General features: G+C 41.1%; 4 protein-coding genes across 11 annotated transcripts; 3 read left to right on the top strand and 1 right to left on the bottom strand.

Moving 5' to 3' along the window:
• Positions 1-26,836: 26,836 nt before the first annotated feature.
• Positions 26,837-76,506, top strand: bbx (BBX high mobility group box domain containing). 8 transcript variants are annotated; one of them, XM_026181877.1, is made up of 15 exons: positions 26,837-26,940; positions 29,718-29,793; positions 40,667-40,838; positions 40,978-41,229; positions 41,605-41,806; positions 41,891-41,958; positions 44,741-44,821; positions 45,782-45,847; positions 64,798-65,635; positions 65,716-65,848; positions 68,647-68,798; positions 69,474-69,563; positions 71,517-71,711; positions 74,239-74,428; positions 75,122-76,506. In XM_026181877.1, the coding sequence occupies exons 2-15, from the start codon at positions 29,732-29,734 to the stop codon at positions 75,198-75,200; spliced, it is 2,580 nt and encodes an 859-aa protein (XP_026037662.1). In that variant the 5' UTR covers positions 26,837-26,940; positions 29,718-29,731; the 3' UTR covers positions 75,201-76,506. The 8 variants fall into 8 exon arrangements, with proteins under 8 accessions (XP_026037662.1, XP_026037665.1, XP_026037663.1 ...); XM_026181878.1 differs by lacking the exon at positions 26,837-26,940 and adding an exon at positions 27,044-27,060; XM_026181876.1 differs by lacking the exon at positions 26,837-26,940 and adding an exon at positions 28,259-28,422.
• Positions 76,507-86,962: 10,456 nt separating this feature from the next.
• Positions 86,963-111,783, top strand: vps11 (VPS11 core subunit of CORVET and HOPS complexes). Its single transcript, XM_026181827.1, has 16 exons — positions 86,963-87,175; positions 89,773-89,921; positions 90,008-90,143; positions 90,228-90,391; positions 93,500-93,747; positions 93,949-94,150; positions 94,278-94,429; positions 94,686-94,872; positions 95,027-95,170; positions 96,412-96,609; positions 96,713-96,874; positions 102,937-103,070; positions 106,082-106,284; positions 106,420-106,591; positions 110,853-111,075; positions 111,246-111,783. The coding sequence occupies exons 1-16, from the start codon at positions 87,001-87,003 to the stop codon at positions 111,408-111,410; spliced, it is 2,814 nt and encodes a 937-aa protein (XP_026037612.1). The 5' UTR covers positions 86,963-87,000; the 3' UTR covers positions 111,411-111,783.
• A 589-nt stretch (positions 111,784-112,372) lies between these two features.
• Positions 112,373-132,183, top strand: hyou1 (hypoxia up-regulated 1). The gene is made up of 24 exons (XM_026181656.1): positions 112,373-112,807; positions 113,668-113,743; positions 113,937-114,030; positions 114,151-114,229; positions 114,343-114,497; positions 115,080-115,156; positions 115,253-115,434; positions 117,350-117,465; positions 118,587-118,773; positions 118,992-119,126; positions 119,246-119,328; positions 119,414-119,546; positions 119,696-119,883; positions 120,056-120,194; positions 120,539-120,596; positions 121,371-121,447; positions 121,607-121,780; positions 121,958-122,112; positions 122,190-122,277; positions 129,459-129,715; positions 129,790-129,874; positions 130,049-130,304; positions 130,409-130,507; positions 130,912-132,183. Exons 2-24 carry the CDS (start codon positions 113,674-113,676, stop codon positions 130,959-130,961), a joined length of 2,937 nt encoding a protein of 978 aa, XP_026037441.1. The 5' UTR covers positions 112,373-112,807; positions 113,668-113,673; the 3' UTR covers positions 130,962-132,183.
• A 1,802-nt stretch (positions 132,184-133,985) lies between these two features.
• h2ax1 (H2A.X variant histone family member 1) lies at positions 133,986-134,834 on the bottom strand. The gene has a single exon (XM_026181657.1). It carries the CDS (start codon positions 134,744-134,746, stop codon positions 134,360-134,362), a length of 387 nt encoding a protein of 128 aa, XP_026037442.1. The 5' UTR covers positions 134,747-134,834; the 3' UTR covers positions 133,986-134,359.
• Between the last annotated feature and the right edge of the window lie 9,345 nt (positions 134,835-144,179).

The following is a 144,179-nucleotide window of genomic DNA, read 5'->3' as shown; positions in this document are numbered from 1 at the left end:
CAACTGGGCTCGTGCTACTCCTTTGCCTGAGGTCAACTGACATTTTTCACAGGAACGGCAAAACTCAGAAACCTGGACATACATCTCTGGCCAAACAAAACGGCTGCTGATCCTATTCAGTGTTTTGTGAAAAGCCATATGACCTGCCCATGGAATTGAATGACCCAAATCCATAACTTTGTTCCTGAACTGTTGTGGGAGTGCCACAGCTTCGCACTTCCCCTTTCTCTGGTACAAGATGCCTCCTTTAATCAAGTAAACCGTGTCTGCAAGACAGCTTACCTGACCTTGACTAGCCCCCTCTACCTCTGTTACCTTCTCAAACCAGGGTTTTAGCGTAGGGTCGCTTCTTTGGATTGCACCTAAATCTGAGGGAACATCAAACTCAAGTTGGTTGTTTGGCTTAGGAAACAATGCTGTACCTTTATCTCCCTGAGCCTTTGAACTTTTCTCTTCTTTTCTGAGCCCTAGACTTCCTAATCTTCCCTGGCTCTGTTTCAAGAGACTCCTCAAAAAAAAAAAAAAGTAGTTCTTGCATCATTTCCTTTGCACTTTGTGCTCTTGTGACTACATGACAGGGTGTAAATGGTTCAGCTGTCGTATCTAGAGGAAGTGAGCTTCCAGATTCATCACCTAAGCCTTGAATGTCTTTCTCAGCACTCACTTGAGGGTCATAATCTGACTGATGTATTAGATCAAAAAGAGTGGGGATGTCATTACCAAGTATCACTGAATATGGCAAACTGGGAACCACAGCTACCACTAACAAGTAGGTTTGACCTCCCACTGTCAGGTAAACCTCAGCAGTGGGGTACCTGTGTTCGTCTCCATGCACACAACTTATTGTAGCTCCAACCCCACTTAGCTTTTCTCCTGAAATTATGCTAGAATGTACAAGAGTTTGGAAGCACCCAGAGTCAAGCAAAGCTTCCTCTTTACGCCCACCAATTAAAACAGGGACAGTACAAGCTTTCTTTCCTACCGGCTCTGTGGCTGGTCTTGGAACTGCACACAAATGAGATGGTTTTGACTTAAGGGGCAGGGCAAAATTGTTGTGTATGGCCAAAGTTATGACAGTGATAACATTTAATATCCTGAACTGAAGACTTAAAGGATTTCTTCACATTGTGAGGTCTATGAGAAGGGAGCTGCCTAGAACTAGAAAGATTTCTAGCCTGAACTTGACCAGAACCATGTTCACTAGTGATGTCACATTCTGTATAGAGGCTTCGAAGCTTGTGTCGAGTAATTGAGGGAGCGTTTCCACGATGCGCGTATCGAGGCTTGCTTCATTTATGGGAGGAGCTGAAAATGATGACGTCCGAAGCCTCGCTTCCCGGCTGTACCACGTGACTGGTTCATGAAGTGGTTCGAACTTTGCCACGAGCTATGACAGCGATATAAACCCCTCAGACTTCATTCAAAAATGTGGGTGTTTGATTGAGAGTTGCGGTTAGTGAGAGTTTGGAGACAGTTTGGAGGTTTATGAGAGTGAGGAGAGAAAGTCAGGAGAGAATGGAGCCAGCTAAGAAGAAGAGGATGTCCTCCCCTGTGTGGGAACTGTCATGGTCCTGGGTCATTTTGGCCCAGCGTTTTGTGTTTCCTTGAAGTTCATTTTTGTGCTTTGTGTTTATTCTGATTTTGTATTGGTTTAGGGTTGAACCTGTAGTTTGGTGTGTGTATTCAGCCCTACCTGTGTCTGTCCTTGGTGCTCTGTTCATGTCCCCGTGTTGTGTTGTAAATCAGTCTGTGTGTTCCTGCTTTACTTTGAAGGCTCATGTTCTGGATTTCCTATTCTATTTTGAAGGTCTGTGTCTGTTGTCATTGTGTTCAGCTTGTGTCCTCCGGTCCTCATGTGTATTAGGTTCAGCTGTTCTTCCCTCCTGTGTGTGATTACCTGATTACCTTGTGTGTGTATGTGGGTGTCGGTCTGTGTTCATTGTCGGCTCGTCTGCGTTCTATGGTGTTCCTGTCTCTGCGTCTCTCTGCCCCGCACCCCTTTTGTATGGTCTCTGGTTTGTCATTTAGTTCTCCCAGTTTAGGTTTCTTCAGTCGTTTTGTCATGCCTCACTGCCTGTTTCTGCCATTTTCACTTTGTAAATAAACATCACTCGTATCATCAGTCACTGCTGCATTTTGGGTCCTCCCTTTCCTCCACACCACACGGCTCACTCCGCCAGCCGTGACAGTACGAGCCGACCAAACATGGACCCAGCAGCTTTGTCTGGAGAGAGCGACCTCGCACGCATCCGACGCCTGATGGACTGGGTAACCCACACCACCAACGCAAGGGCACAAGTGGTGGGGTTAAAAGCCATCGAAGCAATCCTGGAAGAAAATCCCTACCTCTGCCAGTTTAACACTGGAATTCCCAGCTTCTACCGTTCTACCTTTAAAAGCCGGAGAGCAGTCAAGTCAAGAAGGCTTCTACCTGAGACCCCCGCGGAGTCATCATTTTGCGTTTCTACCTTTAAAAGCCGGAGAGCAGTCAAATGCTGGAAGTGGAAGCTAAATTGGCTAGTCATTCATATGTATATTGGGTCGTTACCTAGGAATTCTGGAGGGAGGGGATTGGGGGAGAAATCAACACACATGAGTCTAGGTCCTTTGTTGCTGACATTTATTGATAAAAACAGTAGTTTCATTTCATGTTATTTCCTTTTTCATTTCAAGCAAGGAAGTGGATGTAGTTAGTAAGTAAGATATTTCAGACATTATTCTGACACAGAGGAGGAGATACTGGAATTATAATTAGTATCTATGCATGCATTTGTGATTTTGTTTGACCTTCCCATTGCTCACAATTTGAATTTGTTCACACTGCAGATGAGTGTCTCAGTCCCCAAACAAGCTCTCTTTTTCGGTGGAGAAGCAGTCTCCTCATCCGCAGTGAGTGTGGAGAAATCAACACACATGAGTCTAGGTCCTTTGTTGCTGACATTTATTGATAAAAACAGTAGTTTCATTTCATGTTATTTCCTTTTTCATTTCAAGCAAGGAAGTGGATGTAGTTAGTAAGTAAGATATTTCAGACATTATTCTGACACAGAGGAGGAGATACTGGAATTATAATTAGTATCTATGCATGCATTTGTGATTTTGTTTGACCTTCCCATTGCTTACAGTACAAAAAACCAACCATTTGTACACATATGTACTAATAATAATAAAAAGTGAGTGCAACACTGCAACCCGTCACCCCGTCGTTCAGTGGTCGTTGATCAGTGGTCCATTGTGGCACCATTCAGAGCACTGGTACAATAGTACCAGCAAGATATGGGAAGACATTGCAAATGTACTTGGATTTTAGGTTGCAAGCCACCCAAAACTTGATCCCAAACTTGTCAGGCTTACTTGCAATATACTGCAGGAAACCCGTCACCCCGTCGTTCTGTGGTCCATTGTGGCACCACTGATCAACGACCACTGAACGACGGGGTGACGGGTTGCATTGTTATGTGGTCACACCCCCGTCGTTGATCAGTGGTCCATTGTGGCACCATTCAGAGCACTGGTACAATAGTACCAGCAAGATATGGGAAGACATTGCAAATGTACTTGGATTTTAGGTTGCAAGCCACCCAAAACTTGATCCCAAACTTGTCAGGCTTACTTGCAATATACTGCAGGAAACCCGTCACCCCGTCGTTCTGTGGTCCATTGTGGCACCACTGATCAACGACCACTGAACGACGGGGGTGTGACCCCGCTGATCAGTGTGACCTGACCCCACTGATCAATTGTGATCAAGGGTATATATATGATACAATCTCACTGCACTTAGCCTAACCCTTCATTGCCCTGAAGAATCCTGTGGTGTACGGACCTCCTCTCCAAGGAAAGAAAATGCAGAGAAGACTCACCACCCAGCAGGCGTTGGAAATGATCCTGGCGGAAGTCGACCCTTGTGACTCGGATGGAGAAGACCTAGAAGTTCAGCCGGATTCGGACTCAGAGCTGTCTGATCAGTCTTCCGGTTAGTTTCATTTCATGTTATTTCCTTTTTCATTTCAAGCAAGGAAGTGGATGTAGTTAGTAAGTAAGATATTTCAGACATTATTCTGACACAGAGGAGGAGATACTGGAATTATAATTAGTATCTATGCATGCATTTGTGATTTTGTTTGACCTTCCCATTGCTCACAATTTGAATTTGTTCACACTGCAGATGAGGAGACTGCTTCTCCACCGAAAAAGAGAGCTTGTTTGGGGACTGAGACAGCGAAAGATGGCACAGTGTGGCGTGAAGAACATGTGGGGACCCGTCTCCCTTTCACCCCTATAGAACCGTACGCTGCAGATGGAGAGCCAACGGCTAAGGCCAGGAGAAGTATCTTGAGTCGCCTTCAGAGCTTCCTGTGTTTCATCACTCTTGACATGCTTCGTAGCATTCAAGAATGGACTATTCAACATGCACAGCAAACGGAGCATGTTTGTTGGTTCATGGACCTCCCTGAACTAATGGCATTTATTGCTATTGTCATCTTGCGGGGGGTTTACAGGGTTCCATCTGTAAATGACTGCTGGTCAGCAAACCTGGGAAACCCACAGATAATTGGAACTATGGCACGAAACCGCTTCCAAGACATCATGCAACACCTACGCTTTGATGACAAGTCCACCCGCTGTGATCGAGCAAAGACTGATAAGTTCGCAGCAATTTCCAGTGTGTGGGGATCATTTGTCACCAACTGCATCACGTGCTACAACCCTGGTCTACATATCACCATCAATGAACAGCTTTTCCCATCAAAAACTCGGTGCAGTTTCCTGCAGTATATTGCCAGTAAACCGGACAAGTTTGGGATCAAGTTTTGGGTGGCTTGCGACCTAAAATCCAAGTACATTTGCAATGTCTTCCCATATCTTGGCAAGGACCCCAATCGTCCCACTGGGGAGAGACTTTCCGAAAATGTAGTTATGAGGCTGATGGAACCATTCCTGGACAAGGGCAGAAATGTTACCACTGACAATTTTTTCACATCGCTTTCACTTGCGCAAAAACTTCTTAGACGGAAAACCACCATCCTCGGCACAGTCAACAAGATTCGCAGGGAAATTCCTCAATCCACTAGACAGACAGATCGCAATGAATTCACCACTCAGGTATGTTGCAGGTCTTTTGTGGTTCTATGTTTATGTGTTTCATTGTGTGTAAAAGGGCTATGGAATTAACAATTTATCTTATTTCTTAGGTGTTTTCAACCTCTGCTGCCACGCTGACGGCGTATGCGGCCAAACGGAAGAAGACAGTATATATTCTTAGCAGCATGCACAGCGTGGTTCAGACCGAAAACACTACCAAAAGGAAGCCAAACACTGTCACCCTTTACAACAAGACAAAGTGTGGCGTGGATGTGATGGACCAGATGGTTCGGGAGTACACTGTCCGCAAAGGAACACGGCGCTGGCCAGTTGCCGTGTTTTATAACATGATTGACATGGCAGCACTGAATGCACATGTGCTGTATCAAGAATGCACCGGGACGAAGGAAAGACGGGTGGACTTCCTGGTAGCCCTTGCAACCGAATTGGCTCACTCTCATGTAGCTGCGAAGAAGGAAAGAAAAGAACAGTTGCTTCGGACACAACCCTCCACACCGAGCCCTGGAAAAAGGGCCACGTGTCAGGTCAAACACAGATGCAAAAAAAATCAGGCCACTGTGCGATGTGTTCACTGCTACAGGTACACATGTGGTAAATGCAGGCGACAGATACCGTGGCAGTGCCAGGATTGTGAGTGATTGCTGAAAATGTTGTAATGTACTCACTCAATTTTTGTTATTATTTGTAAACATGTGTACAAACGGTTGGTTTTTTTTCTATTTTCATCAATAAATGTCAGCAACAAAGGACCTACATGTGTGTTGAGTTCTCCCTAAGATGGCATACTGAAACACTCCAAGTGTTTGCAAGTAAACCTGACAAGTTTGGGATCAAGTTTTGGGTGGCTTGCAACCTAAAATCCAAGTACATTTGCAATGTCTTCCCATATCTTGCTGGTACTATTGTACCAGTGCTCTGAATGGTGCCACAATGGACCACTGATCAACGACCACTGAACGACGGGGTGACGGGTTGCAGTGTTGCACTCACTTTTTATTATTATTAGTACATATGTGTACAAATGGTTGGTTTTTTGTACTGTAAGCAATGGGAAGGTCAAACAAAATCACAAATGCATGCATAGATACTAATTATAATTCCAGTATCTCCTCCTCTGTGTCAGAATAATGTCTGAAATATCTTACTTACTAACTACATCCACTTCCTTGCTTGAAATGAAAAAGGAAATAACATGAAATGAAACTACTGTTTTTATCAATAAATGTCAGCAACAAAGGACCTAGACTCATGTGTGTTGATTTCTCCCCCAATCCCCTCCCTCCAGAATTCCTAGGTAACGACCCAATATACATATGAATGACTAGCCAATTTAGCTTCCACTTCCAGCATTTGACTGCTCTCCGGCTTTTAAAGGTAGAAACGCAAAATGATGACTCCGCGGGGGTCTAAGGTACTACCCCGAAATGACTGCTCTCCGGGGGTGTAAGTGTTAAGGGAGTTTCAGGCTTAATTTGCAACCTGCATAAAGCCCGGGGGGTGGTGCGAGCTCGGGAATCCACAGACTTTGTCCAGCAGCAGCGGATTACGGCCGCCCCGGAACAGCCACGTCAGCTTCTCCCGCCGGAGGTTTTGCCCGGGAGGAAGCGACGATCGCGCCGTCGGCGCGTCACCCCACACTTCAGAACTGCCGGCCGTGGTGAGTGAGAAGGACCCTTTTTCTGTCTTGGACTGTGGAACAGTTTATCCAGGGACTTTGTTTGGTGCAGCAGACGACAAGGAGAACTGTGTGTTGCTTGCTCATTCTCCTGCTGAGCTGTCTTTACCTCGTTTAGCTGCACAGCCGCAAGCAACTCGGACTCCGGTATCTCCGCTAGCCCAGTCATTCATGCCGTCTCCGTCTTCACAGATTCCCTCTGTACAGGAGGCTGCGTCCGTGCCTCCCTAGTTTAGAGACTGTTACTTGCTCCAGGGCCTCCCCAGAGGCTGGGTTCCAGCCCCCAGCCGACTCTGGACCCCTAGAGGTTAAGAAGCCAGCTGAGGACTGCACCGGACTGTCGCTGCCTGAGCTGAGTCACTGCTCAGTGCAGCTGCAGTCTGCTTTGTGTTTGCCAGAGGCCCGTGTGCCTGCTGGTTCTGTTGCGTCCCTGCCAGAGGCCCGTGTGCCTGCTGGTTCCGACCTGTTCCTGCTAGAGGCCCGTGTGCCTACTGGTTCTGATCCGTCCCTGCCAGAGGCCCGTGCGCCTGCTGGTTCCGTTCTGTCTCTGCCAGAGGTCTCCGCGCCTGCTGGTTCTGTTCTGTCTCTGCCAGAGGCCCGTGCGCCTGCTGGTTCCGTTCTGTCTCTGCCAGAGGCCCGTGCGCCTGCTGGTTCCGTTCTGTCCCTGCCAGAGGCCCGCGTGCCTGCTGGTTCTGTTGCGTTCCTGCCAGAGGCCCGTGTGCCTGCTGGTTCTGTTGCGTTCCTGCCAGAGGCCCGTGTGCCTGCTGGTTCTGTTCTGTGTGTGCCAGGGGCTCCAGTGCCCACTGGGTCTGAGACTGTTTTTGCTGGGGGGCCCGAGGAGCCCGTCCAGCCTTCTGCCTCGTCAGCTGGGGGGCCCGAGGAGCCCGTCCAGCCATCAGCTGCAGTCTCATCACCAGCTGCAGTCTCATCACCAGCTGCAGTCTCATCACCCTCGCCTGCTGCGGCCTCAGAGTCTTCGGCCTCGCCTGGTCCGGTTTCAGCATCTGCTTTGGCTTCATCCTCGTCGCCTGGTCCAGCGTCTGCTTTGGCTTCATCCGGTCCAGCCTCTGCATCCTCATCATCTTCGTCTGGTCCAGCCTCTGCTTTGGCTTCATCCGGTCCAGCCTCTGCATCCTCATCATCTTCGTCTGGTCCAGCCTCTGCTTTGGCTTCATCCGGTCCAGCCTCTGCATCCTCATCATCTTCGTCTGGTCCAGCCTCTGCATCCTCGTCTGGTCCAGCCTCTGCATCCTCGTCTGGTCCAGCCTCCGTGTCTTCATCCTCGTCTGGTCCAGCCTCCGTGTCTTCATCCTCGTCGCCTGGTCCGGCTCCAGCATCCTCATCATCCTCGCCTGGTCCAGCTTCTGCTTCAGCGTCCTCATCAGCTTCGTCTGGTCCAGCCTCCGCCTCCGCCTCGTCAGGTCCAGCCTCCACTTCGCCTGGGGCTGCAGGGGCCACGCAGCCTTCAGGTCCCCTACTACCACCTTCACATCGTCGGTCATCTGCCAGGCCGCTTGTTGGGCATCTCCGCCACCGTGGACGCCCTCCTGAACGCCCTCCTGAACGCCGCCACTGCCTTCCACGTGGCGGGCCTCCGGACTTGTTTCCACGCCGCTGTTGCCGTCCGCACGGTCAGCCCCCAGAGCTGTTTCCACGCCGCTGTTGCCGTCCGCACGGTCGGCCTCCAGAACTGTTTGCCCGTCGCCGCCGTTGCCGTGTGCACGGTCGGTCCCCAGAACTGTTTGCCCGTCGCCGCCGTTGCCGTGTGCACGGTCGGTCCCCAGAACTGTTTGCCCGTCGCCGCCGTTGCCGTGTGCACGGTCGGTCCCCAGAACTGTTTGCCCGTCGCCGCCGTTGCCGTGTGCGCGGTCGGCCCCCTGAACTGCCTCCACTCCGCCACCGCTGCCTTCCGCTCGGTCGGCTTTTGGATCTGTGTCAGCCTCCGGGCCGGCCTCCTGAACTGTGTTTTGTCCTTGTGCTCCAGCATGTGTGTTTGTTTTGGACAGGTCACTTGGTTCGCTGGGGCTTGTTTTTGTTCGGTGTTGGTCCCTCCGTCCTGGGCCCCCGCCGCCCGCCCTGGGTTGGTCATCTGTTTTTGTTTTGGGCTGTCCGGAGTCAGCCCTTGGAGGGGGGGTACTGTCATGGTCCTGGGTCATTTTGGCCCAGCGTTTTGTGTTTCCTTGAAGTTCATTTTTGTGCTTTGTGTTTATTCTGATTTTGTATTGGTTTAGGGTTGAACCTGTAGTTTGGTGTGTGTATTCAGCCCTACCTGTGTCTGTCCTTGGTGCTCTGTTCATGTCCCCGTGTTGTGTTGTAAATCAGTCTGTGTGTTCCTGCTTTACTTTGAAGGCTCATGTTCTGGATTTCCTATTCTATTTTGAAGGTCTGTGTCTGTTGTCATTGTGTTCAGCTTGTGTCCTCCGGTCCTCATGTGTATTAGGTTCAGCTGTTCTTCCCTCCTGTGTGTGATTACCTGATTACCTTGTGTGTGTATATTTAGTGGGTGTCGGTCTGTGTTCATTGTCGGCTCGTCTGCGTTCTATGGTGTTCCTGTCTCTGCGTCTCTCTGCCCCGCACCCCTTTTGTATGGTCTCTGGTTTGTCATTTAGTTCTCCCAGTTTAGGTTTCTTCAGTCGTTTTGTCATGCCTCACTGCCTGTTTCTGCCATTTTCACTTTGTAAATAAACATCACTCGTATCATCAGTCACTGCTGCATTTTGGGTCCTCCCTTTCCTCCACACCACACGGCTCACTCCGCCAGCCGTGACAGGAACATTGATCTTATTCCTCCCAACAAGGTATGTAAATTTCTACAGAAGATGCATTTTCATAATACTGATGGTGCAATACAATTTATGCTAAGCTGTCTTTACTTTTGTACAAGGTGAAGTGTTTGCTATGTGCCAGGGAGCTGGGATATAACAACAACACCCCATCCATGCTTAGGCACTACAGAGCTTTGCATGAGAATAAGGGGAACACCGATTGTGGAGCAAGACCAGGTGAGCCATCAAATGCAATGATAATATAGCATGCTGTAATGTTACTAAATGATATAACAATATTATACAACTGTTATAAGTTACGCGTGTGATATTTATATTTGTGCTTTGTCTTTATTGTCTTTCCTCAGGAGAACAATCTCAAATAGATGAAGACCTGGTTAGCATGGTGATTGAGGACTCCCAGCCATTTAGCATTGTGGAGGACAAAGGATTCAAAAGATTTGTTAAATCATTAAATCCTAGCTATGTTCTCCCCACTAAAAAGGTCATAAAAGCAGTGAAGATTTACTTTTTACAGAATAAAATGTGAACAGGCAGTATGTAGCTGTCCATACCTCAACGTTACAAAAGCACAACTACTGTCCACACCCTAACCACACCTCACAGTAAATGATCATTTCCATTTTAAGCATTTCCAAATAATCATTTTCCATACTGCCAGTATAAATATACACAGTATACTGCATCACTACAATATACATGTTTTACACACTCCTTTTGTTGTTGACATTTACAGGCTGTGTGCAAAAGGCCACACTTCAAATTCTTGCCAACTAATATTTTTACGTCCAGTAGGTGTCCTACTAGAGCAAATGAAGCTTCAAGAAGCTTTGCGCTGGGATGAACCAATTGGATGAAAAGCTTCAGTGCTTCATGAAGCTTCATCTGCCCATCACTACTGTTCACCCCCAATGGACTTACTTGGTTGGGCGTAGTGGGTCTCCCGGCTGAAGTAGGTGCTCTTGCTTCCTTTTCTGGCTGAAGTGAAAACCTCTGAGAGGCTAGCTGCTTCTTTTGCCGTCTTCGGGTCATGCTCATGTATCCAGATCTCCAGCTCTGAGTTTACCATTCTCAAAAACTGCTCCAGAATTATCTGCTCAGATATTTCTTCTACAGTTGATTTTTCAGGTTTAATCCATCTTGAAAACAGGTCTTTCAATCTTACATAAAGTTCACGTGGCGTCTCACCTGGTTCAACTTTCAGAGATCTGAAGCGGCGTCTGTAGGTGTCAGCAGTGATCTCATATTTTGCCAGAATTGCCTCTTTCACCTTATCATAATTCTCAGAGTCTGTTAAATCCATAAGAATGTAGGCTGTGCGGGATTTACCTGTCAATTTACCTGGTTCGACGAATAGCCCACTCATCTCTGGACCATCGACACACGTTTGCCATTCTTTCAAACGTAGTCAGAAAATGTTCAATGTCATCTTCTGGTGACAGAGGAAAAAGTTTTGGTTCAATTAAAGACCTGGACCCACTGGCCACTGGAATGTCTTCACCATTGAATCCAAGTTCTTGATCTTCAGATGTTGTAGGGAGCGCTGGCGCCTCTGGTGGATCAGGCTTATATTACAGCGTTAACTTGTTGCTGGATTTGCTGAAATTGATGCTGCATACCTTTCCACCTTTGCTCCTGACGTGACAAATCCTTCTCCCACTTTTGGTCTCTGGAGCTTCAAATTCAAATTCAAATTTTATTTGTCACGTACACAGTCATACACAGTACGATATGTAGTGAAATGCTTGGACAACTGCTCGTGACCTAAAGAAAACAAAAAAGGAAAAGGCTATGAATAAGATAAGAAATAAATATGAAAAATTAAAAAGGGTAAATTTAACTAGGAAGGAATAAAATATAAATTAAGGTTAAAAATGAAATAACTGTACAACACAAATTAGAATGAAGGGTAAATTTAACTAGGAAGGAATAAAATATAAATTAAGGTTAAAAATGAAATAACTGTACAACACAAATTAGAATGAAGGGTAAATTTAACTGGGAGAATAAGATAAAATATATAAATTAAAGTTGAAAATAAAATAACTGTACAACAAAATACACAATATAGAACTATATAAGAATGTATGAAGAAATATAAATAAATATATACACAATAACAGCAGCATATACACAATAACAGCAGCGTGATTTAAGTAATGAAGTGAAACAATGTCCAGAATGTCCAGTGTGTGTAAGAACTGTATGTGTGGGTCAGTACTGTGTGGTGGTGTGATTGAGAGACCGTATCTCCTGCGGGAAGAAGCTCCTCCTCAGTCTCTCTGTGTTGGTCTTCAGGGAGCGGAATCGCTTTCCTGACCTCAACAGAGAGAACAGTCTGTTGTTGGGATGGCTGAGGTCCTTCACGATCTTCCTGGCCTTGGTCCAGCACCACCTGCTGTAGATTGAGTGCAGGTCAGGGAGCTCGGAGCGGATGGTGCGCTCAGCTGACCGCACAACCCTCTGTAGAGCTCGTCTGTCCTGCATGGTGCTGTTCCCGAACCAGGTTAAGATGTTTCCCGTCAGGATGCTCTCTATGGTGCAGGAGTAAAAGTTCCTGAGCACCTTGGAGGGCAGTTGGAAGTCTCTCAAGCTTGAGACCGCATAAGAGATTTCACCAACCCTGTCAACTCCTCCAATTTGTCCTCAGGGCTTGTTGCTGCCATGGCCTCTAGCTCAGATGAAGCTCCAACTCCTTCATCAGGCTGCTCCTCTTGGCCTGGCTTTCTTCCACCTCTTGTCATCATCTTCTCACTGTGGCACGAGTGACACACTCCTGACACCACTTGTAACAGGGCAGCCCTTAGCGGCTGGAAATACAGTGAGATGGACCAAGGCAAGTGTAGTGGAACAAAGCATTTATTTCCTATACAGCTCTCCTTACTACAATTAACTTGTCAAACTTCTTCACAGCACAAAAATCCACCCTCTAATGACAACTGGCAGCCTTAAATATGTTCAGCTGTCACAGACTTAACCATTATTCCACTCTCAGGTAAATTCTTAAATCCCAACCTTCCACCACAGTATACAATATATCAATAAGAATAAATAAATACATTTTCACATTTACATATTAATAAATATTTCACACTTAATGTTACACCAAACCCAATATTATAAAAACCCAGAAACCCAAGCACAAAGAGATTCACCACACACTCTTTACCCATGGACTCTCCCGGAACCTTTAAATGGTGTCTGGACCCCCAGGGAAACCTTTGCCCAAACACCTTGAAGAGGACACAGGCAAGAAAGGTGAGTAATCATTATCTTACAAACACTTATTTGCACCACTTTTATTCCTAGATTTCACACACATATTTGCATTAGTTTTCCTTACTGGTAAACCTTGATCACAATCTCAATCACCATTCTTCTCTCCTGACAGACAACCACCACATTCATTGACGAGGAGCAGCTGTGCAGGATCTGAAATAAGGCTACCAACTGATTTTAAAATTCCCAATAAATAGTCAATAAATATTTAAACTTCTTGTGTGCAAATCCATGCTTAAAGTGTAATGCTAAATAAAGTGCTTGATAAGGTGCTTTTAATAAAGTGAAAGGTGTGCTCTAAAGTGCTATACAGATAATATAATACAGTATAAATAAATGCAGTAAGGGAGTCCTCTTCCTTACACTAGCCTATAGTGTAAATGTATATTGACGTGAAGAAATATAATGAAATTTGGCCCTAGAAGTTACTTTTTTTTTTGTTAGGGAGGATTTGTCTGTTGTTGAGTGCAATTTTAAAATAAGTTCTTTAAAAAGCAAAAACGTATATAATATGAAGGCAGTATGAGCAGAGAGTGGCTGTGTTAGTTCAGTGAGAGAGTCAAAAATGTATCAGTACACTCTTGTCTACATCTTTATTTTGTTCAATATGAACAAAATTATAGCACAAGTGCTATCACATGTATACCAATGTTTATTTGGCAGTTAAATGAAAGGCTTCAGTTAGTTAACAGTGAGGGGGGGAAAAACGCGTTCACGTTTGCAGGGTTTTTTTGTTACACAATATTTGAAATGAAAAATAAAATTTGAAAAAAACTACACTTTTCGAAATATTTGTGGGTGTTTTCTTGTTTGTTTTTTGTACAACTTGAGCCCTAAAGTAGCCCTCACATGAGATGACAGTCCCATCAGTGGGTTTGAGACCCCTGCATTGGAATGACAAGTTTTAAAAAAAATGCTGCTGTAATCTGAAGCATTAAATACTCCAAATGTAGCTGTGGATGCTACAATTTCAACTTCAGTTTAAAGGTTCTCCATTTGCCATCTCAGTTGATCAACTTTTTTTTTTTTCTTTTTTACAATGCAAGCTTTTCCTTTAATGCAGCTGCATGAGCAATAACTGCAACCATTACTGCCTTGGAGCACTGCAGACCTTGTGGAGGGCCTATTGCTTTTGCCTGATCCTTTACACCCCACATTACAAACACACTTGTTCATTTTCAAGACCACTTTTATTTGTTTGAACACCTTTCCTTTTCAGTCAATCACTAAGCATTTTTATCTTGAACCACATTTCTTGTCTTTCAGACTCATCCTTTGGCAAATAAGTCATCAACACTTCATGTTGGGTTTTAGGATCATCAACAAAAATATATTTTTCAAGTGTAACTTTTACCTCTTTAACAAAAGAAATTTCATTCATCAAGCCCTCTGGAATTTAATCTTTCTTTCATTTTGCAAATCAGCAGTTTTTTCCATGAGTCTTTTCTCAGTCATTAAAACAGTAGGCACTAGATCAGAAGATCCAGCCTTGGGTTCAGTATCAGACACAGGCAAAGGTTCTGGATCAGAATCAGTCTTTTTCTATGGTTTTTAAACAATCAGACCTTTGTTAATCTGTTTGCCTTCAAGATTAAGAGTCACTCAGTCGGTAGCCAATGCATTGCTCTTTTGCATGCTAAGGTATGTGTGCACACTTTAAACATGAATGGCCATTCCCTGGTTTTGTAGCAATATACATACCTTTGCACTGGCCGTCATAGATGCCCTGATGTCCAGTTGACCTCCATGACACGTAGCTCCAACAGCCCTGGTGCGCAGCAGGTGGAGGACAACGGTAACAGCATCACAATTCAGCGCAGTCTCTTTTGTTCCAAAACTCTCCAAAGAGGATGTTTTTGGCTTATGTAGGACCAGACTTCACCAATGAAAGATCAACCACCACAGATGATGAAATGACAGTTGTTGTGACACATGCAAAATAAGTATCCATTAACCATTTCTTTGAAATAAAATGATGCATCATTTATTCTTCTAATTTTGACAATGTCCATAAAACAGTTGCCTCCATTTCAATTTTTCATATGCCAAGAGGATCCAACACAACTTTACATGATAATAGACGGTCAAAAAACTGTTTGCCTCAGTTTCATCTCATCACATTTGAGCACAATTGAACCTGGATTAAATGGGTGTGGAGTCAGGTGCAAGTAGCGTTACTACTCCCTCTTGTGCTGACAAGTTACAATAGCACTAAAAACATAAAATGTCTCTGACAACGGCTGTATCCTATGGGCTCAAATTGTGGTCATAAATATTTTGTACTTGTAAATCAGGATTTGTATGTGTAAAAAGAATTTGTGTGTGTAAATTTGTGTGTGTGTAAAAAAGATTTGTATGTGTAAAATGAATTTGTGTGTGCGTAAAAAAGATTTGTGTGTGGACTTAGCCAAAAAACTACGTGAGAAAGTCTGCACTCAAGTTTCAAGTTACAAGTACGAATTTTGACCCTATTTTTCTTCCTTTCATCTGATTGGCCAATGTCATGTCAATCACAAATTTAACTATCCAGTCAGAGAACAGATGGGTTTGGCTGTTTGAGGGGTGCTTTTTTGAACTGCAGGTAGAGAACCAGTTCCCAGTAGTCCAGTTTCTTGGAATAGTCAATCTGCTTGTCTATCAATTCAGGCTACGTCCACACGTACCCGGGTATTTTTGAAAACGCAGATTTTTTTTTTGGATTTTTTTTTTGTGTCCCGTTTGGATCTTTAGCCATCAGAATTCTTGTCTTAAGGCCAAGAAAGATGCCAAGCGGATTTATTTTTACCAAATCATCATGGTCTTGCCATATTGGTCCATTTGATTGACCTTTATTATAAGTATGAATTTATTTTATTTTCAGTTGCTACAAACGGGACAGACATGACTGGGGGATAGGACAGGGAGAAAGAATGAAAGAAAGAGAGGGAGAGAAAGAAAACCAAAGGGGAGAAGAGACGGTGAGAAGGGGGGAAGAGAGAAAAAAACAACAAAAAAAACAAACAAAAAAAAAACACCTGGATCACCTGTATGGAGAAAAAAAACAGAAGAGAAAGCAAACAACAAAGAGCAACATAATAAAAAAAAAAACAGCACCATCACAATAAACTAGCTAGCAGTAGATAACAGTAGATACTAAATAATAAACAATATTGTGCAGCACGCAAGATAGACAGCGCACAATGTGCTTTGAGGCAGCAGCCAAGAAAGGTGTAGTCCACGTCTGTGAACACCCGTGTGTACACCTGTGTGCACACCTGTGTGCATACCTGTGTGGATCAGCATGCTTGCATTCCAAAGGTTTCTCCATGTAACGATCTGCTAGGGAGTGTGGGGGGGCCACAGCCCCGTCCTCCAGGGTATGAAACAGGTATGGAGGAGATCCAGGCCCCAGATATCCAGAGGCCCCAGAGTACAAGGACCCGAGGAGGACCACCAAAGAGCTGAGTAGAGCCCCAAAGGACGCAGATTTTTCTATGCGTTTGCACCTTTCGTCCACACGTAAACGGCGTTTTCGGTCACTGAAAACGGAGATTTTTAAAAACTCCAGCCAGGGTGGATAATTTTGAAAACTGCGTTTTTGCATTTACGTGTGGATGAGAAAAAAGGAGAAAACGCAGCGTCAAAGGTGTGTGCCTTTTTTGACGTCACACTGTGCGCCACGTTATTGTTTCGGTGAAATGAATTTCTACAATACTGTTACTGTTAATTGTACTCTCTGCAGTGTTTAAATGCTTACATATACACACACAGTTACTGTCCCTCCACACATACGACTCGGTTCTGCTTCTTATGCCCCAGCTTTGTTTACTTTTTCCCACCGAGGCTTCTAGACTTCTGATTGGCCAACATTTCTACACGGTTAGGAATATATCGCCACCTGTTGCTTTGGCATGTTCCTAGCAGCGTTTTCCTTCATTTTTGCCTTTATGTGTGGACGGGATTATTTTTTAAAACGGAAAATCTCCATTTTCAAAAATACCCGTGTACGTAGCCTCAGCTTATTGGTTCCACTTGCACTACAGTCCATCCATCCATCCATTCACTTCTGCTTATCCTTTTCAGGGTCGCGGGGGGCACTGGAGCCTATCCCAGCTGTCATAGGGCGAGAGGCGGGGTACACCCTGGACAGGTCGCCAGTCTGTCACAGGGCCAACACACAGGGACAGACAACCATTCACACTCACTTTCATTCACACATTGTGACAATTTGGATTATTCAATTAACCTATCCCCACAAGCTGCATGTTTTTGGACGGTGGGAGGAAGCCAGAGTACCCGAAGAGAACCCATGCAAACACAGGGAGAACATGCAAACTCCACACAGAATGGCCCCGGCCTGATGTTGGAATTGAACTCAGGACCTTCTTGCTGTGCGGCAACAGTGCTAACCACCGTGCCACCGTACTGCCCCACTACAGTCAATTGATTTAATTTTGTGTGTTCAGGAGGAAGATGGTGGTGCAGTCTGCAGCGTGACTATGGACATTGCTTTTAGGATGGGAGCGCAGTTAAGTGGAAACTGCATCCAGGACAGAAACTACAGCATTATGCTACATTTCAACAGTTAACAAACGGATGATCAGTCAGGCCAGAGTCTCTGTTTCTACCAGTTTGTGTTTCTACAGTAGAATCACTGTGGCAATCGCTTTAAAGTATCTTTGTGCTGGTTTTAATCTTTCATTTGTGCTGCTGGTTTTGTGGTCATACCTAAATAATAAGACAAAGATCATATGTGTGTCGTCATTAGTAGTGGTGACTCTCAAAGTGGAGCCAGTGAGAACCCAATGAGAATCTACAAGGAATTGAATTGATAAGTGCTATTGATTCCCATCAATTCCCAGCCCGAGTGCAGTGTCATTAAATTCCATGTAGTTGGTTTGTAGTGTATAGATCCCTTTTTAGAGTGGTGTGTATTTTAAACTGTATAACTGGCATGGACACATTTTTCATTTCCTGGGTACTATAGCCCCCTCTGAGTCTCTGTTAGATGTGGTGCAGACAGCCCTCAAGTCATGCATGGCTCAGCTGGCTGGAGTGTTTACACACATCTTCAACCTTTCCCTCTCTCTGTCTGTCTGCAGTGCCAACCTGCTTCAAAACGGCCACCATGTACCCAAATCCTCCACCATCTCATCACTGAATGACTGGCGACCGGTAGCCCTGACCCCCATCGTGAGCAAATCTTTTGAGAGGCTGGTCAGGGACTTCATCTGCTCTGCACTACCCAACTCACTGGACTCTCTACAATTTGCAACAGGTTCACTGATGATGCACTGACACTACATATACTGCCCTCTCGCACCTGGAGAAAAGACACACGTATGTGAGACTGCTGTTTGTAGATTACAGCTCAGCATTCAATACCATCATTCCCTCGAAGCTGGACAGAAAACTGCAGGATCTAGGACTGAGCAGCTCTCTCTGCAGCTGGATCCCTAACTTCCTGTCTGACAGACGCCAAGTGGTCAGACTGGGCAGCATCACCTCATCCCCCGTCATAATGAGCACTAGTGCTCCACAGGGGTGTGTACTGAGCCCTCTCCTGTGCTCACTATACACCTACAACTGCACCGCCACAAGCAACTCCAACATCATTGTGAAGTTTGCGGACGACACTACAGTGGTGGGTCTTATCACCAACGGTGATGAGACGGCTTACAGGGAGGAGGTCAGCGCCCTGACCCACTGGTGTCAAGACAACCATCTCACCCTCAACGTCGCAAAGACAAAGGAGTTGATAGTGGACTTCCGGAGGTGCAGAGAAGTACACACCCCCATCACCATCAACGGCGCTGCTGTGGAGAGAGTGAGCAGCTTCCGGTTCCTTGGCGTACATCTGGCTGAGGATCTTACGTGGTCAGTACACACAAACAAAACAGTGAAGAAGGCGCAGCAGCGCCTCTTCTTTCTCAGGAGACTGAAAAGATTCGGCATGAGCCCCCGCATCCTCAGGACCTTCTATCACTGTGCCATTGAGAGCATCCTCACTGGATGCATCACCACCTGGTATGGCAACAGCGCCGCCTACAACCGCAAAGCTCTCCAGCGAGTAGTGCGGTGCTCTGAACGGATAATTGGAGGTGAGCTTCCCTCCCTCCAAGACATCTACAGGAAGCGGTGCCTGAGGAACGCGAGGAGGATCATCAAGGACTCCAGTCACCCCAGCCATAAACTGTTCAGACTACTTCCATCAGGAAGGAGGTTCTGCAGCATCCGGTCCCGTACCAGCAGACTGAGAGACAGCTTCTTCCACCAGGCCATCAGACTGCTGAACACGTCATAGACACCTCAGCTTCACTACTGGAACTTTAACATTATGCACTCCATACTGTACAGTAATGCCACTGTTTTGCACATGTCTCAACTCTGTATATTTTTATATTTTTTATTTATTGACTCTATTTAATTTGTAAAATATGTGTACACACACACACACACACGTAGAAAAACATTTAGTATACACATCCAGAAATATATATTCAATACCATCATTCCCCTGAAGCTAGACAGAAAACTGCAGGATCTAGGACTGAGCAGCTCTCTCTGCAGCTGGATCCCTAACTTCCTGTCTGACAGACGCCAAGTGGTCAGACTGGGCAGCATCACCTCATCCCCCGTCATAATGAGCACTAGTGCTCCACAGGGGTGTGTACTGAGCCCTCTCCTGTGCTCACTATACACCTACAACTGCACCGCCACAAGCAACTCCAACATCATTGTGAAGTTTGCGGACGACACAACACCGTCCTATTACCAAAAGTGACAAGACGGCTTACAGGGAGGAGGTCAGCGCCCTAACAGACTGGTGCCAAGAGAACCATCCTACCCTCAACATCACAAAGACAAAGGAGTTGATAGTAGACCTCTGGAGATGTAGAAAAGCACACACCCCCATCACCATCAACGACGCTGCTGTTGAGAGAGGGAGCAGCTTCTGTTTCCTTGGTGTACATCTGGCAGAGGATCTCACATGGTCTGTTCACACAAACAAAACAGTAAAGAAGGCGCAGCAGGCCTCTTCTGTCTCAGGAGATGGAAGAGATTCAGCATGAGCCCCCACATCGGCAGGACCTTCTACCACTGTGCCATTGAGAGCATCCTCACTGGATGCAGCACCACCTGGTATGGCAGCAGCCTATAACCACAAAGCTCTCAAGAGAGTGGTGCGGTGTTCTGAATGGATAATTGAAGGTGAGCTTCCCTCCCTTCATGAAGTCTACAAGAAGTGGTGCTTGAGGAAAGCGGGAAGGATCATTACTCCAGTCACCCCAGCCATAAACTGTTTAAACTACTTCCATCAGGCAGAAGGTACTGCAGTATCCGGTCCCAAACCAGCAGACTCAGGAACATCTTTTTTCCATCAGGTCAACAGACGGCTGAACACTTCATAAACACCTCACTTTCACTTACCAGACATTTATGCACTCCATATTGTACATATATGCCATTCCTTTTGCACAATAAGTTTCTTGGATTTTGCACACCACTGTTGCTTGTGAAGCTTGCACACAAGAATTTCACTCACATGTGCTGCAGTAATGTGATGTGACAATAAAAGTGATTTGATTTGAGAAGTCCTCATTTTAAAGTCTAGGTTGTAAACAGGACTGGACTGGGACAAAAAAAAAAAAAAAAAATCAGCCGGGGCATTTTGACTAGAGAACAGCCCACCAGGTATTATAGGAAAAGCCATAAAGCCTTTGAATGAAAACAAATGCTGTTGTGACTGTGATGTACACTGTCTTGTTGGTATATATGTATCAATCTAATAAACTTAAACCTACACCATCCTCCCTATTCTGGTATTTTAAACAGTACTTACCAGAAATATCAAACAACCTAATCAATAATTACATATACAGTGGGGCAAAAAAGTATTTAGTCAGCCACCGATCTGTGATGACAGAGGTCAGTAATTTGCACCAGAGGTACACTTCAACTGTGAGAGACAGAATGTGAAAAAAAAAAATCCATGAATCCACATGGTAGGATTTGTAAAGAATTTATTCGTAAATCAGGGTGGAAAATAAGTATTTGGCCAATAACAAAAATACAACTCAATACTTTGTAACATAACCTTTGTTGGCAATAACAGAGGTCAAACGTTTACTATAGGTCTTTACCAGGTTTGCACACACAGTAGCTGGTATTCTGGCCCATTCCTCCATGCAGATCTTCTCGAGAGCAGTGATGTTTTGGGGCTGTCGCCGAGCAACACGGACTTTCAACTCCCGCCACAGATTTTCTATGGGGTTGAGGTCTGGAGACTGGCTAGGCCACTCCAGGACTTTCAAATGCTTCTTACGGAGCCACTCCTTTGTTGCCCGGGCGGTGTGTTTTGGATCATTGTCATGTTGGAAGACCCAGCCTCATTTCATCTTCAAAGTTCTCACTGATGGAAGGAGGTTTTGGCTCACAATACATGGCCCCATTCATTCTGTCCTTAACACGGATCAGTCGTCCTGTCCCCTTGGCAGAAAAACAGCCCCATAGCATGATGTTTCCACCCCCATGCTTCACAGTAGGTATGGTGTTCTTGGGATGCAACTCAGTATTCTTCTTCCTCCAAACACGACGAGTTGAGTTTATACCAAAAAGTTCTACTTTGGTTTCATCTGACCACATGACATTCTCCCAATCCTCTGCTGTATCATCCATGTGCTCTCTGGCACACTTCAGACGGGCCTGGACATGCACTGGCTTCAGCAGCGGAACACGTCTGGCACTGCGGGATTTGATTCCCTGCCGTTGTAGTGTGTTACTGATGGTGACCTTTGTTACTTTGGTCCCAGCTCTCTGCAGGTCATTCACATGTTAAGTGCGCATGCGCCAACCAGCGTGCAGCCTGTTACAGTCGCTCCTGCTTTTCTCTTAGTTTAGCTCTTTTTTCTTACGTATTCTTTTTTTTTCTGACTTGTATTTTCCTCCGTTTTCTATCTCTTACTCAATCATGTGGATTGAGAGAGTTTTTGTTCTTCTGGTGGCCGTGGAACTGTTACTTTTATCATGGAACGGGACCGCGGCACATCTCCTACACGCACGGACTGTTTACTCCAGAGATCAGCTGATCGCCCTGATGCCGGCCGGCTCGCTGGCCAGGCCCGCAGAAGTGCCCGCAGAAGTACCAGCTGAAATTTGGAGGAAAACACATCGGGGATGCAGAGGTCAAGGACAGAAGAGAAGAAAAAAGGTGACGGTGAGACAGCGGAGGCTCGAAGCGAGGAGGAGGTTTAAACCGTGTCTGCCGTCTATCGTGATGGGAAATGTGCGATCGTTGGCAAGTAAAATCGACGAGCTCTCAGCACTGGTACAGAGTCAGAGGGAATACCGAGAGTGTAGCCTGATGTGTTTCACCGAATCATGGCTGCACCAGGACATTCCCGATGAGAATGCTTCCGTGGAAGGCTTCCACACTGTTCGGGCGGACAGGGACAGCATCGCTAGCGGTAAGCGTAAAGGAGGTGGGCTTGCTGTTTTAGTTAACAACCGGTGGTGTAACCCTGCCAACATAACAATCAAAGAAAGGATTTGTTGCCCGGACACTGAACTGTGTGCTGTTGGACTCAGGCCGTATTATTTACCCAGGGAATTCTCTCACGTCATCTTGGTGGCTGTTTATGTTCCCCCCTCTGCTAACCCCACAGCTGCATGTGACACTATCCACTCTGCCATAGCTCGGCTACAGACTCAGCACCCGAGTGCCTTTATTGTGATCTCGGGTGACTTCAACCATGTATCACTGGACAATACACTACCAACATTCAAACAATATGTGGACTGTCCCACCAGGGGAGAGAAAACTTTAGACTTACTGTATGCTAACGTCAAGGATACATACAGCTCCTCCTCCCTCCCCCCACTTGGTAGGTCAGATCATAACCTGATTCACCTCACCCCCCGCTATGTGCCAATTGTGAGGAGGGAACCTGTGACCACCAGGACTGTTAGGAGGTGGTCAGAGGAGGCAATAGCGGAACTACAGGGCTGTTTCGAGGTGACCGACTGGGAAACACTCTGTGAGCCTCACGCCGAGGACATCAATGGGCTTCCTGAGTGTATCACAGACTACATAACTTTCTGCACCGACTCCATTGTTCCAGCTCAGACTGTTCATTGTTACCCAAATAACAAGCCGTGGGTGACTAAGGACATCAAAGCCCTCCTCAACAACAAGAAGAGGGCTTTCAGAGGGGGCAACAAAGAGGAGGTGAGGAAGGTCCAGGTGTTACTAAAGGACAAGATCAGAGAGGCTAAGGACAATTACAGGAGGAAGCTGGAGTGGAAACTCCAGCAGAACAGCATGAGAGAGGTGTGGAGGGGCATGAAGACCATCACTGGATTCAGGCCAACCAACAGCAGGGGAGCTGAGGGAGGTGAGAATAGAGCCGACGAGTTGAATCTGTTTTTCAATAGATTCGACACCACAGTGTCTGCTCCCACCCCCACAACCTCACCTGCAGTCAGCCTGGAATCCAGAGCCACACCACTGTGCCAGCCTCTCTCTTCACATGTTGCCTCCTGTGAGATTCCTGACACCCCTCCCCCACCCATCACCTTCACTCAATACCAGGTTGAGATGCAAATGAGGAGACTTCACTCAGGCAAGTCTGCTGGACCAGACGGAGTGAGTCCCCTTGTCCTCAAGGCCTGTGCCCCCCAGCTGTGTGGAGTCTTTCATAAACTGTTTATGCTGAGTCTGAGTCTGCAGAGGGTCCCGGTGATGTGGAAGACATCATGCCTCGTCCCTGTACCAAAGACGCCTCGTCCCAGTGGCCCCCAGGATTACAGGCCCGTGGCACTGACCTCCCACATCATGAAGACCCTGGAAAGGCTCATCCTGGACCAGCTGCGACCCATAGTAAGACCACATCTGGATCCCCTTCAGTTCGCTTATCAGCCTCGTCTCGGAACAGAGGACGCCATCATCTACCTGCTCAATCGTGTCTACACCCATCTGGACCAGCCGGCGAGCACTGTGAGGGTCATGTTTTTTGACTTTTCCAGTGCTTTCAACACCATCAGGCCGACCCTCCTGGGTGATAAGTTAGCAGCGATGCAGGTGGATGCTTCTCTGGTGTCCTGGATTGTTGATTACCTGACAGGAAGACCACAATATGTACGTCTCCCACAGTGTGTGTCTGACAAGGTGATTAGCAACACAGGGGCACCACAGGGGACTGTCCTCTCCCCCTTCCTCTTCACCCTCTACACCACAGACTTCAGCCACTGCACAGAGACCTGCCATCTTCAGAAGTTTTCTGATGACTCTGCGGTGGTTGGATGCATCAGCAGGGATGATGAGACAGAGTACCGGGCTGTGGTCGACTCCTTTGTCACGTGGTGTGAGCAGAATCATCTGCAGCTCAACGTGGCAAAGACCAAGGAACTGATCGTGGACTTCAGGAAGACCAGGAAACACTTGACCCCTGTTTCAATCCAGGGGGTCAGTGTTGACATTGTGGAGGACTATAAATACCTTGGAGTACACATTGACAATAAACTGGACTGGGCTAAAAACACCACAGCACTTTACAGGAAGGGCCAGAGTCGTCTCTATTTTTTGAGGCGACTGAGGTCCTTCAACATCTGCCAGAAAATGCTGAGGATTTTCTATGAGTCTGTGGTGGCCAGTGCGATCCTCTATGCTGTTGCATGCTGGGGGAGCAGGCTGAGGGTCGCAGATGCCAACAGACTTAATAAACTGATCCGTAAGGCCAGCAATGTTGTGGGGATGGAGCTGGACTCCCTCAAGGTGGTGTCGGAGAGGCGGATGCTGTCCAAGATAAAGACAATGTTGGATAACACCTCCCACCCACTCCATGACATGTTGGTCAGTCACAGGAGCTCGTTCAGTGAGAGACTGAGATTACCGAAAAGCACCACTGAACGACACAGGAAATCATTCCTGCCTGTGGCCATCTCCCTGTACAACGCATCCACTTAACACACTGTTTGCTGCTACAACTACACATGTTTCTTTTCCAAATATTTATTTATAAGTGACTTATGTATGTATGTATGTATATATATGTATATATTGTACTATTCTTAGTTAGCGTATTGTCTGTCTTGTCTTAATGTTGGTTTAAAATGGAGCACTGTAACAAAAAATAATTTCCCCCAGGGATCAATAAAGTATTCTGATTTTGATTCTGATTCTGATTCACCAGGTCCCCCCGTGTGGTTCTGGGATCTTTGCTCACCGTTCTCATGATCATTTTGACCCCACGGGATGAGATCTTGCGTGGAGCCCCCAGATCGAAGGAGATTATCAGTGGTCTTGTATGTCTTCCATTTTCTGATGATTGCTCCCACAGTTGTTTTTTTCACACCAAGCTGCTTGCCTATTGTAGATTCACTCTTCCCAGTCTGGTGCAGGTCTACAATACTTTTCCTGGTGTCCTTCGAAAGCTCTTTGGTCTTGGCCTTGGCAGAGTTTGGAGCCTGACTGTTTGAGGCTGTGGACAGGTGTCTTTTATACAGATGATGAGTTCAAACAGGTGCCATTCATACAGGTAACGAGTGGGGGACAGAAAAGCTTCTTACAGAAGACATTACAGGTCTGTGAGAGTCAGAGATTTTCCTTGTTTGAGGTGACCAAATACTTATTTTCCACCCTAATTTACGAATAAATTCTTTACAAATCCTACCATGTGGATTCATGGATTTTTTTTTTCACATTCTGTCTCTCACAGTTGAAGTGTACCTCTGGTGCAAATTACTGACCTCTGTCATCATTTTAAGTGGGGGAACTTGCACAATCGGTGGCTGACTAAATACTTTTTTGCCCCACTGTAACTAACTAGCAGGGTTGCCAACTCCCAGTAAAAAAATAGGGGACCACCCCCCCACCCTCCGCCTCATGATGCTTAATCGACGTAATCGACTTTAATGTATTGCCAGGGTAAAACAAATGCACAGAAACCAGTTATTTTTCTACAGTAATTAAATAGATTCAATATCTTTCTGCAACAGAATTGCAGACTGCACACATGGTACTATAGCTTATTAGGGCATATATTAGACTTAATATTTACTATATACAATAATGAATTTTTATATATTTTACATCAGATGACCACTTTGGTTGTAAGATTCGGTTGTATTTATTAAAACCTAGACATTTTAAATGAGAATAAGAAAGAAAAGTATACGGCTGTGGCTCCAGCAAACATCAGCTGATACTAGAAAGTAATATCAAATAAATTATAACAACAGCTTATCAAGCTTAAACGTGTTGCTGTTGTTTAGCGCGACATCCGCTGGTTTCGTCTTTCTGGCGCAAAGTGGGGGATAAACAAACGAGACGGGACTTAGGACAGCAAAGCCGATCAGCTGATCATTGATGAGTTTCATGATTGAAGTAGCAACAGGAGATGGAGGGGGAGAGAATGAGAGAAGAAGAGGCAGCTATGCAGCGTAAAGACACAGAATAACTCCAGTTTTGTGTCTTTTTTAAATTTTTTGCTGAAGTTCGGGACAAATGACGTTCCTTTACACCTAAATACGGAACTTTAAAATAATAACCCCTGACTCTGCTCTGTGTGTGTGTGTGTGTGTGTGTGTGTGTGTGTGTGTGTGTGTGTGTGTGTGTGTGTGTGTGTGTGTGTGTGTGTGTGTGTGTGTGTGTGTGTTGGAAAGGTTAAAGGTTGAGGGGTTTTCTCTCTCTAATTTGTCCCCTTACTGTAACATCAGTCAGTATTATCTTTGCCACACACACAACGTATCTACATGTTTTCTCTACATTTCCACAAAACGAAGAATAAAACACCACAGAGCAGTTTCCTCTTATGAATACTACAGAAGCTCAGTGTGACGATATTAACGATATTTTGCGTTGTTTATGAGTAATTTTATCCATATTAATCTTGAGGACTTTGCACAGTCTCTAAACGCTACAATATAACAACGATTCTAATTGGCGAAGACACCCCGTCAATCAAAAACGGTGTCCATTCACGTACGGAATTGCATGACGGGGTGGCTCTTTTCGGTCCGTACAGAATTCTGTAAAACTGTTGATAGTTTCTCGGCTAAAGCTGTTAAAGAAGAATCATGCAGTTGACTAGCCGTGTCAAGTGGTGCTTTTGACAGGTACGTATCTTTAACCCCGCTGGTATATATCAATAGAACATTTTTGAATCAGTTATCACGCGCAAACGCCCAGGAAGCTTATAACAAGTAGGCACTCGGACGATATTGATTGGAACAGCGGTAAGTACGTAGTTATCGGTGTTTTTACGTGCAACCGCAGCTTTTCGGTGACCTTTGACACCCAGGCTGAGCTCAAAGATATAAAGTTAAGTGAAAGATGGTGTTGGCGAGTACAGGCCAGTCTGTGAATGAGCACTTCGGAAACCGGGGGAGGGGAGGGAATAGATGAGATATGAATTTTCTCCCACCTCGAGGAAAACGAAAGTGATTTCTGTTATATTGAGTGACTGAAAAAGTGTGTGTTTTCCCCAGATTGAACCCATAACGGTGTTATTATGGTGGGTTGAAGCAGTTTAATGTGTCGCCTTCGCCGACAGTAGCATTCATCATCTGGTTAAGTCCTGCGTTTCTGTACCACAATAAAGTTCTAGAGAATAACAAGGTCGACATCCGGTTTGTGTTATGAAATAAAAGCTTTCAATTGACGGTAGTGTTTTATATTTTTATAACATAAAATTGCTGTTCGCAAGACAAGGGGAGGATAGTATTTAAATTAATATTTTAGAGAAAGATGGATGTTGTTAAGTCCTAGGGCAAAATGGAAAGTTTTTGTTTATTAATGGGTCACAAGTAAAACTGAAGAAGTTAATAATTCCTATGACAAGAAAGTATTTGGCAATATATACTCTCTCTCTCTGTGTGTGTGTGTGTGTGTGTTAGTGTGTGTGTGTGTGTGTGTGTGTGTGTGTATAAATTAAAAGCTAATTAGTGGGGCCTTGTGCTCACTTGTGGGGCTTGTTACTCCCTAATGCGCTGTTAAATGTCATTTACATACATTTTCCCCAATCAAGCTAATGTTGTTGCAGAATTGTTGCAGTGTAAAAAAAAATGACTGAGAACAGTGTATTTTATATTCATACGTCATGTCTGTGGCAGATTCATCTTCATCACTCATACAGCCTTTCCATAATTAATTCAAAGTAATTATTTTATATGAACTATTACAATATTATCCCAGACTTCTGGCAGATTCTTCCAGAAAATTTTTTACAACCCTGGTCCTTGATCTGTGCGCATCCTGTCCAGGGCTTACCCTATGGCAGGTGGGACGCTCTCCAAGCCCCCCCCCCCCCCCCCCCCCCGAATCGGATAAGCAGAAGAGCATGGATCACACGTCAAAGATAATATAAATAAATACCTGTACCTGGAGTGAAGATTGATATATTTTTGCTGAAATATGTGAAGTTTTATTTTAATGGTAAATAACACCACTTCCTGTTTCTGTTGGTGTTCTTTGAATCGACTTGACCTCGCTTGCTTTCGTACAGCCAGTGCAGAACTGTTATGATGTGTCAATAAGTTAAAAAGGTGGACGGCGCCAGTGATGAGAGCCCCCTTCGGTACTTGAGCAGGATACCGGAGGTATGTTCAGACGTTTAGGGAGTGGTCATGACAGAGAACGTGTGGTTCTATGTTTTTTACGTGAAAAAGCAGTCGCTGTTTTGTCAGCCTCTCAGTCACTCACACCGAAAATTGTTCTAATCGCTGTTTGGACATGATGTCCGCCTGCTGGCTTGTCCTTTTCATGTTTTTCCCTCGTCCACATCTCATTGCTTACCATTGTTAGAAAGCATACAGTGTTGTCACGGTTAGGGTGCTGCCAGATATTTCCTCAGTTCTGTTTCAAATCGCCGTATAAAATAAATGGCAACTGTTTCACGGTGAGGTGGTATGCCCCCGCCGCCTCCTCCTATCCGCATCAAATACATGGCCACAGACCTGCGTTGTATGTAAAGGAACAGTTGAAACAGCACAAATACGTGAAATCCAGTTTGTGTCGGTGTCTTTGGTAACAGCTGCTCGATACCTTTTTACAGTATTGGAAACTATTGCACATTAAAAGCGTACCTCGTCCAGTTAGCACAGCTAGCAAGCTAACTAGCTACTTTTATTCCTAGTAACAGTGTGAGGAAATAGAACTACTGCTGTGCAAAACACTGACCACAGATGCATGTGCCCGGTCAAAAAATTCCCACTTTAATTAACCAGAGAGATTGTTTTCCTTCTTGGTGTGGGAGGCATTTTCGGCGACATTGTCGGGGAGTTTGACAGGAGTGAAATATCCCCACTACTGTACCGTACTTGGGTTTTTTCCTCCTCTAAACCAAAGCAAGATGGACTCGCATTTTGCTTGTCTGTCTTGTCAAGGCTTACGTCGACATTTTGCACGCAGATTTTAAAACAAATGTGTGCTTAGTGGTAGAAGCGTGTTAAATGGACGAACGGGTCGTTTATTCACGCAGCTCGCATATTTTGTGGCGTTACTGTTCACGAGGCTCGACACAGTACATCGGTACCCTCAACACAGATAGTCCGATCGGGCATCTGCCGATTTACCTGAGACCACTGCGTAGCAAAATAGTCACTGCAACTGTGCCTCCTTAATTCGGGGCAGTTAGATGAAATGAACCCGGTGGTCAAAGGGTTTTGGCCTACATGTCTTGTTCTGGCTACAAGGGCGAATTCATTGAAATGAGACAATGCCTCTCGATATTTTCACGCCGGTGGGGTCTCGTGCTATGCAATGTTTACTCACTAATGCGCTGTTAAAGTTGTTTTGCATACATTTTTTGCACTCAATCAAGCTCATGGTGTTGCGGAATCATTGCAGAGATGGAAGTGTAAAAGATCACTGAGCGGTGTCTTGTGTTTTATAGGTCATCGTCATTGCATGACAAAGGCTGTGACAGATTCATCTTCATCACTCATACAGCATTTCTATAATTTTCTTCAGTAAGTATTCCTGTTTTCCACACAACATTCATAAAAGCAACTGCTGTCATCTAGTCTAACTGTGGTTCACAGTCATTATATCATTCATTCATTGAATGGTAATTAAATTTGTCCTATGTTTGATACACATCCAGAAGTGCAAACATGTGGAAAAATTAAACATCAGCAAGTGAAAATAAACAGAAAGGATACATTTACAATGTTCAGTAATTTGCCTGGTTTGTGTGTAAAACATTAAAATGTAGTAAGAGAACTACAGCTGAACACAGGGGTGCCATTTTATTAAAACGATGATTTCGCTTGGTAGCTCTTCATAATAGTCTACAACTAAGAGTGCACTTCCCCTTGAATGAAATAGAACTTCTGAATTGGAATTTGTACCAGAGATTATGATGTCATTATATTTATTTACAAATACCAGCAGTGCACTAGAATAAGAAGGTGACATTGAAATTGTTACATGAAAAAAATAATTAGACTGTCATTTTTAATTTTTTAAGAGAAATTGGTCCCAAGGAGGTACAGTACATATAAAAAGTGTACACATTCCTGTTTAAATGTAACCTATAACCTGCTCAGTTGAATTGAAAAACAAATCTGTTTAAATGTTTTTTTAAATGTTTAAAAATGGTTACATAACTTTGCACACCCTTAAACTGATACGTTGTATTCACATCAATCAGTCTTATTGGTAAGAGTCTATCAGCATGGCAAATCTCGAGTTGGCAATATTTGCCCACTCTTCCTTGCAAATATGCTCCAAATCTTTGGGATTGTGAGGTCATCTCTTATGTCTTTAGGTTGCCCCACATACTCTGGGTACTGGTGGACCATTTCAAAACTTTACTTTTTTCTGGTGAAATCATTGTTTTGTTGTTTTTGCATTCGTGGGATCCTTGAGTTTTGTTGTCTTTAAAGTTGAAAGTCTTCTTCATTGTCATCTTCCTAGCAGACATCAAAAACTTTGGATCCAAAAGCGACTGGTGTTTGTAACTGTACATAATTGACTAAAGCTGCATTTCCAACTGAAGAAAAGCAACCCCAAACCATGACCCTGCCACCATGTGTATGGTGGTCTTTTGGTTATGGATAGTATTGTCAGAGCTAAGCGTACAACCAGTTCAACCATGGTCTTATCATACTATTACACATTTTACTATATGCTTTTGGGAAACTTTGAGTATTTTTTTGCAAATTGTAGCCTGGCTTAGATGTTTTGTTTTGGTTGTTTGTTTGTTTTTGTTTTTGTTTTTTTAGAAAAGGCTACCATCTTGCAAACCTACCCCATAGTCCAGACATATGGAGAATACAGGAAATTTCTGTCACATGTAGTACACAACTAGCACTTCCCAGTACTGTAGCTGCAACTCCTTCAGTGTTGTTGTAGTTCTTTTAGCAACCTCTATGATGAGTTTTCGTCTTGTTGTTTCATCAGTTTTGGGGACGCCCAGTTCTTTGCAATATTACTGTTTTTCCATATTTTTTCCACTTTTAACTTTGACTGTCTTCACTGTGTTCCATGATACAGTGGGGCAAAAAAGTATTTAGTCAGCCACCGATTGTGCAAGTTCCCCCACCTAAAATGATGACAGAGGTCAGTAATTTGCACCAGAGGTACACTTCAACTGTGAGAGACAGAATGTGGAAAAAAACAAATCCATGAATCCACATGGTAGGATTTGTAAAGAATTTATTCGTAAATCAGGGTGGAAAATAAGTATTTGGCCAATAACAAAAATACAACTCAATACTTTGTAACATAACCTTTGTTGGCAATAACAGAGGTCAAACGTTTACTATAGGTCTTTACCAGGTTTGCACACACAGTAGCTGGTATTTTGGCCCATTCCTCCATGCAGATCTTCTCGAGAGCAGTGATGTTTTGGGGCTGTCGCCGAGCAACACGGACTTTCAACTCCCGCCACAGATTTTCTATGGGGTTGAGGTCTGGAGACTGGCTAGGCCACTCCAGGACTTTCAAATGCTACTTACGGAGCCACTCCTTTGTTGCCCGGGCGGTGTGTTTTGGATCATTGTCATGTTGGAAGACCCAGCCTCATTTCATCTTCAAAGTTCTCACTGATGGAAGGAGGTTTTGGCTCACAATACATGGCCCCGTTCATTCTGTCCTTAACACGGATCAGTCGTCCTGTCCCCTTGGCAGAAAAACAGCCCCATAGCATGATGTTTCCACCCCCATGCTTCACAGTAGGTATGGTGTTCTTGGGATGCAACTCAGTATTCTTCTTCCTCCAAACACGACGAGTTGAGTTTATACCAAAAAGTTCTACTTTGGTTTCATCTGACCACATGACATTCTCCCAATCCTCTGCTGTATCATCCATGTGCTCTCTGGCAAACTTCAGACGGGCCTGGACATGCACTGGCTTCAGCAGCGGAACACGTCTGGCACTGCGGGATTTGATTCCCTGCCGTTGTAGTGTGTTACTGATGGTGACCTTTGTTACTTTGGTCCCAGCTCTCTGCAGGTCATTCACCAGGTCCCCCCGTGTGGTTCTGGGATCTTTGCTCACCGTTCTCATGATCATTTTGACCCCACGGGATGAGATCTTGCGTGGAGCCCCAGATCGAGTGAGATTATCAGTGGTCTTGTATGTCTTCCATTTTCTGATGATTGCTCCCACAGTTGATTTTTTCACACCAAGCTGCTTGCCTATTGTAGATTCACTCTTCCCAGTCTGGTGCAGGTCTACAATACTTTTCCTGGTGTCCTTCGAAAGCTCTTTGGTCTTGGCCATGGCGGAGTTTGGAGCCTGACTATTTGAGGCTGTGGACAGGTGTCTTTTATACAGATGATGAGTTCAAACAGGTGCCATTCATACAGGTAACGAGTGGGGGACAGAAAAGCTTCTTACAGAAGACGTTACAGGTCTGTGAGAGTCAGAGATTTTCCTTGTTTGAGGTGACCAAATACTTATTTTCCACCCTAATTTACGAATAAATTCTTTACAAATCCTACCATGTGAATTCATGGATTTTTTTTTTTCACATTCTGTCTCTCACAGTTGAAGTGTACCTCTGGTGCAAATTACTGACTTCTGTCATCATTTTAAGTGGGGGAACTTGCACAATTGGTGGCTGAGTAAATACTTTTTTGCCCCACTGTATATGCAATGTTGTGGATTTTCTTTTGGCATTTTAGCCTTTTTTGGATAGAGACGGTGTAGAAAGACAGGAAAGCAGGGAAGACATGCAACAAAGGGGTGCAGGTTGGTCTCAGGCCACTACTTTCTGGCCAGGTGCCACCTGGATGTCTGCTCACCCACTGAGCTAAACTGGCACCATGAACATTTTTCTGTAGGGCTGTGCAATATGACCAAAATCTCATATCCCGATGTAAGAATTCTATCGTCCTGATAACGATATAAATCACAAAAATGTAACATTTTCTGTAAATTCTGTGAATCTCGGGCAGCTCGACTTGCGGGAAGTGCTTCCAGCTGCGCGTCATGTAGCTGGAGTCGAGTGTTTTAACAGATGCATGAAACTATACATTTTTAGACATAAGTTGTAACGGCCGCCATTTTCTTTGTGAGTATTTATTACACGGCGTGCTGCGGGGAAAAGCCTGTTCTACCGTTTGAGTCTAAGGTTTATTTTTTAGCACCTGGCGGCTCTTTTTTTTGCTTCTCATCCGTGAATAATCTGCTCTTTCACGTGATTCAGTTTATTTTGAAAAGTCTCAACAGGATCTTGAGCTTTATTGTGAAAAGTTTATGTGGAATATAAACAAGCGGACACGCGATGGTGTTACCGTCGTTGTTGCTAACCAAAACGCATAAAAACAGGCGCTTGTCGTCCCTAGTGTGGTTATATTAAATATAAGAGAAAGAGAGAACTTTAAGAAATTAATATAGCCACTACAGTGACCATCAAAACGATGACAAAATATTGCCGTAAACAGTTTATTTTGCGACACCATGAAACAAACGATAGTGTAAAATGAAACGATAGACGTTTTTATATTGTCATCCAATATATATCGTTATATCGAACAGCCCTATTTTTCTGTATCGTTCACATTACTGATACCTTCAAGGTCTCTTTGATGCTTTGTGAATTCCCCGTGAACCATGGCCTTTTCCTGTATCAAACAACTGAGTAAATGTCAGAAAAAAATCTTACTAGAACAGCTGAACTTTATTTGTGGTGAATCAGGCTGTCTTTACTTGATGGCATGTGTTTACGCAAGAAGACTGATTGCTGTGGTTAAATCAAAAGGTGCTTCAACAAAGTGTTGTTTTAAGGATACGCACACTTTTGCAACCAGCTCATTGTATGTTTTTCATTTTATATTTTTTCCCTAAAAGATGTGTTTGTTTTTTCCAGTTGAAATGTACAGGTTATAGGTCATATTAAATATGGGAAAAGTTTTAAAATTATTTATTAGGGTCTCTATTATTATATCACGTGGTACTGCACCAAAACTAGAAGGTTTACAAATGAAAATACATTTGTAAAATCCATTCTTTTTCATTTCTCTTGTTCCTTATAGTTTAGGTGGGTGTCTTGTAGATAAACTACACTCAACAAAAATATAAACGCAACACCTTTGTTACTGCTCCCATTCCCCATGGGATGGACGTAGAGACCTAAAATTCATTCCAGATACACAATATAACCATCCCTCCCAAACAGTGGTCACAAATCAGTCCAAATGTGTGGTAGTGGGCACATCTGCTATATTGAGATAATCCATCCCACCTCACAGGTGTGCCACATCAGGATGCTGATCTGACATCATGAGTAGTGCACAGGTGTACCTCAGACTGCCCACAACAAAAGGCCACCCTGGAATGTGTAGTTTTTTGCGCTATTGGGGGTCTGGGGACCCAGAACCAGTCAGTATCTGGTGTGACCACCATTTGCCTCATGCAGTGCAACACATCGTCGCATGGAGTCTATCAGATTGTCAATTGTGGCCTGTGGAATGTTGGTCCACTCCACTTCAATGGCTGTGCGAGGTTGTTGGATATTCGTGGGAACTGGTACACGCTGTCGTATACGCCGGTCAAGCACATCCCGAACATGCTCAATGGGTGACATGTCCGGTGAGTATGCTGGCCATGCAAGAACTGGGACATTCTCAGCTGCCATCTGCCCTGAACAATGTGAACCATGATTCATCCGTGAAGCGCACACCTCTCCAACGTGCCAGACGCCATCGAATATGAGCATTTGCCCACACAAGTCTGTTACGGCGACGAGCTGGAGTCAGGTCAAGACCCCGATGAGGACGACGGGCATGCAGTTGAGCGTCCCTGAGACGGTTTCTGACAGTTTGTGCAGAAATTGTTTGGTTGTGCAAACCAATTGTTCCAGCAGCTGTCTGGGTGGCTGGTCTCAGACGATCTTGGAGGTGAACCTGCTGGATGTGGAGGTCCTGGGCTGGTGTGGTTACACGAGGTCTGCGGTTGTGAGGCCGGTTGGATGTGCTGCCATATTCTCTGAAACGCCTGTGGAGACGGCTTATGGTTGAGAAATGAACATTCAATGCACGGGCGACAGATCTGGTTGACATTCCTGCTGTCAGCATGCCAATTGCGCGCTCCCTCATTGCTTGTGGCATCTGTGGCATTTTGCTGTGAGACAAAACTGCACATTCCAGGGTGGCCTTTTGTTGTGGGCAGTCTGAGGTACACCTGTGCACTACTCATGATGTCAGATCAGCATCCTGATGTGGCACACCTGTGAGGTGGGATGGATTATCTCAATATAGCAGATGTGCCCACTACCACACATTTGGACTGATTTGTGACTGCTGTTTGGGAGGGATGGTTATATTGTGTATCTGGAATGAATTTTAGGTCTCTACGTCCATCCCATGGGGAATGGGAGCAGTAACAAAGGTGTTGCGTTTATATTTTTGTTGAGTGTATATGTGCTTTTTCTTTCCTCATTTTTCTTAAATTTTACTACTTTTTATCTGGTTCAACAGACCATTTACACTAAATGAAAAAACGTCTATCCTGCCACTACCCATGCTACGACTGTTTGATTCTTCTTTAGGCAGTAGACCCCAGTATAAACAGTCCACTCCAGGAACCTAAATATGTGAACATTAAATAAATATTACAGCTGTCCAGAACATCAGCCATACAGCGAACCCTTAATTTTAATTGAACAACAAGAAAAAGAAATGTGCTGTGGGGTCTCTATTATGACCTTATGAAGACCCAGATTCATAATACGGAAATCTTTAATAATATATGTAACATGCTGGACATATCACAGTGCTAAACTCACTATCAGTCCCCTTTATCATTGGACTCTCAGTGTTCAGCCGTCATTCCTGCTCTTGGCATCTAAATACTTGGATAACAGTAAAGGTTTGATTTTTACAGTATTTCTTAGATGAAAGAAACAAGACTAGATGAGCTCAGACATGTGTGACTCATCTCACTGATACAAATATATAGTTTTATTATTACTTTTATTACTTGCAAGAAAGGTAATGTGTTTGTCAGGAAGCTTAGCGCTTACCATTATCATTCATAAAAATAAATTTACAGAAGAAGACAACATTATGGGATAGTGGATCAGCCTCAAGTACTGGAGAGACTGATGGAAAAACAGGAGCAGCAAAGGTTAGGCCTGAACCCCCCTTAGTTAGGTCATTGACAAGACTGGTTACGGGTACCAACTATGGAATGGAGCAATTATCAGGCACCTTCTTTACATGGATGACATCAAGCTGTATGCCGAGAGTGAATGAAACATCGATACACTGATCCAAACCACCAGGATCTACAGCAACGACACTGACATTGGAATACCATTCGAAATGAAGAAGTTTAGTTGGATGGTAACAAAGAGAGGAAAAGTAGTCAGAACTGAGGGGGTTGCAGAAAGGGAAGATTATAGAAATTCAAGTCAGCTACAAGTACCTTGTAGTCCCACAGGCAAATGGACGTTATGGAGAGGCTGCTAGCCACAACCACTAAATAGACTGAAAGACAACACAGAGGCAGTAATAGTGGCAGCACAGGAACAGCTTCTAAGAACAAGATACATACAGTGGGGCAAAAAAGTATTTAGTCAGCCACCGATTGTGCAAGTTCCCCCACTTAAAATGATGACAGAGGTCAGTAATTTGCACCAGAGGTACACTTCAACTGTGAGAGACAGAATGTGAAAAAAAAATCCATGAATTCACATGGTAGGATTTGTAAAGAATTTATTCGTAAATTAGGGTGGAAAATAAGTATTTGGTCACCTCAAACAAGGAAAATCTCTGGCTCTCACAGACCTGTAACATCTTCTGTAAGAAGCTTTTCTGTCCCCCACTCGTTACCTGTATGAATGGCACCTGTTTGAACTCATCATCTGTATAAAAGACACCTGTCCACAGCCTCAAACAGTCAGACTCCAAACTCCGCCATGGCCAAGACCAAAGAGCTTTCGAAGGACACCAGGAAAAGCATTGTAGACCTGCACCAGACTGGGAAGAGTGAATCTACAATAGGCAAGCAGCTTGGTGTGAAAAAATCAGCTGTGGGAACAATCATCAGAAAATGGAAGACATACAAGACCACTGATAATCTCCCTCGATCTGGGGCTCCACGCAAGATCTCATCCCGTGGGGTCAAAATGATCATGAGAACGGTGAGCAAAGATCCCAGAAACCACACGGGGGGACCTGGTGAATGACCTGCAGAGAGCTGGGACCAAAGTAACAAAGGTCACCATCAGTAACACACTACAACGGCAGGGAATCAAATCCCGCAGTGCCAGACGTGTTCCGCTGCTGAAGCCAGTGCATGTCCAGGCCCGTCTGAAGTTTGCTAGAGAGCACATGGATGATACAGCAGAGGATTGGGAGAATGTCATGTGGTCAGATGAAACCAAAGTAGAACTTTTTGGTATAAACTCAACTCGTCGTGTTTGGAGGAAGAAGAATACTGAGTTGCATCCCAAGAACACCATACCTACTGTGAAGCATGGGGGTGGAAACATCATGCTATGGGGCTGTTTTTCTGCCAAGGGGACAGGACGACTGATCCGTGTTAAGGACAGAATGAATGGGGCCATGTATCGTGAGATTTTGAGCCAAAACCTCCTTCCATCAGTGAGAACTTTGAAGATGAAACGAGGCTGGGTCTTCCAACATGACAATGATCCAAAACACACCGCCCTGGCAACAAAGGAGTGGCTCCGTAAGAAGCATTTGAAAGTCCTGGAGTGGCCTAGCCAGTCTCCAGACCTCAACCCCATAGAAAATCTGTGGCGGGAGTTGAAAGTCCGTGTTGCTCAGCGACAGCCCCAAAACATCACTGCTCTCGAGAAGATCTGCATGGAGGAATGGGCCAGAATACCAGCTACTGTGTGTGCAAACCTGGTAAAGACCTATAGTAAACGTTTGACCTCTGTTATTGCCAACAAAGGTTATGTTACAAAGTATTGAGTTGTATTTTTGTTATTGGCCAAATACTTATTTTCCACCCTGATTTACGAATAAATTCTTTACAAATCCTACCATGTGGATTCATGGATTTTTTTTTCACATTCTGTCTCTCACAGTTGAAGTGTACCTCTGGTGCAAATTACTGACCTCTGTGATCATTTTAAGTGGGAGAACTTGCACAATCGGTGGCTGACTAAATACTTTTTTGCCCCACTGTAGATGTTGCTACACCAGACCTCAGATAGTAGGGTTCAAGATGCTAGCAGAGAGGGCATACATGGAATGCCATAACCAATTAGGTGGCATAGTATACAGAAACATCTGTGCCAGTTAGCTAAGGAACACAAGAAGCTTCAAAAAGCCAATGGCTAAAAGAGGAGTTAAGAGATGTGTAGGATGAAGGCAACAGCGGGGACTAGTGGTAATTTGAGCGCTTGGGACAGGGACACCTTAAACTGGGCGAGTAGCTCCAGTTTATGGTAAATGGACTGGTTCTTATGTAGTGCTTTTCTACTCTGTCCGAGCACTCAAAGCGCTTTATACAGCTAATTCATTCACCCAATCACGCCCATTCACACAAGCACTTCTAAGCTTAAGTGCTAAGTATCTTACATTGATACACATTCACACTCCGATGGATGCATCGGAGAGCAACATGGGGTTAGTATCTTGCCCAAGGATATTTGGCATGCAGACTGGAGCAGCCTGGGATCGAACCACTGACTTCCAGAGTTGGAAGAAGGATTCCAAAATAGCAGTTCTCTTCTCCTTGCAATGTGTCTAGCGCAACAGTGAGTGGCTTCAACACAATACAATACTCCTTTAGGAACAGATACTCCCGATCAGTGAAGCATTTGATTCCAAACTGAGTACAGACAGTATTTAAGTCAGCAAGGGGAATGTCAGTGATCCTGGACAGGGCGTCATGAAATGAATTCCATTGTGTTGAAACGGGAACTATGAGTTTTTTCTTGAAAAAATTATCTACTAACTCTGAAGCAACAAAAGAATGGTTTGCTTTTGTCCACATTGCAGAACACTTTGAAGTTGCACTTCTGTAGATGAATTTTGCCTCATTTGCTTGAAGCCATTTCTCAACATCATGAAAAATTAACTTCAGTGTGTGTGATGCACACCTTAAGTGTGGAGGGAGAGAAAACTGTCCTTCAGATTCTGTGGAGAGGGACTGCTCAACATCAGTAAATGTCACCTCTTCATCTTCTTCGGATTCTTCATCAGAGTCTGATTTTTGGAGCATTCTAAAAGCTTTGATAAAATTGGACCCGTTGTCGGTCACGGTGGCTGTCACTTTAGAGTTCAGTCCATAAGCCGAATGTACTTGCTCGATTTCATTGCCGATTACATCATATGTATGTCTACCTCTAACTCTTTTACATGCTAGCGCTGCATGTCCTCGTACAAAAGTAAAAGGATCAATCCAATATGCCGTCATTCCGAGAAAACTTTTGTTATGACTGGTCCAAATGTCAGCAGTCGTGGAAATATATTCCAAACTCTCGAATGTCCCTTTAAGCTCCATTTCCACGTCAGCATAACACTTATCTAAGTAAGTAGAAAACGTTCACGTCGTGTCAGGTGCTTCAGTAGATTACTCGTGCTATTGACAGCGGCCGATAGTTTTTTCTCCCCAGGACATAGCTTACATATTACTTTAATGTTCTTGTCTGCTTGTTTCAGAAAAGTGAAGTGACGGGAATATTTCCATTTCATAAAGCAGCCACTCGCTTCAGCCAAGTCCGACATCTTCCACTTCAGGATACAACTATGCAGTGAACTGGCGTGAAATGACGTGCACCTGCACTACATCAATGTTATAGCGGCAGAGTTTACTTTTACCTTTAGATGATAAAATAATGAAATTAAATAATGATATTCAGCGAGTTCAATTATTTTACAATTTAACACAAGTACATTGTAAGTAACTGTAATTAAAAAACGAACAATAATCAGTTACTCTGCTTTTTCAGTGGAAAAGTAATTTAATTACAGTACCAAACACTGGCTGAGGCACATACACATAGGTTGACAACATTCTGCATAGTCATTCACTACAGACCTCCAAACTTCATATGACCTTCAGCTCAAGAACAGTGAATAGAGATCTTCATGAAATGGTTTTCTATGGCTTAGCAGCTTAACATCCCCAAGCACAGTGCAAAGCATTGGATGCAGCAGTGTATAGCATAGCCAAAAAACAAAGAAATAAGAAAGGGGGCAAATACTATTTCTTGGCACTGCATGCCCAGGGACACCAGCTTTAAGTAAACCTTTGTCCTACTTGTTCACAGTATCTTATTACTATAACACTCCAGTAAAATCTATTTTGTCAGCAAGTATCACAGATTCCATGCTTGATGCTTTCACTGTGTGTTTTGTACAAACTTATAGTGCCCATTCTGATGTGTTTTTTCTTTTCTTTTGCTTTAGGTGCAGTAGTACGATGAAGGGTGGAGGAAGGAGCAAGGAGCCACCTGTTGCAGGGGAGGTCACTGGCAAACGCCCCAAGCGCAAATGCCTACAGTGGCACCCACTTCTCTCCAAAAAGGCTCTTGATTTCTCTGAGGAGGAGGAGGAAGAAGATGAAGAGGAGCTGGTGAAGGTTAGTGGGTTTCCACTACAGGTTGTTCCTGTAATAACTTCTGCCCAACTGAATAACTAATATTTCAGATTATTACAAATAAATCAGACAGAAACTATGGTGCAACATTGAATCAAAGGAATTTATTAAATTTTATTAGCAGGCAGGGCTGTTCAACCAGACACAGCATTCACAGTGTGAAGTCACAACAGAGGAAGTGGAGGAGGACACAAACGAACAGCGGGCACGCCGGCCAATGAATGCCTTTCTGCTCTTTTGCAAACGCCACCGCTCCCTGGTGCGGCAAGAACACCCTCGCTTGGACAATCGCGGGGCCACCAAAATCCTGGCTGACTGGTGGGCTGTCCTGGAACCCAAAGAGAAACAGAAATACACTGACATGGCCAAGGAGGTGAGGCTACTTTATGACTCTGAAGTTCATGATATTTCCATGTTTTGTTCAGCAGGGTCAAAGTGGTGCACTTCTGAATGAATTCTAAAACTTCAATGCAATTTCCTCTGATTTAAAAGTACAATAATGAAAACTAATTTCTGAATTTTAAGACTCATTCCTGTGGTACTCTATCCTAGGCCAGTAGTACTTAAAGAAGTGCTTGTAAAAAATAAAGGTGTTTTTTTTTTTTTTACCCATCCTTTTTGCTTGTCAGTTTATAATGTGAAATAGAAATACTTTGTTAAAGTATAAAAATGAAATGATCAATTAAATAAAAATTAAATTGCTTATAGGGTTTGCTTATAACCAAATTCATTCTGTATGTTCTTCCAGTACAAGGATGCCTTTATGAAGGCAAACCCAGGCTACAAGTGGTGTCCCACCACCAGCAAACCAGTTAAGAGCACTTCCTGTCAGCCAGTCAGCAATCCCCGCAAAAAAGTTTGGTCCTTTTCTTGCAACTCATCCAAGGACTCCACTGCCAAAAAAGTGCCCAAAACGGAAAGTATGCCACAGTTGAACTTTGCCATGGCAGGTGTGTATTATTAAACATTATTTATTATAGTGTAGCATAATAAAATATTGGCCTGTTTTGTAAATTAACGCTATTCCTCACTAGATCCTACAAAGATGGGGGGCCTGAGCATGTTGCTGCTAGCTGGGGAACATGCCCTCACAAACCGAGAGGTAGGTCACTTGATAAGCCACAGATACTGTTAGGTCCATAACTTGTTGGACAGCGACATACTTTTTGCAGTTTTGCCTCTGTCCACCACCACAGTGGATTTTAAATCAAACAATCAATGTAAGTGCTTTTCAATTCAAGAAATTGTTCGAGTGTTTGGCCTTAACTCTTCAGAAAACAGACAGTTTATAATTAGTCCCCCATTTTCAGAGACTTGAAATTACTTGGGCAAACTAGCATAATTTTAAATATAAGGATTGTTTTTAATCCTTTGTAGTCAACGAAGCCCAGAATCCATGGATATCACCAAATGCTGTATTTCAACCCTTGAGATGCCCTTCCAGGCCTTTACTACAGTCGTCTACATTTCCTGCTTGCTTGTGGTTCTTTCTGCCTTCAGCACGTGGAAAAACATGCTCTAATCTAATTACTTGACTGACTTGGAGATTGAAAAATATTCAATTTTTTTCCTTAAGAAACCCTTGGGTTACTTTTGTAGTATGCTTTGGGTCATTATTCATTTGCCTTGTAAAGCACTGTCCAATCCGTTTTTGGAAGACAGCAGAGAGTTGCCCTAAGGAATTCATCCTGCTTCATCTTTCAGCAATCACATAATCAAGAAGTACTAGTGACGTGATTTTACAGCAGGGGTGGGGAGCTCCAGGCCTCAAGGACCGGTGTCCTGTAGGTTTTAGATGTCACCCTGGATCAACATGCCTGAATCAAACGATTAGTTCATTACCAGGCCTCTGGAGAACTTCAAGACATGTTGAGGAGGTAATTTAGCCATTTAAATCAACTGTGTTGGATCAAGGACACGTCTAAAACCTGCAGGACACCGGCCCTTACGGCCTGGAGTCCCCCCACCCATGTTTTACAGCCATACATGCACGTACCATAACTATTGCCACCACCATATTTGACAAATGATTTGGTATGTTGTGGTTTGGATCATGAGCTGGTTCTCTTTCTCTGTAGCCTTCCTGTTCTTGGCAATAACCAGTGGTTTGCCCCACTGTATTTATAATCATCACGGCGTCTCTTGGTTGTAGATTTTGACAATGATCACTCATTAAATGTTCTTGATTTGGCTAGATGTTATGAAGCTTTTTGGGGTTTTTTTTGTTTTGCTTTTGTTTCTGTTTTTTTTTTTAACCAAGGAAAGAATTCTGAAATCATCCACTTTGTTTTCCGTAGTCTTTCAGACCTTGTTGTGTTGCTGACAGTGCATTCATTCTTTTTAAGTATGTACCAGATTGTTGATTTTGGATACTCCTTAAGCTTTTTCACTCTCTTTTTCACTGTCTATTTTGCTTCTTCAAGCTAGTGATGGCCTCCTTCACTTGCACTGACATATATTTGCGGTTCATATTTAAAAGTAGGGTAAAAAGCTCTAGAATATAAATTTAGCAGCCTAAATGAGCTTCAAATATTATATCTGCTTCATTTGTCATAAAATAACAAGGGAACAGCCCTCACTTGGCTATGAAACTGCTTGCCAGACAGTTGTCCAATTATTTCCAAGCTTCTGAGAATGTGGGCCTATTAAAAAATGACTAGAATTCGTAAACGGTTAATGCAAACTTTTTTAAAAGTTTAAAACTGAATTAGAACTGGAAATCTGCACTTCATCACATTTTCATTGTTTGGTTTAAATTTCACTGTGTGGTGTACAGCAAAACAACAAATAATGTCTTTCTCCAACAAATTATTGCCTTAATGCTGTGCTCCATTTACCAAAAGTCAAATGTCATAGCTGGCAGTGATGTCACTTCCAAGTTAAATGCGTTCCATTAGGAAAAGCAATAAAAGAGGATATCTTTGCTTTAAGCAAGGCAGAGACATTCATTTATCATTAGCAATAAAGCCCAAAGCCAGCCCAAAAACACTGCTTCAGCATTTTCATGGATAGGGTTGTCACAAATACACAACAGTAGTCATACAGATTTAAAAACGTTTCAGTTTTACGACTGATAATGTGAAGTGAGTGATGATGGGGTTTTTTCTTCCTTTCTTCCTTTTCTTTAAGTCAAATTTGAATTGAGGGGGCTTTGCACTCCGAAATGGAAGCTGAGATTTCTGACTTCCCACTTGAAATGTGAAGCAGTATAATTTTAGGTGCACTGTGATAATGCACAAGTTCTCCAGTAGAGGGCCTTCAATACTAATATTTTTTTCATTACCCCAAAGCCATAAAAGGCTGATGAGGTGTTGTTGTCACCCAGCATTGACACCTGGGATGTTGATACAAGTCGAGTACGAGGAATGGTATGATTTTCAAATTGTTACCATGTACCATGTATATCCGATTGAAAATCATACCATTCCTTGTTGTATTGACAACCTAGGTGTCCATGCTGCGTGTGTGTGTGTATATTTGAAAGCACCTGACCCAGTCAGTGAAGGAAACCATTTACTGAATTTAATTTAAATATCTAGTTAATATTATTTGCTTTGCTGATTTATATTATTAATAGAAAAGGAAGTCAACAAATAGTAATGTACATACTAATATAGATTAAGTTGCATGTGGCGAATAAACTTTGTACTTGAACTTGAACTAAGTTGCATAGCAGTTTATACATTAGTCAAAAAATAAAACTTACTTTACCAACTCGGGTACTGGCATATTAGTGTTGCTCACATATAATTGCATCATTGATTAGTTTTAAATTTATCTGATTAAAACGACAACTGTCTCGGGTTTGAGTTTTCGAAAAGTCATTTAATGCTGATGTGTTATTTAGTTTTATGTGTTTTTTACCCTCTTTATTTGATGCACAGATGTTTTCTGGGACAATACCAAACAGAGTGCCTGACATTTCTGAAAACAGGGTCCAGTCAGCCCTTTCACCAGTGGCTGAGGTAGGCTGAAATTTTAGTTCATGAAAGAGGTACCTATCATCATAACTAAGTCATTAGATGTGGGAGGAGTTACTCCAAAACACAAGAAAGTGCTCTGCATGGCCTAGAACTCAAAACCAGCCAGCAATACCACTGATTAATCACACAACTGAAAAATTTTAGGTCATCATTTTTCCAGAGATTACGATAATGTGAAAAAAATGAAAACATGTAGCACTTTTATTTTGCAGTGCTTCTTGTGTCATGGCAGGAGTCCTGACAGTGTTGCCAAATGTCAATTCATCAAACGCATTTGGCTTTTTGAGAAATTGCCCCCAGTATTTACATAATTAATTACTTGTGATTAATTCCAAAAAACAAATGTATGTTTTTTTTATTGCCCTAGACTCAAAGTCTGGACACAGATTACATGCTTTGGTCTCATGCTTATGCTTGAAAACCCTTCAATGTAGCTGAATTAACCTCCAAAGACCCGAACTCTTTCATGGCATGCCTTTTTAATTTCTCTTTGCTATTTGGGCTTTATACTGTTGATAGAACACTATAAAGTCACAATTGAATAATGATGTGCAAAACTCTTTATTTGGTGTCTGAACACAGCTGAATTTTTCCTGAGTATAAAAACAAAATGAGAAACAACAATTGTGCCCCTTTGAGCAATATGGCTCATTTGAAAGCAATTTGAAAGAGCAAAATGTAGTATTGTGGTCTAGACAACCCAAAATGTGATGTGCCCATATGTGGGTGCCAGGCCCTACGACATTAAAACAATTCTGCAAAGAAGAGTAAACCAAACTGGTGATAACTGAGCATTCTCACCAGCAATGCTTGTTATTTCGAATGCTCTAGGTTTACTGTCAACACAGTTGTATTTGTTATTCGTAGTTGTTGTTGCTGAATATTAATGGTATCAGCAGAAAGCTGAACTGTGTGATCACACTTGTTACTGTGTGTTCACAGTCATCGCTGTCTGCAGCACCTGAAGGAAAGTTATGCAGACAGTCTGCTCTCTTCCAGCTTGCTGAGGTAAGAATTTTCATAGTATAATTGAGCAACCAAACTGGACTTCGTTTGAAAACTGAAATACAGATGCAGCCAATTTTAATTGCCGTTCCCAGCTGACTGGCAGAAAACTCTCAGTCAGTTCCTATCCAGTTATCAATTGCTAGGAATCTCTCCTTCTCCTGTGATGTTTCTGCTTCTGAATAGGAACACCTCTATTATTCATTTGCTGTGTTACCAAGAGGTGGCAGTTTCTTCACAAAAACCTTGACTTGTAAAGCTTTAAACTGTCTTGATAGCTTTCATGCTAAAATATTTCGACCTACACTTATTAAAAATTACATTTTACTAATATAAAATAGATGACTTGAATTTTTTAAGACATTAAGATTTATTAAGAGTAAACGATGCACTGCAAAACAACAAAACCATTCGCAGTAAATATCCTTCCATCCATTTCAATCTAATCAATAATTAGATAACATTTAATAGAAAGTTAAATAAAGAAAAAATATTTTTGCACACAAATATCCTTGTGCTATAGATTCAAAAGCAAATGTAGTTTGTGTTTTTGACTGGTAGAATTTAATTTTTCATTTATTGTTTCCTATGTTGTATCTGTTCAGATTTCTTTTTGAACAGGTACAACAGGAAGTGTGATCTACATATCCATCTACATCCATTTTCATATTATTTCCCTCTGTGTGTGTGTGTGTGTGTGTGTGTGTGTGTGTGTGTGTGTGTGTGTGTGTGTGTATTAGGGGTGGGCTATGAGGTGCCGTAAGGGACATTATTACTGAAACGCTCTCACACACACAACTGAAACGCTCTCACACACACTACTGAAACGCTCTCACACACACTACTGAAATTTTAGCTCTCACACACTACTGAAATTTTAGCTCTCACACACACTACTGAAATTTTAGCTCTCACACACACTACTGAAACGCTCTCACACACACTACTGAAACGCTCTCACACACACTACTGAAATTTTAGCTCTCACACACACAACTGAAACGCTCTCACACACACAACTGAAACGCTCTCACACACACAACTGAAACGCTCTCACACACACTACTGAAACGCTCTCACACACACTACTGAAACCTCACAAAATTTCAACAACCACCAAACAGCTAAGACAGTAAATGAGAGCAGGTACACGGCTTCTGCACAAAGACGTAAACACACAGCGCGGACCCGCGGATCAGAATCAGTGAGATGTCGCCTTTCTCACCCGACAGCACGGACACGGTCGGGGCTGAAAGCCGACAGCTCGCTGACTCTGATCTGTCGGCATGTCCGCGCTTTGTTTTCACGCCGTTTTTGCGCCAATTCTAAAGCTGTTAGTTTGATCTCTCTCCAAACAATATTGACTGAACCAGCAGCAAAAGAAGATCCAAACTGCGCTTCACATAAACATCGTCATGAATTCCCTCACTGTTTTGCTTCCACCACGATAAAATCGCACGTCATGCACAGCCCTCTCTCTCTCTTTCTCTCTCTCTGTACTTCAAGAACAGTTTCCCGTCTAAAAATCTGTTTTCTGTATTATTCGCTTGCTTGTTATGCACAAGTCTACTGTTTTTTACAGCGCAGTCGGCCGCTGTTTTTTTTTTTTTCTTCATTTTACATACTTCCGAAAAGAAAACCTAATTTCTGCCGTTCAATACTGAATAAATTTAAACTTTTTAAAATTATGCAAAATGCAAAACGTTAGCCGTGTCTCTAATAAAACCGCTGTAACGTCAGAGGTAACGTTCATATGTTGATTAATGGTTTTCTTCCGTTTTTGATGTACTGCAGAATATTTTTTATAAAATCCCAGGCCAGGAAAACCACCTTCATGTTTTTATGTGTTTTATCTTCAGCTACTTTGACACAAAGGCATCTGCTGTGATGCTCACACCTTTGATAAAGTCTTGCGTGTGTCAGCTTCCTTTTTTTAAATACAAAAATATGTAAATGTACTGATCTGAATTATAATATTTCTGACTGTCAAAATTCCCCATAATCAAATCGAATTGAATTGAATCGAATCGTGGAACAAATCGATTCTGGACCTTAGTGAGACAGCTGCATTACTTAACAATATATTAGCCTCAGCATAAGTCAAAATTTAGAATAGCGGGAGACGTGCATTATCCTGGTTATTTTTTTGGCATATGTGCTTTTTGTCTTTTTTAGCAAAGAAAAATATCTTAAAATCATCAATAAAACCAGGGAGAGAAGGCTTAGCATTCCTCCATTTAGCACAATGGATATGATATTTACTCAAAAGTATTGTTAAGATATTCATTGTGTGTACTCATGTTGTACAGTGTTTAACTGCATTATGGTTACTGTGGTTTAACAGAGACAGTATTTTAGTTGCCACCACAAGGAGGTACTGTTTCATTGTAAGAGCACGGATGCCCCTAAGATGCCCCTAAGATCACGCCCCTAAGAAAAAAAAAAAAAGTATACCACAACGAAAATGGCACCCATGAGAAAAGTTTTGCCGCATGTTGATGAGGAATAAAGTTCCCAAAAATATTAAGGACATTTTTGCCTCCATCGTCATTTTCCTTCGAGTTGATCGCTGTCGATGCTGCAATACTCAACAAGTATGATGATGTTAATAATGTCTGAGACATCCAATGCTAGATGATCCATATAAAAAAAATTATGATGTAATTCAAACAGTGGCACATCATTAATATTTAGGGAAATCCAATTTTTTAAGTTGCACCAAATACATTGTGTGATAGGGCATAGAAAAAAAAAAGATGTTCTAGGGTTTCATTTTCATCAGTACAAAAAGAACACTGATCCACCTCAAAGCCAAATCTCTTTTTTTAGAAATTCTGCCACAGTATTAGTTTTGTTTAAAGTGTGTTTCTTTAACTTTAGGTAGAATAGGCTATTTCATAAATTTTTAGTATGCTTTATCCAGTGTATATAAAATAACTAAATTAGAACCATGCCATGTAACCATTCTGTTGTAACTATGAAATATTTTGTCTTTGAAGAAACTACTAACAAATTTCTTATTGCATTTTTATCAAACAGCTGACATTGCCCTAGCAATAAATTTGGGAGCACTGATGAGAAATTATTGTATATCATAAAAATTTTAATCAAATGAAGCAGAGGCAGTGGGACCAGTTCACAAAATTTGTTATATTCTCTTTGAGAACAGTTTAGACAATATTTTTCTGAAAAGTCTGTGTAACTTAGAATGACACCTTTATCATCCAACAAATCTGTTATGAATATAATATTTTTGTTCAAACCAGTCACTCTTGAAAATTGATTTTTGATTAAGTGTTATTACCCTATTATTCCATAAGGTTGAATTATGGGGAGAAGTTGTGGGTAAATCTCATTTTCCCAAAAATGCAACTTCTGTTTTGGAAAGTTTGATATCTTTATGGGGATTTTATTTGCCGCAAAATCACATTTCAAAATAAAGTCTAATCCTGTATACTATTTTATTAAACAAGAATCATGGGATGTGGAGCTAAGTAGAGTCTGGCTGTGACAGACAAGATTTTAACCATTTAATTCTAAGGGTGCCAACCATAAATTCCAATTCTGGAGTTTTGATACCACCTTTATTGTATCCCTTCACAAGCTGAGATCTTTCTATGTAATGGGTTTTATTCCTCCACAAAAATTCGAACACATTTCTATTTATGGTTTTCATGGTATTTATCGTTTTTTTATTTTTTATATTGTTTACGTGGCGCAAAAAAGGTTGGGGACTGCTGTACTAGCAGGTTGCTGAGTAGAAATCCTTGTAGTGTTTTGAAATATACCACTTTTTCCATCAGTTTCCTTGTCAGGAAACAACTTCCTGTTCAGCAGAAATGCCTCTGGTTTCAGTGGTGTGTGTGAGAGCGTTTCAGTAGTGTGTGTGAGAGCGTTTCAGTTGTGTGTGTGAGAGCGTTTCAGTAGTGTGCGTGAGAGCTAAAATTTCAGTGGTGTGTGTGAGAGCGTTTCAGTAGTGTGTGTGAGAGCGTTTCAGTAGTGTGTGTGAGAGCGTTTCAGTTGTGTGTGTGAGAGCGTTTCAGTTGTGTGTGTGAGAGCTAAAATTTCAGTTGTGTGTGTGAGAGCGTTTCAGTAGTGTGTGTGAGAGCGTTTCAGTAGTGTGTGTGAGAGCTAAAGTTTCAGTAGTGTGTGTGAGAGCGTTTCAGTAGTGTGTGTGAGAGCGTTTCAGTAGTGTGTGTGAGAGCTAAAATTTCAGTAGTGTGTGTGAGAGCTAAAATTTCAGTAGTGTGTGTGAGAGCGTTTCAGTTGTGTGTGTGAGAGCTAAAATTTCAGTAGTGTGTGTGAGAGCGTTTCAGTAGTGTGTGTGAGAGCGTTTCAGTAGTGTGTGTGAGAGCCATAATTTCAGTAGTGTGTGTGAGAGCCATAATTTCAGTAGTGTGTGTGAGAGCGTTTCAGTTGTGTGTGTGAGAGCGTTTCAGTTGTGTGTGTGAGAGCGTTTCAGTAATAATGTCCCTTACGGCACCTCATAGTGGGCGATATAAACGATATACGATAGAAACTATATAAATTTGGCCAACGATAGAGATTTTGACTATATCGCTCTATCGCATGTTGATGATGTCATCAAGCTGCGCCTGTTTTGGTCGAAAGCATCACAGCGGCTAAAACCATTATCATCTGCAAATTATGCCGGGCGACAGTCATAGCAAAGAGATGAAGCACTTTTGAAATATGGGGAAAGCCAAAAACTGCGCTTCCTACACTTCCGTAACATTGATTCATTAATGTTGATTTCTCTTGCAGCTGTTCTACTCCCATGTTGTTGCAGTATATTAATGACTAACCTTGTATTGTGGATGAATAATCTCAGTTGTTCTCCTGACTGAAGTTTGCCCCGTGTATAGCATCCTGCTATGCGATTGCATTTGTCCCTAACCACCAGAATCCCTCACGTTAACTTTTATCGAGTGGAAAAAAAAGTTGGCGTTCATCCTCCAGCTTCACTGTGCTAATGTTATGCTAACATAGCTGTGTGGTTAGCAATCACGTAGCACAACATTATATACCAGGTAGTCCAACTTCAGGAACCCTGCAAATGTCACTGCTGTTTAGTTGTCTGTCAGTCAGAACATGGTATGAAATGTTTAGGTGTAAACTAGCGAGCTAACTTCCTGTTAACTTCTAACTCCATTAAATTTAATAAATTCTGTTTTCATGGATGCATGGATGTAAAACTTAATTGTTACACCCGATAAAGCAGCAATGCTGATGATTTTATTAAAGATTAAAGAATTTAGACCGTTTTTAACTCTTAGTGTTCGCTTGACTTTGGGACCTGAAGTGGACAGAATTTTGGACCCAGATTACTCCGAGAAGCTCCTCACTACGGCAGCCATAATGCTGTGACAATCCATCAAGCAGTGCAGCTTACCAAAGTTGTACTAAAACATTTTTTAACAGATTTCTGCACTCCCAAATTGGTTTGAGGTCAGTAAGCACAACCAGAATTCATACATAAGGCACAATCTCAATTTTTGAGAAAATTAAAGGATTTTAAGTGTGCTTTATAGTGTGGAAAATACGTTATACATAAGAAAAGGATATATCGTGATATATATCGTTACCGCACATTCTTCAAATTATATCGCGATATGAATTTTAGGCCCTATTGCCCAGCCCTAGTGTGTGTGGGGCAACACACACACACACACACACACACACACACACACACACACACATATATTTCCCCACTTGACCCTGTGGGCAGTCAATCCTTCAAGCTCGGGTCCTCTACCAGAGGCCTGGGAGCTTGAGGGTCCTGCGCAGTATCTTAGCTGTTCCCAGGACTGCACTCTTCTGGACAGAGATCTCCGCTGTTGTTCCCGGGATCTGCTGGAGCCACTCGCCTAGCTTGGGAGTCACCGCACCTAGTGCTCCGATTACCACTGGGACCACCGTCACCTTCACCCTCCACATCCTCTCGAGCTCTTCTCTGAGCCCTTGGTATTTCTCTAGCTTCTCGTGTTCCTTCTTCCTGATGTTGCTGTCATTCGGAACCGCTACATCGATCACTATGGCCGTCTTCTCATGTTTGTCTACCACCACTATGTCCGGTTGGTTAGCCACCACCATTTTGTCCGTCTGTATCTGGAAGTCCCACAGGATCTTAGCTCGGTCATTCTCCACCACCCTTGGGGGCATCTCCCATTTTGACCTCGGGACTTCCAGGTTATACTCGGCACAGATGTTCCTGTACACTATGCCGGCCACTCGGTTATGGCATTCCATGTATGCCTTGCCTGCTAGCATCTTACACCCTGCTGTTATGTGCTGGATTGTCTCTGGGGCATCTTTACACAGCCTGCACCTGGGGTCTTGCCTGGTGTGATAGACCCCAGCCTCTATGGAGCTTGTAGTCAGAGCTTGTTCCTGTGCTGCCATGATTAGTGCTTCCGTGCTGTCTTTCAGTCCAGCTTTGTCCAGCCACTGGTAGGATTTCTGGATATCAGCCACCTTCTCTATTTGCTGGTGGTACATACCGTGCAGGGGCCCTTTCTTTCCATGATGGTTCCTCGCCTTCCTCCACTTTCTTGGGTTTCTGCTGCCTGAGGTATTCACTGAGCACTCGGTCAATTGGGGCCATTTTCCCAATGTATTCGTGGATGTTCGTTGTCTCATCCTGGACTGTGGTGCTGACACTCACCAGTCCCCGGCCCCCTTCCTTCCGCTTAGCGTACAGCCTTAGGGTGCTGGACTTGGGGTGAAACCCTCCATGCATGGTAAGGAGCTTTCTTGTCTTGATGTCAGTAGCTTCTATCTCCTCCTTTGGCCAGCCTATTACCCCAGCAGGGTACCTGATCACGGGCAGGGCCTAGGTGTTGATAGCCCGGATCTTGTTCTTACCGTTCAGCTGACTCCTCAGGACTTGCCTGACCCTCTGCAGGTACTTGGTGGTTGCAGCTTTCCTAGCGGCCTCTTCATGGTTCCCATTCGCATGCGGGATCCCCAGGTACTTGTAACTGTCCTCCATGTATGTATGTATGTATGTATGTATGTGTATATATATATATATATATATATATATATATATATATATATATATATATATATATATATATATATATATATATATATATATATATATATATATATATATATATATATATGTATTAGGGGTGCAACGATACACAAAATTCACGGTTCGGTTCGATACTTTGGTGTCACGGTTCGATATTTTTTCGATACAAAAAAAATGTTCATGCCTTTTTAATTTGTCATTTATTAAAATTATAAATATATATTTTAACTCAAAAGTACAGTTTTTAAATTTAAGCCTAACCCTTGTGCGTGTTTTTTATTTTGACAGCGAATGCGCACCTGCGGACCACTTATGTGCAGCCCTGGTTATTTAGCTCGTCATATTGCAGCCACAGAAATTCTTTTGTCCATGAAACCATAAAGCTGCACTTTCTTTTTGCCTTATAGTCTGATTTGTCATAACTTCTCCGTTTTGTGGTAAGCTTTTCTTTGGCTGTCACTTCTTCACCCTGACCTGTCTTATTTGGCTCAGAAGAAATGAAATATATATCCTCCTGCTTTTACACACGCACTCACATAAGCTCAGCGATTCTCTGCGCGATCAACCTCTCACATGTTTAAGCTTGCTGCGGGAGATTTCACTTGTCATGTTTGCATAGGGGCAGCACGGTGGCACAGTGGTTAGCACTGTTGCCTCACAGCAAGAAGGTCCTGAGTTCAATTCCACCATCAGGCCGGGGTCTTTCTGTGTGGAGTTTGCATGTTCTCCCTGTGTTTGCGTGGGTTCTCTCCAGGTACTCCGGCTTCCTCCCACCGTCCAAAGACATGCAGCTTGTAGGGATAGGTTAATTGGATAATCCAAATTGCCACTAGGTGTGAATGTGAGAGTGAATGTGAGTGTGAATGGTTGTCTGTCCCTGTGTGTTGGCCCTGCGACAGACTGGCGACCTGTCCAGGGTGTACCCCGCCCTTCGCCCTATGGCAGCTGGGATGGGCTCCGGCACCCCCCGCGACCCTGAAAAGGATAAGCGGAAGCGAATGGATGGATGGATGGATGTTTGCATAGTAAGCTAACGATTAATAAGACGATGTCAGAGGAATTGGTGCACAAATTTTCATCACTCACAGATCAGTGCTGTCGCTCTCTATACACAGTTCGCGCGATTGCAAAGTGAAAGCAAAAAAACAAGCGCAAATTCAAACGCGATTTCAATATGTCACATATTAACAGTGGCTCACCGATGCCAATGACATAATTACCCAGCTACATTTCTGAAAGAATGCAAAAGCATTGACATATATTTTTCCTACAATAGCCCGACGGGCAGGGAAGAGATAGATTTTGGTAGCCCGACTGAAAAAAATCGCTAGCTCCAGGACGTCGGGCTAGCGATATTGCAAGCCCTGTATTTGATTGAGGAATCACTCATCTTTGGAAAAGAGAGTTTATTACAGAGAAATGTCTCTTTCCAAAATAAAAGCTATACTATCCGCTTCTTCTGGGCTATATTCTCAGCAGCATAAGGAGAATCATGTGCTAACAGCTGTCTAAATGACTCGGCTAAAGTTAGTAGCATGCTTGTTGTTTTGGTCTTTGCACTAGGATGATGTCTGCGTAAATGTGCAGTCATATTCGTTGTGTTCCCACTAGTGATTTCAGGTTAATCTCGTTGAAATGACCTTAACGCCACAACACTGCAAATCTCCGTTAACGAGCTACCGCCGATCGCCCCGTGCATGGGGCTAGACGGCCAACACGTTAACGAGCTAACTGCTCTAACACACTAGCTCCCACCCATGTAATTGAGCATTGCACGGCACATCCAACATACTGTTTTACTTTAGTCCATGACTCGCTTACCTTCAGGGTCATACGTCACATGAAAACCAAAATAATTCCAAACGCCAGATCTGAATGGGGGAGGTCCATGTTGCAAGGAGAGCTTAACTTCTGTCTTGCTAGCTTGCCCTGAACTCTTCCTTCTGACGATGCTGTCTGTGTTGAGCGCTCAGTGGATCTGCGCTCGACAGTGCAGCCTAGGCGGAGTAGTCGAACGCAGATTCACTGAGCGCTCAACACAGACAGCATCGTCAGAAGGAAAGTTGATAAAATAAATTACAAATGTTGTATTGTTCGATACATATGCGTACCGAACCGAAAGCACTGTATCGAACGGTTCAATATCGATACGAATATCGTTGCACCCCTAATATATACACCCCTAGTTTTCCATACTATATATATATATATATATATATATATATATATATATATATATATATATATATATATATATATATATATATATATATACAAGATCCATAGAGGCTGGGGTCTATCACACCAGGCAAGACCCCAGGTGCAGGCTGTGTAAAGATGCCCCAGAGACAATCCAGCACATAACAGCAGGGTGCAAGATGCTAGCAGGCAAGGCATACATGGAACGCCATAACCAAGTGGCCGGCATAGTGTACAGGAACATCTGTGCCGAGTATAACCTAGAAGTCCCGAGGTCAAAATGGGAGATGCCCCCAAGGGTGGTGGAGAATGACCGAGCTAAGATCCTGTGGGACTTCCAGATACAGACGGACAAAATGGTGGTGGCTAACCAACCGGACATAGTGGTGGTAGACAAACAGAAGAAGACGGCCGTAGTGATCGATGTAGCGGTTCCGAATGACAGCAATATCAGGAAGAAGGAACACGAGAAGCTGGAGAAATACCAAGGGCTCAGAGAAGAGCTCGAGAGGATGTGGAGGGTGAAGGTAACGGTGGTCCCCGTGGTAATCGGAGCACTAGGTGCGGTGACTCCCAAGCTAGGCGAGTGGCTCCAGCAGATCCCGGGAATAACATCGGAGATCTCTGTCCAGAAGAGCGCAGTCCTGGGAACAGCTAAGATACTGCGCAGGGCCCTCAAGCTCCCAGGCCTCTGGTAGAGGACCCGAGCTTGAAGGATAAACCGCCCGCAGGGGCGTGCTGGGTGTACATATATATATATATATATATATATATATATATATATATATTCGTATCGTGTGTGTGTGTGTGTGTATATATATATATATATATATATATATATATATACAGGGCTCTAGAGTGCGACCAATTTGGTCGCAAATGCGACCAAATTTTTCAGTGGTGCGACTAAAAATAAATATTTGGTCGCACAGGTGCGACCAACTGTTCCGGTAACAAAAAAAAATCTCTGTAACTCTCCGTGTGGTCAACAACAGACACACATTATGCCCCTATCGTGGACTAAACCAATCAGAGATAGTCAGGGGCGGGACCTCTCTGATTGGCCGTGGTCCAGTTGAAAGTGCAGGTGGAAGAGAGAGGTGAGTAGCTTGAATAAAGCGATATCAATTCATTAACGGATTCCACACAAAGACCTAAACACGGAGCGGACCCAACACATCAGAATCAGCTTCGTCTTTCTCGGCTTTCTCACCCGACGGCCTGAACACGGACACGCTGTCGGAGCTTAGCAATTCTTCGGGTCCGCGCTGTGTTTACGTCTTTTTGCGCTGATTCTGAGCTGCAGGTTTTGCCTCTCTCCAACCAAAATTCACCGAGCCTGCAGCAAAAGAAGCAGCAAACTGCGCTTCACATTTGATCAATGTCGTCATGAATTCCCTCTGACTTTTGCTGTTTTGCTTCCACCACGATAAAAATCACACTTCCTGCACAGCTCTCTCTCTCTCTGTACTTCAGGAACAGTTTCCCGTCTCAAATCTGTTTTCTGCATTATTCATTCGCTTATTACCCACCAGTCTAGCGTTGTTTACAGCGCTTTTTCTTTTTTCACTTAAATGACCTCGGACAAGAAAGCCTAATTTCTGCTGTTCAATACTGAAGAAATTTAAATTTCTTAAAATTATGCAAAATTGCAGAATATTTTTAAGGTTATCTGCTATAAAAAGCCAGACCAGGAAAATCTCCTTCATGTTTTCCTGTGTTTTATTCTCAGTTACTTTCACACAAAGGCATCTGCTGTGATTTTCACAATTCTGATGAAGTCTCATGTGTATCAGTACTGATAAATGATCAGAATTATAATATTTCTGACTGTCTGAGGCTAAATTGAATCAAATCAGGACTTTGAGAACCGGAATTGAATGGATTATAGAAATCAGTGATGATACTCAGCCCTAGTGAGCAGCCTAGGCCTGAGAGAAGTGGATGTACTGTAGCTGTGGGTAATAAGAAAAGATGAAAAGAACTATTGATAACTTTTTTGTTAAGTTAAGGCCTGATCTGTCTGAAATTCATAGCCAGTGCTCTGACACGGTGCCATCAATATTTGAATGCTGAAAAAGCACATTATATGCTGCAGTAAATGCACTGCCCAAGTGTCCCCTCTCCCCACGGCCTTTCAGCAGCAGACAGCAGCAAACAGGTCGTCAGAGGAGGCCAAGATGATGATTAAGTTTTTAACATTTTCTACAATATTGACAAAGCACTTTAAGCACAAGTTTGTTAGTTAATAATTTAGAAATTAATATTGTCTGTATGGACTTCCCCCCCCCAAAGAAAGTGCACATGTAAAACTGCGGTGTTAAGCGATGCGGTTGAAAAATTTGAGTGCGCCTAACTTTTGTGCCGGTACGCCTAAATTTTTAAAGTTAGGCGTACCGGTGCGCCCATGTCAAAAAGTTAGTCTAGAGCCCTGATATATATATATATATATATATATATATATATATATATATATATATATATATATATATATATATATATATATATTAGTATGGAAAACTAGGATCATATATAAACTAGGATCATATATATGGAAAACTCATATATATATTTGGTGGTCTCAGGATCTCATCTCTGCTTTTCGCAGATGATGTGGTCCTGTTGGCTTCATCAGGAACAGTTGGCAGCAGAGTCTGAAGCAGTGGGAATAAGAATCAGCACCTCCAAATCTGAGGCCATGGTCCTCAGCCGGAAAAGGGTGGAGTGCCCATTTCGGGTAAGGGACGAGACCCTGCCCCAAGTGGACAAGTTTAAGTATCTCAGGGTCTTGTTCAGTACCCGGAATGGGAATAGTGAGCTGAGCGTAAAAGCGAAGCTCCCAATTCAGTGGTTCCCAATTGCGGTTTATTTCACACCTCAGACATTTAGTAAACAATTAAGCAAATACAAGTAAACTGCAATAAATTACAGGTAGTAATAAAATACCCTACTAACTCTTTTACGCTACGTCTACACCTACAGGGTATTTTTGAAAACACAGCTGTTTCTATGCGTTTGGGCCTTTCGTCCACACGTAAACGGCGTTTCGACTCACCAAACACGGAGATTTTTTTTCAAAACTCCTTTTTTGCGTTTACGTGTGGACGAGGAATACAGAAAGTGGTCATGTAACATCAAAGGTATGTGCCTTTTTTCACGTCACGCTGTGCGCCACGTTATTGTTTACATGAGATGAATTGCAAATAGAGATAAAATACTGTTACTGTTAATCTTACTATCTTCAGTTTTTACACGCTTACATATACACACGCAGTTACTGTCCCTCCATTTAGAAAGGCAGAGGCGTCACAGTGTAATTATTTTACGTGTAGTTGTTTTTTTCCTGTGTAATAATATTCAACATTGCTATGAATACATTATTCAAAAAATGCCTCTCTGTGCAAAATGGGTTCAAAAACATAAACAACTGTGGGATACTGTTTGTTCGTGATTTGGATGGGGGAATTAATCGTGGCATGATCAGCCTGATATTTGTATCCCACTGTAACTTTATTGTATAAAGAGCAAAATTTCAGGAGTAGTTATTCATTATAAGAAGTGTTTGTGAACTAAAAATCAAGAATGTGGGATTCTGTTTGTCCGTGATTTGGAGAGCCCAGCGCTGCTCCCGACGCAGGGAAAACCAATTCTGCAAGGGAGACCTACATTGGCACTTGTGCAGGTGAAGCCAAAGGGAAGATATGCTTCACCATATTTTCTAGTCTTTGGCTTGGAAGGAAGTTGGTTTGGAAACACATTTGGCGATGCTTCATATCCTGCTTTGCATTTGTGTGGAAGCCCCGTCAAAAACCTGTCCATTACGCTAGCAGTGTCCAAACGTTCGGCCATTCGGGAGGGGCTCAGAGTAGAGCCACTGCTCCTCCGCATCAAAAGGAGCCAGTTGAGGTGGTTCGAGCATCTGACAAGGGAGAATCCTTGTCAGATGGGCGCCCCCTGGGTGAGGTTTTCCGGGCATGTCTCACCGGGAGGAGGCCCCGGGGCAGACCCAGGACACACTGGAGAGATTATATCTCTTGGCTGGCCTGGGAACGCCTTGGTGTTCTCAGGCTTGGTGCAACTGTAAAAAGTTGATAATCAGCATTTATCAGTGCATTTGTTCACTGTTTATTGAAACAGTTAAGTTAGTAAACATTTTACTAATATCTACAAAAGTACTTACCAGAAACTGCTCTTGAATATTGTTTTTGCTAGTCTCTTTATGAACACTATTAGGATTTTTATATAAAGAAATATGTAAACTTAGCAAACTAAAATGAAAAGAATTTAAAGAAAATTGTACAAATATTTGATCAGTGACAACAGACAACAGATAGACAAGACCCTTTACATTTACACAAAATAATAGCAAAAACCTGAACCATTTGATTAAAAACAACAAATGAGACAGCCTGTCACATATTCCTCTCCTTTCCACTACACAGACTCAAGCTTACTCAGAGAACTTGTGATATTATCTAGATGAACTATTGCAGTCTGAACCCACAGTGAGTTGACTTCACAACTGTGCTTCACTGAGTGGCTATCTGGCAACAACATAAGCACATTTTATATTTACTGACATTTTATAAAATGAAGTTTATTCAGCTGGCTAAGAAACACATTTTCCTTTTTCTTGGAAATGATGTGTGCTCTTTGTGATGATTTTCTTTTTTTATCGGAAAAGTTATGCGACTGAGGTCTATATCTTTCAGAACTTGTCTTTGATTGATTTCTTTAGCACTTTAGCAATCCAGTGACAGTTGTTAGTATTTCCGCTGCTTCCCAGCAAACAATAAATGGTGATAATTAATTTGTCAAAACTTATTTCCTGAATTATAAATACATAATGGTTTAAAAGAATGCCTATGTTGCTGCCATGGGGCAACTCGATTTAATGCAGTAACCTGAACTGTCCATCAAAGTGATTGACACATTAGGAGTTCACATTAGGAGCCTCGCTTTCTTTGGGCTTTGCCTCCAAGCAGTCAAAAGTCAGTTGATTAGAGCAAGCAGTATTTCTCTCAAAGAGCAAACCACAAGAGCGTGAAACTATAGCAGCACATGCACATGGCTGCTGAATTCTACCTGCACAGGCTGTTGAATTTATGCACGTTTTGCAATGAATACCTCGTCCATGAAATGGACACAGAAGACAACACAGCATCCGTACTGCTACCATCAGCATTTTACTGCAGATGTCATGACATCTTAGTTTTCTTAACAAAAAGAGGCGACTTTCCCCATTTTGTATAGTTAGACACCAGTCTAAGTTGTTATCTAGGTGTAAACCTAATATTTTGTTACTACCTCTACATCCACCCCATTAACATGCTGGGGAGGGGGCCTGAAACTTGGTAAATCTACTATTATTTACATTTCATTTGTCTTTAGAGATGTTCAGTATGAGGTAGTTTTTGTGACTGAATGTTGAATTAAGAAGAACAATTATTTGAGGGCTTTTATTTTGAAATTAAAAATCAGACCGATATGATACTGACTGAATACCACTATGAGCATGTACAGTGGCTTGCAAAAGTATTCTGTTCCCTTGAACTCTTCCACATTTTGTCACATTACAGCCACAAACATGAATCAATTTTATTGGAATTCCACGTGAAAGACCAATACAAAGTGGTGTACACGTGAGAAGTGGAACGATCATACATGATTCCAAACATTTTTTTACAAATAAATAACTGCAAAGTGGGGTGTGCGTAATTATTCAGCCCCCTGAATACCACCTTTTGCTGCAATTACAGCTGCCAGTCTTTTAGGGTATGTCTCTACCAGCTTTGCACATCTAGAGACTGAAATCCTTGCCCATTCTTCTTTGTAAAACAGCTCCAGCTCAGACAGATTAGATGGACAGCGTTTGTGAACGGCAGTTTTCAGATCTTGCCACAGATTCTCGATTGGATTTAGATCTGGACTTTGACTGGGCCATTCTAACACATGGATATGTTTTGTTTTAAACCATTCCATTGTTGCCCTGGCTTTATGTTTAGGGTCGTTGTCCTGCTGGAAGGTGAACCTCCGCCCCAGTCTCAAGTCTTTTGCAAACTCCAAGAGGTTTTCTTCCGAGATTGCCCTGTATTTGGCTCCATCCATCTTCCCATCAACTCTGACCAGCTTCCCTGTCCCTGCTGAAGAGAAGCACCCCCAGAGCATGATGCTGCCACCACCATATTTGACAGTGGGGATGGTGTGTTCAGAGTAGAGATGGCACGATACCACTTTTTTATGTCCGATACCGATATCATAAATTTGGATATCTGCCGATACCGATATGAATCCGATATAATGTTTTTTAATCAACAAAACTGTTTTTTTTTAAATATCTTGCTGCATTTTGTATAAGTTCATACTCAAGTTTAAAACAACAACTACACTAAAGCTATTCTGTTATACCTGTATGCAAAAAAAAAAAATTTCATAGTTCAGCAATACTGATCAATCTAATAAACTTAAACCTACACCATCCTCCCTATTCTGGTATTTTAAAGAGTACTTAGCGTAAATATTAAGCAACCTAACTAATAGGGTTCCAACTCCCAGCAACAACAAAAATAAATAAAAAAAAAATAGGGAACCACCCCTCACACTCCACCTCATGATGCTTAATCAACGTAATCAACCTTAATTTGATGCAGTGTGAAAAAAAAAAATGCACAGAAATCAATTATTTTTCAAGAAATATTAAATAGATTCAACATCTTTCTTCAACAAAATTGCAGACTGCACAGATGGTACCTTCCCAAAGGAAAAAGTACTATAGCTTACTAGGGTATATATATTAGACTTAATAGTCACTATATACAGTAATTGACTTCTATTCATTTTACATCAAATTAAAACTTTGGGTGTAAGATTCGGATAATTATTTATTAAAAGCTAGACATTTTAAATGAGAATAAGAAAGAAAAGTATGTCTTTGTGCCCCCTTTTCCCTGTTAATGCCCTATCGGCCCCCCTGGCTAAACTTTGCTAGATCCGCCCCTGCACAGTTACCAGCCGTCAGCTACGTAGAAAGAGATCCTCGAGTAGAAAGTAATAATAAATAAATTCTAACAACAGCTGATCAAGCTTAAACGTGCTGCTGTTGTTCAGCCGATGGTTTCCTCTTTCTGGTGCAAAGTGGGCCAAAAACAAACCAGAGAGACGGACTCGCGACAGAAAAGCCGATCAGCTGATCATTAAGCAGTTTCATGATTGAAGTAGCAGCCAGAAGAGGCAGTCGCCCCATATATCGTTTGGTAAGCTTAACGCAGGAATGCTTTACAAACATTCAGAGATGGACTTACAAACTTGCTTTACTTCTCTCGGGGATAACTTTGTCAGAGATGAAATGCCGGGTTGCTAGCGAAGCTCCACATGCTATCCAGACCACCGACAGGTCCCGCATGCCACAGCCGCTCTATCACGTGATGCATACTGCTCCGACGTGCTAACGTTCTTGCGTGTTGCAAGTTTTGTGAGGTGCTTTCGTGATATTTAATGGATCGGATTACATTTTTTATTTTTCTCCGATATCCGATCCAGTAATTTAGGTCAGTATCGGACCGATGCCGATACGTAATATCGGATCGGTCCATCTCTAGTTCAGAGTGATGTGCAGCGTTTTGCATTTTGGCCAAAAAGTTCCATTTTGGTCTCATCTGACCAGAGCACCTTCTTCCACATGTTTGCTGTGTCCCCCACATGGCTTGTGGCAAACTGCAAACAGGACTTCTTATGGTTTTCTGTTAACAATGGCTTTCTTCTTGCCACTCTTCCATAAAGGCCAACTTTGTGCAGTGCACAACTAATAGTTGTCCTATGGACAGATTCCCCCACCTGGGCTGTAGATCTCTGCAGCTCATCCAGAGTCACCATGGGCCTTTTGGCTGCATTTCTGATCAGCGGCCTGTGAGTTTAGGTGGACGGCCTTGTCTTGGTACAGTTGTGCCATACTCCTTCCATTTCTGAATGATCGCTTGAACAGTGCTCCGTGGGATGGGATGGCTTGGGAAATCTTTTTGTAGCCTAACCCTGCTTTAAATTTCTCAATAACTTTACCCCTGACCTCAATAACTTTACCCCCTGACCCCTGGTGTGTTCTTTGGACTTCATGGTGTTGTTGCTCCCAATATTCTCATAGACAACCTCTGAGGCCGTCACAGAGCAGCTGTATTTGTACTGACATTAGATTACACACAGGTGCACTCTAGTTAGTCATTAGCACTCATCAGGCAATGTCTATGGGCAACTGACTGCCCTCAGACCAAAGGGGGCTGAATAATTACGCACACCCCACTTTGCAGTTATTTATTTGTAAAAAAATGTTTGGAATCATGTATGATTTTCGTTCCACTTCTCACGTGTACACCACTTTGTGTTGGTCTTTCACGTGGAATTCCAATAAAATTGATTCATGTTTGTGGCTGTAATGTGACAAAATGTGGAAAAGTTCAAGGGGGCCGAATACTTTTGTAAGCCACTGTATACTGTTAAAGTGATATTATTATGTAGAAGCTCCATTTCCTTTTAGTAACATTCAAAACTGACCTGACTTGATGGCAGAAATCCTCAAGATGTTTCACAATGCACTATATCTGAACAACCACTAAAACAAAAAGAGCAAAATAGTTTGGGAAATACAAAGAAGACTGTTTTTGTAACATATAATAATTAGTTATTTACAGTTAAACTTATATTTGAGTTTTTTATATGGAAACCTTTAGAGTTCAATAATATTTCTAATCTTTTATGTTAAGAAACATTAATACTTTCAGTTTATATTTGCTAAAAACATAAAAACAAAACTACACCGACAAACATGTATCTTCTTTTAGCTTTTCTCCTGTTACTATAATGATCATGGCATATATACATATACCTCTTTATACCATCTCACCTCCTTAATGGGTGTGCCAATCATTGCCATACATACAGCATTAATTAACATCTATATGGTTTTTTTTTATGGTAAATGGGCTGGTTTTTACACGCTGCTTTTCTACTTTACTTGAGCACTGAAAGCACTTTAAACAACATGTCACATTCACACAAACACATTTTTTTCTTTGCCTAAGTGCTTTCTGTCTAGCATTCAAACACATTCACTCTCAGATGGATACATTGGAGAGCAATTTGGGGTTCGGTCTCTTACTCAAGGATACTTTGGCATGCAGGCTGGGGCAGTCAGGGATTGAACCACCAACCTTCCAACCAGCTGTATTGTAAATGCTATTTCTTCTGATTTTCATATTCATCATCCATCTGCAAACACAATGTTATGTCCTCAGTTTGCATTTGTTACATGTGTCACTTTAAATGTACTTTGCCAGTACATAACATAACAGTCACCAAAATTTGTATCTGCAACAGAATTTGATCCAGTCACCACTAAATACGAAATGAAGAACTTGCAAAAGCATCACTGGCCTATATACACAAATAATTGTTTTAAAGACAGGTTGGGCATTATGATTCCATGACAATTATAGAAGACCTTAATACATTTAAATGCATGATAGCATGCAGTAAATAAAATGACTACATCACTGATGGGTAATTTTGGTACTGTCATTTTAAGGGGCTGTATCTTTAAATGTTAGACTTCATTGATAGGCATGAGGAATTGATAATATTTGAGAGGGAAAAACTGCTGTTGGTGGTATTTGAGTGAACTTTTGCCAGTCTTTGTCTTTGATTTAAGCTTTTCTGTTCCAAATAGATGTGTTTAGCATCTGAAGCTGGAAAAATGGACACAGTTGCATCTCAGCCAGAAGACAGCTCCTCCACAGACCCTCTCCAACAAACTGCTATCAAGCCAGAGGTCAAGGAGGAGAGAGCAGACACTGACCTCTCCCCTGCCTCTCCTCACAAAGCAGCACTCTTACCTTCGCTCTACTCTCTCACGTCTACCTCCACTAATGCCATTCTCCCACAATTCAGCAGCCAAAATGCACTTGTCAAAAAAAAAGGTAAGAAAAGAGACGTGGCAAAGTCAAATGACAATGATGAGAGCCGGTGTTCATCAAAGAAAGTTATAAAGAAGGCTAACCCTTCAGAAAGCCTGGACAGTGTATTCAGTACAATCGAGTCAGTGGCTAAAGGGGTCTGTTTGGACACAGAGGAAAAGTCCAAGAAGAAGGATGACAATTGTCTTAGTGGTGGGTTGCCCAAAAAGAAGAGTAAGCCGAAAATCAAGAGCTTTGTCAAAGATGAAGAGGAGATGGATGACAGCAGTGGGCAGAGTGGACAGCACAGGTCCCCTGAGGTAGAAATGAAAGAAAAGTTGTCTGATATTGGCTCCAGGACAGAAGCAACAAACGTGGAAAGCACTGATTTCCAAGGACAGACAATAGAACCCCATAAGTCCTCTTGCAATCATTCACTTGTTAATCTTGAAGAGCACGACAAAGGAAAGGAAAGGTCAAGCGATGCAACTTGTGAGTCTAACACTGAAAATCGTGGGTCCAGGAAATCAGAGCGAACCTGTAAAGGCGCCTTATATAAAACTCTGGTCTCTGAGGGAATGCTGACTTCACTGAGAGCCAATATTGACCGAGGTATCTATTTTGATTCAAGAACAATGTGACTGATACATGTAAGGGGCAGAATTTAATTCGTGTTTTGCAAATATCTGCAGGTAAAAGAGGTATTTTCCGTACGTCTGATCATGACGCTAACTGGAGTGATGACAGCTGGACAGTTTCACAGATAGGACCTAATTGTCCCAAGAAGCTCAAGAAGTCCAAGTCCAAAGACGAGTCTTCTCAGGGGTGAGTTGGCTTTTCTTACAGTCATTCTGAGGAATAGGAGTAAGTAACTAATCCTTCATTTTTAATCCAAGTATCATTCTCACTCTTGTGGCCCGTAGTAACTTGAAAATATAATTATATATAGATATATTTGTAATATTGGTCCCAGAAAAAAAGAGAGGTCAATTGAATCAAAGTTTGAAATAAACTTTTTGGGGGGGCGGGGGGTGTAATAATTTTGCCTGTATTTATACATCATATTAGCACTATTCCACTTTTGTGTGTATGTGTTTAGATTTCCTTTGGTGAATAATTAAAAGGTTTTAGAATATATATGTAATACTGACAAAGCTGTAATAGAATTCCTGTCTGGAATGCTTTTAGAGCAGCGGTCCCCAACCTTATTTGCGCCACGGACCGGTTTATGCCCGACAATATTTTCACGGACCGGCCTTTAAATAAATACAACAAAATAAAACTAGTACCGGTACCGAAAAAAAGAAGATTTATTCATAACACACGTGAAAAGACCCAGGAAAACCGAGTTAATGATAAAAACTATAACAAAATAACGCTGAAAACTGATAAAAACCCTGAAAACCATACATTTCACACCTGAGCCTCTACTCTCGCGGCCCGGTACCAAACGACTCACAGACTGGTACCAGTCCGAGGCCCGGGGGTTGGGGACCGCTGTTTTAGAGTGGTAATACATAAATGATATTTTTAGCTAATAGATTACCAGTGTTGGGTAAGTTACTTTAAAATAGTAACTTAGTTACATTACTAGTTACTTCTCTCAAGAGTAACTCAGTTACTTCAAGTTACTCGTTACTTTCAAAGTAACTAGTTACTAGGGAAAGTAACTTTGGTTTTACTCAGAATTCTCTTGTTAATGTGTTGCTTCCATAACTTTGCCAGTCTTCTAGCTTGCTTACTTGCCACAAGTGCACTGTGCCACCTACCAATAGAAAGGAAAAGATAATGTGCATATTTCCACGAGAGAAATCCCACGCCTGGACCGTCATTGACTACTGCCATGATTCTAGCCTACGTCACAGTGTCATGTGCGCCTTTTACATCCAACACAAAAACTGCAGTCGTGGTGCTTTCGTTTGTACTCAGAACTCAGAAATTCTGCCTTCTGAATAGGAAGATGTAGGCAACACCAGACTGCAGATGAGCTGCATACAGGGCTGGACTGGGACAGAAAATTGGCCCGGGCATTTTGACTAGAGACCGGCCCATCATTATAGGAAAAATCATAAAGCCTTTGAATGAAAATAAACACTGTTGTGACAATGATGTACACTGTTTTGATGGTATATATGCATCAATCTATCAATCGTTTGTTGTAAGATTCAGATAATTATTTTTTAAAAGCTAGACATTTTAAATGAGAATAAGAAAGAAAAGTATTTCTTTGTGCCCCCCTCTCCCTGTTAATGCCCTACATGCCCCCCTGGCAACACTTTGCTAGATCCGCCCCTGCACAGTTACCAGCTGTCAGCTACATAAAAAAGGATCCTGGGGTTATTTGTCTCTCAGAAACAGTTCATAACTTCCTTTCAACTCATTCATGTCACCTAAAAGGTAAACCTGTTTCTCCATCACCTGTTCAGCTCTGATGATTCAGTAAGGACATCTCCTGGTTTCATCTTCATGTTTCCCTCTCACCAGATAACCAAACCATATCATGACCAGCAGCTTTTTTGCAGCTGTGGCTCCAGCAACCATCAGCTGATACTAGAAATTAATATTAAATAAATTCTAACAACAGCTGATCAAACGTGCTGCTGTTGTTTACCGCGACATCCGCTGGTTTCCTCTTTCTGGCGCAAAGTGAGCGATAAACAAACAAGAGAGCCGATCAGCTGATCATTGATCAGTTTTCATGATTGAAGTAGAAACGGGAGAGGGAGGGGGAGAGGGAGAGGATGAGAGAAGAAGAGGCAGCTGTGCAGCAAAGACACAGAATAACTCCAGCTTTGTGCCTTTTTCATTGTAGCTGAATTACGGGACAAACTGTTCCTTTTCACCTCAATAAGAAACGCGTAATATTTTCTCTGAATACCAGACGGGACGGTTGGCAACTCTAATAACTTATGAACAAAATAAAGTTCAACATCATTAACTTCATAGCACCCACCCAGCTGTATAGAAACTCCGTCATGCTAGCTAGCACGCAGTACGGAAAAAGTCAGAATAACGAAAATAAACTCCACCTAAACTTGGTTCATATCTGACCCAGAGAGACTGCAGGTCATAACTTCTTACCTGAAGTTCAGTTCACACTTGGACCGGCGGCTTCCTCGGGTCTCTTTTCCTTCTGCGTCCCTTTTCCTTCATCCATCTGCTGGCCTCCATCACTTGCTAATGTTACTGAATCTGTTGGAAGCTCCGCGATAGCCACCACACGAAGTAACGAGTAACGACCCTATCTAAATCCCAGTAACGACTAACGCGTTCCTGATTTTAGCATAATAACTAGTTACCGTGCTCGTTACCACAATAATAACGTAGTGACTGTAACGCGTTACTTAATAACGCGTTAGTCCCAACACTGTAGATTACACATATATAATAGTCAAGTATGTCGAGTATGCCATAATGAACCACTAAAATGGAAACCACACTCAACAGTTCATTGCACCTAAATTTTGTTGTGCAAGTAGTTGTAATACCCATTCTTTCCCTGTGTCCAGTTTATTGTTCTGTGCTGGTGTTTGAAGAATTTACAAGATCACTGACATTTGGCTTTTTTTTTTTTTAAAGCTTGTTAAGCTACCCTTTGTGAATCTCTGAAATTTACTTGTCAGCCTAGGTAAACTGGAGGAGGAGTTTGAGAAGAAGTTTAACAGCCTGCCACAGTATAGCCCGATGACCTTTGATAAAAAGGGCACTGCTGTTGCAAAAAAAAAGAAGTCCGACAGCACCACCATCCAAAGAGATGAGTCTAAGACCGGAAAAGGTAGGAACAAAGTTTGAGGTCCAGTCTACACTAGAATAAATAATGTGATATAACATATGAGTGACAAATTAAAGAAACACTCAAACCCTCGGCCCCTGAAGATTTGGAGGATTTTGTTTGGGGGGTTTGTGTTCCCTTTGACTGAAGATTGAATGGTTACTGGATGTGGTCTCTTGAGGATCACGATATCCCAGTGTATAGGACACAACAGTTCACAACATTTCATTGGGTGATTAGATGAGGATTATTTGAATGACATTCTATGGCCTTCACAGTCATTGGACCGTACCCTAACTGAAGATTTCGCCCAGTTGTTAGACAGCAATTTCCACTGCCGGCATCAAAACATCTAACTATAAATATATTTTCGATCAATGTTTTAGACACCTATGGACATTAAGGCACTAAAGCTTGATGTTGAGTTTTTTTTTATTAATTTGTCACCCATTTCTACACCCTCACTTATCATCCATAATCCACTCTATACCTGTTTATACAGTCCTATTCAGGTACTAAGGACCAGTTCTCATTATGTATAAAAAATAGAAACAAACCAAAGAAACCTTTGGACTCCATAACATTGAATTTCCATGATCTTCCTTTCTTTACCTATCTGTTTTTTTGTTGTTTGTTTGTTTTTTTTGTTTGTTTGTTTGTTTGTTTTTGCTATATCAGGGCCATCTCAGAAAAAGACTACATTCCACAAGATTGTTAGGACGAGATTGCACAAACAAAAAAAGGAGAAACCAGGTGCAGTGGAAAAAGGTGAAATAGATTGTTGATTTTTGCGCTTTATATAGCAGGTCCATGAACCATTTTCAAATTAAAACTGAAACACAGGGGATGAAAATGTTCAAAAGTTACCTGTTTTTGTGATTTCTAAGTTATTAAACAAAACTGTAACTATAGGACACAGGGGATACAGTGGGGCAAAAAAGTATTTAGTCAGCCACCGATTGTGCAAGTTCCCCCACTTAAAATGATGACAGAGGTCAGTAATTTGCACCAGAGGTACACTTCAACTGTGAGAGACAGAATGTGAAAAAAAAATCCATGAATTAACATGGTAGGATTTGTAAAGAATTTATTCGTAAATTAGGGTGGAAAATAAGTATTTGGTCACCTCAAACAAGGAAAATCTCTGGCTCTCACAGACCTGTAACGTCTTCTGTAAGAAGCTTTTCTGTCCCCCACTCATTACCTGTATGAATGGCACCTGTTTGAACTCATCATCTGTATAAAAGACACCTGTCCACAGCCTCAAACAGTCAGACTCCAAACTCCGCCATGGCCAAGACCAAAGAGCTTTTGAAGGACACCAGGAAAAGTATTGTAGACCTGCACCAGACTGGGAAGAGTGAATCTACAATAGGCAAGCAGCTTGGTGTGAAAAAATCAACTGTGGGAGCAATCATCAGAAAATGGAAGACATACAAGACCACTGATAATCTCCCTCGATCTGGGGCTCCACGCAAGATCTCATCCCGTGGGGTCAAAATGATCATGAGAACGGTGAGCAAAGATCCCAGAACCACACGGGGGGACCTGGTGAATGACCTGCAGAGAGCTGGGACCAAAGTAACAAAGGTCACCATCAGTAACACACTACAACGGCAGGGAATCAAATCCCGCAGTGCCAGACGTGTTCCGCTGCTGAAGCCAGTGCATGTCCAGGCCCGTCTGAAGTTTGCCAGAGAGCACATGGATGATACAGCAGAGGATTGGGAGAATGTCATGTGGTCAGATGAAACCAAAGTAGAACTTTTTGGTATAAACTCAACTCGTCGTGTTTGGACGAAGAAGAATACTGAGTTGCATCCCAAGAACACCATACCTACTGTGAAGCATGGGGGTGGAAACATCATGCTATGGGGCTGTTTTTCTGCCAAGGGGACAGGACGACTGATCCGTGTTAAGGACAGAATGAATGGGGCCATGTATCGTGAGATTTTGAGCCAAAACCTCCTTCCATCAGTGAGAACTTTGAAGATGAAACGAGGCTGGGTCTTCCAACATGACAATGATCCAAAACACACCACCCGGGCAACAAAGGAGTGGCTCCGTAAGAAGCATTTGAAAGTCCTGGAGTGGCCTAGCCAGTCTCCAGACCTCAACCCCATAGAAAATCTGTGGCGGGAGTTGAAAGTCCGTGTTGCTCGGCAACAGCCCCAAAACATCACTGCTCTCGAGAAGATCTGCATGGAGGAATGGGCCAAAATACCAGCTACTGTGTGTGCAAACCTGGTAAAGACCTATAGTAAACGTTTGACCTCTGTTATTGCCAACAAAGGTTATGTTACAAAGTATTGAGTTGTATTTTTGTTATTGACCAAATACTTATTTTCCACCCTGATTTACGAATAAATTCTTTACAAATCCTACCATGTGGATTCATGGATTTTTTTTTCACATTCTGTCTCTCACAGTTGAAGTGTACCTCTGGTGCAAATTACTGACCTCTGTCATCATTTTAGGTGGGGGAACTTGCACAATTGGTGGCTGACTAAATACTTTTTTGCCCCACTGTATCTATGAAATACTCTGCAGAGAATTATTTGTAAACAGTATGCTTTTGTTTGGTCACAATGAATGATAAAATTGTAATCGTTAAGTCATTGTTAAGAGGACTCAAATGTCTGTGCCGGTGATTTTCAGGTTTTTTTTATGTCTGTGCAATGGTCAAATGACTGAAACCATTGTGGTGATTGTGCTCCACAGCAGTGGGACAGACTGATTCCACACTGGATATAGGTTCGGAAGTCAAATTATGTGCTCCCGTTCCCATAATGTGCCCAGATGTCCAGGGCACTGCTACCATGGAGATACTAGTTGGTAGCCAGAAACGAAAGGCAAGGAAGACTAAGATTACACACTTGGTGCGCACGGCACATGGCAGTGTGTCTCCAAGTGAGGGTGAGTAACGTCAATATCCATTTTGTTTTTGCAGTTTAGCTCAATGTATCAATATACATGAAAAAAATGTCATTTTGGAAGTGGCAGGTCCAACTTGATAGTCCAGAATTTGTCTTATGCTGATATTATATTTTAATTTATTTAATTAGTAAGATACTCAGTCCACCCAGGCTGATATATTAAGGAAACTGGAACTAAAAGCTTATTAGCTTGTAGCAGCCTGTACCTACATTGTCTGATAATTCTTGTATACAGTATCTTGGCACTAAACTGTAAATTGAAAATGGCAGCAATGTATTTCTCAAAATCTCCGCAACTCTGAAAGTGTCCGTGTGGTCAACAACTGACACACATCATGCCGCTATCGTGTGACCCAATCAGAGATAGTCAGGGGCGGGACCTCTAAAATTGGCCATGGTCCTGTAGTTGTCCCGTAGTCCTTTGTGTGTACATTTGAAAGTGCAGGTGGAAGAGGGAGGTGAGTAGCTTGAATAAAGCGATATCAATTCATTAAATCCTGAATCAACTTTTAAATATAAATATATTTTGCCAGAAACGCCAGAATCTCAGATTAAAGCTCTCAAAACTATTTCAACAACCACCAAACAGCAAATGAGAGCAGGTACACGGATTCTGCACAAAGACGTAAACACAGAGCACCGACCCGACGCATCAGAATCAGCTTTCTCTCTCTTGGCTTTCTCACCCGACGGCACCTACACTGAACCAGCAGCAAAATAAGATCTAAACTACGCTTCACATTTGATAAATATTGTCATTACTTTCCTCTTACTTTTGCTGTTTTGCTTCCACCACGATAAAATCACACTTCGTGCACAGCTCTCTCTCTCTCTCTCTGTACTTCAAGAACAGTTTTCCCATCTCAAATCTTTGTTTTTTGGCGTTATTTATTCGCTTATTACCCACCAGTCTACCGTTGTTTACAGCACTAATGGCTGCTGTCTTTTTTTTTTTTTTGGACTTGAATGTCCTCAGACAAGAAAGCCTAATTTCTGCTGTTCAATACTGTAGAAATTTATACTTTTTAAAATTATGCAGAATATTTTTAAGGTTATATGCTATAAAAAGCCAGGCCAGGAAAATCTCCTTCATGTTTTTCCGTGTTTTATTCTCAGTTACTTTGACACAAAGGCATCTGCTGTGATGTTCACACCTCTGATAAAGTCTCACATGTATCAGTACTGATAAATGATCAGAATTATAAACAGCCTTTTTGTGTTGTTCTTGTTAGTAAATGGTAAATCGACCAATTCTTTTTTCTTCCAAAGGTTGATTCTGTTCATCTGGATGTAGCGTTTTCAGATTCTGAAGATTTACTTAACTGGCTGATTGAGAATGCATTAAGATATAGCGCTTTTCTACTCAGTCTGAGCACTCAACTTGTGCAGTCACCCAAACTCTTTTTCTAAGCTGTTTCTACATGCTTCCTGTGTAACAATCACACAGTCTTTTTGTGGCAGAGCTGAAATGCAGTGGAAATAGAATATTTAGTCATATGTTTAGTTTTATGGTAAAGAGGGACCACTGCATTTATGCAAACTGGCATAATAAAAACTGAATCCACAGACTTTGTGAAAACTAATAATTTTATTCTTAAATTTACCACTTTATTAGATAAACCTGCTTAACTTCTTGTTAATGCAAATATTTCAACAGCCAATCAAATGGCAGCAGTTTAAGCATGCAGAGATGGTTGAAGTTCAAACCTAACATCAGAATGAGGAAGAAAGCTAGTCTGAGTAATACTCAACTATTTCAGAAACAGATCTACTGGGATTTTCCTGCACAACAGTTTCCAGATTTTCAATAAAATCCAGTTTGTCTAGGCAAAAATGCCTTGTTTGTGCCAGAGGTCAGAGGGGAATGGCAGGTGAGTGTCTAAAATGTATCCAGGAGTTTGTATCTCACGTATGGTATCGGCCACAATTTCATTGTACATGTACAAAAGGAATAAAGGGCTATTTTATTCTGTTCTACTCTGCTTAAAGCATTCTTCAGATAAAAGAATTAGCGAAAATATTCACGCACTCGTACTCTGACGGATGCATCAGGGGGAACTCGAGGTTCTCGCCCAAGGATACTCTTACACACAAACATAAGGAGCTGGGATTCAATCTACCGAAATTCCAGTCGGTAGATGACCCTTTCTGCCACCTGAGTCATAGCATCCCCAAACATAAGTGTTTGAATATAGCTCCTTCCTTCTTAGTACACCCTTTGCTGTGATGTGTGATGCTACATGTGCTGTAGATAGTGAAAGAACTGAGTGAGAGCACATTTGACCAAATTCATTTCTACGTACCACATCAATCAGCTAATATTTACTTATATGATCCAACCATTTCTACTTTTTGGTGGCACGATACACTCTGGCATCTCATGTCATGACGGTTTTTGGTAAAATTATTTTGAAACTTAATATGTGAGCAGAAACTATTAATGACATGTTCTGAAAAATATTCAGTTATGTTCCTGAGAATTGTACATATGTGCTTTGTTACTACAGAAGACAAAACAAGGGACCTGAACCAGGACCAGGATAAGAAGCCATTACCACAACAGAATTTATGCAATGAAATGGGGTGCTATAGTCACAGAGGAGAGGAGGCAGAAAGAAGCACCATATCACAAGAGCTGCCTGCCTTGTTCAGCTTGGCTGCCCTCGCTGAGGTTGCAGCCATGGAAAATATTCACAGGTAGAGACCGGTTACCGTATGCATGGACTTGGCTTGTGATTGTTATTCTTTTGCTAACACTTAAGGATTGTAATATACCAGAGATTAGTTAGGTTTTATTTATTGGGTCATTTTAATTAAGGTAGGCAAATTTTTTTTTTTTGGGGGGGGGAGTATTCCTCACTCAAATGTTATAAATTTGACCATTTAAAAAAATAGAGTGCACTGCTAGCACCCTTACATGCTGCTGTCTAGAATTTAGATATCTCATATGAACCATTCAGTTCAGTTCAGCTTTATTTATACGACGCATCCATATGACTCATTGCAACCCAGTATTTTTATTTTCATTTCTACTCTCTGATTCAGCTTTATATCAAATGACTCTTTATTTGTGTTATTCAGCACTGCAATAACAAAGCTTGGAGAGTTATAGCATTTTTAATACTCTTTCTTTTTATTGTATATTGTGTTATTTTGGTTTTATGACTGATTTGTCTTCTGTCAAGAATGAAGACATGAAAAAAGGAAAGAAAAAAATGCTATTCATATGTCATATAGTCTTTTAGACTATGGTGGAAACGCAGAGAACTTGAAAGAATTTCCAAGAACTTTGCATTAAAAGACAATGGGCCTAGTGCTTGAAAGCAAAATCTTTAAACTAGTTTAAAAAATGAAGCATACTCTTCAGTCTCTCTTACTGTCTTGTTTCAGAGGTCAGAGAGGCTTGGCTGAGAGTCAGAATAACGAACTTTCCCAGACTCCAGTTCTCATCTCCTGCGCTGATCAGTGAAACTCTTCTGCTGTTCTGAGAAGCCACAACACGAAGGTTTGCATTGGATCTCAACTTTCCTCTGTGGTAGCCCCACACTGAATGAAGACTTGATCGAGAAGCTTTGGACATATTCCACCTTCCGCTTTGTGGTAAATTTCCTCGAAGGAGAAGGAGACCTTCTCCTCCTCCTCCTCTTCTTCCTCCACCTCCTCGTTATCTCAGTGTTTCCCCTTAAACCTTCTTTTGGTTTGGGGGAAAGATGCCTTTCTTAAGTCCATACATCCCCATCCCCACTCCCAGATATGCTAATAGGGCCTTTGAAAGTATCAAGCTATCAACCAGTGCATGGCTTCTCTTATAGAGATGGATGTCATGGGTTTATTGTACATGTTTATCAAACAGAGGCCATTTTAAAGTTAAGGCATTTTAGATGGAAAGAAAAAAGAAACTGCATTTGTTTTAGAGACAAATCAGCTTTCTCTCATCTTTTATACCTCACACATACACCTGCTGAAGAGTTCCCTCCACCTCTGTTACAATACCTCTGCATTTAAATAGCTCTTAATCCCTTTTAGCTTCAACCCAAAATGGCTTAAACCAGGGTAACCAACCACGATTGGTAGACCATTACTAACTTAGTCTTACGGTGTACTCAAACACTGAAGAAATCTTGGTTGAGGTTTGGATATGTGTTAAAATTGTGATGCTTTACTACAAAAGTGTGGTAACCGCAAATAAATGTGTTATAGCCTGAATATGAAAAGTAGACCTGTGCATCACTTGCATGTAAACAAGGAGCCCTGTCTAATTTCTAGCAGTAGAATCACAGTGTGGCTGTGAGGCTTGTGGGGGAAAAAACACATTTTTGTGATGGGGAGATTGAGGAAAAGTGCTTAAACTATAGTCTTAACCCTCCCACCTACACCCTCTTTGCCACCAGAAAGCCCTCAAGCAGCTTCTTGCTCAGTGTCCCAAAGTCAGTGCAAACATTTCTGAAAAGTGAATGCAGTTTTTGTCAATACTTGATCTTATTGCAGTTTGCGTAGCAGTTAGAAAGGTTAATTTATGTGTACGTCTTACTTCATGAAAGAGGTGTTTTGCTTGTTTATACCATAAAAATAGACTAATCTTAAGTTTAAATTGCTCATGTAACGGGGTAATAAAATGCATCATCTCCACCAGAGGCAGTGTTCTTACTTAAGTCAGTAGTATCTTTAACACCCTCAGGACCTGGCTAAAACCAGCCACAATTTCAACATAGATGAGAGGAGTCTCAGTGGAATATATGTGTGTGTACATATATGTATGTATATATATATGTATGTGTGTGTGTATGTATGTATATGTATATGTATATGTATATATATATATATATATATATATATATATATATATATATATATATGTATGTATGTATGTATGTATGTATGTATGTATATATATATATATATATATATATATATATATATATATATATATATATATATATATATATATATATATTCATTCCACTGAGACTCCTGTCATGTATGTACCACGAGGAGCCTTCCTCTTTGGAGACCAATACTTAGATTCAGTCACATTTAATAACTTTTATAGCTTTTAGCTTTCTATTTGATCGTTCTTTTTTGGGTGTGTGTTTATGATATTCTTTCAACTAAGTCCCTTAAGAACTTCACTGTTTTTCCTGAGGTGAAGTTTACTGGATTAGGACTGTTGTTAAAAAAAAAAAATTAAGCTCACGGATGACAAATGTGTCTCTACTGTGATAAGCAGAGAGGCACCAAAAAATGCACTGTCTTCAAATAATGAGGTGTCTTTCAGTGCTTTCAGACACTTAATGACAGGAGACAGAAATATTGTAATATTGGATCTCAGAGAAGTCATTTTTTTAGAAATACATTATTTCAGAGTCATTCATATCTTATATAGGCCTTACAATGCAAATATTCCTGTACATGCAACAAGTCTTTAATTCATCTAAGAACTTGTTTTATTAAAAAAAAAAAAGAGTCAAAGTTAAAGGAACCCCAAAATGCTTTATGATAATCCTAAGAATGGATGTATGTAGTTTTTTTCTGATATAAAAGAAAGTTACATTTCTGTCACTTGGTACAATGGTAAACTGTATAGTTCTTCCACTGGTGGAAATCAGTGTAGTTCTTTGTAAAGACAAAGAAGTTGTCTTCCCCCAGACCACACAGAGAAAAAAAAGAGACAGATACTAGCTTGTAGCAAGTGAGTATGTTGACATTTGCCAAAGAAGGGAAAGGTATATTCAGCCACAAATCCTGCTTTTTTTTTTTTTTTTTTGGGGGGGGGGGGTGCTCTAGATTGTTTCTTTTTGTTTGTTTTTTAGGTATTTAAATATTCAGGTAACATTATCAGCACAATTCATCCTGTGTGGGATACAGAGTTGGAATTAAGTGCAACAAAAAGGCACCACTAAATGCCTGTATATATTCAGTATTTGCACCTTATGACCCAAGGCAAAATGGTCATGGTCTTGGAAGCATATATAAATTTTACCCACTCTGTGGAAATTATGCATTTTAATGATATATGTATACAGTGTCATGGAAAAGTATTTGCCACCTTGCTAATTTCTTTGTTTCTTTGCCTGTTTGTGAAACACAGAGGTTTGAGAGCATTAAACAAAACGAATATTAGACAAAGATCCAAGTCCTTGGTGGCAAGAACTCATACACTGCACTCAGTCATCTCTGATAACTGGTGATTTTTTTCATAGTGCTGTGGAGGAATGTTGTTACATTCTTCTTTGCAGAATTGAAATCTGCCACATTGGAGTGTTTTAAGAATGAAAAACCTTTGACTAGGCCACACCAAACCCCTCACAGGTGGACTTTCTAGTGTGGTCTCTGGTAAGTCCAAATTCTCCTTCAGGATTTTCTAGTAGAGAGCAGAATTAATAGTTTAAACAATCATGCAAAGTCATCTGGGTCCCAGACCTCACACTACCATCATACTGTTTAACTGTTGGTATGATGTACTTTTTATGAAATGCTATTTTGGTTTTATGTTAAATTGTACGAAATGTATCATTTCCAAAGGAGTTCAACTTTTCCCTCGTCAGTCCATAGAGTATTTTTACCAAAATTCTTGGATCATCAAATTGGAGTTTTTTTGTTTATTTGTTTTTTGACAGCAGTGGCTTTGACCTTGGGTCTCTTCCATAGAGATCCCTTATTGTTGAATCATGAACACTGCTTCATAACTGAGGCAAGTGAGCCTTGCTGTTCTTTACAAGTTGTTCAGTGTACTCTTGCAGTAATTTTGGTAGGCTGGCCACTCCAGAAAAAGAATCCCACTGTTCGCTGGAGTCTCAAAGCCATAGAAATCCTTTCCAGTCTGATAGATGTCATCTTTTTCTTTAAGTTATGGGATGATGTCCTTTCGTTTAGCCTACTTTTCTTTGTCAGACAGGTTCTGTTTAAGTAATGTCTTAATTCAGCAGGTCTGGCAGGAGTGTGGATAGTGAAAGTGAACTCGGGTTTCTAAAAATGTGGTTCATCACAATTTATTATGTAACATGTTGGGGCAAATACTTTTTCAAGGCACTATGTGTGTGTGTCAGTAACAAAACCACACATCTACAATACAGCCATAATTTTGTCATTTTCCCTCACTTTTTCTACCTAGAAAATGCTTCTATAATGTTGAATTCCTATATTAATGACCTAAATGATTATAATACCCTTTTGTGTTAGCACTGTCTTCTTGAATGTAATCATTTTGTACCTGTATTTTTCTAATTCAGTCTTGATTGTACTGTATTGTATGCTATGATGGTATACTGTTTCTAAGGTACATAGTTGTTACAACCAACAGTTCTCATGACAGAAAAGCTGCTGCACCTTATAGTCACTGGAAATGTGGGGCAGTTTTAAGTCCAAAGGACTGTCATGTCACCATCCATAAGACTGATAAAAGAAAGATTTGTGCATATTGAGTGGTTGGAAAATCTCTTTCCCCGGTTTGTTACTTTTTTCCTTTGCAGTAAAAGTAAAAGTCTGTTCAGAAGAGTTCAACTGGGACACTTCTGCAATCACAACAATGAAATGCTTGAGTCCCGGTTTATTTATTACTGCTCCTTTTTATAGTTTTAGTCAAATAAAAAAACAAACAAACAGTGAAATATAGAAATGAATATGCATCTGTTTATACATGCACATGTATAAGGTTATTTACCCTTTACTGGATGTAGATCATGACTTTTTTGTGATGAAGAGATTGTCGGATCTTCTAAGTATCTTTCCTCCAATAGGGTTGTATATCATGTGCTTACTCTAATTTATGTTACTGTAATCATTATGAAACGTCTGTTTTTGATTGTTAAAGCCCAGTTGTTACATGCAGCCTTGCCTTACTGGAACCCCTGCTTAGTGTGGGATCCCTTAGCCACCCGACCTTCCATACCCCACATCGTCCTAAACTATGTCATGACACTGTTTGCTGATGCAACTGTTATTCCTTTGACACTTTCTTCTGACGCAACTTTTGCTTCTTGAACACCTATTAAAATAACATCTACTACATCTGTGTGGAATAAGTGTTTTTATATACATTCTTCCATTGCCTCATTATATTTATAATGAACAGCTAGTGCCCTGTTTTGTGTGTGTGTGTGTGTGTGTGTGTGTGTGTGTGTGTGTGTATTAGGGGTGGGCTATGAGGTGCCGTAAGGGACATTATTACTGAAACGCTCTCACACACACAACTGAAACGCTCTCACACACACTACTGAAATTTTAGCTCTCACACACACTACTGAAACGCTCTCACACACACTACTGAAATTTTAGCTCTCACACACACTACTGAAACGCTCTCACACACACTACTGAAACGCTCTCACACACACTACAAACACAAATAAATATACCAAAAAAATAGTTGATAACTGTACATGGACCACAGCACAACCACCATACTAACGTTGTTTAAAACAGATCTGACCTGTAAAGGTGTCCTGTGGAATCTGCCAATACGGCGAGAGCAGCAGGTTCTTTAAGTCATGCAAGTTGAGAGGAGGGGACTCCATTGATCAGACTTGGGATTTGGGAGGATTATCCATTTGAAAGAGGCCACTGCCACGAAGGGGTGTACATGGTCTGCAGTACTGTTCAGGTATGTGCTATGTCTAGAAATGACATCCACGTGAAGTCCAGGACCCAGGGTTTCTCAGAAGAATTTTGCCCAGAGTGTCACACTATCCTTGCCAACTTGCTTTCCTTCCCTCTTGCTGCCATGGATAGCTGTGGATCAGTCCCCATCTTCTCTGGTCTGCATGCCAAATATCCTTGGGCAAGATACTAATCCCATGCATGTCAATGTTAGATAAAAAGCACTTACATAGCAGAGCATAGAAAAAAGTGCTTGTGCGAATGGGTGAACGAACCAAGTTGTCTAAAGTGCTCAGAGTAGAAAGGCGCTATATGAGAACCAGTCCATTTACCATCTCGTCCACAGATAAATGCTGCACATGCATCTGTCTGTCCTCATCACGTAAAAGAAACCGTGATTCACCAGATCAGACTACCTTCTTCCAGCGCTCCAAGGTCAAGTTTTGATGCTTACATGCAAAGGGACTGTGACTGACCTGTGACTTTGCAATCCCATACAAAGCAAGCTGTGGTGCACTGTGTTTGGACTCTTATATGAAACTCTTTTCTGCTATTTCTGTTATATTAGCTCTTTTTTTTTTTTTTTAAATATTGTACCACATGGGCCAGCCTTTGTTCCCTGCGCCAATCAATGAGCATTGGGCGCCTATGTCCCTGTCACCGGTTTACTGGTAGCCCTTCCTTGGACCGCTTTTGGTTGGTACTCACCACTGCAAGATATTTTTTAAAACACAAGTGTAATTTGGTCTTGCGTTCTTTTAGTTTCTTCTCCACATTCAATGGCTGATTTTGTTTTAGGTCCTTTGATATCAAATATTCTATTTGTAATTAAACAAGAATATGTCAAATATCTCTTTGTTGTGTATCATGGACAAAAAGAATTCACTTTTTTAGTAGGATTGGAATTCAATTTCCAATATTTTTGGAAGATTACATTGGCCTCCAGCAACACTGTGAGGAATGCTGGAGTTGTTTTTGATCAGGATATTTCCTTCAATGCACATATTACACAAATATGCAGGACTGCTTTCTTCCATTTCCACAATATCTCCAAAATTAGAAACATTCTGTCTCAAAGTAATGCTAAAAACTAGTTCATGGAACTGTTACTTCTGGGACTTCTGTAATTCATTATTATCAGTCAGATTATCAGATTATTATTTATCCTAAAACTCCCTGATCCAAAATGTTGCAGTAAGAATCCCTGGCATTGGCACTTGCATGCTCACTCAGCCCCATTTATCTCAAAGACCTTATAGTACCCTATCAACCCAATAGAGCACTTCACTCTTCAGATTACCGGCTTACTTGGTAAATAGACTGATTCTTATATAGCACTTTTCTACTATCCTAGAGTATGCCAACTGCTTGTGACTTTACTTGTGGCATTTAAAAGTAGAATGGGAAGCAAAGCTTTCAGGCCTCTCTTCTGTGGAGCCAGTTTCCAATTTGGATTCAGGAGACAGACACTATCTCTACTTTTAAGATTAGGCTTAGTGGCGCAAAGGTCAGCACTTTGTGAAATAGTCCATCTGTCACAAGCAACCTTGCCAAAGTCACTTAAACCACTTTTCTTCCTCATTCTGAGGTTCGATTAGAACTTAAACAGGTTTTTTCAACATTCCTAAATACACTAAGGTACTGTGACTTGATTGGTTGATTAGATATTTTTGGAGGATCTGCTAAACAGGTGTACCTAACGAAGCCCCAGTAACCCCCCTCTCACCTTTATCTGTACCATATATAACCAGTGTTGGGGAGTAACGGAATACATGTACCGCGGTTACGTATTTAAAATACAAAATATGAGTAACTGTATTCCGTTACAGTTACCGTTTAAAAAGGTGGTATTCAGAATACAGTTACTTTGTTGAAATAAATGGATTACACTGCGGTACTTTTCTGTTTAATATTGTCGCGGGTCAGGACTGTTTGGGTTTTGTTTGACAGCTACGTTCTTTCGTTCCAGGCGGCAGCGTTACGGTTGCCATGGTTACAGGGCGACGCTCTCTCTCTCTCTTTTGACTGTGTGTTTCCTGAGAGCCTTTTCGTTGTTGTTGTTGTTGTGCTAAGCTAACAGGCTGAATGCTACAAGCATAGCTCTAAAGAATGTAGCATCATGGGCAGTGTAGTCCGTGTTGCAGGGAGAATGGACTGCCATACACGTTATGGGTCTGTGAGCGCGAGGAGGGAGAAAAAGGGGAGTGGAAAGGTACGAGTTGTCGTCGAAGAAAAACGGGAGCTGGAAGCATGTAAATATAATAATAACCACTGCAGCCAAGAAGAGTGCCTGACGAGCCCAGTTGTAAGTAAGCTATTAAGACTCGACTGTACACCGTGTTCGTGTTTTCCTCCGAAAACAATAAGTTCCGTTGGAGCAGTCTTTCAACGCCTCTCTCTGTCTCTCGCAAGAAAAGTTGACCCACACAACAAAGTAAAGCTATTTTTCGGCTACGAGCCGACAGGGACCCCGCCGTATTAGTCAGAGGTCCCTTTACTACAGTTCGGAGTCGCGGACCTTCAGTAATAGTAATAAATCACACAGCAATAGTACATTCACGTTGTTGTAAAAAGCATGATAATATATTAAGTAATCCAAAGTATTCAGAATACGTTACTGTCATTGAGTAACGTAACGGAATACGTTACAGAATACATTTTGGGGCATGTATTCTGTATTCTGTAATGGAATACATTTTAAAAGTAACCTTCCCAACACTGTATATAACTGTAAACTGTATAACCGCTGCCATAGCTGGACTGGCCATCGGGCATACCGGGCATCTGCCCGGTGGGCTGATGGTGATTTTTCGTTTTTAATGGGTCGACGGTTTTTTTTTGTTTGTTTGTTTGTTTTTTGTAACGGTATAAACAATGAAAGGTGGTGGATTGGCCAAATGGTCATGATCGACTCTGGGCTGGACCAATTACAGCCGATGAGGTCGAACTTTAAAGTTCTGTATTTTGGTGTAAAGGAACGTCATTTGTCCCGAACTTCAGCAATTTTTTTTTATAAAAAAGACACAAAGCTGGAGTTATTCTGTGTCTTTACGCTGCATAGCTGCCTCTTCTTCTCTCATTCTCTCCCCCTCCATCTCCTATTGCTACTTCAATCATGAAACTCATCAATGATCAGCTGATCGGCTTTGCTGTCCTAAGTCCGTCTCGTTTGTTTATCCCCCACTTTGCGCCAGAAAGACGAAACCAGCGGATGTCACGCTAAACAACAGCAACACGTTTAAGCTTGATAAGCTGTTGTTATAATTTATTTGATATTACTTTCTAGTATCAGCTGATGTTTGCTGGAGCCACAGCCGTAAACTTTTCTTTCTTATTCTCATTTAAAATGTCTAGGTTTTAATAAATACAACCAAATCTTACAACCAAAGTGGTCATCTGATGTAAAATATATAAAAATTCATTATTGTATATAGTAAATATTAAGTCTAATATATGCCCTAATAAGCTATAGTACCATGTGTGCAGTCTGCAATTCTGTTGCAGAAAGATATTGAATCTATTTAATTACTGTAGAAAAATAACTGGTTTCTGTGCATTTGTTTTACCCTGGCAGTACATTAAAGTCGATTACGTCGATTAAGCATCATGAGACGGAGGGTGGGGGGGTGGTCCCCTATTTTTTTTACTGGGAGTTGGCAACCCTGCTAGTTAGGTATATGTAATTATTGATTAGGTTGTTTGATATTTCTGGTAAGTAAGTACCAGAATAGGGAGGATGGTGTAGGTTTAAGTTTATTAGATTGATACATATATACCAACAAGACAGTGTACATCACTGTCACAACAGCATTTGTTTTCATTCAAAGGCTTTATGGCTTTTCCTATAATACCTGGTGGGCCGTTCTCTAGTCAAAATGCCCAGGCTGATTTTTTTGTCCCAGTCAAGTCCTGACCGCTGCTATATGAACAAATACACACATTTTTCTCTGCAGGGCCCTATTTCAGGAAGCCGGTTTAGTGCAAACTTTGAGTAAGTATACCCTGAGTTAACGAAAACTCTGGGTTTTCGGTTTCACAAAGCGAGTTTAGATTAATTCTGAGTGAGTTACTATGACGACACACTCCGTGAAGCTAACCTGCCCCCTAGCAGGTTTACTTCAACTAACCCTGACGTTCTCTGCCTCTTTGTCGGAAACCTGACTGTAGGAAGTGTCAGACATGGCGTGCCCCTTCCTTGAAGAGCCAGTAGATGTTGAAGCCCAAATTCTCCGCAGAGCTCTCTGCCGGGAGAGAGTGATTAGAGCGCGTTTGGACATTTTATCATTTCCTGATGATTTCCTGTGTGAACGTTACCGTTTTTCAGCACAATCTATAATTTATTTGAATAACATCCTCAGGCCTAATATTGCTCATGTGACACATCGCGGACATTCTCTCAGTTCTGTACATATTATTTGTATTGCACTTCGGTTTTTTGCAAACGGGAGCTTTCTGTATAATATTGGTGACGCTGAGCACGTTTCCAAGGCTACCGTCTGTCGGGCAGTCAGGAATGTTACAGTTGCACTGAAACGTCTCCTGTACTCGTTTGTGGTGTTCCCCGGTCATAGACCCACACGATTTATCAAAGAGGGATGCCACAAAATTGCAGGTATCAGGATGAACAAAACTTAATTCATGATGTGGTGATATTTGAACTACTACTTAAATTTTACATTTATTCTCACGGTTCCCAGGCGTGATTGGCTGTATAGATGGCACTCACATTCCAATCATTGCTCCTTCAGTAAATGAAGGAGACTATGTGAACAGGAAGTCTTTCCACAGCATTAATGTACAGGTACATAGTTCCCTGTAGCATTTCAAACTAACAAATTATTTCACTATAGTAATGGATGCTAATTTGTGTTCTCTGCACTGTGAAGATCATATGTGATGCTGCCAACATTATCACAAATGTGGAAGCCAACTGCTCAGCCTCTGTGAGTGGTGGTGGTGGAGGACCCCCACCTGTTTTTCGGGCCTCCGCTTTTTTTTCTGTTGGCTATAACGGGTCACATTTGAGCATACAGAGTAAGCAAATATGTACTTGTAATGTGCTCAGATAATTTCAATAAGTGCTTACAGAAAGAAAATTAATGTAGCCTCTAACTGCAATCGATTTACATCGGACAAACAGACCAAGCACTATGGCTCATAATACAATTACACCACCTGTTTGGACTATATTTTTATATTTCATTTTTACTTGCTGCCAGGAACGTTTGGGGCCTGTTGGGTTGCACCTGCGCTCACATCACGTCACAAAATAAAATGTATGAAATAAAAAATAAAAAATAATAAAATAACGTGTTAAATGGGTGGAAATCCCTAGATCAATGTTTAAATTAACACTCACGCATTGACTCTGTCGGCTATGTTTTGCCATGCATGCTCCCTTTCTTTTGCAGCTGAGCCTGTGTTACTTTTTTCCGCGGAATTTGCATGTTATCGGCATATGCTGCCATCAGAATTTCGGCCTCAAGCGCTGTAAAATACATTGACCGCGCCTTCTTTCCCTCCGTCTCCATGGTGACTCGCTTAATCTGTGCTCCACTAATCAGGGCTTTATGTATCCTCGTGCGCGCGCTTAACTTGGGGTTAAAGCAACTCCGCGTTGACTGAACTACTTGTTATCAGCCTTTCTGAAACCGAATATTCCGAGTTGGACAGTTCGGGGTTACTCAACCCTGAGTATCGTTTTTCACTCTGAGTTTTCTAAACCGGCTTCCTGAAATAGGGCCCAGAGGTCTGCCTCATGCCTGCTATCCGGTTGTTCAGTGATGACGCGACGAATCCTACTTCCGGGTCTAAAGTAGTCTGCGTTTAATATGGCTTTTGTGTTGTTAACATGTTTAATGCTATGTATTTTCTTCTATTTGATCTCAAAAAGCTCCTAAAACAGTCAGTGATCCCTGTTGACCTCCCTCGGCTTTTATTACCGCTAATCATTTATTTAAGCTCAGTTTTTAAAACCTTAGGGTGTAACTACAGCCCAGCCCATGCAGCAGTATATGAATGACTAACCTCGTATTGTGGATGGATTATCTCAGTTGTTCTCCTGGCTGAAGTTTGGTCCTTTTACAGCATCCTGCCATGCGATTACATTTGTTCCTGACCACCGAGAACACTCACGGTAACTTTTATCGAGTGGAAAAAAAAGTTAGCTTGTTTATATTATGCTAACGTAGCTGTGTCGTTAGCGGTCACGCAGCACATCATTATATACCAGCTAGCCCAACTTCAGTAACCCTACAAACGTCACTGCTGTTTAGTTTTCTGTCTTCATTTATGCTGGAAGTGATAACAGAGCTGTACGTTTTAATTTGTTTCCAAAACCCCGCAGTCAGGACATGCTATATTGTATTTAGATAGAAGCTAGCGAGCTAACTCCCTGCTAACTTCTAACTCCGTTAAATGTCATAAATTCCGTTTTCATGGATGCCTGGATATTAAACTCAATTGTTACACCTGGTAGAGCAGAACGCTGATCATTTTATTAAAGATGAAAGACTTTAGACAGTTTTTCAACTCTCAGTAATGCCACAGTGATCGTTTGATATATGGACCTGCAGCAGAGTTTAGACCCAGACACGGCTAGTGACGTCAGACTGAACAACCGGATAGCCAGGAAATGGAGAACCAGCGATTTGGTCATGTGACTCACGTGTCACATGACAACACCCCAGTCTGCAAATACTAACAAAATGGCAGCGTTCTTACAGTGGAGGAAATTTGTCTTCTTTGATAAGGATACGGTGAAGGACCCAGATGACAATGGGAAAAACTTTCTTCTCCCAAAAGGGATCTCGGCTTCTGACTCCGGTCGGGGTCATATCGTTCTCGGAGATATCCTTAAATGGCAACAGTTAGCTACATTAGCTGATGTGATGCTAGCTTGCTGATAACTGACGCTAAATAACCCAGAATTCGTGACAGTAAAATTTTAATTCAGGTAATGTAGAGCATATCTTCGAGATAAGTAACTATTGTCTTTGCAGGTTATTGAAGCAGTAGGTTGTAGGCGGCGACAGAGCTAGGCTGGCTTCGTTTTCTGCGCCATATCAATCTACATGCAAATGTATACGTTATCGTTGGAGTTGAGGCTCGACTGCTTGTCTGAGACTGCACGAACCCTCGTGGACTTCTTTCCGTCTAAAGCTACATTTTACGTATTTCCCACTTAATCTTTAGCTTTACTGGGAACTTGTAGTTAGTCATCGTGTTTATTCCAGCAAGAAAAAGTAAGGGAAAAGCCGCGTAAAGTTCGTAAAAAATAGTGTACAACAGAAAGGGTTGACATGCACACCAGCACGTTAGATGCTAATCGAGCTTATTATAACCGCCTTGCACGGGTTTCCGATGGAGACCCACAGGGCTTTAGAAAATGATTAATACTGGCCTAGTATCCGCCTATATCCATTGTATCTACATAAATAATATATTTTTTAATATGCACCTTTTAAGACACACCTTGGAATGAAAATGTGTTTTAAGACTATCTTTTAAGATGAATAGATGTTAAATAAATGTTGGGAATGTGGTGCGGGAGACAGCTCCAAAGATTAGGGGCCACTCAACTGAGATGTTCAGAAAATCATGAAACTGCAAGACTGTGGAAAAAGTTCAATTAAGAAGCAGAATCTTAAAATTGATTCACTATTTTACATGATGCCAGTTGAATGACAGGAGTACACATGGTCTCTGAAAGTGTTTCTGGTAATGACATGATCACCAACATTTTGGAAGGTTTAAGGCAATAGAGGTGTCTGTGGTCAGCCAGAGAGGATGGATTTACTGTAACCAGAGCATAAACAAGAGCTGTAAGGGATGGGCTTAGCCAACTACATAAATGTAAATCTCCAGACGGTCTGATATAATTTTAACCTGGGAGGGAGGAAAGATTAGAGAATTTCAGCTAGGGCAGTGCGATATGACCAAAATCTCATATCCCGATATAAGACATCTATCATCCTGATAACGATATAAACCACAAAAATGTAACATTTTCTGTAATTCTGTGAATCTCGGGCAGCTCGACTTGCGTGAAGTGTTTCCAGCTGGGCGTTGTTTACCTGGAGGCGAGTTTTTTAACCTTTGTATGAAACTATACATTTTTAGACATAAGTTGTAACGGCCGCCATTTTTTGTGTAAGTATTTATTACACAGCCTGCTGCTGGGAAAAGCCTATTCTAACGTTTGAGTATAAGGTTTATTTTTTAGCACCTGACGGCTCTTTTTTTGCTTCTCATCCGTAAATACTCTGCAGTCTTTCAAGTGATTCAGTTTATTTTGAAAAGTCTCAACAGGATCTTGAGCTTTATTGTGAAAGGTTTATGTGGAAAATAAACAAGCGGACACGCGATGGTTATACCGTCATTGTTGCTAACAATGCATAAAAACAGGCGCTTGTCCGTCCATAGTGTGGTTATATTAAATATAAGAGAAAGAGTGAACTTTAAGAAATTAATATAGCCACTACAGTGACCATCAAAACGATGACAAAATATAGCCGTAAACAGTTTATTTTGCCACGCCTGGAAACAAACCATAGCGTAAAATGAAACGATAGACGTTTTTATATTGTCATCCGATATATATCGTTATATCGAACAGCCCTAATTTCAGTACACATAGAGATTTTTGGTTTCTACTAGAAGAACATCTGTTTTAGTGAGAGAAAAAGTTGAGACAGCGGAACTCAATTGAATGGCCATGAAACTATGTCATTTCTATGTCATTGGCATAGAAATGAAATTGAGTAAAAATCTGACCAAAACATAAATAATAAAATGGTGATCTAAGAAAGACCCACGTGGAAAAAAACCACTGACAACTGGAGCAGCACAAGTATAGTTAAAATCATAAATGATCTTAAGTTTCTGTGGCTGAAAACGAGACTGCAATTGTTTAAACAGGTTAAACATTGTCTAGTAAGGTGATAGTAAGTTTTTCTTTTGAAAGAAAAGGTAGTTAAGGTGAAAGGGTCTGCACCAGGTTCCTCAAGTGTTGGAATTATCACAATTGTTTTAAGAGCGGAACAGTTAAATTAGACAAGAGTGAATAACGTCAGGAGAGGGGATAAACAGGACTTCCACTTGAGTTGAAGTGGGTTAAGATGACAGGCAGAAGGCCTAGATTTATTAATAAATTCAGGTATTTCCTCATCAGTCACAAGTATGAAACTACAAAGGAAAGGAGTATGACACTTTCACAATATAATATAACTTGTGAAATTACTTGGAACCAGGTCTTGATGAATAATATTAAAATAAAATATACTGTGCATATAGTATGTAAGCATATACATTTATGTAAGTATATTGAAAAGAGAAAAGGATGGGGTATTTTTTTTAATTAATTTTGCAGCAATTTTATAAACAGCTTTTTTGTATTTTAGAAATTGTTTTGTAAATATATTTATCCTTAACCTTTGTAGTGTTACATATGGAAGGTAAGATCTGGCTTTTGATGCGCTCCTTGCAGCTGATGTCTTTTCAGGCCTACAAGTTGCGAGTTACACATCTCTACCAGCTTAAGCAACACAGCATCCTTGTGTCAGTGGGTCAGGATGAACATGGAATAAACCCTGTAGTAAGTCTGATGTTTCCCAGAGAAGTCTCATTTTCAAAACACACATACAGAAACCACTGCTAAACTGAATAATTCTTATTTCTTAGGTAAAGGTCTGGAACCTGGACAAGAGGGACAGTGGAAATCCTCTCTGCACTAGGATATTTCCTGCAATTCCAGGCAACAAACCAACTGAAGTTTCTTGCCTCAGTGTGCACGAAAACCTGAACTTTATGGCAATTGGTAAGACTCGAAGAAAGGTTCTTTTGGTCTACTGACCCAGTCGTCATTCTGAAAGGTTATAGCAGATTCTGTGTTTCCTGGCAGGCTTCACGGATGGCAGTGTGGTTTTGACCAAAGGTGACATCACCAGAGATCGTCACAGTAAAACTCTGACTCTGCATGAGGGAGCTAGCCCTGTCACTGGCCTCGCCTTCCGCCAAGTAGCAAAAGTTACCCATCTGTTTGTTGCCACCCTGGAGAAAGTCTACGTAAGTCACCATGTGCTATACAGAAATGAGGACCATCCTGTGCAATATCTTTGAAATGTCAATTAATGGAAGTGACCTAACAGTCGCTACATTCCTTCAAAGTTGAACACTTTGGCATTTGCTATTCAGGGTAGATCCCTGACTAACTTTTAGCCACGGTTACTTAACAAAAGTTAAGTCGCACCCAAATTTTTCAACTGCACCGCTTAACACTGCAGTTTTACATGTTCACTTTTTTGTGGGGAAAATTGCTGTCCATATAGACAATATTCATTTGTAAATGATTAACTAACAATCTTGTCAGCACAACGTTCTTTATTTGGAGCACAGTTCTACAAGAAAGATAAGTTACTGAAAAAGTGCTTGTGCTTAAAGTGCCAAAAAAGTATTAGTACTAGTATTGTAGACAATGTTAAACTTAATCATCATCTCTGCCTCCTCTGATGAGCTGTTTGCTGATTCGATTCAATTTTGCCTCAGACATACAGAAATATTATAATTCTGATCATCTATCAGTACTGACACTGTGAGACTTCATCAGAGGTGTGAGCATCACAGCAGATGCTTTTGTGTCAAAATAATTGAGGATAAAACAGAAAAACATGAAGCAGAGTTTCCTGGCCTGGCTTTTTATATTATATAACCTTAAAAATATTCTGCAATTTTGCATAATTTTAAAAGTGTAGTTTCTTTAGTATTGAACAGCAGAAATTAGGCTCTCTTGTCCGAGGCTCATTTGAGTTATTAAAAACAAACAAAACAAACAAACAAACAAACAAAAAAAAAAATATATATATATAGCGGCCAACAGCGCTGTAAACAACGGTATGAATAATGCCGTTTTGCTTCGTGGTGGAAGCAAAATAGCAGAAGTTAGAGCGAATTAATGAAGACATTTTTCAAATGTGAAGCGTAGTTTGGATCTTCTTTTGCTGCTGGTTCAGTGAATTTTGGTTGGAGAGAGACAAAACCTGCAGCTCAGAATCTAGCGCAAAAAAGACATAAACACAAAGGGCGAACCCACCGACGCATCAGAATCAGTGAGCTCTTGGCTTTCAGCCCCAACGGCGTGTCCCTGTATGGGCCGTCGGGTGAGAAAGCCGAGTAAGAGAAAGCTGATGCGCCGGGTCCGTGCTCTGTGTTTACGTCTTTGTGTGGAATCCGTTTACCTGTTCTCATTTGCTGTTTGGTGGTTGTTGAAATAGTTTTGTGATCTTTAACCTCAGATTCTGGCATTTCTGGCAAAATACATTTATATTTAAAAGTTGATTCAGGATTTAATGAATCGATATCGCTTTATTCAAGCTACTCACCTCCCTCTATACACCTGCACTTTCAAACGTACACATGAAGGACTACAGAAATATCTGGACCACGGCCAATCAGAGAGGTCCCACCCTTGACTATCTCTGATTGGTTTAGACCACGATAGGGGCATAATGTGTGTATGTTGTTGACCACACGGAGACTTGAACAGCTGTTGGTCGCACCGGTGTGACCTAGGATGCTTTTTTCAGTCGTACCATTGAAAAAATTTGGTCGCATTTGAAACCACATTGGTCGCACTCTAGAGCCCTGCTTTTATGTAAGATTTAAAAGTGAAGGTTTACATTTACTAATATCAAAAAAGTACAGGACCCACAGTAAAAAACAAACAAAAAAAACCACACAGTCTGCTGAGCAAATTCTCCTCGCCATCCAGAGGTCCAGATTAAAGGATTGGGCCTTTGCAATTTGTGTTCTGAAACTTTGGACGAACTACCCCTTCAGATCAGGAACTCTCCCACATCAGCTGCTTTCAAAACCCATTTGAAAACTAATTTTTATTCTCTGCTTTCAAATCAGAATGAGTTCAGACGACTTTTTTTTGTGTTGTTTTTTTACTCGTGCTTTCTCATTTTGTCTTATACTGTTATTTTGTTCTGTGATTTATGCTGTTAGAATATATTACATGTACAGCAGCGGTCCCTGACCCCCAGGCCAGTCATTTGGTACCGGGCTGTGAGAGTTGAGACTCGGGTGTGAAATTTATGGTTTTCAGGGATTTTATTGTTTTTTGGGGTTTTTTTTTAATAGTTTTTATCGTTAACTCGGTGTCCCTGGGATTTTCCTGTGTGTTATGAATAAATCTTTTTTTTTTTGGGGGGGGGGGGTGTACTGGTTTTATTTTGTTGCATTTATCCACGAGACCTTAAAGGCCAGTCCGTGAAAATATTGTCGGACATAAACCGGTCCGTGGCGCAAAAAAGGTTGGTACAGCAATTTGGTCACCAGCTGTTGTTTTTAAATGTCCTGCAGAAATGACTAAAGGTTAATCTTTCACTTTTGTGCCAAAGATTAAATATGTTTTTGTGATACTATGCAATATCTATAGCACTTAGCCATCTTAAGAAGTTGATTCAATTCACCTGGATATATAATGGAGAAAAGAGGAGGTAGAAGAAAAATTTCACCCAAGTGATGTCTTCAGAGTTATTAAAAGAACAATCAAAATCAGCACTACTGCATAGCTTTCAGCCACAATATCAGTTTCATGATCATTAATATATCAGTTGTCATGACCTTAAGTCATGAATACTATTTGCATATAGTTGGGGGATCACGGTATTGTAAGATGGTGAAAGATGTACCTAGTCCCCCTCAGTGATTCAGAGATTGTTGTTTGTTGGCCATTAATTAATTTCTTGGATTATTGAGCGTGTATCAAGACACATACCCATCTATTATTGAGTGCTAGATTGTGCAGAGTCTGTATTGTCTTTTCAATGGTTTACTGATGCGGCTTTGTTCCCACTGGGGATTTAATTGGTCAGTGATCTTAATGTTCTGTCATTACAAAGGCTGACAATCATCATGTGGAGCCAAAAAGAACACATGCAGTAAACGTGGTGTTGATGTTGTCTAAATGTTTTTATTGTTCATAAGAGTTGAGATTATTTGAAGTATTGGACATTTAAGTGATATTAAACAAAGGTGTGCTCATTTCGGTTTTATATTGGATTACCTTGTTTATCCTGTAGGTTTTAAAGAGAATGTTCTCATAGTTTGAAGGTGAGCATACAGTCTTTCAGTCTTTTGAAGTACTCTTTGTCATCTTTATTTGTTTAGTGTTACACCCTGTCCATCAAGGAGTATCCAAAAGTGGAGCTGGATACACACGGCTGTGCACTGCGCTGCTCATCCCTGGCAGATCCATCCCAGGATTCTCAGTTCATTGTTGCTGGTGAAGAATGTGTGTACCTGTATCAGCCTGATGAACGAGGGCCCTGTTTTGCTTTTGATGGACACAAGCTATTGGCCCACTGGCACCGTGGATATCTGTTTTTACTCATAAGGGATGTAAAGTCACCCAACAAGTAAGAACAGGACTGAAAGAATGAGGTGACAGTAATATTCACGGAGTATTTCATCTGAAAGAAGAGAATATTGAATTTTAATATTCCGTTATTCAAAGCCATCTTTAAATCACAAATCTTAATTCAATAATCCATATTCATCAGGTGACTTACAAAAATACATGTCCTATGAGACAATGATTCTATTCATTTTTAATTCAGGACATGCTTCAGTAGTGGAGAGAGCTCGCCATCAGACAAACAGCTGCTAACTATCTATGACCTGGACAACAAATTCATTGCCTACAGTGCCTCTTTTGATGATGTCATTGACGTGGTAGCAGAGTGGGGTTCCTTCTACATTCTGACTAGAGATGGAAAAATGTTTGTTCTCCAGGAGAAAGACACACAGACCAAACTGGAGGTCAGTTCAGTCTCTGTAACTGCTGATTGAGGAGTTGTTTAAAAGCAGTGATGAACAGTGAATTGAATCATCTATAAATCTAGTTATTCAGGTAGAATAACTTTTACCTGAATGTTTGTCTTTAAAGATGCTGTTTAAGAAGAATCTGTTTGTGATGGCCATAAACCTGGCTAAGAGTCAGCACCTGGACAGTGATGGAGTATCAGATATCTTCAGACAATATGGTGATCACCTGTACCTTAAGGGGGACCACGACGGTGCCATTCAGCAGTATATTCGGTAATTGCATTTGCCAGGACTGGAACTTGCTGGATGAGAATGAGTTTTGCCATTATTCAAAGGCTCAATTTATTGAAAAGAGTGCAAAGATAGCAAGTGCTGAAATTGAGAAATTTCATTATTGAATGATGATATTATTATTATTTCTTAATTTTCAAGTGTTTTAATCACTGAACATATTTAGTGATATATACATTACAGATCAAATGAGCCATTAATAAAATCCCTCTTAAAAATACATTGTTTTCTCACACAGCACCATTGGGAAGCTGGAGCCATCATATGTCATCAGGAAATTTCTAGATGCACAGAGGATCCACAATCTGACAGCCTATCTGCAAGCCCTGCACAGGCAGTCACTGGCCAATGCAGATCACACTACACTGCTGCTCAACTGTTATACTAAGCTCAAGGACAGTTCCAAGCTGGAAGAGTTCATTAAGGTGACTGACTGGTGAACGTGAGCACTGATGTGTTGGGCTTTTGATGATTAAGACTGCTATTTAATTCGGACTGTCATTAAAACCCAGATTGGCAAGAGTCAATAATGGTTGGTATATCATAAATGTGTTGTCTTCCCACACTGTATTTAAACAGAGCAGTGAAAATGAAGTACACTTTGATGTTGAAATCGCCATCAAGGTTCTCCGGCAGGCTGGCTACCACAGCCACGCTGTCTTCTTGGCTGAGAAACATATGCACCACGAGTGGTACCTAAAGATCCAGCTGGAGGACTTGAAGGTACAAATGTTCAAACCTTTCTTTAGAGATAGATGTTCATCACTTCTCTGGGCTACTAGGAATTGTCCTCTTCTTTTTTTTTTTCTTAACCTTAAAAAGCCATCCAATGCATTACTAACGTTTCCTTTGGCAAACATTGCAACTTGTAAACATTTTTTTATTAGCAACTAAGAGTCTTTCAGTTCTTGTCTGAAAGATTTTGGTCTGTTTTTCGTTCAAAGTTTTCTGTTTCTATGACGTTCCTAGACTGTCTGGACCTGCATTCACTGTTTTTGTGCTCTTAGAATTGAGATGGTCTTCAGGTAAGGCATATCTTGGATTTGGGTTACGATCACTGTGATATTTGCATTCAGAATTCTTCCATTCCACTACAGGACTTCTTTGCAAAATGGATCTACTGACGCTAAATTTTTGTTATGAGTGGGTCCCACAAATTGGTTTGTTATGTTCATAGCCATAGTATTATATTCTCTAAGCAGTGCTAGACAACTGCTTAGAGCAGCTCATGGCTGATTATTATTGATATAAGGTGGTGATTAGTCAAAATAATTTTTAAAGCTAATTAAGACCTTTTAACATTGTAAAAGTTATTTGTGAACTTGTGCACAGTCCTGTCCTTTTTACCCCTCCACTGTAAAAGGTGAATCAGAATCAGAGAGACTTTATTTATCTGAAAGGGGGAATTAAGATAAGGGCAATTAATGAGGGGTAGTGTCCTCACCCAACCTTGGGCGGGCAGTGTGGACACCCGAAGGAGGCAACGTAGTATTATCAAATTCATTTCATAGGTGCGTCTACTATTAAAAGCTCAAACAAGTTGGAATTTTAGTAACTTTAGTGTCTGTAAGGTCAGATGTCAAGTTTTCTGAAAATCTTGTGAATGCAATTACTCAAGAAGAAAGTCAGCTAGAATTTTGGAATTTATACCACATCAAAAATAAAATAGTATTTAACATATTAACTCTCTTTCTAATGGAGAGTGGATATTTGGCAGAGAGTGGCAGCTTGATAGTTTAGTGGTAAGACTACACGTTTTTGGAGCGGGAGTTGCAAGTTCGATTCCCACCCAGTATTCAGTAAGGCTAGACCCCTCTTGCTAACCTAAAAAAAGCCCTGGAATGGTGCGGCTACGTCTGCAGCCTGTCCGCAGTACGAACACAAGAACATTTCACTACACATTGTACTCTATGATACCGTATGTGACAAATAATAAAAAGCTTGTTGTTATTATTTTCCCACAGAATTATCAAGAAGGGCTGCGCTACATTGGGCGTCTGCCTTTTGAACAAGCTGAAAGCAACATGAAGCGTTATGGCAAGACACTGATGCACCATGTCCCTGAAGGTACCACGCTCCTCCTGAAGGGCTTATGCACTAATTACCAACCCAGTGGAGACGCTGCTGAAAAAGACAGCCTGGACAGGAGTGTGGTCAATAAGGTCTCTGAGCAATACTGTTATTCTCCTAGATAATCATTAATTTTGATCATAAATTTGAAGTGTTTATCAGAAATATTCTCCTCCACTACTGTTTGTATTTTAGGCAAACTCTGAGGAATTCATCCCGATTTTTGCCAATAACCCTCGGGAGCTCAAAGCCTTCCTGGAGCACATGATTGAGGTGGACCCCCGTTCTCCCCAGGGTGTGTATGACACACTACTGGAACTACGGTTGCAAGACTGGGCACATGAACAAGATCCTGAGGTCAGTGCATAACATTTAGACAGTTATACAAGCTGCCATGAAGATTTTAAAAATCGAGTGTAATTGTCATTTCAGGCAATTGTTTTCCATTTACTTGTTTATTTATTTTAAACAAGGAAAGAATCCTTATAATAAACTTTTTTTTATATGGATAAAAGCATTTCAATAAATATTTAGACAAAACAAACCTATATGGAATATTATAAAAACTTGTGGATTGGCGAAATGATTGAAAATGTGATCCATTCTTAAAAATGTACCAAAAGAAACGGAAACCGATTCTCATGAATGGAAATATAGAGGGTTTGTAGCAAGACGCAAAGGACTGGTTATGCTCACAGTTCTTGTATAGTGCTTTTCTACTCTGCCTGAGGACTCAAAGTGCTTTATACAATCTTATTCACACCAGCACATTTTTCTATTCTGAAGTGCTTTCTATCTAACAATTGATGCATTGGTGAAGGGAGTATCTGCCATCAAACAAGAAGACAGCCGCATGTAACTACGACGGTGTTTGCTAGTTCACCTTACATGCATTAATGTAATAACGTGATTAGCCTACTCAACGTAAATCACACACAAACAACATTAAGCTACTCACGCAGAGAAGAACGGCTGCTGCTGCCATCATCATCCGTCATCATTTCTGCTACACTGGCAGGGCTAGGGGCCAGGACTCTACTCTTCGGGTTTTTGGGGGATGTTGCTAACTCCGGGTCTGATAACGGGCAACCCACCCACAGTAGATGTGCTCGGTGTGAGGTCTCGCAGCAAGCTATCAAATCCGGCGCATTTCTCGGCTTTTAACAAAATGCTATGCATCGCCAGGTGTTTCATCAGATTCGAGGAGTTACCTCTGCACAGTATCAGCTTAAAGCACTTGTTGCAGGCTGCTGAGTTTGCATCTTTTGCTGTGAAGTACAGCCAGACTTTTGACCGCTTCGCCTTGGGCATTTTTAATCTGTAGCTCTGCTCTAAAAGAACGTACGTATCTGGGCCCGCCTACTATCCTCGGAAAGGTAAAATGATTGGCTAGAATCCAAAGTGTATGACATGTCAGGGGAAAAAAAAAGCACTGAAATAAAGCACCAAAATGTGCGCTGCTTTTCGGTCTGGTTACTACCGTTTATGTCAGAACCGGTGCTATAATGGCACCGGATACCGGTACCCATCCCTATCAATGACAAAACAATTAGTTGTCTGGCCATCAATCCACCAACCTCCCTCTCACCAGCCACCTCTTCCATCTTATCCAGGGAAACATGAAGTGTTCCCATACCAGTCAAGCGTTGTAATCTCTACAGGCTGTCCTGGGTGTCCTCCGGGGGTCTCCTCCTGGTAGGATATAGTAGTTATACAGTGGTCCCTTGCTATTCACCTTTTGCAGCCTCGCTTTTTCGCTGATTTTTTTTTTTTTTTGTGTGTGCAATTTTGCATGCTTTTTTAATTTTATTTTAAACAGCACATTGTGTTCTGTGTCCTGATTGGCTGTAGACCAGGGGTCACCAACTTTTTTGAAAGTGAGAGCTACTTCTTGGGTACTGATTAATGTGAAGGGCTACCAGTTTGACACACACTTCTGAAATAACAAATTTCCTCAATTTATCTTTAATTATATGTTATCATTAATAATTAATTATATTCATCTATGTAAAGACACTGATTATGTTAATTATTTTTCACCATAATTATAAAGAATGCAAGTAGGAAACAAGGTAGGAAACGGATAAATATCAATATGCAACACTTTATTTCTATAAATCTCTGCAAGTATTTACATTTTGAAGTGATCACTTCTACAACATTTTTACTTACCACTAACACATTTTAACAAATTATGCACTGTTACATAGGGCTGCTCAATTAATCGAATTTTAATCACGATTACGATCTGGGCTTTCAACGATCATTAAAAATGACTGAGCCGATTATTAGCCCCTCCCTCATTTATCCGCGACACCTTAAAGGCCGGTCCGTGAAAATATTGTCGGGCATAAACCGGTCCGTGGCGCAAAAAAGGGTGGAGACCGCTGATTAAGAGGACCCGAGGGAAGCTCGGAAAGCTAAGCAGAAGTTATTTGGAGAGTGACTGCCGTTGGTTGAAAAGAGAGTTAAAAAAAAAAAAAACTTCAGTGGTGTTGCACACTATTTTATATTATTTTTTTAAAGTCATTGTTAACCCTTTAAAGCCGGTCAGAGCAGTAAGCTCCGTTTTGCGTAACTATTGTTAAATCCCTGTAGAACCTGAACCGTGTAAGCTAGCGCAATAATTTGTTTTGCATATGAAACCGGAGGAGTTGTACTCACATCTTATGCCATCAGCTTGTCCTCGGTCACGGTTTCGTTCCACATATAGCTTTGCAAAAATTGCATAAAAAGCGCTTGCAGGAACAAAAACATAATATTCCAGAAACACGCTTTGCCGTTCCTATCAGCTGTTCGTAACACTTCCCACAGTGAAATGATGCACATGCTGTTTTCTTTGCAAATTTGCATCATAGGATTGTTTTTTGTTTTTCCTGCAGTATATAAAAATTGCTGTATCTCCAAAATAAAACTATGAAGACACTCAAAATAAATTTCCTGTGGTGGGAAACTATTTTTTGCAACTTTATTGTATTTAAAGTTTTGAGGGATAAACCTCTTAAATTTCTCCAAGTAGAAATATATGTAAACAAAACAAAAGCGATTTTCAATTTTTTTTGTAGTTTATTGCACTTTTTTGCAATTTATGTAATTACTATGGACTTAATGCATACATCTTATTAAAATATGGGCTATAACAGTTGTATTGATGTATAGCAACTTGAAATGCTCCCACAAATGGCACTACAGCATGTAAAAAAATAATATAAGCTCTGGTGGACTTGGTTCTATAGTAGGTCTTAAAGGGTTAAGTAATTATCGTCAAATAATCGTGATCTCAATTTCAGTGAAAATAATCGTGATTATCATTTTTGCCATAATCGAGCAGCCCTACTGTTACATACATTATTTCTGTATGTATGTAACATACAAAAATCAACTTTCACATTTTACAGAACTTTTCACCAAATTTGCAGCATTTTAAAACAAATTATCATATGTTACACTTAACAAACACATTTGTTTTTCAATAATTAAATTCAACTTTGACATGACACTGTAATGTTGCCACTGAGAACATCTAGTATGGCTTTCTTTGTCTGTTAGTGGGAAACCTGGCATTGCATGCTGTTCACCAGTGTGTTGTAATCTGGGGTATAACTTGACACTGCAACTCTGAGTGAGTCTTGCAGATGTGCATCAGATAGGCGTGTTCTGTGTTTGTTCTTTCATTTCATTTATTTATTTCACACTTGGTACAACAGTTTCCACAGTTAGTTCTTTCAGACAAACCAACCACACTTTCTATCGGTAAAGCACTGCAACCATGTGTGAAAAGGAGCAGGAAGAAGAAAATATTCTTATTAAACCATGCCCCCTATCTACAATCCAATTTATATTGCAAGTGGGCACCAAAAATCAAGGAACAAAGTAACATTTATCTCCGGTCCTAACGCAAACCAAACAACAAATTTACAATCAGAATATACCACTCCACATAGTAACAAGGAGAAAAGATGAGTAAATAGAATAAAATGAGGCAAAAAATAAAGTTCTGACATGAACTTGATGAAGTTCATGTCAGGGCTGATTCACAAAGGCTGATTCACAAAGATAGGTTGAACCAAACAGGCTGGCAACTTTTGTAGCTGCTGTGCATACACCACTGTACTTTTCTGTGTCAACAAGGCACCAAAAGTTTGGTGTACCCTCATAGGCTTTGAGGTGGAGGTGATTTTGCAATGTTACAATTTCGATTTCCACCTGTCCAGCATCCAAGCTGAACACTGAACTTAGTTTCTCAGCAATGCATGTTGTGTCCACATTCATGAAAGGATTGGAAATGAATGACACGCATGGCTCAAGCTGATCAAGGTCACAAAACCTATTCTCAAACTCTTGACCAAGTCGGTTTATGACTTGTGTACTTTTCTGCAACTTTGTCAAAAGTCTCAGATGCAGAAGCATTGTCTTTCAGCACCATCTGCACAAAGGGAAAGTGCAGCATCTTTTTTCTCTGTAAATTCACAGAGAAGATGCTCATCTGGGCTTTAAATCCATTTAAAGCACTTATCATGTCAGCAACAGTCTTACCTTTACCTTGCAGCTCACAGTTCAAATGGTTCAGTTTCCCAGTAATGTCCGTTAAAAACGCAAGGTCAAGTGTCCACTCAGTGTCCTCCAGCAGAGATGTGTCTTCCCCTTTGGATTGCATGAACTCTTTGATTTCACCCAAAAGTGACAAAAAATGAAGCAAAATCCATCCTCTGCTGAGCCATCGGATTTCCGTTTGTAGTAGCAAGTCACCATATTCAGCTGACAGCTCCTTCAATAGCACCTTGAATGTTCTGTGCTGTTTAGCTCTGGAGCGGATGCTGTTTATGATCTTCACAACGGGAGTCATGACGTGCTCGAAGCCGATCACCTTTGTGCATAACGCCTGCTGGTGAATGATGCAGTGGTAATGCATGAAGTTTGGGAACTCTGTGTCACCTTTACAGTGAGTGATGAATCCTGCATGTCGGCCGATCATAGCAGGAGCTCCGTCGGTAGTCATTGATACCAGCTTTTCCAGCGGTACCTTTTTCTTCGCAAAAAACTCCGTCACCGCGTTATAGATGGCAACTCCCCTCGTAGTTGTCTTTAACGGCAGTAATGTCAGAAGTTCTTCTTTTGTGGAGAAACCATCAAATACCACCCGATAAAGACCATCAGCCGTGCTCTACTGCTGCTGTCCACAGACTCGTCCCACTAGATGCTAAACCACCTGCACTTTGCCAGATCCTGATCCAACTGATCGGCCAAGTTCCCGGACATAGCCGACACTCTTCTAACAATTGTTAGAAGAGCGTTGGGCGACTCCTGTGGGTGTGCCTTTGGTTTCATTCTATAATACTGGACTTATTTTTCTACAAATGGTTGAACTTTGGGAGTGTTTAAACAAGATAGAAAAGCGAAAATTTTCTTCCCTGTTTGAGAAAAGTGTACAAAGTGTGTAGTGAGGGGTTTTACAGAATTAATAAATCTATAATTATAAAAAATACACTTGGCTACTCTGCGGATTTCACTTATCGCAGGTTTTTTTAGAACGTAAATCCCGCAATAAATGAGGGACCACTGTACTCTCATTTCCACTGCTTGTATGCACAATCTCATTCTAATGGTGTTAACAAAAAGATCAGGCCTAGACTAACAGATTCATGGTGCTTCTCAAAAACGATGCTCCATCTTCATCTGGTCGTACATGGCAGCATAACAGTTAGGATACATCATTTTACCAGAATTGTGCATCAATAAAAATTATTAACAATTAGATTAAATTATTAGTAAATCTCGTAACAACAACGACAATCAGTCATCTAGTCAACTAGTTACACACTTCTCTAGTTTATACATCACTATTAAATTTAATAACTCTTAAATTTAATAACTCTTGAATTGAATTCAAATGAAGTGTTCAAGGCTATGTTCTCTGCATAGATTCAGTCAAATGCTGCGAAACGGATGGGTTAGCACTTCATGATGCAAAAGGATAATGACCTAAAGCGTTATACAAAAGCTACCCAAGTGTTTGGTCACCTGATCTCAATCCAACAAAGCATTTTTTTTTTTAGTTACTGAGGAAAAAACTAAAGGCAGCAACTGAACGGTTAACTGCAAAACACTTGAATCAATTTTATACATATTACATTAAAAATAATGTTATTTTGTTCAGAAAATGAGTAAGTGACTAAAACACTTTTAACTCATAAACATTTCACGCAAAACTTTTGTTAAACCACTTGAATTAAAGCAGATAATCTGCAGATCTGAATGTTTGATTTAAAGTTCATTATAGTAGTGTTTAACAAAAACAAACATATTACATTTCAGTGCTTCGAGGCAACTGCTGTGTGCATTTGACGTTATTCTAATAAAGCTCAATATTTATTGAATATGTAATATTCTGCTTCTCATTCTGTTTTTCTTTTTGGCAGAGAAAGAAGGTCCTGCAGGGGGAAGCTGTGTTGCTACTGAGGAGTGACAACACTGTGTTTGACAAGGCCCTTGTCCTGTGCCAGATGCACAACTTCAAAGAAGGCATCCTCTACCTGTATGAGAAAGGCAAACTGTAAGTGAGCAAACAGTCTGAATACTTATCAAGCACCACCTCACAACATCTCATTATTCACTGTTTTAGTGTGATAGGTAAAACCGAATGAAAGCTGTAAGATGTGTCAGTATCAGCAGAAGCCAGTTTAGTTCAGTAAATAAAGTCATTGTGTCACTGTTTGTGGTTGAATATTAATGATGCGAATGCACTCATTATGAGTTAATTTATGTTTTAAACATAACCCTAACATATTATTGAATCTAACACAGTAGTAATATGTAATAATTATCATTTCTAAATCTGGGTCTGGATTCAGATATAGTGTAGGTATAGTGCATGATGCAATCTTTTCACCAGAGCCACCTAACTGAGGGGAATTTTAGTCATGAATCACTTAAAAAGACACTCAGCTTTCATCAATATATCTCGTCTAATGAGGTGTAACAAAACATTGGATCATTGTTACACATCACTGAAGGATGTTTTATCAATAAAGGATGCTTTATTATACATCCTCAGCTTATGTGTACGTCAGCAAAAGATGCTTATAGGTCACTCCTGTTACCTACCTATGCTAATACCAAGCCCTGGAATGGCGTGGCTACGTCTGCAGCCTGTCCACAGCTCGGACACAAACACTTCACTACATGTTGTACTGTGTATGATTGTGTATGTGACAAATAATGGTTTGTTTGTTGGTGATCCTGCCTGTGTAAAATTACTGCTTTTTTATAAAACTGATGTAATTTACTTGTTCCAGTCTCTTGTGAAAACATGATAATTCCTTTCAAGCTTTTAAGTCCAACCCCATACTTGGATCTTCTCTTTGGGGTGATGGTTTGGATAATTATCTGTAAGAAACTGAAACTCATTCCATCAAATTGATAAATGGTCTGACTTGTGAGTTACAGCTGTACCAGCATGGCTGCATACCAGACAGTTAGAGCAATTAGCTGATTTAACTTGACTTTTTCCTTTGTGTAATGTCCTTCTAGATAAAGTTTTAAAAGTTTTAAAAAGTGCCCCAGCATGCATCAAATCATAGCTAGGATGTCCTACACAATGTGGTAAGGATTGTTTGTTGTACTGACTTGCACTGTGTTTCCAGATGACATTGTGATCTGTCATGAGAGGAATGAGTCATCTCTCATTCCTTTTTATTTTTCTAGAAAAAATTGAAGTCCCTCATTTAATGCGGGACTTATGTTCCCTAAAATAACCTGCGATCGGTGAAATCCGCAAAGTAGTCAACTTTATTTTTTACAATTATTACAGGTCTTTTAAGGCTGTAAAACCCTCACTACACACTTTATACACTTTTCTCCGACAAGCATGAACATTTTCACGCTTTTCTCTCTTGTTTAAACACTCTCAAAGTTCAAACCTTCGTAGAAAAAGAAGTCCAGTATTATAGAATGAAAACAAAGGCACCTGCAGGTGCCTTTCACGGTGCAAAACGTTTCGTCGACATTGTTGTGTTTGTTGGGGAGAAAACTTACAAACATACAGTACAGCACTTCATAGTCACACTGCCAGCGATCAAAGATTTCTGTAAGTTTGACAAGCTGAACACATTCTGTACTGTGCAGGAGATACAGCATGGAGGAGATCGATTGACAATGGTCTACAGCCGAGCAAGATGCAGAACACGATGCACTGAAAAGAAAAAAAAAAAATTTGCACACACAAAAAAATCAGCGAAAGTTGAACAGCGTTATAGCATGGGACCACTGTATTTGCAGTGATTAACCTTAAGTCAATATTTGGCAAGAGTACTTTTGTTCTTTACAACACAGCCTGAGCTGTCTTAGGCAGACTTGTCACTTCTTTAAGTAGCCTTCAGGAATAGTTCTCGAGGCCTCTTGAAAAATTGTCTGTACATACCGATGATGATTTGAACCAAAAAAAGAAAACCACAAAGGAATTCATCATAAAAAATGTCCTAGAAATATATAAGACTCGCTGGCACTGGTTTTGAGTCCAGCTCTTGTGCAGTTTGGCATACTTCAGCCTTTCCATTTCCCTTCCTTAAAAATGACTTCCTGGTGATGGTGAGGAGGATGGCTCTAAACAGAAGCCCTGTTGATTTCGCAATCAATTGTTTTTGCCCAAATTATGGTTATTGATGATTCTGTTTTGACACATATGAAGCTACAGACACCAACAACCACTGTGAAACAATATAGCATCCATAACTGCACCAAAGAGTAAAACAGTAAAATATGGATTATTAAATATTAGGTCTCTCTCTTCTCTGTTAGTACATGACTTAATAATTGATCAACAAATCGATTTATTCTACCTTACAGAAACCTGGTTACAGCAGGAGTTAGCTTAAATGAATCAACACCCCCAAGCCATTCTAACTATCAGGGGACTGGGAACAATCCTCCCCTCCAGCTTATTAATAAACCAAAGACCCAGACAGTTTTAATTAATTTGAAAGCCTGATGCTTAATCTTGTCAACCCCCCCAAAAAACAGTTTTATTTGCTATCTGTCATCTACTTAGCCTTTACTCAGTTTCTATCTAATTTCTCAGACTTATCTGATTTAGTGCTCGGCTCAGATCAAATAATTATTGTGGGTGATTTTAACATCCATGCAGATACTAAAAATCACAGCCTTAATGTAGCTTTTAATCTTTTATTAAACTGAATTGGGTTCTCTCATAATGTTAAAAACAAAAAACAAACACACAGCACTTTAATCAGACTCTAGATCTGAATATTTAACAGTATTCCCCAAAAACCCTTGTTTGTCTGATCATTTCCTAATAACATTAAAATTTACAATAATGGATTACTCAGCAGCGGAGAGTACTTTTCATTACAATACATGTCTTTCTGAAAGTGCTGTGTTGCTTATATAAACTCACACTTTAAAGCAGAAATGGTGTCTCACTCATTTGTAAGCTGTTCGTGTAGCCTAGAAAAATAGTTTGTTGCTCTATTTAAAACGGGAAAAAAAGCCCTGCGTAAAGCTAGAACATCTTACTATTTATCACTAACTGGAGACATTTGTATGCAGGTACCAGCAGATTATGCACTACCACATGCAGAATGAGGAGTATGGAAAAGTAGTGGAGGCCTGCAAAAGTTATGGGGACCAAGAGTGTTGCCTTTGGGAGCAGGCGCTGGGATACTTTGCCAGAAAGGAAGAAGACTGCAAAACTTATATCAGTGAGGTCCTACATCACATTGATCAAAACAACCTGATGCCTCCATTACTTGGTAAGTACATTTTTATCTTCATGCATTGGTTGTTTAGAGTGTGATCCACACGTTACAGTATAGGTTCAGGTAAAGATCATGTCAGTTGAATGTAATTTTAAAGGTGTCATATTTTTTTTTCTTTTGTTGCTGTAGTGGTGCAAACATTAGCCCACAACTCGACAGCCACTCTCTCCGTCATCAAAGACTACCTCATCAACAAATTGCTTAGAGAGAACCAACAGATTGAGGATGATGAACGGAAAATCCGACAGTATCGCGATGAAACGGCTCACCTTCGCTCAGAAATCCAGGAGCTCAAAACAAGGTTGGTCACATAAAGGATGGGATTTTCTGTAAACGTAACTCTTTCATAGCTAATACATCAAGTCCATGCCTATGAGTATTTGGAAAGTAACAATTATTTTTAACCCTGCTAAGAGGGTTTATGTGATTTGCTTGCTGTGTATTTGTCCGACTCTATTTCAGCTTAGGGGGAGCTACACAGTGGGGCTGCCACAAACGATTATTTTGATAGTCGACTAGTCGCCGATTATTTTTGCGATTAGTCGACTAATCAGATCATGCATCCATTGGACGTAAAACGTACAGCTTATTGCACTAGCATGCGTCTGCTCTTATATAACTATCATTAGCTTACAGCTTTAAGTGTTTAAGGTATGTGCTAACTAAAAATAAAGACAAGATGATAGTTTATTAAATTTTAATGAAATTTGCAGATTGTTTCGGTGAAGTTTAATAAACTCCTTGCTATCTAAATTATAACAGGACACCGGAGTATATTCTCCAGCATCTCACACTTCTGATAATCAGTTGTTTGCTTGACGTTTATTCAGCTGTGTAAAAACTATAACTTTCATCTCAGCCAAACCGATTTTGCTCAGGAACAAATAAAATACTAAAAAAAAGCCAAACAATAACATTTTTAAGTTATCAAAGTGACTTATATATGTTTAACCTGAGTAGCGAAAGACGGCGGTGGGTTTGAAAACGATTTGCCGGGAGTCCGCTGTTCTCATGGGCTCTAGTGAGCCTTGCCCCCGGCTAGCTATTGAGCTAGTGGGTAACAGACGTCTCCGAAAACGTCGGAGCGCTTTTGAAAATATGTGGTGTCTTGATAAACTGAGCAGATATTTGAGGTTTACACAGTTACATTCTCGCCTGAAAATATGTTAAATGTTTATTTTGTGACCCAGAAAAAATAATAAGAGTAATATTAAAACTAACTAGCTGCCGCCATTGTTTGAAACTGAGCTGGGCTGCGCTATGAATTCTGGGACACAGCTTCTTCTTCGGGGTACAACGGCAGCTGGCATCCTTGTACATGCAGTGCTGCAATCTTCTGTTTCAGTCCGTTATTACACTCTTAAATCCTACCTAATCCGACGTGTTGACTATTAAATCAGTCGTCGACGATTTTGATAGTCGACGTAATCGTGACTAGTCGACTAATCGTGGCAGCCCTACTACACAGTCTCAGACTGCTCTTTGTTCATGATGTGTTCAGCTGATACTGGGAAGAAAAGTGTCCGTAAATATCAAAAACTTCATCAGATAGGAATTTTGCAGATCTCACATTCAGGTCATTTTCTGGGACATTTCCAAACAACTTGCAGTAGATACATTTCTCAGATATTTGTTCCATTCTGACTGCTTCCACTGTGAACTTTACTAAATTGTGTAAAAATCCAACTGTAGCTCTGACAAACTGACCTGATGTTCGTGTAATGGTGAGGAGAGTCGTGTCTGCTGCTATAAGGTCCTAAGCATCTGAGGGAGAATACTGAGAGAGAACAACCTGAACTGCAGTGTCATGGTTGCCAAGCCAATCTGTGTCTATGTGCATAAAGATTAATTTCGCATCACTCTAGCGACAATCCGCAGAGTGAATGGTAAATGGACTGGTTCTTATATAGCGCTTTTCTACTGAGCACTCAAAGCGCTTTACACAACTTGTGCATTCACAAGCACATTTTCTAAGTGCTTTCTAACTAACATTCACTGCACGTACCAGTGACACTGCACGTACCAGGTACAAGATATTGTCGACAAGACATGGAAAGAAGTGTGGGCTTACCTGGACAGCGACCCTCGTTGTAAAGTCACGAACCAGGCTTCCATTTTTAAGATTTAGGCCAGCTCACTTGGTCCAGTCAATCTTGAGTTGTGGTTCCTCACCCCGCGAACAGCTCAGTGTTTAATTGATGAGACATAAAATAATAATAATTTCCAAATAAACAAGAGGAGGGAAGCAGAACCCCAGAGATGCTTGAGTGGTCTCTTCTTTCAAAACTCTGCGTCTCACAGCCTTGCCCTGATTGAGGACAGTTTAATACACCTGGAGGCTCTCAAACCCATTTCCTTCACATCCTAGTGGCTAAATCCTTGAATAGGCATATAATTTCATTCCGGCTGTAAGTTTATTGACCATATTTTGACCTGGCACAAAAAGGTATGGCAGCTGAGAGCAGCTGCAATAACATGCCAAATCCCACCGTTACACCTGCTTTATTTTCAGTACTTGTATGCTTTCAAGTGAGTGAAATCTGAAATCCTTGTAAATTGCCAAATTCTTTGGACTTCCTGCTGACTTGCTGCTTGTTTGTGGTTCTTTCTGCTGTTTTGACTTCATTTCAAAAACAAGAGGAATATTTGGATCATTCCATTTATTTACCTTGAAATGTGCTTGAGTTGCTTTCACTGTGTTCACCACAGCTGATGGTGGTGTATGATGAAGTGTTACTGGCTTTCCATCTCTTATGTGTCTGCTAGTTCATTTTAGTTTCATATATAAATTTGTTGTTTATAAGTGTAAACAGAGGTTTTCATATTGAGGTAAATTGTTTGAATATTGTTGAAGAAGTCTTTTATTGTTGACTTTGACAGTAAAACTTGTTTTCTGAACTTGGTCACATCCTATTTTCTAGGTGTTTTGGTGATGCAAAACTCTCCCCTTAAGGATTTATTGATTTTTGTGTCACACTCTTTGTCTTTCTCCTACTCTGCTCCTTCTCTGTAGCTTGTGTAAAAAGTGTTTACCCCCTTTTTGATTTTACTTTGTTTTTGCGTATTTGTCACACTTACATGTTTCTGAGTGAGTACAAAGATAACCTGAGTAAATACAAAATACAGTTTTGAAATGATGATTTAATTAATTAAATCACTACCAAATGTGAAATCATTAATTGTCTGTAACCACATTTTTGGAAAGATGAGTTCAGTTTCACTAGACACACCCTGGTCTGATTAGTGAAACACCTATTAAATTAAAAGAAAATCACTTAAATGACAAAGTAAAAGTTCACAGAAGAAATAAGTTTTGACATCAGTCTGGAAGGGGTTACAAAGCCATTTGTAAGGCTTTTGGGATTGGAAAACAGACATGGCAAAAATGGCAGAAACCCCCTCCTTGGAACAAAGACTCATCTTACACAATGATCTCAAAGATTTTGCAGAAAATACTCTGTTGACCGACAAGAGAAAAGTTGAACTATTTGGAAAGTTTCTGCCCTATTACATCTGGTATGAAACTAACACAGCATTTCACAAAAAGAACATCATACCTACAAACAAACATGGTGGTGGTATGCAGCTGCTTTGTTGCTTCAGGATGACTTGTTGTAGTTAATAGAACCTTGAATTTTGCTCTCTATTCTAAAATTCTGAAGGAGTATTTGGCCATCAGTTTGTGGCCTGAAGCTCAGGTGGAGTTAGGTTATGCAACAAAGATAACACAACAACAAGTCCACCTCATAATTCCTGAGGAATAAAAGGTGGTTTTGTAGTAGCCTAGTCAAAGTTTGGACAGATTATGTGTGAAAGCCCTCCAATGTGGCTGAACAAAAATGGTTCTCGAAAGAAGAGTGGGGCAAAATTCCTCCATAGCAATTTGCCTGTTATTACTGTTGCTTGTTCCAGCTCCAACTGTCAAGGGTAGCACAGCCACTTATTATTTTTAGGGGGCAGTTACTTTTCTATATGGCCAGATAGGTTTGGATAGCTTTTTTACCCTGATAAATGAAATAATAATTTAAAATTGCATGTTGTATTTGTTTGGGTTGTCTTTAATAAAATTAGTTTGAAACATGTAAATCTGACAAATATTCAAAAGATAAGAAATCAGTACCCAGGCACCTACTTTTTCACAGCACAGTATATCAACACCTCTGTGGACAACTTAAAAATTCCTTTAAATAGTTACTATGCGCAGATTGAGTACTTGTAATGAACTTCTGATGTCACGATACAAGCACAATTTTGTATCTGAGAACTAATTTTCCCATTGAGATTATGAAAGTAACTGAAACTGTTAATGCGGTATTTTTGGTAAACCCCTTAAATTAAACTCAAAAGTCTGGACTCCAGTCACATCTCGATCATGTTTCTTTCTATTGTAAGATGTATGAATCTTATTGTAGTGTACATCAGCAAAATAACAAAGAATATTGTCACCATCTATTTACTTATGCACCCAACTTATCTCTTACTGCTCATGTCAGTAGAGTGCTGTAGAGTTATAGAAACTGCCAAGTATGACCATAAATCTTAAACTTAATATTTCCACACAGTGCCAAGATATTCCAGAAGACAAAGTGTAACATGTGCAACAGCCCACTGGACCTGCCATCTGTTCACTTCCTGTGCTGCCACTCCTTCCACCAACACTGCTTTGAAAGCTATGCTGAGAGCGAGGCGGAGTGCCCAACTTGCACTCCAGAAAACCGAAAAGTCATGGACATGCTGCGTGCCCAGGACCAAAAGCGCGATTTGCACGATCACTTCAACAGACAGGTAACAATAAGTCGTACACCAAAAGACAAAGAACGTGTTCATGTTGAATATGTGCGTGGTCTGCTTTAATATTGTCTAATAACCTGCTTTTGTTATTTAAAAAGCTTATTTGAAAACTACAGGAATATTGGAAAATACAAGTTTTCTTTTGTCTTTGCTCTGGTTTACAGTTACGCAGCTCTAACGATGGATTCTCTGTGGTAGCTGACTATTTTGGCCGAGGAGTCTTCAACAAATTGACCCTAGTTACTGACCCACCTGGCAGCAAATCTGTAGGGAATCTGGAAGTCAACCTGCAGAGGGACCTTCTCATCCACACCAAGAGAAACAGCTAGAAATCTTGTATTTACAATCTCAATTTTACCTGAGAGGCTACATCTTATTCAGGTTCAGGACAAGATGCTGCATGTGTTGCCCCCTTTATTTATCAGAAATTAAAGCCACCTGCTTTTAGTAATTTTGATGGTCCTTTTTACATAATTGTTTCAGTTTGGGCCAATGACTGGAAACTGCTTACATTTGTGTTTTAAAATGGTCATACTGTGATTTGAATAGTCACGTGTTGGAGGCTTTAGCTAATGCGTGTATGTGTATGTACTGTCTTGCACATAGCAATCAAAAACAAGTCAGCCATTGATCTTTATTGAAATTACGCCTGGCACTATAACCTGAGCATTACATTTGAAAATAAAGTCGTCATTAAGTGTTTCAGTGCTTCCTGACATATTTTGTGTTGTGTGCTCTGTAACCTTTAAACTGTCAACATTGCTCTTTGACATTACTGTTTATGGCATTCTGAGTATGTAGATGTATGTTGTTCGCTTTGAAGTGTTCATCATTTGGACTTGGCACGCAGCTTTTGTACACAAGCACCTTATAAACCACTAATTCTATTTCCTACATCAGGTAGTAATTTGCAACTGACTTCCATGCATGCATGCGGATTTCTATAGGGTATATATTAAAATCACACATGAAGACATTAAAACAGCCATTGTGAGAGCAAACAACATAAAGTTTATTAAAAAATTGACAAAAATGTCCTCACTTTTGTCAATAAAACAGTTTATTCCATGGAGGCACGTGGCGTGCTCACGCTTTACCTGGAAATTGCGTCATTCCGGATACGCCCACTATGTTGACGTGTAGCAATGGGATCGAGATTTGGGTTCAGGATTTCGCGTGGACCAATCACTAAGCAGTGCGTGGAACACGGTGGGCAGGCTCTAGCGTTACATTGGGACCAGTCGTCAAGACGGTGGAAAGTAATTACCGGAAGCTTAGAGGTGTCTCCTTCATAACAAGAGCACATAACTAGTTCAGCTCCTTTAATCAATAACACCAACTTTATACGACCCCCCCTGCGAAATTAGAAAATGTCAATGATAACAATTTTAATATATAAATATAAATGTGTTCTTTATTTCCAATTCAATCAACTGTAGGGAAAAACTAATAACTTGCGCTCGGTCGCTTTATCGTCAGTCTTCGATTGGTTTTCATCCCAAAAGGTAACCGGTTACAGTATACTTGGTTTTAAGTAACTTGACCACAGTTTTTCTCCCGGTCGCGGCTTCAGTGGATCCAATGAGGTGACGCCGCGTTCCGGGCCCGACAACTGAGAACAAGCCGGTGATAAGGGGAACCAAAACTACCGAGTGTGACAACAAAGAAGCTCTGAATAAAGATACCAACCGAGAAACTAACCTCATAACCCGCCTGGAAAAGCACAGTATGTTGGTGTCTTTCACTTTTATTTGTGCCGACTGAAGACTGATTCAATGCTAGCGCTGTAGCATTATATCGATAAATGTATGCTTTTATAGTGATGGTTTTGCAGACAGTATACTAGCTAACTGTAGCCTTCAACTTCTGTTAGTGGTCTTTGTATCAGCGTATCGGTACTTTTGTTTAGAGCGTACACTTCTGGTCCAGCTGTACTTGAGTAGACCGTTTACTGGTGTGTATCTCACCTGGCTCTGTAATGGTCAGGAGCGTGTTGGTCATCTTATCGTTAGCCAGCACGTATAGAGGTTCGGAAAAGCTAAAAAAGCGGTGGCGTATTAATATGTAATAAAATGAAAAAGTAAGGCTTTCTGGTGTACATCCGTTTTTCATTCATGTGTCATATCTCGATGGGTACTAGAAGTTTCTATTCGTGTTCCTTTTTGTTTTCTCCCTTTAACAAAAGCATTGTGCAGGTACTTGTGTGGATCTGAAGCTGTGGCTTCAGCACACTGTTTGATAATGCTATTAATGCCACGTGTTCAGAATGGTGTATGCCTAAGTAGGTGGAATCAGGTGCAATACATGTTTTTCATATCCTTAAGCCAAGGTCATCACCAGGCGAGGACACATTAAAACTTTTGGACAGTTGTTTAAAAACCGACACACAGCAGATAAAACAAGTCTGTTTTATCAAGACATATACTCTACAGTTGAAAAACGTTCAAGAAAAGTATAGGATAAATGAGCAAAAGAACATCTTAAAGCTTATGTGAGGATACTTGTTAGGACCAGCTAGGGTATATATCAGTTCTGCTAATGCCTTTATTTTTTTACTAAAATGTTTCCCTTTTCTGATTTTTACAGCTAGTGATGGAGGGTAGAAAGCTGGTGCCGGCTGCTCTCTTCTGTCTTGTTCTGGCAATGTTCCCTTCTCACATAGGTAACATAATAATTTAGCTTGACTTTTCTTCTGGTACTTAAGGTTAACAGTAACCATAGGTTACTGTTAAAAGCAGCACAGTTTGAAACATGGTCTCATTGATGAACACATGCAGTGGAATAGAAAAAGTACACTGTAGGTAGGTGTTAGCTGTCTGCCTGCTTTACTTAACAATTGATCTTTTTGTCTCCAGTGACCGTGGCTGTCATGTCAGTTGACCTGGGCAGCGAGTGGATGAAAATAGCAATAGTTAAACCTGGCGTGCCAATGGAGATTGTTCTAAACAAGTGAGAGCACATTCCCAAATAGAGAAAATGGCACCATTGCGTTCCTTATTTCTTGTATATGCTCAAAAATAGAAGAAAAGCATGCGTTGCTACCATTGTATGTATTGTCTTTTCCATCAGAGAGTCGAGGAGGAAAACACCCACAGTTGTATGTCTCAAGGAGAACGAGAGACTTTTTGGAGACAGTGCAATGGGAGTAGTAAGACTTCTTCTAAAATTTCCAGAATTGACTTAATCGGCTAAATCACAACTGCATATTCAGATATTGCCATGTATGCTGTTAATGTTTCCATGCTTTGTACCACATTTCAGTCCGTCAAGAACCCCAAAAGTGTTTATAGACATCTCCAAAGCCTCCTGGGTAAAAAGCATGAGAACCTCCAGGTGGCACTCTACCAGAAACGTTTTCCTGAACACCATCTGCAGGAGGACCCAGTGAGAGGCACTGTCCACTTTAAAAACTCAGAGTGAGCCTCTTTATATGCTACCTTGTTTTTATTTATTCACTACACATTCACGCATATTCATATTACAAAATCTGTATACACTAGGAACAGATGTAAAGTAAACACCAAAAGTGTGTTATTGTGTGCTACCAGTGTGGCTTCACAGCTTTGACATTGATTCTTGGATCTCTGGAATTTCACTGGTCAATGCCATTCCTCCAGAAATTATTACCTGATTTTGTGTTTTGTTGTTGAGAGTTCTGCCTAACACAGGGGTGGGCAATTCCAGGCCTCGAGGGCCGGTGTCCTGCAGGTTTTAGATCTCACCCTGGGTCAACACACCTGAATAAAATGATTAGCTCATTACCAGGCCTCTGGAGAACTTCAGGACATGTTGAGAAGCTAATTTAGCCATTTAAATCAGCTGTGTTGGTTTAAGGACACATCTAAAACCTGCAGGGACACCGGCCCTTGAGGCCTGGAGTTGCCCACCCCTGGCCTAACACATCAGTCCAGAATTTTACCGATGTTATTAATCGGTTATTACCAGAAACACAACACTCTCCTAGTGAGGCTCACCTAAGTGTATTATGTTTCTGTCAGAGAAATGCAGTACACACCAGAGGAGCTCTTGGGGATGGTCCTTAATTACTCTCGTGGACTGGCTCAGGACTTTGCAGGTTAGTTTGCTTGACGCAGATGATGTATCATTGTGAGGCATGTTCACATATGTTCAGGACATATTAAAAAATAAAAACATTCTCTTCAATTCACAGAACAGACAATCAAAGATGCAGTGATCACTGTCCCAGCCTTCTTCAACCAGGCAGAGCGCAGGGCAGTCCTGCATGCTGCACACATTGCAGGTCTAAAGGTCCTTCAGCTCATCAATGACAACACGGCCGTGGCCTTAAACTATGGGGTCTTCAGGAGGAAAGATATTGACAGCACAGCTAAGGTAAAGGTTCAAGCTTCATACCTAAATACATGCATTAACTCTCATCCTACCAACACATTTTACATACGTGGACTACCAACTGGCGATCTCTGCGGACACTGCAAATAAGCAATCATAATCAACAACTACTCTTCGAGTAGATCTTCCTACATTCAGCAATTGGAGTTTTCCTCACTTGCAGAAAGATCCTTATTCCTCAGATTGGAGCTTGTATTGTGTCGTGATCATGTCAGATTCGTCTCTCATGCTTTAGCTTTTAGGTACACTAGATTTAGCAACATCTCCAATTAGGGCTGGGCCATATTATACCGTTCACGGTAATACCGGTATAATGTTAGGCAACGATAGGAAAATGAAATATCGCGATAGAATGGGAGTAAAACGCGCATGCGCAGTGCCTTTGTTTTCATACGCACATGGCCGATTGTTGAGTGAAATAGATGAACCAGAATTGGTTTGTAAAAATGGTGCAACTTCCGTGATGTGGAACTGGTTTGGTGTTTGTCCGTCAGATACACAACAAAGCACATTTTTTTGCAGAACATGCAAGCGGCCGTTGTTATTGTCGTATTTGTCGGACTAAGATGCTCTTAAATCTGGGAGTAATCTGGGTCCTAAACTCCGTATTCAACACTGCAGCATCACTTAGAGTTAAAAACTGTCTAAATTCTTTCATCTTTAATAAAACGATCAGCATTGCTGCTTTACCAGGTGTAACTATAAAGTTTAACTTCCAGGCATCCATGAAAACAAAAGTTATTACATTTAACGGAGTTAGAAGTTAGCAGGAAGCTAGCGGAAGTTAGCTCGCTAGTTTCGCTAGTTACCTAAGCATGATATTACATGTTCTGACTGAGAGATTTCTGAAAAAAATCAAACGTACAGCTCTGCTATCACTTCCAACATAAATGAAGACAGGAAACTAAACAGCAGTGACGTTTGTAGGGTTACTGAAGTTGGGCTAGCTGGTATATAATGATGTGCTACGTGATCGCTAGCGACACAGCTATGTTAGCATAACATAAACAGTGAAGCTGGAGGACGAACATTAACACTTTTCCACTTATAAAAGTTAACGTGAAGGTTCTTCATGGTTAGAGACAAATGCAATCGCATGGCAGGATGCTGTAAACGGACCAAACTTCAGTCAGGAGAACAACTGAGATAATCCATCCACAATACGAGGTTAGTCATTAATATACTGCAACAACATGGGAATAGAGCAGCTGCCAGAGAATTCAACATTAATGAATCAATGGTACAGAAGTGGAGGAAGCAAGAAGAATGAGTTTAATAAAGTTTGATTTATCTGACTGCTTTTTTTCGCTTAATGTACCTTATAATCCTGTGCACCTTATGGTCCGAAAAATGCGTACTGCACACTGCAGTTTAATGTTGCAAAGCACCTCTTTTTAACTTCAGTGGATATTATACATGGTTATGCTCAGGATATGTCAGCCCATTTCTACTGGAAATGCCTTTTGGTTAAACTTTCAGCAAGGAATTTGAATTTGCACTGTTACATTTTTATAAAGCTTTAATATACATAAAAACCAGCTTCTTGTTTAAGTGAAAATAAATGGAAGGTTGTCTTTTTGCGCTAGTAATGTTGTGGAGTTGTATTTTGTCTCGCATCAATTATATCGTCGGTTATATCGTTATCGCAAATTTTCAAATATATATCGTGATAAATATTTTTGGCCATATCGCCCTGCTCTATCTCCAATTATATGACAACTTGCAGTCTGGAAAATTCCCTTTCCATTTGATTTGATTTCATTTATTTCATAAAACTTTATTAATCTCAGAAAAAGTCTGACTACAGGGCTGATTGATCAGAGGTGATATTTGATGTTGTTTAAAAATGTGATGAGTGATTACAAACTGCTGAAAGCCTGATCTCGTTCCCTTCCAGCATGTGATGTTTTATGATATGGGCTCTGGCAGCACCACTGCCACAATCGTTACCTATCAGACTGTCAAAACCAAGGAGTCCGGGACTCAGCCCCAGTTACAGATCCGAGGTGTTGGGTGAGTCCATTGATCCATGCAGCGGCACTGCCACTGACAGAGAAGCAGATATTAGAGTTGATTCTGATAATGGTCGAACAAGAAAAAAACTTGGATATACCTAAACTAAAGGAGTTTGGAACTAGAGTAGAATAGAATAAACCTTTATTATCCCACGGATAAGAAATTTCGGTGTTACACAGCTCTTATAGCAAGGGGAATATAAAATATAAAAAGAAGACACAAAATGGTCCTCTATACATAAGCAACTGAAGTTCGTATATACAGGTAACAAAAATTGTATGGAGATGCGTACAAAATGTACAGGGATATGTATAAAATGTACAGTGGTCATCTTACTCACTAGTTTGTTTGTTCAAAGGATGTTAAACTGTGTTATAAACTACCTGCTTAAAATGTAATTCAGAGATTACAAAATATTTTTTGTTGGCTCTCTTATTCTATAAGCCTGATCACAGTCTAAGTTGCAGCTATAACAAGAATGCCAAATGCAGACACAAAACTTGCCTCTTATTTTATTATCTTAACAAAGATACACGTTCTATGTACAGTCCAGTAAGCTATCTGGGTATAGTTTTTGACTGTATACTGTATATGAAATACTGCATTCATACTTCTGATCATTTTACTTCCACTTAACGTTAATAACTACCTGTTTATTTGGCATCAGTGGGAAGTTTTTCCTTCCCCATGACGCTAAAGTGCTTGCTCACAGGGATTCGTCTGATTGTTCAGTTTTTCTGTGATATTGTAAGGTTTTTACCTTACAAAGTCCAAAAAGACATAGATGAGCGAGTTTGGTGTCGAAGTATAGAGTAGGTATGGCTGTTACTTATCTGCTGCATGGAAACAGGACAGTACTGTTTCCATTGTACGCCTCTGATTTCCAGTATATCTGCCATCTGCAGAAGTTCTCTGACACCGCAGTGGCAGGAGTTGGAATACAGGGAGCTGGTGCTTCATGCGTTTGCTTGTTTATCATGTTGTAGCTGTTACTAACTAGAAAGGGTTTTGTATTTGTTGGTCAGTATTAAAACTATTAAATTGTAATTTGCTCTATAAAATAACTGCCTACTTTACATCCATCCAGACTAAAGTGTGCAAATGTGTTCTAACTTAAGGTTTGATCGGGGTTTGGGGGGCTTTGAGATGGACCTGCGACTTCGTGACCACCTGGCCAGACTGTTCAATGAGCAAAAGAAGAGCAAGAAAGATGTGCGGGAAAATCACCGGGCTATGGCCAAGCTTCTCAAAGAAGCTCAGAGGCTCAAGACTGTGCTGAGTGCAAATGTAGACTTCATGGCCCAGGTGAGTCCAGAGACAGGAACTTCAAGCACTCACTCCGTCTTACCGGTTGCGTATGTCATTGTAATGGTCTATGTTGTAGCTAAAGTCACTGTGATAAACTGCAACACATGAAAACGCTTTGCCAGAATCTCAAAATCTGAAATCCACACTGCACTCTTAAACTCGCAGAAATCTTGCACTTTCTTACTTTATCTTTTTTCTTTTTTTAAATTACCCAGGTGGAAGGTTTGATGGATGACATTGACTTCAAAGCTAAGGTGACCAGGAGTGAGTTTGAAGAACTGTGTGCCGATCTGTTTGAAAGAGTGCCTCGGCCAGTGCAGGATGCCCTGACTGCTGCAGAGATGAAACTGGTCAGTATGCTCAACGTGACAGGATGTGGGCGGATTTGGCTCCAAACATGGGATACAACAACAGAATTAGAAGTTCTGTCATCACCAGACTATTAGACGTTTTATGTTTGTGACAACAGGAGGATATTGAGCAGGTGATTTTAGTAGGAGGCTCCACTCGTGTGCCAAAGGTCCAGGAAGTGCTCCTTAAAGCTGTGGGCAAGTAAGTGTTGTCCATAGAGATGTTTCCATCATTCTCAAAATTTTAATTTTCCAAACTATACTAAGTTTGTTTTCTCTACGTGCAGAGAGGAACTGGGGAAGAACATCAATGCAGATGAGGCAGCAGCCATGGGTGCAGTGTACCAGGCCGCTGCCCTGAGCAAGGCTTTTAAGGTCAAACCTTTCTTGGTTCGAGATGCAGCTGTTTTCCCCATTCAGGTCAGCATTCAGGTCCTCTGCTGCTTCAAACTGAGTGCATCATGAGTACAATCATACTTAACTGAGCTTTGATTAGTCTGATTAGAGTAATGGGAAATTCAGAGTAAAATCCATGTCAACACTGACTGCGTGACATCTCATTGTATTAGGTGGAGTTTACCCGGGAGGTGGAGGAGGAGGAAAGTGTCAAAACCTTGAAACATAACAAACGCATCCTGTTCCAGAGGATGGCAACCTACCCCCAGCGCAAGGTCATTACATTCAACCGTTACAACGATGACTTTGTTTTCAACATCAACTACGGTGACCTCAGCTTCCTCAGTCAGGAAGACCTCAGGTTGGAACTCTTTGAAAAATACTATGAAATGAGGTTCATTTTAACAGTTTATGGCAAAACCCCATAAAAAGAAGATATTTAAATGTATTCCATCCCATCAGTGTGTGCCCTCACGCTTTAATTGGATGCAAGTGTAAGGCAAAACTGTGTGCTTCTTGCTCGTGTGTCACAGTGTGTTCGGCTCTCTGAACCTGACCACAGTCAAGCTGTCTGGAGTGGGGAGTAGTTTTCAGAAGCATGCAGATGCAGAGTCGAAAGGAATTAAAGCCCACTTCAACATGGATGAAAGTGGAGTGCTCCTGCTAGACCGGGTCAGTTAAACTAACATGAGCTGCCTCACGACAGTCACTTATTCAAGTTCTGCCTTCTCCTCCTGGCAGAGTTTCAACAAAGCATTTCACTACTGTACTATCATTTGCAACTACTATTAAAAGAAGATAACTGTGCTTGTGGATTTCCTTTTTTTTAATCTTTGGCTGTAATGTTGGTAATTAGGATTGATGAATTTCAAGCCAAAACATTGGACTCCAAATGTGAAATCCAAACATGGGAGGATTGACGTTCCATGCTCACATAACAGCTTTCAGTGTTAATGGAAAAACTTTGTGATATTTAAGCAAACCAATGTTTAAAAAAATGTCATTTTCATACACAGGTGGAGTCTGTCTTTGAGACTGTGGTAGAGGAGAAAGAGGAGGAATCAACATTAACTAGTAGGTTTCTTGCAAACATGAGCCAGTGCTTGAATCCATTCTCAACTCATACTGCTAACACGAGGGGACTAACCCCAGACTGATATCTTGTGATGAAACTTTGACTGCAGCCAGACATCCAGTTAAAGCTGACACAAGCATCTGATACTGTTACATAAAAAGCTCTCTACTACAAAGTAGAAAAATGTAGCTTGACAGAGAAGTTAAATTGTTGGATTCTTGCTGATGTTTAGCACATAAGTTGATTAAGGCTCTGTGCCCTTTACTTTCTGCTTCCTGCCTTATTTGCTCATTATGCTAATGTGATAGCTAGTATTTAGTCACAGCTCGGACTCCTTTGGTGTCAGTAACAGTAACTGTTCAAAATTATTAGCGCTAAGACCAGCTTTATCAGTTGCAGTCATAGCAGAGGAGTTTATGCACTCCAGCAGCCAGGTCATTTTTAATTAAAAAGTTAATCATCTTAAATATTTTTGATGTTAAGATAAAAATTAATACGTTTACTTTTATTGAGTGACCTAAAGTCTGTTATAAAAATAACTGCAAACACCTGTAGATGAGAACCCTCGTTCCTTGGCGACTCACTGCTCTTGTCCATCATTAACTCCTTTTTTTTTTTCCACTCACTTATGTTTCACTACTTCTGTTATGCAGCACACAGGAAGTTCTGCTCGTTTTGATTGATTTGACATCGTATGTACTTTTGCAATGGCCTATATTGTAGAGCGTGTGAGTTGTCGTATTTAACTGAGGGAACGATTTGCTGTCTTCCAGAACTCGGTAACACCATTTCCACTTTGTTTGGAGGAGGATCGTCAGAACCTGCTCCAAATGTAACTGAACCTGTTCAGGTAACGTCACCTATAAAAAGCAATACATGCTGGTCTAGGAATGTTAATACGTTCTTGCCAAGTGTGATTTAACTTTACCATTATATAAAGAACATAAATGGTTGTCCAACACTGAGCAAAGGGTCGGCATGGCATTGGCTCTTGATTTGTTGTGCCTAGGATGAGGAGGAAGTACCTCCAGAATCTGGGAAGGACAGCAAGGATGAGGACAGCAAGGATGAGAATCACAAAGACAAGGCTACCAGTGAGAAACCCAGTGATTCAGAGAAGAATTCAAGTGAAGACAAAAACCAAGAAAAAGCCAAAGAGGCAGGAAGCACGACCGAGGCCAAGGTAAGAGCTTCATTTATAATACTCTGTGAAATGCCTCGGTCTGAATTCAAATGCTGACATTTATCTGCCTGTGCACCTTTTTAAAATTTTGTGTAGTGTTTGGTGAAAATGTATATTCATGAGAGATTAGCCTTCACAAAGCTGTTATTGATATTACCCATCTGTCTCCCGGCGAAGGAGGAAAAAGACGGAGACAAATCTGTAAACACTGAGGTGGAGAAGAAGGCCAGACCTCAGAAAAAGAGCAAAATCTCTGAAGAAATCACACTGGAACTCCTTATCAATGACATTGTTGATCCCACGGCCGATGACCTGACATCCTCTAAGAAAAAGTACAGCTTGATTTTCATTTATTTTCTGTTTTGGTTTCCTGGTTTTCTCAGCTAAAGGAGTCTTTGTGTGATTTCAGACTGCAGGATTTGACAGACCGAGATCTGGCCAAACAGGAACGAGAGAAAACACTCAACAGCTTGGAAGCTTTTATATTTGAGACACAGGTAAACAACATGAACATCCTGTGTGTACCTGTTTATGTTTATTTATTTACTGCAAGTGTTTTCTATCTGACATTCACACAGAAATACCCCAGCCCTCCCTCTCCCTGGCCATCACCCAGGAACTTTGATTCCAAACTTTTTTGTGTTAGGGAATGGCGACATGAAGGCTGAAAACATGTTAGCTTTTGGACCTTCTGATACTGAGCTAGGTCCGGAAGGGCTGAAGAAAGCTTGCTGGAAGTGATGTTGTAGTTCATGGACTGATGGTTTTGCTTCTGCTGTTGAGAACATCACTCTCTAGACTGGGAGGGAGGCAGCAGTGGTGGTGAAGAGCTGGTTAGTGGTGAGGTGAATGGCTTGTTGATAGGCAGGGTTTGAGTGCAGGGGTGTGGCTATGAAACTCTGAGTCCTAAGCATCCCAGAAACGACACAGAAAGTCATAAAGTCAAACATAATTTTTAAAAACACCAGTATAGGCTCATGAGGCCCTGATGGTAAAAAACTACATTTCCGCAAAATGACGTCACTTCTGGTTTCGGGCAGGACATGGCGGACATGCGATAGTTCGCGCTGATGGACGTAGGAAGTGTTACAAACAGCTGATCGGATCGGCAAAGTGTTCCTGGAATATTATGTTTTTGTTGCTGCAAGCAGTGTTGGTCAAGTTACTTGAAAAAAGTAATCAGTAACTAATTACTGATTACTTCCCCCAAAAAGTAATCCCGTTACTTTACTGATTACTTATTTTCAAAAGTAATTAATTACTTAGTTACTTAGTTACTTTTTAAAAACACGATTTACAACCTGAAGAGGTGATAAAGCGATAGATCTACTTTCTACATTCTACTTTTTCTGCATAATCCATCATACAAAATGTAATCAAATGGAAAAGTCTCTTTTTTTAAACTTGTTTTATTAGTTTTAATCTTTTAACTTTATGCATCAAGCAAAAATTAAATTATATGCAACATTCACTGACTGGAAGAAATTTGTTTAACATTTAAACCTAATTTTTGCACATTCCAGCACATAAAATAAAATATTTTTTTGTGTTTACACTCACTCTTTCAAATAAATGCAAGTAAAACACAGCAGAAAATATATAAAATCAAAGACTAGCGGTTCTGTTGCTCTATTCTCACCTATAAAGCAGGAGTGGCGTAGGCGGAGGTTAGGGTGCAGGTGTGCCACAGCGGTCAGTTGAAGAATCCGCGAGTTTCTCTCTGAATTTCACATTACATCGTAGGGCACTAGGTGCTTGCTCAGAAGTTAAGGGGGTTTTTTTCGCTGTAAAAAGAAGTTTTCTTCCCACGCAGTGATCAGCGGACGCTAATGTTTTTGTCACTTTTTATGGAATCAAACTCAAAGTAAGGTCAGTACTTCCACGCTTTAAACGCTGCACACTCATACTCTCTCCCGCACTCGATATATTATCCATTGTTCATCTGCACACAGCTGTTGCCACAAACGTCGCACTCGCTTACGTCACTGTCATGAGACACTCTCGCAAGAAAATCACGGTTTTAGTAACGCAGTGTGCTTACGGGAAAGTAACAGTAATCTAATTACTGTTTTTGCAATGGTAATCCCTTACTTTACTCGTTACTCGAAAAAGTAATCGGATTACAGTAACTCGTTACAAGTAACGCGTTACTGCCCATCTCTGGCTGCAAGTGCTTTTTATTCAGTTTTTGCAAAGCTATATGTGGAAGGAAACTCTGACTTAGGACAAGCTGATGGCATAAGATGTAAGTACAACTCCTCCGGTTTCATATGCAAAAAAAATTATTGCGCTAGCTTACGTGGTTGCAGTGCTACCGGGATTTAAAAATAGTTATGCAAAACGGAGCGTGCCCGCTCCGACCGGCTTTAAAGGGTTAATAAACTCAGCCGTCTGCTCCTTGCTATCTAAAATATAACAGGACATTTGCGTAAATTCTCGATCATCTCACACTTCTGTTTAATCAGTTTTCCGTTTGACGTTTGTTCAGCTGTAATCTCAGCCAAACCGATTTACTCACAAAGAAATAAAATACTGAAAAAAGCCAAACAATAACATTTTTAGGTTATCTAAGTGACTTATATTTCATGTTTAACCTGAGTAGCGAAAGACCGCGGGGAGTTTGAAAATGATGTGCCGGGAGTTCGCTGTTCTTGCCCTGACTAGCTATTGAGCTGGTGGGTAACAGACGTCTCCAAAAACGTCGGAGCATTTTTGCAAATATGTGATGTCTTGTTTGAAGCTGAAGGATGTGGCCCCTAAATTTGGACACAGTGGGGGCTGCATCCTCCCAAGGCCTATTACCAGAGGTGGGACCAAGTCATTGTTTTGCAAGTCTCAAGTAAGTCTCAAGTCTTTATCCTCAAGTCTCAAGTCAAGTCTCAAGTAATGTCAGGCAAGTCAGAGTCGAGTCTCAAGTCACTGGTGTAAAAGTCCGAGTCAAGTCACAAGTCTGAAATTTTGAATTTCGAGTCTTTAAAAAAAAAAAAAAGAAAAAAGTATGTTGCAGTTATGCTAAATGTAAATATTAGACCATGTAATTTTTAAATCTGTGTTTTTCTCAACACATGACAAAATAGTGAACTTAGAAAATATACACAAATTGTGAAATTGCACCTCTTTAAAATGCAGCTCAATTAAACCTAGCTCCAAGAATAATTTTCACCGACAGTTCTGAGATAAGCTGCATGTTATTCTTGGATGCGGTTGTAGGACCGGTGTTGTGCCAAAAAGTGATTGTCTGCCAAAAACTGATTTCCGGTATTTGCCAAAAAGCGATTGCTCATATTTAAAGTGCTATAAGTAACTTGTTGGGCTATAATATGTTAAACATATGTCAAATGCATCCCTTATGGATGACATAAAGTCATCTTGAGCCACAAACAACATTCGTGAAGCAAGATACAAGCCGCAATCAGTTTTTGGCAGCGACTTTTATATAACCTTTATTTATGCAGTAAAAAAAATCTCATTAACATTAAAAATGTATTTTGTAAGAGTAAGTTGCCCAACAGGACAGCAGAAATGGCAGCAAATATTACAATAGTTCTGTAAAAATATTTTAAGTGGGGATAAAGGACCGGATTGGTTATAATGTAAGTACAAGTTGTAAAGATACTTAAAAAACAGATAATTTTTTAATTCTTTATGTAACCCCTTTGTATCCCCTGTTCACCGAAGTCTATTTACGAACATACGTAAAGATATTACACATAAAAAATACACAGAAACACTGGAAATCACTTTTTGGCAGACAATCACTTTTTGGCACAACACCGGCTTTAAAATCGCATGACAAAAATATCATATACATTAAAAAAACTGCATCACCAACGTAGCCTGGACAACATTTGCTAGTTAGATGAAGTCAGCTATCTCATCGTAGCATATTTATATGCATATTTATAATTATACGGTTCTTGTGAGTGCATACACTCGTGAAGTTTAGTAACTTCCGGTCACTGCAACAAGCCCAGGTACAGTTTACCGACGGATGGGTGCAGGACCTTGAAATGCACCGTGTAGAAAGTAAAGACCATCGTACGTATCATAAGTTTACCAGTCTCACAAATCGTCGTCATAAATACACATTCCTTAACCGTTTATTAATATAACCTTTGAGCTTAACGGTAATTAATTAGTAGTGGAAATAATTTCTGGTACGCCTTACAGAAATGTAGCAGTGACAATAATATTGTATGCTGTAATCGCACTGGACAATTAGTGATACAAAACAACTGTTTTATCCTGTGAATAAAAGTATGTGTTTTTGTCAATGTACCATAATAACAGAAGCGAAACGCAATATTGTGTCAGGACAATTCACTATTTATGCACAATAAATAAAGGAGCATAGCGCGACAATTTCTGTTCAGCGCCAGACTTGCTTGTAACCTATATCACCAATTATGTTATGAAAATGACGCATTAACTACAACAGCAGACTGACCTTTGTGTAAATGCTTGGAGCAGACTAACCTGTGAGCTGGAGGGTTCTGGGACGTTATATTTGATCTTTGAATGGCTGCAATCCAGTCGCGTCTTTGTTACTTCGGAAACATGGCTCGAACAATTTCTCTTCAACGACGTAATCCGATAACAACTGATCTCTTTACCCGTCGGCTTCCCATGGCTGTCATGCGACCGGCTATTGTAGTTAATAATACAACAGCTTCTTGACATTTTTGTGTTTCTTTTTATCGCTGTGTGACTGATTTCAATTGAAAGCCTGCGTGCGCTAGTACCGCTTGCCACGAGTTCCCAGAATCCTTTGCGGTTCTACCCGTGAATGACGTCACATTTTCAATCTCTATATAATATGCATGTTAAATTTTATATTTGGGGTAAAATATCAAGTCTTTTCAAGTAAACCGGTTCAAGTCCAATTCAAGTCCCAAGTCATTGGTGTAAAAGTCCAAGTCAAGTCACAAGTCTTAGAACATTTTTTCAAGTCAAGTCTAAAGTCATAAAATTAATGACTCGAGTCTGACTCGAGTCCAAGTCATGTGACTCGAGTCCACACCTCTGCCTATTACGTCACAGCGATGTGACGAAGGCTGTCCAAATTTGTAGACTCCTCCAACGGAGTCAATGCTCGCTAGAGCGAGAACCGCGGCACATCATTTTCAGAAAAAATAAGGCGACTAGTCAACTAATCGTTTGTGGTAGCCTTATTAAAGACCCTCAAGGTCACCTTACAACAAAATAAAAACATAAGGTAAACAAAAACTAAAAAAAAGAAGTTAAACAAGGTAAAAAATAGACTAAGACTGTGTCATGATAAAGCATATAGATGGGTTTTAAGATGCCAAGCAGAGTGCTGTTGTGTCTTTTGAGATGTGAAGGTGATGGCTGACAATGACAAAGCTTGAGTGCAGGGCCGCTCTTACAGCAACAGGGATAAAAGAATGAAAACAAATTCCTCTTACCATTTTGGCAATATCTGCTGGGGGCAGGAGCGTAGCAGGATGCTAATTCTTTGCCCCACTTCTTCCTTGCAGCCCATGCAGAAGGAACATAGCCACCATCCCAGGAGAATGAGAAACTGATTTTGAAACTCCTCGGATGCTGCGTCCACTGGGTCCATTCTGAGCAGAGTGTACAGTCATTAGGTGGAGTGTGAGGAGTGAGAGCTCAAATATAGGACACGAACACAGGCAGGCAGAATTATAATCTATAGAAACAACACAGTGGGTCCACATGAACTGGCATTCAGACAAAGAACAAGACTCTAAATACATAGAACGTGTGACAGCGGGGGAGAGGGACATATGGCTGAAAGGGAAGCAAAACTAAAAGTAAAGCATAAGGAACAGGCACTCTTAAAAATAAAGCATTAAGTGAGAAAACAGACACATGCATGAATGTACACAAGAGGTTATTTCAAGTTTCTGTATTAACCCTAAAGCATGGGTGTCAGACTCATTTTACATGGTGGGCCACATGTAGCTCACTTCGATCTTAAGCAGGCCGGACCAGTGAAACTCTCGTCACTGTCAGTGTAAAGAAGTTACATGTTTAATTGTTTTTCTGCATAATGAAGAAAAAGCTGCTGTGACAAAGGTAGAAATCTGCCAGCATGAAAAAGTTCTGGTAGCTCACTGCCCAGAGGCTGCCCAGCTTTGTTTTTTGTTTTTTGTTTTTTTAACTGTAGTTGTGGAAAAAAAAAACTTGAAATTTCTATAGTCTGTTTTTCACAAAGTTAGAAAGGTTTTATTAGAGACATAGCTTTTGCAAGCAGTGTTTCACAAATTATGCCAAATTGGCATCCTTTGCTGCTGGTTCAGTGAATTTTGGTCTAAGAATGATGAAACCTGCAGTTTCAGAATCTGTGAGATGTCAGCTTACAGCACCGGTAAACAGACATGTGGATCGTGTTTACGTCTTTTTATGGAATCTCCTGCTCTTTAATCGTTTGGTGTTTTACCTGTTTGGTGGTTGTTGAAATGGTTTTGTTGCTGAGATTTTGAAGTTTCTGTGGATACCACACGTCTATATTTAAATATATAGAGATATGGAACATTCCGTTTAACCTAATGTTCTCCCTCTCGCCCCCAGTACTGGGTAGCATTGAGTTTCAATAAGTTAATTGTTTATTAACTTGTTTTGCCACTTGTTTTGCACATATTCAACTCTGTATATTTTATATATTTTATTATTATTATTATTATTATTATTATTTTTTTTTTTTTTTTTTTTTTTTTTTTTTTTTTTTTTTTTTTTTTTTTTTTTTTTTACTATTTAATTTGTAAAAATGTGTATACACACACACACACACACACACACACACGTAGGAAAATATTTAGTATACACATCCAGAAATGCATACACTATTATATATTGTACATATATTTATTAGTTTCAGGTTGGCCATTCTTGTATTTTGCTCGTTTGTGTTGTTGTGTTTGCACATCTCTGTTGCTTGTGGGGCTCGCACACAAGAATTTCACTCGCATGTGCTGTGCCAGTGTGCCTTCACATGTGATGTGACAATAAAAGTGATTTGATTTGATTTGATTTGATTTGATATTGCTCAATTACTTTGTTTAGTGCGAATGGCCATATGGGAAGTTTTAATCATTAAGAAAAACTGTAAATACAGTTACAAGTCCATTTGTGTCTGTGTGCGGTGAGCACAGATCGCGCAAGTTAGGAATTCCAAATAACTTCAAGCGCACATTCAGGCCTATGAAGACTCACTTAGACACTCAGGCACTCTGTATCATTGACATGCAACCAGATGCTGCTAATTTTATGTTTTTGCTTGTTTCTTCACTTTTTCCCAACACGCTTGCATTTAAATCTGGCCCCCCATCTCTCTGTGTACCTGGCTGGTACTACTATACTTGCTGTCTTCAGAATGTCTGCCCCTCCTTCTTTCACATAATGGTATGATCCCAGTCTGACTTTGAGTCTGACTGGGCACATGGTGTGTCCATCAAAATAAAGTCCCACCCCCACTTGCATGGATTCTCAGCAGACCTAAAGACTTGTATACCAGCGATTAATAACTGACATATGAAACTATGTGGCACCCAGGCTGTACGTTTGACACCCCTGCTCTGAAGCAACCGGGAACTAGGACTAGAGTGAAAATTTCAAAGTTAAAAACAAATATACAACAAAATAAGAAATTAAATTCTTTTTCCCCATGTAAGGGTTCAGTATGCTCTTTTTCCAGGACAAGCTGTACCAGGAGGATTACCAGCAGGTGGTAACCGAGGAGGAGCAGGAACAGATCTCAGCCAAGCTGAAAGAGGTGTCTGAGTGGATGGATGAGGATGGCTATGCTGCCACCACCAAACAGCTGAGAGAAAAACTCTTTCAGCTGAAGAGCCTGTGCAAGGACATGTTTTTCAGGGTTGACGAACGACGCAAGTGGCCGGAGCACCTGGCCCGCCTGGAAAGCCTGCTCAATAGCTCCAGTTTCTTCTTAAAGTAAGTGGTTAGAAGGAAGGAAATGTAAAGTTAGTCATGAGCCAGTCGTTGACTGAGTTTTTGTTCTCTTAAAGGAGTGCGAGGCTGATCCCAGAAGATGATCAGATCTTTACTGACGTCGAGCTAAACATGCTAGAAAAAGTCATCAATGAAACAATGGTAGGTGGTGACAAGCTTTTTCTTGCCTGAAAGCCTGTGTATCTGAAAAGCCTTTCCTCTTGAGAGAAATCCAGGGTTTCTCGCCCAGACTTTACATGCCTGTTCACATGGGCTGAATTTGTTGCTATGTTTATAACTGAGCTTCGTGTGTGAAGTCACCTCTGCTTGCTTTAGGTGTGGAAGAACGAGACGACAGCAGAGCAGGAGAAACGCTCTCCAAAAGAGCGACCGGTCTTGTTGTCCAAAGACATAGAGTCCAAACGGACTCTTCTTGAGCGAGAGGTCAACTACTTGTTTAACAAGGCCAAGTTTGCCAAGCCTAAACCCAAAGCCAAAAACAGTACAAGCACAGATAAAAGCAGCAAGGCTAACAGCACAGCTGAAGAAAATGTCAGCCCTCCTATAGAGGAAAGCACAGACACCAAGAGTGGTGGGTCAAACAGAAAAACACACATTCTTTCCCCATTATTCTGTTAAACTAATTAGAAGTGTATTAAAAGAACTTCATTATATCTTTTTTTTTCTTAAATTTAGATACAGGAAGTTCAGAAGAGATACCATCTGATGAAACCCCATCCACTGAGAGTACTCTCGACAGCCAGTCACAACCTAAAGAAGAATCCGCAACTACAGGTTTGTACACCACACCTGTTAATTAGTGTTAGTTAATGGAGCCAATTAATGGTTTGACAATCTTACTGCTTCCATAGAAACTGGAAGCCAAAGTAGCAGTCAGATCCTCCTAATCAAATGTAGTTGATTAACTAATGATCCACCTGTGACCACATGTATACAAACTTTGACCAAGAACCAAGCTGAGGTGGGTGTCTCCCGAGTAGAACCCGGGATAGATTTGGGACCCGCTGGTGAGACTATATCTATCGGCTGGCTTGAGACACCTCCGGCAGACTTCAACACCTAAAAATATAATTTCACTCACTCACCACTGTATCTCCAGCTTGCAGAGAGAACATGGTCATAGTGGAGCTTTTACTGTTTTGCATATTTATGGTTCCGATCTCTGTCCTTTTTTCCAGGAAAACTGGAGAGAACCCAACCTGAAAACCACATAGAGGATGAATTATAACAGCTGGAACTGTAGAAGAAAAAATATTTATTGACAGTGTCTAAATGTTCAGCTTCTCTCTCAGACTGTTTTTTTTGTTTTGTTTTTTGTTTTTTTTGTCTCGTTGACTCATTTGTTGAACCTCTGGACACACGGTGAATAGGAACTGGACATTTTTCTGCTCCTTGTCTCCACTTGAGTGTTTCATCTTCATGGATTCTATAAATGAGAAGTAGTTTCACATGAATCAAGCCCCAGACTGCATTCTTCCTGACAAAATGCCTTTTCACCATTATCTTATCAATGCTAATCCAGAGGGAGCTGTTTGGCTAGTTTACAATGTCTTTAATAACAATATTTGATGTTTTAAGTTGGTGGATATACAAACCAAGTTAGTGCAGCACTTAACAGTTTTGGTTACAGTCACAGCGGATACAGTGTTCTTGTTTTTGCACCAACCTATAATTCCTTTGGCCCTTTAAATTGCTGCCAAAAGTGTCATCTAGTATATTAAGCATATGTAAAACTATAAGAATGAAAAATGTGTTAATTTATTGAAACTTTAACTACACATAATGTAGAGGAAGCCCCTATGTTTTTCAGCTAAAATTCTGAATCCAATGTTATCAGAAACATCCAGTGTAATGTTCAGAGGGTGGGATCCTGCCCTTCAGGGACAACTCGCTTATTTCTTTTTTTTTTCTTTTTTTTTAAAACATTTTTCCTAAAATTCTGCTACTCAATGGACATTTTATTTATTGGTAAATGTTCCGACAAGTTATCCACCAGCAGCACTTACAGATATTCACATGGTAGTGTCCTTTATGTGGCCCTTAGTTTTGATAGTGGACTGCCCCCGTGTGTGCAGACAAAACAAGATAAATACTGAGCTCCCAAATGGTGATGATTTAACAGTTCAACAGTGAGTTCACGCATCTGCCTCCTGCTGTCATGATATGGCTGGATTTCAAAGACGTTTTCTACTGATGCTAATAAAGCTTTTGACAAGTGCTTCGATGTTGTTTTATGATGCCAGTCACACTGAGTGCTTTCAGAGTCTTCATATAAGCTGCTAGTAGAAGTGTTTAGCTTTTTGTTTACATAACAGTGTGGTGCACATGTTTGCACCATTTTTCCTGTTAGAACACGGGAGTAAGGGGTTTGGGTCTGCTATATCCTTCTCTGTACTCTGAATAATGCAAAAGAAATCAGGGTGGAACCAAGAATAAAATTTGGAATGGGAGATGGAAACGATTCCTGTATTCCTAAACTTAATAAAAATATTTTTGTTTGTAATTTTAAGACACTTTGAAGAGTAATGTATATGTTCCTCAGTTTTTGTAAGTGTCTTAGTAAGGCTGAACTGGGGTTGAACTGCATAGTCCCTGATTTACCATACTGTGTATGTTTAATATATGTACCTTTACAACTAAATTAAGGAAAAGATTTTAAAAGTGGCTTGGTTTGTAATTATTGAGGCTGCTCATTCAAAAACTGAAACAAAGTGAAAGGTGACATGAATCCTCCTGTCATTAGGATTATTACATTAAGAACTGAGGCTGGCTGAGGGGTTTAAGAATATATATAAATCACCCCTGGTGGCCAGAAATCCCAGGGCAGTTTTTTTTCCACACTTTGTGGAAAAAAACAACAAAAAATGGCATTGCATAAAGTATCTCCCACACAAATACCAGGACAGTAAATGAAATTCACCAGAAGTTGGAGGTGTCTGAGGATAATTCTCTCCAGGATCTTTATCAGGTGGGAAACAGACTACAGGTCAGGTTTGTGGCTCTGATTTGTCAAAACCACATAGAAAGTCTTACACTTCAGACCAATGCCCAGAGTACACTGCCGTACCCACTCCAAGGCTGGTTTTATGCTCTTGTGTCACGTAGCGATTTTCACATCACATCCTGTGTCACGAGACACAATCTTTGTTGCGCTTCAGCTGACAAGCAAAAGATCTTGGACAAGGGCAATGAGGTCATCAGCTGACTGGAAGAGAGCCAAGCAGATATGAATGGATATGGAACTAATTAAAAGCTCAAATTAATATTGTGTTTGTTCGTGGTTTTCACTTCAATTTATTTTAATATTTATGGTTATCTGCTAAAAGAATATGCAGACAGAAAATTCTGGTATGTCAATATCAGTCACAGTAGTGTTGTTGTCAGCATGTAACTGTAACCATTTTCCAACACACTATGTTGGTTGGCTGTTGTATTGAATGTGTAATATATGACTCACCACAAAGAAAACATCTATATGTGCAGTTTATGAAATGTTTGGACCCTGAAGATTAAATTATGACCAAGGCAGGTTTCATTTTTTAATTTGTGTTTGTGTAATAAACATTCATTATATTTGTAAGCTTAAGTGGAATATGTTGGTAATAACATTAAATGTTTTCCATGAATACTAATGACAATAATATTGAGCCAAGTAACAGTTAACATATACCCTGCTGCAATGAAACAGCTAAACACTCCGTGCCAAGCCTTTGTAAACAGCATATGGCTAACTACAGGATCCTTCTGATTCTCATTTTTGGTTATTTTAAAAACAGACATTGAAAACATTGTACGTATTATTGAGAAAATGCATTCACTTTCAATTCAAATGGCCCTTGCAGAACTAATACTGGCAAAGTCCAAGTGTACTATGTGTATTTGTTAATGCGTTTATGAACAACAGCATACACACGAGGACTTCAAGCACAGGAGGGTCAAGAAATTTACATCTTCCGTTTAAATCGGGAGAAAATGTTCATGAATCATAAAAGAACAAAATTTTTAGTTTATTACAGTAACGTGAACTCAAATTCATAGCAACCTACTTTGACATATTAGTCAATGTGAAATCTTGTAAACACCTCGCATTGTTCCACTGAAGGCCAATCTCTTTTGTGAAAGGAAGAATCTAAATGAAGAGAGAGGGGAAAAAATACTTAGTACCCCTGAACACAACACCACAGCCAGAGAGGCCATTTCTGCTCAGCTGTCGTTTGTTCCATCGAAGAGACGAACAGCAAAACAACAAAAATAAAGACTTAACAGATTTCTTTATTGAAACACCATGACATAAACAATAAAACACAATTGCACGTAGCAGCATTGCGAAACTAAAACATGTTCCGGCCCATACTTGGTCCACTTTAAGAATGGATTTTTTCCCCCCTATGGCCGTCATCACCACCCAGCCCGCAGAGTGCCTCCATTTTCCAGAGCCAAAAAACGCAACAACAGTCAATAAAAATGTCCCGATACTGTAAGTTATAACGCAGAAACAGCAACACCATCCCCGTTCGAAAGGTTGTTTATCAAAAAAAATATATTAAAAAAAAAGTGGCTGGCCCCACGGGAAACCTTTTGTCCCGGCTGAATCCAGACCTCTAGGCAGTTTGTTTTGTCTGTTTTTTACTTGCTCTTGGTCGGTTTCTCCGTCTTCTTGGGAAGGAGGACAGCCTGAATGTTGGGCAGCACTCCTCCTTGGGCGATGGTCACTCCCCCCAGCAGCTTGTTGAGCTCCTCGTCGTTTCGTACTGCCAGCTGGAGGTGCCGGGGAATGATTCTGGTCTTCTTGTTGTCCCTGGCCGCATTCCCTGCGAGCTCCAGGATCTCAGCAGTCAGATACTCCAGCACGGCCGCAAGGTACACGGGAGCCCCGGCGCCGACCCGCTCCGCGTAGTTTCCTTTGCGCAGCAGCCTGTGGACTCGACCCACCGGGAACTGGAGTCCGGCTCGAGAGGAGCGGGACTTGGCCTTTGCTCGGGCTTTGCCTCCGGTCTTTCCTCTGCCAGACATCCTTGATAATGTGGCTATTGACGACGTAAACAGTATAACAACCGTACAATGACGCCCTTAGAGCTTTACGTAATGCATTCGTGAATATAGCGCTATAAACCAGAAAGCGTTCTCCGATTGGACGAAAGGAACTGAACTCCACGAACCAATGGCACACCACATCCTTTACCAATGCAGGTCCTCGGATGAGCAATGGCCCAATCCTAAAGAAGGATCGGCACGCTTAGATTTACATAGACATGCTATAAATAGGAGATTGTGCAGGAGGCGGTGTTTTGAGCTGTGCTGTGTTGGGGATTTAGTCAACGCGACGGAGAAACTGCCTGAGCCGGCAAAATTAACCCCGGGCCACAGAAAAGGCTCCCAGAAGGCCGTGAGCAAAACCCATAAGAGAAGGGGGCGCAAAAAGCAGGAAAGAGCTATGTTATTTACTTGTGTAATGGCACGGTAAGATAATGGCCATTGTTTTACACATAAGCAGGCATTACATTTTGTACTATGTATTTAATATGGTTGAAATACATCAAATGCATCAATAAACACTGTATGTAACTTTCTCATTTTCTTTAGACCACATAATTAAACGTTTATGTTACATAAAAAAAAAACTGAAGTAATAGTCTTTGGTGCCAAAGAAAAACGATTACAGGTCACCAGAGAACTTCAATCTATACACCTAAAAACCACAAAACAGGCGAGAAATTTGGGTGTAGTGATGGATGCAGACCTAAACTTAGAAAAACACATTAAGACAATAACAAAATCAGCTTACTATCACCTCAAGAATATATCAAGGATAAAAGCTCTGATGTCTCAACAGGACCTGGAAAAACTAGTCCATGCATTCATCTTTAGTAGGCTTGATTACTGTAACAGCATCTTTACAGGTCTAACCAAAAAATCAGTCAGACAACTACAGCTCATTCAGAATTCTGCTGCTCGAGTCCTCACTAAGACCAAAGAAGTGGACCACCTGAGGTCTTCACACCGGCTGCCTGACCGTCAGAGGATAGACTTTAAAGTTCTGATGCTGGTCTATAAAGCTCTGAATGGTTTAGGACCAAAATACATCAGTGACCTCCTGACCCAGTATGAACTTTCCAGATCCCTCAGGTCATCTGGATCCGGTTTTTTATCAGTTCCCAGAGTCAGAACCAGACATGGAGAAGCTGCATTCAGCTTTTATGCTCCATATATCTGGAACAAACTCCCAGAAAGCCTCAGATCAGCTGAAACACTCAGTTTATTTAAATCCAGGTTGAAGACTCCCCTATTCCCAGCTGCATTTGAATAAAACACCAAATCCACACTTGTAAGCTTAAATTTCAAAACTTACATTTTAACTACTGATTTTATCTAGTGTTTTTTTTAATCAATTTTAAATCATGCTTTTTATTTGTTTTTGTTTTTTAATGTCTCTGTAAAGCACTTTGAATTACCTTGTTGTTGAATTGTGCTATATAAATAAACTTGCCTTGCCTTGCCTAAAAATGTATACCCCAATAAGTATATTACAGACAGCTACACAACACGAGGTCAGTCAGTTAGAAATACAAGTCTAATTTCAGCTTCACACTATTTTTCATTAGAAAAAATCAGATGGTTACATACTTAAATTTACATAAAGTGTCATAAATCTGCACTGTCATCAGCACATTTTTCACCAATGCAAAGGTAGTGGAGCCCAGGGTACGACTGGCCATTTTTGACTACTTTTCATTTTACCTTTAAAAACTATTTACTTTCCCTTGTTTGGTAAAATTATTTTCAGCATAATCTGACATGTCTGAATTTACAGTTATTTTTTTCATTCTGAGATACTGCATAAACACCAAATCACACAAAAATGAATTCAAAGTAGGAAGGGTTAGGGTTAGGGGTTAGTGAACCCCCCATGTTCAATGGTTTACTTTGCCAAATTCTTAATTTTTGCACCAGCACTGGAGAATGAAGAGAATGAATTCCATTAGAATCAGGCCTTACACTGAACGTCTTAATTCACTGGACCGGTCTGTTATGTTTTAATATAGTGTTTCATTTGTCTCCGATTTCTTCGTAGGGAACTTAAGTCTGACTTGTTAAAGTATGAATGTCTTTTTTTTTTTTTTTGCACAGCTTGTACACATTTTACTTTCACTTTACAAAATGGTTATTGTATTTAATTGTCATGAAGTGGAAAGAATGAGAGGACCCAAATGCAAACACTGGAACAGAACTTAAACTGAAAACGTGCCTTTATTTGTGGCAGAACAAAACACAAACGAAAAAGCAAAGGGAGACAAAGACTAAACTATCAAAACCTAAACTGGGAAACAACTAAGCACTAAGTACATGGAACATAAAGACCTGAAACCCAGACCATGAGGCACCTGAGACTCACAAACACAAGGGGAGATGAGCAGACAATCCAGCAACAAGCAATGAAAGATGGAAGATAGATTTATTTCACAAAGCAGCTGATGTGTAAGTGCTGTTTTAGCTTTGAAACTTAACATCGGCATTTTAATAAGTAAACTTAGTGGTTTGGCTAAAAAAAGTGTATGCTCACTGGACACTTTATTAGGTACCCCTTGCTAGTGCCTTCCAGACCGCCTTCATTTGTACTAACAGATTCAACAAGGTTCCTTCAAAACTTTAGACTATATTCATGTGGGGTATATTACTGTGCATCGACACAGTGAGCAACAAACCCTCGGTAGACTGTTGTAAAAAGGAAATGAAAATCAGATACGATTACGCCACCTGCAGCCTGAAATGTTGATACAAGGCATATCTATGCTGAATTCTGACCTGATCATGTAAATGTTGCAGCAGAAATTGAGACTCATCAGCTAAGGCAAGGTGTTTTATACCTACCACTGTCCCGTTTTGGTGAGCCTATGCTAAATGTAGCCTCAGTTTCCTGTTCTTAGTTGACAGGAGTGGCCAACAGTGTGGTTTTCAGCAGCTGCAGCTCATGTTTTAAGCTTCATTTTCGGTCCATTTCGGTTACTATTGCTTTCTCCATCAGCTCGAAGCAAGTCCAGTTATTCTCTTATGACCTCTGAAATCAACAAGGCATTTTATTGCCACTCACTGGATATTTCACACAATTCTTTGTAAACCCTCGAGATGATTGTGTGGAAAAATTCCAAATCACCACCTGCAACTGCCATGTTCAAAGTCACTCGGTATAACCTTTCTTCCAGATTATAATGCTTGGTTTAACTAATGTGTCTATATGCTTAAATATACTGAGGTGCTGCCGTGTGACTGGCTGATACGAATATGATATAGATTAGATATTAACATTAATAAGCAGTTGAAAAGATGTACCTAACAAAGCAGCAGTGAGTGCACATCCATACATAAATAAAATCCATATTAGAAGAGTATATTAGTAATTTATAATAATGTTAAGAAATATACTCTAAAACACTTCTTCAGTAAAGACTCAGAGAAGAGAAACACACAGAACTTCTTGCTAGCAAAGGCAGCCTCCAGCACTGAGGCTCGCACTGAGAAACTGCCCCGGTCTTTATTTATACTTCAGTGAGCGTTTGTTCCTTACATTGGAATGTGGAGGTGTGTGTGTGTGTGTGTGGCCCCATAAACAATTTCCCTTAACCTGCTGGTCTGGAAAATCCAACAGTTCATCTATATGTAAAAAAAAAGCACTTAAACTAAAACTGACATAGCTACATTAATCCTACCGTAAAACAATAAGACAAGGTACGACCTCTCTCATGCTAGGATGTGGGGGTGAACACCCTAGAATGTTACAGACCTCCTAGGATGAGACATTCTTTCAATATGCCACCAACTATATACTTCTACACACAAATGATTACATGCAGTATTCTACCATATGCAAACTTATATCATTAAAAGACTATACTGACTACTAAGTATAATTTTCCATTGACAATTAATATACTTAATTTGTAATAGAATAAAATAATAAAACAGTAAAATAAAAACAATTTAAACTCAATTTAAAATAATCAATAAAAAAACAAAAAACACAAACAAAAAAAAACAAAAAACAAAAAGGTGATGCATAAAACTAACCACAGTTGGCCAGATTAGAGTCAAGTACAGCACAGATGTGATTACTTACATGCAGTTAAACAAAACAGGTCACAGTTGCTGCTAATAACACGATGAAACCAACACGAGCCTGCTCAGAATACACAAGATGCACCTGAGCTTATTTTTGATATCAACAAGTACAAGTTCAAAGAAAAGTTATTTGCTCTTTGTGTGTTTACTATGCTGTGAATTTAATTTAATAATTTTATTTCATTTAAAGTAGCCTCAACTCGTCTCACCTCATGTCTCAACCTCCACTGAGATCTCTGGTGCAAGGAGAGGATTTGAGGAAAGAAATGGCGAAACTGAAAAATAAGAACTGAGAAAGAGGATTGGATTCAACAGCTGCATTTAGTTTGTTCTTGAGCACAGTAGTGAACTCCAAATTGCTCCTGGTCTGATATAAAAGCTTAATATAAATGCCAGTAAATGAAGTACACTGTGTAACCTTGAGGTGCAAAACACAACATCAAAGTTCAAAAGACAAAAATGAACAACCTGATAATCAAATCAGTGAGCCCTTTCCTCATAGTATCTACCACCAACAAAACATTTTTAGAATGCTAACACTCTCCTCCAGTACCTTGGCGCACCCTGTACCCCCACAACATCCAAAGACTTGAGAAACTCAGCATGAATCTTATCTTGGGCCGCCCCCTCCAAACAGAGGCTAAAGAACCCCTTTGAAACCACAGACTGCAGTCCACATGGGGAGGACATTGACAGTCTTACCCACTGCATCACAGGTTTTACATCAGCTCTTTACCCTCAGTGCCACTGGAGGAAAGAACTTTCAGTTGCTATCCATGTACAATGTCCCCACACCTCCTGTCCTGCTGGAGGTGTGATGGATGTCAACACTGCTCTCCCTGAAGTGTTCAGGACCCCAATCATCCACAATGACCTGGCCAAGATACTGAACTCTAAGTTGACCCTGCATTCAGAATAAAGTGGTGTAAAAAGTCAAAGGACTATATATAAATAACAGTGCATTTCCATCTGCTATTGGCTCTAATTCTCACTTCTAATGTCCAAACTACATCACTGACTTTAATGAACATACAAACTCAGAGTGATTTCTTTAGTCAAGGTAAATCCATTCATGTGCACGGTATAGCTGCCAAACATGGCTTTCCCTGATCATTCTTAGCTAGCTAGGAATGTTAACAACTGATTAGCTTACAAACACACATTTAACTTACAAGAAAGTGTGCCAGGGCCTCAAGTCTTTTTGTCAGTCCAGTTTACTGCAGAACACCTCACGCTGTCAGTTTGAAACAGTCAGGTTTGGTTTTGGAAAATAAAGGCTGGACCTCCTCTCTCCATCCCCACTCCATCCACCCTTCCCAAACTAACATATGCAAGTTTCTCTATGATTGCAGCTCCCAGTCAAAGCTGTCATTATGACGTTGCATGCCAATCTTACAACATTAAGTTAGTAATTGGAATTAAGCTTATGAGAAAGAATACCCCATGAACACTAAGCAACATGATGAGAACTACTAATATTGGCAGAAATATTTATTTGAAGATAACTTTACTGTTTTAGTTTACCCCATTTCCATCTGCCGAGTGTCATGTGATGGCTGTGTGCAGGCAGAAATGGTGGACCCAAAATGCAGACTCACGGAAACTAAACAAATTAAACAAGGTGCTATAAATCAAAAACAGCAAATACTGGAGCCCAGAAAACAACTCTAAACAACCAAACAAGAAAAGGTTGCCAAAAGGTGCAGGCGGTCAGGAAAACAGTTCCAAAAAAATTCAGGGGCCAGCCTGGAGGTTGACAGCACAAAAGTCCAAACCTGGGCAGTTCAGGAAGCCGACCGTGCAAAAAGCAACAGCAGCGAGGCAAGCGAAGGAGGTCCGGAGGCCGGCCATGCAGAGAGCAGCGGCGGCGACACAGCTGGCCGCGACAGCGATGATGTCCAGCCAACGGCCTGGAAAGTGGCCAGACAGGGCGAGGACGAGCAGGGACAGACGGTGCGGAGACCTCCGGCGTAGACAAAGTGAAACCAGCCCGTGCAAAGGCCTCAGGTAGAGACGAAGCAGGACCAGATGGCAGCATGGCAACCGCAGGCAACGAAACAGATGGTGGCGCTGCAGGCGATGGCGTGGAAGCCGCAAATGGTGGCGCTGCAGGCGACAAAGGCTATACAGGTCTCTCGGACCCTCCAGTGGAGACAGGAGACGGCTGGAGTAGTCCAGAACCCCCAGCAGGAACAACAGACCAAGGCCGGACGGGGCCCTCGGACTCTCCAGCAGGATCAGGTGGCTGAACGGGCCCCTCGGGTCCTCCAGCGGAGACGGAAGACAGCTGGAGCGGTTCTCCAGAACCCCCAGCAGGAACAGATGGATGGACGGGCCCCTCGGGTCCTCCAGCGGAGACGGAAGACAGCTGGAGCGGTTCTCCAGAACCCCCAGCAGGAACAGATGGATGGACGGGCCCCTCGGGTCCTCCAGCAGGACCAGGTTGCAGAACAGATGAATGAGGAGAGGAGTGACGATGGCACCTGCGCCGTTTCCTACGGGATGAAGGAACAGGAACCAGTGAAGAAATGGAGACCTCCTCCTGATCCTCCGACCACATAGCCGCTAGGAAAAAGCCAGGCGAACGAGATCCCCACTGGCGTGGGGAGGGAGAGGAAGTCCGTGGCAGCGGTGCGGAAACTGTCCCGTTGTGGTGACCACTGCGGAAGCTGCTTTACAGCGAGCTCAGACCGCTGCTGCATTGGCGTGGTGAGAGAGGGCAAGCTCACGTGCCCTGACCTACTCCCTCCATGCAGTGATGGTGCTGCCCAGATTGGCATCCGAAGCAAACTGCTGAAGCCGGGAGCTGGTTTTCACCATTGTTTCCACTGTGCTCAGTCCCACAGACATAGCCCGTAGGCTGTCGGACTGGGATATGCGGTCCAGCAATTTAACCAGCCTTTCCATCTCAGCGCCTGACTCCGAAGTGAAAAGGTAGTGATGGCCCGCTTGAAGCTGAAGCTCCGGTGCGTGTGTCAAAAAAATCAACACACTGCTTCAGAAGCACTGTATCGAAGCTTGATTCGTTTGGCCAGAGTCACGTGATCGGTGACGTCCGAAGCTTCATTTAGAACCTAACTGCTTCGGTATCTGATTCAATGGTTTATAAGGAAGCGAATCATTCACGGGATTTGTGGAGTGTTTTGATGGTGACAGATAGCGAACCACTGATCATTCCACTGAGAGATTTGGAGCCAGCGAGGAATAGAGGAGGTTCTGTTGTGTGGGAGAATTTTGAGTTGATTTTTGTCAATCGGGTGGGTTTTACAGCTTTGTGTTCTGGCCGTTTACTTTTGTTTTGTGCGTGTTTATTATATCTGAAAATGGGAAAAAGATAAAATGTCAAAAATCTGCCTCCATAATATAAATATCATTAAATAACTTTAGAAAAACTTCCACTTGACTCTTTACATGTAATGTTGTAAAAATATATATATTTTATTGTTTAATTAATCTGAAAATGTTAGTCTGCCAAATGTGCAGCAATTGAATTTATTTATTCTCTTTAGCTGATAGTTTGTGGGGCCCAGGTAGACTGTATAACTGCATCTCTACCAGTTTCTCTGCACTCCAGCCTCCTCTGGGCCATGTGAAGGGATTTTCCTTAAGGCAGGATAAATGATCTCCACCAAAAGGAACAGGTTCGGCCATCGCACATTAGAACAAATTCTCTTTTTAAATAAAAATGAAAAAGGGTTACCTTAAATGCATCATGTTTTTAATTTGCAATTTCATAAGCATTTTTCCTTTCCATTTCACAATCAATTCTACCCACAGGTCAAAAATATGTCTGGGAAAATTTCCCTAATATAATATTATTTATAAATACACCTGTCTAGCGATTAATTGCATAAGTGCATGGAGGCAGGACCTCAGGGCAGAAGCATACTCCATAATGTGTTGTACATTATTATATGTATATATTATATTGTGGCGTGTTGGGGGAGCGGCTAGTTCTCTCCCATCATTCCTTGGGACGTGTGCTGCTGTTTGGATGTTCTTGTTTTGTTGTTTATGGTTACACTACTTTTAACTGTTATCCTGAATGTTGTGTTTGTACTGTGGTTCAAAGGCACTTACAGTTGTTGTTTTATAGAATGAATGAAACCATGGGTGAGTTCTGTTATGCTGTTGATGACCCTCGAAGCACAGTGTAGCATCAGTGTGTGTTGTAATAAAGAGCTCCCCCTACCAGCTTTGGGTTGAATAACAATCTCTCTCTGTGAGCTTCTTTGTAAAGTTTCCTCTGCATGCCACAATATGTAACGTGGTATTTTTCAATTATTGTATTTACTAACATCAAGAAGTCACAAGCAAAGGAAGACCACACCATGGTACATGTTTAAACAAGGACACCTACCCCAGGAGATGCCGGAGTAGAGCAGCGCAGATACTGAAGGACCCGTCCCATCCTGGCAACAAACTGTTCCAACTTCTGCAATCTGGTAGAAGGTTCCGCATCTTCCGGGAAAGGACAGAGAGACTCAAGAGGAGCTTCTATCCCCAAGCCATCCGTGCCCTAAACACACACACCCGCCCGCTCACATCATCTATAATTGACTGAGTCAGGACTCTTCCAGACACTAAACCAAGGCACAATGTACATTTCAATTCCTTTAATTTTAAATATGTTTATATTGTCTATCCTGTAAAATAGTCAGATGTCTATTCATATTAATGTACAGAATTCCCCTGCTTGCTGCTACTGCTGCACATTCACCCAATGTATATTGGGCGTGTCAGGCTACATTTCATTGTGTGTTATACTTGTATAACTATGCATGTGACAAATAAAGAACCTTGAACCTTGAACCTTGAGAGTTTACTGGTCAAAACTATTTATTAAACAAATAAAACACATTTTTTTAACCACCAAAAAATACACGTTCAAAGCAACACAACAGCGGCCCAATATCAGACAAAACTCCACTCTGTAGAGTAGGCAATCGTAATGAAGCAGTTGGTTTTATTTTGTGGATTCAAGCTGCTCTTTGTATTTTTGGCCACCAGATGTCACCAAACAGGACTGTGTTGAAAAGCTTCGAGTAATGAACCGTTTTTCAATACAAGCTTCAGTGCTTCAGAAAGCTTCATTTGGCCATCACTATGAAAAGGTTTGCGGGGTCCATGTTCTGGTTGTGATCTTCTGTCATGTGACGGCTGTGTGCAGGCAGGAATGGTGGACCCAAAATGTAGACTCACGGAAACGAAATGTGAACTCAAAACAGCTTTAATGCTGAATTCAAAAGGGAAACAAAACTAGGAATACAAAATAAGCTTATGCAGCCAGAACACACAGGAAGATGAGGGTAGAGCACAACACCAACAAACT

Source organism: Astatotilapia calliptera, chromosome 10 (genome assembly GCF_900246225.1).
Source record: "Astatotilapia calliptera chromosome 10, fAstCal1.2, whole genome shotgun sequence".
Lineage (NCBI taxonomy): Eukaryota > Metazoa > Chordata > Actinopteri > Cichliformes > Cichlidae > Astatotilapia > Astatotilapia calliptera.
Note: the sequence above shows the minus strand (reverse complement) of the source record. Positions and strands in the feature narration are given on the sequence as shown.

Bases quoted from the DNA above. Each gene is read 5' to 3' on its own strand.
- vps11 (XM_026181827.1), top strand. From the start codon at position 87,001: ATGACAACACCCCAGTCTGCAAATACTAACAAAATGGCAGCGTTCTTA. The intron at 94,151-94,277 runs GTCAGTTCAGTC...TTGTCTTTAAAG, and splicing joins ACACACAGACCAAACTGGAG to ATGCTGTTTAAGAAGAATCT. The intron at 103,071-106,081 runs GTAAGTGAGCAA...ATTTGTATGCAG, and splicing joins CTGTATGAGAAAGGCAAACT to GTACCAGCAGATTATGCACT.
- bbx (XM_026181877.1), top strand. From the start codon at position 29,732: ATGACAAAGGCTGTGACAGATTCATCTTCATCACTCATACAGCATTTC. The intron at 41,959-44,740 runs GTAGGTCACTTG...TTTGATGCACAG, and splicing joins ATGCCCTCACAAACCGAGAG to ATGTTTTCTGGGACAATACC. The intron at 65,636-65,715 runs GTATCTATTTTG...AAATATCTGCAG, and splicing joins GAGAGCCAATATTGACCGAG to GTAAAAGAGGTATTTTCCGT.
- h2ax1 (XM_026181657.1), bottom strand. From the start codon at position 134,746: ATGTCTGGCAGAGGAAAGACCGGAGGCAAAGCCCGAGCAAAGGCCAAG.
- hyou1 (XM_026181656.1), top strand. From the start codon at position 113,674: ATGGAGGGTAGAAAGCTGGTGCCGGCTGCTCTCTTCTGTCTTGTTCTG. The intron at 114,031-114,150 runs GTGAGAGCACAT...CTTTTCCATCAG, and splicing joins ATGGAGATTGTTCTAAACAA to AGAGTCGAGGAGGAAAACAC. The intron at 119,127-119,245 runs GTCAGTATGCTC...TTGTGACAACAG, and splicing joins CTGCTGCAGAGATGAAACTG to GAGGATATTGAGCAGGTGAT.